Source organism: Magallana gigas, chromosome 1, assembly GCF_963853765.1.
Source record: "Magallana gigas chromosome 1, xbMagGiga1.1, whole genome shotgun sequence".
NCBI lineage: Eukaryota > Metazoa > Mollusca > Bivalvia > Ostreida > Ostreidae > Magallana > Magallana gigas.
The window spans coordinates 17061173-17205351 of record NC_088853.1 but is presented as its reverse complement, the minus strand read 5'-3'; the positions used below and the strand labels follow the sequence as shown (position 1 = coordinate 17205351).

General features: G+C 32.1%; 6 protein-coding genes and 2 long non-coding RNA genes across 11 annotated transcripts; 2 read left to right on the top strand and 6 right to left on the bottom strand.

Moving 5' to 3' along the window:
• Positions 1 to 30091: 30091 nt before the first annotated feature.
• Positions 30092 to 31633, bottom strand: LOC105343594 (uncharacterized). The gene is made up of 4 exons (XR_010711410.1): positions 31476 to 31633; positions 30871 to 31078; positions 30337 to 30419; positions 30092 to 30194 (listed from the first exon to the last, which is right to left on the bottom strand). It is a non-coding gene; the product is annotated as an uncharacterized lncRNA (long non-coding RNA).
• Positions 31634 to 38627: 6994 nt separating this feature from the next.
• On the bottom strand, positions 38628 to 40677 carry LOC136273192 (uncharacterized). Its single transcript, XM_066077477.1, has 5 exons — positions 40543 to 40677; positions 39888 to 40064; positions 39072 to 39279; positions 38795 to 38877; positions 38628 to 38687 (listed from the first exon to the last, which is right to left on the bottom strand). The coding sequence occupies exons 2-4, from the start codon at positions 40062 to 40064 to the stop codon at positions 38795 to 38797; spliced, it is 468 nt and encodes a 155-aa protein (XP_065933549.1). The 5' UTR covers positions 40543 to 40677; the 3' UTR covers positions 38628 to 38687.
• Positions 40678 to 44251: 3574 nt separating this feature from the next.
• On the bottom strand, positions 44252 to 48780 carry LOC105346605 (uncharacterized). Of its 3 annotated transcripts, XR_010711404.1 has the most exons (5): positions 48766 to 48780; positions 46394 to 46511; positions 45775 to 45931; positions 44864 to 45071; positions 44252 to 44592 (listed from the first exon to the last, which is right to left on the bottom strand). It is a non-coding gene; the product is annotated as an uncharacterized lncRNA (long non-coding RNA). The 3 variants fall into 3 exon arrangements; XR_010711403.1 differs by lacking the exon at positions 48766 to 48780 and having other exon boundaries at positions 46394 to 46528; XR_010711405.1 differs by lacking the exon at positions 48766 to 48780 and having other exon boundaries at positions 45775 to 45924.
• Positions 48781 to 58238: 9458 nt separating this feature from the next.
• LOC105317645 (hypothetical protein) lies at positions 58239 to 70782 on the bottom strand. 2 transcript variants are annotated; one of them, XM_011414354.4, is made up of 5 exons: positions 70622 to 70782; positions 64636 to 64742; positions 60067 to 60363; positions 59455 to 59668; positions 58239 to 59296 (listed from the first exon to the last, which is right to left on the bottom strand). In XM_011414354.4, the coding sequence occupies exons 3-5, from the start codon at positions 60350 to 60352 to the stop codon at positions 58729 to 58731; spliced, it is 1068 nt and encodes a 355-aa protein (XP_011412656.3). In that variant the 5' UTR covers positions 60353 to 60363; positions 64636 to 64742; positions 70622 to 70782; the 3' UTR covers positions 58239 to 58728. The 2 variants fall into 2 exon arrangements, with proteins under 2 accessions (XP_011412656.3, XP_011412655.3); XM_011414353.4 differs by lacking the exons at positions 64636 to 64742; positions 70622 to 70782 and adding an exon at positions 62426 to 62779.
• Positions 70783 to 82754: 11972 nt separating this feature from the next.
• On the bottom strand, positions 82755 to 84920 carry LOC117686683 (uncharacterized). The gene is made up of 2 exons (XM_034462212.2): positions 84339 to 84920; positions 82755 to 83197 (listed from the first exon to the last, which is right to left on the bottom strand). Exons 1-2 carry the CDS (start codon positions 84880 to 84882, stop codon positions 82764 to 82766), a joined length of 978 nt encoding a protein of 325 aa, XP_034318103.2. The 5' UTR covers positions 84883 to 84920; the 3' UTR covers positions 82755 to 82763.
• A 1476-nt stretch (positions 84921 to 86396) lies between these two features.
• On the bottom strand, positions 86397 to 88233 carry LOC105317650 (uncharacterized). Its single transcript, XM_034462211.2, has 2 exons — positions 87679 to 88233; positions 86397 to 86869 (listed from the first exon to the last, which is right to left on the bottom strand). The coding sequence occupies exons 1-2, from the start codon at positions 88208 to 88210 to the stop codon at positions 86436 to 86438; spliced, it is 966 nt and encodes a 321-aa protein (XP_034318102.2). The 5' UTR covers positions 88211 to 88233; the 3' UTR covers positions 86397 to 86435.
• A 3195-nt stretch (positions 88234 to 91428) lies between these two features.
• Positions 91429 to 99272, top strand: LOC105317644 (transcription factor E4F1). Its single transcript, XM_011414352.4, has 3 exons — positions 91429 to 91520; positions 93099 to 95188; positions 96036 to 99272. Exons 2-3 carry the CDS (start codon positions 93220 to 93222, stop codon positions 96527 to 96529), a joined length of 2463 nt encoding a protein of 820 aa, XP_011412654.3. The 5' UTR covers positions 91429 to 91520; positions 93099 to 93219; the 3' UTR covers positions 96530 to 99272.
• A 742-nt stretch (positions 99273 to 100014) lies between these two features.
• Positions 100015 to 140030, top strand: LOC105317649 (uncharacterized). Its single transcript, XM_066084480.1, has 41 exons — positions 100015 to 100958; positions 103009 to 103224; positions 103305 to 103541; positions 104251 to 104391; positions 104827 to 104964; positions 108212 to 108427; positions 108509 to 108745; positions 109463 to 109603; positions 109879 to 110016; positions 112450 to 112665; positions 112747 to 112983; positions 114900 to 115040; positions 115642 to 115779; positions 118673 to 118888; positions 118967 to 119203; positions 119919 to 120059; positions 120674 to 120811; positions 121233 to 121448; positions 121584 to 121820; positions 122509 to 122649; positions 123146 to 123283; positions 130828 to 130895; positions 131039 to 131224; positions 132017 to 132088; positions 132230 to 132335; positions 132418 to 132555; positions 132779 to 132842; positions 133120 to 133258; positions 133443 to 133495; positions 135050 to 135158; positions 135391 to 135494; positions 135617 to 135719; positions 136114 to 136291; positions 137280 to 137349; positions 137523 to 137589; positions 137823 to 137908; positions 138361 to 138487; positions 138752 to 138793; positions 139154 to 139288; positions 139379 to 139453; positions 139589 to 140030. The coding sequence occupies exons 1-41, from the start codon at positions 100898 to 100900 to the stop codon at positions 139682 to 139684; spliced, it is 5739 nt and encodes a 1912-aa protein (XP_065940552.1). The 5' UTR covers positions 100015 to 100897; the 3' UTR covers positions 139685 to 140030.
• The last annotated feature ends 4149 nt before the right edge of the window (positions 140031 to 144179 follow it).

Sequence of the window (144179 nt, the reverse complement as noted above, 5' to 3'; positions counted from 1 at the left end):
TTTTTCTTTTATGTTATTTCTAATAACGTACTCCTACAAAGCTTCATTTTATCATAACGTCATAAAAGTGCAATGGAATGCTCCGCTACCGCACAACGTAAAAATCGTGTTTAAAATGAAAATTTCCTTTAAAAATCTAAATATTTTTATCTGTTTTTTGTTTATTGTGTTCAATTTTATAAATGATATCGAAAAAAATTCATAAGAAGTATAAAACAACTGTATTATATTAGAATGCGCAAAAACATGCGCAATGCAAACTAAAGTCGGCCTCCATAAATATTAAGCTTATCATCGTTGCATATCCTATTGCATTTGTAAAGTTTCTGTCATTTTAATTGCAAAAATTATTTTTTTTATTTGTCAGACTTACACTTTTGAGTTGACCCCATATTGACCCTGTATAAACAATTTCGTATTAAATTTGTGTATTACATGTAAGTAGGTGTTGACACCTATCATTTTTATATGAGTTGTAATAGGAAGGAAGGAGTATTTCTTTTCTTTCTTAATTATTATAATGCATCAAATACAATGTAGGTCATGACCTTATGGGACAGTTATGACCCCACGAAACAGGAAAATGCAAAATATCTTCTAATGTCATTATGATGCATCAAATGTGTAAAGTACATTAATGACACCCAGGTGTTGTCTTTAACCCCCCCCCCCCCCCCACACACACACACCTTTATCAAATAGGAAATGATGATACACTGTATATTTTGTTAACTTCTGAGATCCTCATCCCTAAACCATATAATTTATTCTTGCTCTTTGTGTCATTGCGCGTCAAATTGTATATAGGTTATGCCCCCTTGGAGACATCTGACATTCTAGAACTAGAAATAATAAAGTATTTTATCTTATTCATATATAGTTTTTGATCCATGTGGGCAATTCCTAGCCTAATTATGACACTGCTTTGTTTAGGAGACTTTACAATTGCCCCAAATAGGCGAATACACATGCATATAACATTTTGTTTATAAATCTTAAAAACTGAATTAAGCAATTTCCAAAATATTAATGTGCATCAGGATAGAAAAAGCAACCAAGAAATGATTTAAAATTTGCAACTGTACACATGTAAGAATGTTTTAAGAAGACTGAATCTTTAGAACCAGGTTAGATTGGGGGGAGGGGGTGAATGTGGAGTATAAAAATTCATACTTTGAATCATTTATTGTTATTAATTTTAACTTGTCAATGAATATTAGTTATTGATCCCAAGGTAGAAATATGACCTCTGATCATACCTCAATAGATCATTTGTCAATTATGCAAGGTATAATGTAATTTTTTTTAAGAATAACATTTTTTACCAGTTTATAAAAGTTTTTAGACACCCAAATTATATTTTGATTTTAATAGACCATTCGACAATTAAGGGGGGGGGGGCAGTTTTATAGTTTTATATATTTGAGTTTGTTTGGGGGTTGGGGTTTTAAGTCATGTATTTGACAATTTTTTAAGGTAATTTAAAATAAGACTAAGCCATACTACAGTCATGAACATGAATAGTATAGAATAAAACACAAACTAATACATGTATATATATACACAGGAAGCATTACAAAACATAGATGATTGATCTATATATGGGTTCTTAAATTGAATCATATATCATGTACATATTATATTATTGTTTCTTTGTTCAAGGCATTTCAGATGGTATGTAGGTCATGATCCCAAGTGCTCCTCCTGAAATTATCTTGACTTATTGTTTTTGTACGGTTCTTAATACATGTATTATTATTCTTTGTCTTCTTCTTTTTCTTCTTACCCGCTCTGAACTTGTTTCTCAGAGATGGCTTAACAGAATTGTACAACACGCTAGGATATGATAGGCCTGCATATCTAGTTGTGCACCCTGGTTTGATTTTTCGTATCTAGGTGTGCACCCTGGTTTGATTTTTCTCATTTTGGGTAGATTTATTTTTATTTGGGGGGGGGGGGGTCAAAAGGGTGTGGGGTCTAACATTGAACCTTGTAGGAAGAATCGTAGACTCTGTTGTAAATGGTAACTTGAAAACAGACAAAGATAATAATATAGGGTTTTCATAATCATATATTGACTGTTACTGGCAATATATAGGGTTTATTAGATCATCCCCATCCCCCAGGAATTTGAAATTACCATATATCTCATAAACTGTAAATCATGACCCCTAAACCATATATATTGATGTTTCTGATGTCAAGGGGCATCAAATCAAATGTTATGTAGGTCCTAACCCCCTCGAAAAGCAAGTCCCTTAATATCTTCAAAACAGTTGAGATCCCCACCCTTAAACCATATATATTCTTGCTCCTTGTGTTAAGGGGCATCAAGCGGTATGTAGGTCATGGGCCCCTGGGGTGGTCATGACCCCCCTCGAACAGGAAGTGCACGAATATCTCGGAAACGGTTGAGATCCCCACCCCTTAACCATATATATTCTTGATCCTTAAATGGCTTAAAAATAAAAAAGGTATGTAGGTAATGGGCCTCAGGGTTAATTTTAATTTTTCAAAACCGTAATCCACATCTATGGAACAATTCCTATCATATCCGAAGATATGATGTGTCTATCCATTAAATCATAAGAGGAGTTCTAGGATCTATTTTTTTTTTAGTGATAAACGTCAATTTTCTGCTACTATTTGACTCCCTGATGAAATTAAAATTTTTAAAACCTTATTGCACATCTATAGGACAGCCCCAATTATATCCAAAGAGATGACGTAGCTACTCCTAAAGTTGTAAGAGGGGTTATGGGAACCATCTTTTTGCAAAAATACGTCATTTTTTGTTGCCCACTGATCCCTTTATAAGAAAAAATTCTGAAACCTGATCACACTTCAATATGACACCCCAAATCATATTCTAGAAGATCATTTGGCTACTGCCAAAAAAATGATGTTTTTGAAACCAGTTTAAAAAAAAAAAAAAAAAAACGTCATTTTTCAGCCATTAAATGACCCCCATGACAAAATTAAAAATTCCGAAACCTTATTGCGCATCTAAAGGATACCCTAAAACATATTCCAAGAGATGATTTGTATACTGTTGAAAATGTAGGAGGAGTTCGAGGAAGAAGGTTTTTTGTGAAAAACGTCATTTTTTACCAATTACTTGACCCCCAGGACTAACAGAGAATTTTTGAAACCTTTTTACAAAACAACAATATACCCCATATCAAACCCCAAAAGTTCAGTTTGCTGGTTTATAAGATGTAAGAGCAGTTTGAGAAAGTAAAACGTGAGAGACGGACGGACGGACGGACGGACAGACGGAACAGAGTAACAACAATATACCCGAACTTTCTTTAGAAAGTGCGGGTATAATAATAGACTCGAATTTTTGGGCTTTAATAGCGATAAATCGGAAGAGTACTGTCTTTTGTTTTATATATTTTAAACATCATTGGTATTTGAAAATAACCAATTTGCTTTGATTTTTTCTCAATCAAACTTCGTTTATTAATAATCAGCAAAAATTCCTCAAAAAGTCCGGCAATCATCTGAATTTGTTTTATTTTACAATCTTGTGCATGCGCATTACATTCACGCTAAATCATGGGAGGCTCTTTATTTTATGTTTCCACAATATGACATTTGCATGGATAAACTTTGAAACTATAAAACAAATGCATGTTAAATTTCATTGGAAATTTTTTCTGTTCAACAAAGAAAATGCGGGAAATAACTCTAACACAGTGCATTTACTTTTAAAAAAAAATCCCGAGAGTTTCGAATGTCAAAATGGTATGTAAAAGACGTTGTTGAAATATGTTGAATATCTGCAATTATAGCATTAAACTTTTCGAAGAAAGGTGTTTACAGCTTCAAAATGGTTTGTTCTGAACAATTTTACTGTTTTTTTCAATGCAACTTTATTAATTTTCTCCAAAATCGTTTTGGAGCGATTCTGCAATTTTCTGCTGCATTGCGGGTATATGGGAGGCATTTTAACTGTGGTGAAGGCCTTTCCCGAGACAGTTAGATTATTACAACTCAGCAGAGTGTAGTAGAATTAATAGCATTATTGCAAGCTTGAAGTTTGGTTATGCAAATGTCAACAACTAATAATGTTCGGTTCACCGATTAAAGCGCAGATAAACCAACTTTACTATACCTCAAGGTTCATGTATAGATCTGTTTATAACAATGAACACTGGTATTGTTTATGACAGTTTTGTCAATCCTCCACGTTGTAGTACACATTCTATAACTTAGAGCCCCTAGTTCTTTCATATTATGAAACAGTATGCTTATCAGAGGGTAATAAGGGATTTCGATAATGCTAATTATGTTGGTTTTAACAACGATTTAACTGCAACAAATTGGGAGGAAGAAGTTTTTTTGTACTGAAAATATTAATGAAATAAATTCCAACTTTACACATATTATAACCTTATGCATAAAAAACATTCCTACTAAAGTTATTACAATTCGTCCTAGAGACAAAGCATTTATGAACAATTCTATTAGAAAAAGAAGTTAAGACCAGAATCCTCATCATTGACAAAAGTATCGTGATCTAAGAAACAAAGTTATTGCTGAAATAAGGGCCTCTAGAGACAGTTTTAATAAAAAACTTTCTGACCAGATAGATAAATCCAAACCCTCTGGTAAACGGTGGAGAATTGTTAAATCCCTGTCAAAACAAAAAATTAAAAATAAATCAAATGCTGCATTAAAATCCTTAAATTATATATATTTTCATCCTATTGAAAAGCTAACCTGCTCAACGAGCATTCTGCTAGTGAATCAACTATTAATAACGAACCAGGTTACCCACTGCATGGACCAGGGTCTCCAAATTTTCTACTTGATTTTACTATTACAGGAAAAGAAGTACTGGATCAACTCCAGGTATTGAATGTTACTTAACCTTCAGGCCCTAAAAGTATGTCGCCCCTGATTCTCAGAAATATTGCTAAATAAAATCTATTGTAAAACCTCTTACAAAAATACACAACTATTCCCTTTCTTCCAGATACTTGGAAAAAACTCCCAAATTACTCCTATATTAAAAAACAAGGGGAGTGCCCGTGATGTAAATAACTATAGGCCAATATCAATTACTTCTGTTGTACGTAAAATTTAAGAAAACATTATATTCAAAAATATGTATAACTACTGTCTTTAAAATAAAATCATTAACAAATATCAATCAGAATTTCAACCCGGTGATTCCACAACCAATCAGTAAGTTGAAATATATAATACAACTAGAGACGAGCTCGTTGCAAGCAACGATTAGGTTTTCCGTCGTAGCTGCGTCATACATTGACGTATTACAAATCAAAGTACTGAAGTACTGACGGGAGTTGATTTTATCGATTGTTATTTATTTTAAAATCAATGATATGTTATTTTGCGTGGCAAGTAAAATCCTATAAGTATTTGAATTACGCACATTTTTATGATCTGAATCCTACAGGAATCTCGTGAAAACCCAATATCAATAATGATGTTTAATATTCAAGGAATTATTCCATCAAACTACATATTAGTAATCGAAATAGTTTTGAGAAATTGTATGGATCCAAGCAAAATTGAACTCTACTCTCGTTCAACTAGTCTCAGAGCTGTATCCGTTAATCTCCGACAACCAAGAGAGACTCTATGCTTGTCGGAGATTTACGGAGACAGCCGAGCGTCTGGTTGAACGAGACTATATTGAACTCTGGCGTAGGAATACATAAAATGTATGACTTCAAAAGATATCTAAATTGTTCGTACCATTTAAAATCTGACTATCTACAAGGTATCTATAAATGAGTTTCCTTGAAGAACAATGCTTAAGAACTCATTACATCAAATTTATTGATTAGAACTAAATGTTGTCAGCGGTGTTGATTTGTGCTTAGGTCCAAACACCGTTTCACTTTCGGTTTGCCTGAGTAACTGCATAGGAGAGTTGATTGAAATCAACTCCCAAAAATTGATAGCTGACCATAGTACAATATTAGATGTGTAAACACTAAGAAACAAAGTATTATATTTCTGTGACCGCGTAGATTTTACGGCGATAGAGAATTCGTCTGGATCTGCATCGGTCGTGTGCAGTACGAACCGGGTGAGGGAATGTTGGCGTAAAGTGTAAAAGTTATAAGGTTGTGGCGCGCTGTGGGCCGTAAGCTAAAACGAAGGGTAGGTTTGCCGTATTACCGAAGGTCCACCAGTATACAGTTTCAGAGAAATAAACAGGCAATTGATGCAGGATTCCACATTATTGGACGAGACTCAACGATGGCAATATTATAACAATTTAACAGACAAACATATTACAAACAAGTCGGATATGGCCAGTAGGGGCCTCCGGACTCAAGACTCTGGGAGAGTCGGACGTGGCCGGGGCTGGCCGCCGTATTCCAGACTGCGCATTGACAATTGTACATAACTATTTATAAGAATCTTAACAATGAGTATAAATTGACAGGTAATGATATAAGTAAGCTTAGTGTGAAAGGTTCACAGATATAGAACAATTAAATAAACTCAATGAGTCTTTGATGTCAAAGAAATGAAAATCTGATAATTGCACAATGTTGTTTTAAGAGATTAACAGTCCTTGAGACATGACACTCTCTCTCTTTGAAATCACATATAAAGTCTGAAAAGTGTCAATAACTAAATAAAAAAGTAACTTTGTAAGAAATAAACTGTGAGAAAAAATAACGAAACAGATGTTGAATTTTACAAGTAAAGTAAAAAAAAAAATTATAATTGAACAGTACATTTTGCACGATGATACTACATGTTAATAAGCAAATACAGATCTTAACACGTTGTCTCTAGTTTGATTCGCCGCATTTTATTTACAGAGTGGGACTGTGGTTATGCCCGGTACGAAGGTAACAAGACCTTTGGCAAACGTTTTACACGCATTTTTATCGAACGCAAGTGGCAATGAATCTCTTAGTATATATGCGGAGATCCTGGAAATTTTACAGGAGGTTTTGAAGAATAATTTTGTATTTCGAGGAGGGGGAACATGCGCGGATCAGAAAATTTTTCCGGGGTGGGGGTTGAAAAGTCAGACTGTTATTTGAGTTTGCCAAGGGATGTCCGAGGCATATTTGGTAAGTTTATAATGTACACGTAATTGAAAGAAATTTCGCTGGGGGGGGGGGGGGGGTCTGGAACCCTTCCCCTTCTAGATCCGCGCACGGAGAAGATCGATGCTGGTAATTTTACTGTAATTTTAACCATTTTTATTTAATTATTCATGTTCATAATTATCAGAAAACCAATATTACCTTTCAAAGTAGTTAAAACTTAAAACTTAAGATACGAATCATTTAGTCTCGGTGAGTATTGCGTCCACGTACGAAAATAATGGCAATTTTCAAGAAATTCGGATGGACGACCTGTGTCCTATGTCGTCCATCCGATTCTTTTTCTGACTAAAAGCTACAGACCTGCAGTTAGAGATTGTCAAACTCTTATTGATTATGTCAATTTGTTTGTCTCAAAGAATCTTTTTTTAAATCAATAACGTTTTACCTTCTAAAAAAGAAAGAAATCGGGCACAATTTTCAATGTTAACATTTTACAATATTAGGGTCTAATACAATTTCAAGAAACAGCTCTCCATTTGCTTTATCCGAAATATTGCATGAAAAAAAATTTACATCGCAGTTTTTAAATTACAAAAGGATGCTCAAAATGAACTTGGATTAACCGCTAACAAACAGGCATAAAGAGAGACTAAGAACCAATTTCTTTTCGATCTTTTTTACATCAAAAGAAATTCAAAAATAAATCAAAATATAATTTCCATGGAAGATAGCGAATACAAGTATAAAGCATTTATAAAATTTATTTAATTACCTCTTTAGAATTGTGTATGGAATAAATAATTTATAGGTTGCTGCTGAAGGTTGTTTGGTATTTTCGTTTGTAGATGTTTTGCAAGTAAAAAACCTGAAACGCGGGGCAAGTCATAATTAACATCCTTAATAACCGTAACTTAAAACTAGCGGCTTTGGATTCAAATATTATCGTATACGAATATTAAGTTCACTTTTAAAAATCATCTCCGCGATAATAATTATATTATATCCATCGCAAATCAGTATTTATTTTTTTTGGCTTTAAAATAATTGTTCTATCGGGAGCAATCCCGCGTTCGTATTAAATTGCCAGCGTACATTTGTCATGTCAGTAATACACATTGTGCTTTATAAGACGGCCGTGTATACGTATTGTAGAAAAGTTGAGTTTAATTACCATGCATTGGAACAATTTTATTAACACATCTCCCAGTACTGAAACAATTCAAAATGCCTCTGTTACAGTAACACAGTGGGGCGTTAAACGTGTACGTCCAGCTCTACAAGCACATGCACTGTCGTCTAGGCAAGCCTGAATACAGCTAGCGACTCTCCTATCGATCGGTTACCTGAGTCTCGTAATGCATCTAAATATAGACAGGGGCACAGTTATAAAACAAACAACAAAAATAAGGTCAAAGAGGTTCATCTATATGAGATGTAAATGTACATATGAATAAAAACATTTGGGAATTTTATGTGGAATTATTTTTGCGCGCTACATGTATCAGTTAGTGCATTACAAGAAGCCTTTTCATAACCTCATAAACGTGCACACCCCCACAAAAAATGGACCGAACTGACAACAATTGTTTCTGCAAATACTGACTATAAATAACGAAAACATTAAATTGAATACTATAGAAGGATTCAAAATTAATTTCTTTACAACTTTGCTTCTATAATGCATTAGAAATGATTATTCCTTTTTAAGTTATTGACAAGAAACTTTGGACGCCTCTAATTCCCTAATTATACAGGCCAGCCCCTTTTTCGGTATACCGAATGAAAGGTCTGGGTAAGACCAAGAACTTTTTATATACATGTTATAACACATTTTTATCAGATAGAAAACTAACACGGAAAATACCCGAATTTTTTTGATTTTTTTTTCTCACCTTTGTTTCAACATCTATACCACCCCTTTTATTTGCATTTAAATAAAGAATAAAATATATCTCGCACAAATTCAATGTATTAGCTTCCAAACCAGCCCATCTTTGAGACTCTGCCAGTCATCGTTAAAGCTAAACCCTGGACAAAAGAAGTCGTTAAATTTTACTAAAAGGAGAATAACTCAAAACTGGATAGGGATTTTCCTCAACTAAAATATGCAACGACAACATCACGCGGCATGTTATCAGTCCTGAAAATTTCAAAACAATCTATGAACAAACAAGCGAGATATTAAGGATCAAAGTTGGCGTCTAGAAGAAAAAAAATAAGAAGAAATTTGAAAAATTTTCAGAATAATAGTAAGGTTTTCCGCTCCCAGCGGAAAACCTTAATAATATCTAGTCTTGATAAAGGTAGAGATATCTGATTTGTGTTTTGCGATATCTCTCAAGCTTTTGATAGAGTGTGACACAAAGGTATCCTATGCTATGCAAATTAAAAAAAAATATGGAATCTCTAAATAATTACTATGTTGGGTTGAAAACTACTTGTCTGAGAGAACTCAGAAAGTAGTCCTTCATGGTTTTTCATCAAAATTGCGAAGTACCAACTCTGGTGTCCAACATGGATCAGTCTTAGGACCGATTTTATTTCTTTTGTACATCAATGACATATCAACACACTTAGACAACCCAGTTAGATTATTTGACGATTACAAATCTTTGTATTATAATAGATAATGATATTTTGATATCTGCAAATTCATTTATTCATAAAATGGGTAAACTTAAGCAATGGTCTGATATGTGGGTAGTTGAATATAATCCAAATAAAACAGTTAATTTAGATTTTGGTAGAAGGAGTGTTAATCATCCCAAAGTGAAAGTTGGTACTGATGAGCCTGCTATTGAAAATGTTGAAACACATACTCATCTAGGTATAAAATTCCAGCAGGATGGTTGTTGAAGAACACATATTCTTGATATTCATTCTAAAGCCAACACTCGTTAAATAGACATCTTAAGAATGTTGAAACACACCATTAAAGGGGATGTTTTGATAAAAATTTACTTTGCCTTTGTTCGCCTAGTTCTTGAATATTCAGACAGTGAATAGGATAATTGTTCCAATAGAGATGCTAAACTACTTGAAGATATTCAAGTTTCAGCAGCTAGAATATTTTCAGAATTAAGGTCAAATTCATCATAATCCCTGCTTTATGATGAAATTGGTGGGGATACACTTGAAGTTCGACGTAAAATACATAAGCTTGTGTTATTTTATAAGATAGTTTATGGATTAGCACCTCCGTATCTAGTTGATCTGCTTGGACAACGTTTACCACCTCTAAATTCGTTCCCGCTAAGAAATCAGGATAATCTTATATTTCAAGTCACTCAAGCTAAAACAACCTCTTACATGAAGTTTTTTTACCCTCAACAATTAAACCATATGATATCCGTAGTCTTTCAACACTATCATCTTTTATTCATGCCATAAAAATATGTAGTGTTCAAAAGCCAGAAAGTACTTTAACAATGTTGTTCGAAATGAAATATAATCCATTGTCAACCTCGTAACTCAGCTAGTAATTTAAATGCTGATTTATATAATCATTTCTGAGAGACAACCCAAATTGTAACATGTGTGGAAACAATAATGAAACATGTTCTCTCTTTTCTATTGAATGTCCAAAATACTGTGTTCAAAGACATTTATTAATCAAAAGTATAGATTCCTTAAGACTGTCAATATCTTTTCAGGTCATCTCATTTTTAATGGTGACATTAGTCTTACTTATGAACAAAATATTGCAATGTTTAAATATGTACATGAATTTATTAAATCTACAAAGAGATTTAAACAATCCATCTATTCCTTCTTACTGTCCCATACCACAGAACCTGAACCTGTGTGTACAACCTTTTGTTTGTATTTTTTTTCTTTTTTTCTAATTATTATCATGATTACTAGTTACTACAAATTATGATATTATAATAATAAATATCATCATACCTGTTGAAATTTCTGGTCATATATTTCAAATATACATATATGCATATATTTATCAATATACTATCTATTGTAATATTATTGTCAGTATTATATGGCACTAAATCTTGTATATATGTCCTTGACCTTGTATGTCAGAGCGGATTTCTATAGGCAATGCCTACTATCTCATCCGTTTATGTGATATATTGCATAATAAAATATTGTTTAAATGAAGTTTAAGGCGCATATTGAAGCCGTCTATAATTCTATATTTGATGATTTAGGATTTAGAACATATAGCTTGATTCCAGAGTAAAATAACAAGATAAATATACCCCCCCCCCTCTCCCAGCCAAACACTTGCCTTACATGTAGGTGGCATGAAATATTATAAAAGAGTACAACTTAATGGTTTAAAAAAAAAATATGCAGTCAGTTTCTATTCCATGTCAATAGACCTTTTTACAAACAATCTCTATACATTAGACTTAAATGACCATTTTGGCCACACCATGCATTAAGAATCCTTACCCTATACATTATATGAGTGTTTTGGCCCCGCCCTAGATTCAGAACCCCTTTCCTCTGGGGACATGAAATTCAAAATTTCGGTAGAGGACTTCCTGGTTTACAAAATTAGGAAATCAGTCTTAGGCACGTAACATTGGGGGGGGGGGGGGGGGACTTTTTTGCGCAACAAAGATTGTTCTTGAATTTACATACAAAATATTGAATCATCATAGAGTTGCCCCCCCCCCCCCACACTTTCATGGGGCCATGTAAAAATTGAATTAAAAATAAGGAACTAATCAGTGAAAATGAAGTGAAAGGGATAACCACCCCCAACCCCCAACATGTGTGGGAGTAAAGAAGACATTTTATTAGATTTAATATATTTTCATCACATGCATATGGCTACACTAAAGTATAGATTCCTTAAGACTGTCAATATCGATCAAATTTCAAATAATTTCTGTGACAATCGGAATTGACGACGATTTAAACAAAGCATGTAAAACATAACTATCCAAATACATTGGTCTATTTTTTCTCAAAGTTTGGTTGTTCAAGATTTCGTTGACGGGAACGAAAACAGACTAACGGATTTGCTATATAAAATTAAAATGTGTAGTTCTTATACATAAACCTATTGTATGTTATTGTTGATCAGGCTATCTAAAACAGCAAAGAAAACTGTTCAAGTGATGAAATCTTAATTTGTTTTAACGGTTCCGATGACAACCGAAACTGGTGTTGGGTAAAATGAAACTCGTAAACACATATTCAACCAAATTTTTATCATCCCGAAAAATGTTGAAAAAGCTACCTGAGATATTAAAGATGTGTTCTTAGAATACTATTTCTTTCGTTTATTTACATTGCATAGATGATATTTGTAAGGTTTTCTAGCAAAAAATGTTCCCCGTGTAAAATTAAAAATGATAAATATCAAATTTTGAAGTACTTCCTGTAAAGATTGGAAGTTACGACGAATCAAACAAAAGAGTTTAAACACATTTACATACATCAGTCAAGCATCCAACAAAGTTTAAATTTTCAAGTATTTAACGTTTTTGAGAAATGGAGAAAACTGGGTAATTTTGTCTCGAGACCGATAACAGACGAACGGAATTGCTCAATGAAAATTAAATCTAGTTTGTGTACATTTGTCTTATGCACATTGTTGTATATCAGTCTAAGATAGCCGCCAGTAGACGCCCAGAAGTGTGGGGGACATTTAAATTTCTATCAGTTGATGAAAAAGAAGATAAATCGACGACTATTTGTACCTTGCGTACATCAAAATTTAAATATACAACTGGATCTACCAGCTCAATGTCTGCCAATTTTTATTCAATTCAACCATATGTTGTGCAAGTCACAAGTATTGATATACAAACGTACATAGTACATAGATTTTTTTAAAATATCAATTCTTGTTGATTTAACATCTGCTGGATTATGAATTTTACAAGATATACATACATTTAAAAGAAAGTGAACAATATTTACTTGAAGTTCGTAGTTGTTTTTAAAGAGGACATACAAGTAAAACATGATGTTTATCTTCATCAACAGTATGACAAATGAATTAATACAATATATTTCATGGAATAATAGAGTTACAATATCTCCGAACATTTATCTTATTTGTAGGCACTTATTCTTAATTGAGTCAAAAAAATTGAGTCAAAAAAAAAAAAAAAGAAAAAAAAAAGAAAAAAAAAGAGAAAGATTTAAATTTAAGGATGGTTGAATTGCAAGCTTGTTTAGATTTTGGGCAATTATTAATGAGCTGTAGAATGACAATTTCCAATGCCTCTTTCTTTAATATGTTTTATGTTTCTGAAAACTGAAAACTATATTTGCAATATACGTAAATAAAACCCATAAAAAATAAACAATAATATCATCAAGTATTCTTTGTATTCATGCAGTTTTGCCAGAAGTATTTTCCCTTTTTTGCAAGTTTTTTGTCCTTTAGATATTTAGTTTAAAGAGAATACATAACATCTTTTTTATATTTAATTAAAGGAATTTACAAAGTAAAGATTGCTATTTATTTATGAGAAATATTAACTAAAGGCAGATACATGTTTAATCGACTCGAACTGAAAACCCCCCAGATTGTAGCACTATGCATCGAAAACCTAACCGAATCGAATGAACCCTGAATCCTCCCAGCCCTAGTACGCAGCTAGCATACACTATTGCAACATTTTTATCGTCTCCTGTTACATAAATTTGTGCTTGATAAATAATGCCTTATATCATTGTTTACTAGCGCAAGCATCGAATTGAACACTGCAACGACTCTATCAGTTTCTGAGTATCCGATCTGATTACAAGAATACACTGTATATTCAAATAATACAATGGCTTCTTTTGGCTGTGTTAAGCGAGCATTGCCGAAAAAAATACATAACCCGCTTCAGCTGTTTATGTATTTTTTCTGCGATGATTGCTACTTTCATAGCCCGCATTTTAAACTTTTTTTTTTTTTTTTTTTTTTTTTTTTAGAAAATTGAAGCTTTTTTCTTACCTTCATAAGTCGGATTCTAACATTAAAGATGTCATCTCTTGTACAAGTCCATGCAAGTAGTTGTTCAATGAACACGGTAAACATTGCATAATACCACAAACTATTTCGTTCAAAGCGTTTATATGGATTTCAACCTTGAGAGATTTGTCAATACTTGTCCTTTGAATTGTTGCGTGGTAACCTTTTGTTTGCTCTGTTTACTTCAAATGATTAAACCTAAGAGTTTGTTCAAATAACGATGAATCATGAAGACAGTTTTAACAAAGTCGAGTTACAATTGTTCTACCTGAGATATTTTAATGAATGTTCTCGCATCTAGTTTTACTACGATATCAATAAATCTTAAGTAGTCCGATAACGCGATACGTGATTTTACGGATTTTACAATATTGATTAAACTCTAAGACTGCGTTTTAAATGTCAAGTATGAATTAAGCTATACATCCCTGTTGTTAACAATGGCAACAATAAGCAACAAGTTGCTGTCCTTCAAAAAGGACTACAATACGTGGATCACTTGCATGTGTTTCCAACGAAAACGTGAAAGCCTTAAGATTATCAGAGATTCCACCGACTTTAGCCCTCTGCTTTAAACCACTAAATTTGTACGTTTTATTACGTATACATGTATGCATAGCCCTGACATTTTATCTCAGAATTTAAAAGGTTCATACTTTTAAAACAAATATAATCTATCTATGAATGAAGTTCGCATGTATAGTATCAGACATTCGGTGAATTCTACTATTTGTGCACACTGTTAAATATGTAGTGACAGCTTTGTGTAAATTAAAAATTTCATATGTTGATGCATTTTTCTTTAGATTTAAACTTTTATACAGTGACATAATTATTCAATCATACTTAAATGCTCAAAAAATATTAATCGGGAAGTTCTCTTTCCTCGCCTACTATAAACATAAAATTAAGTTACATGTGTATTCGGAAAACAACAAAACATTGCAAAAAATGCTATTTGATGCATGTTGTAGTTTCGGCATAACATTAACTTGTTTCATAATACTGATAGTTCATAGCACATGCCAATCATTTCTTTAAAAGGAATACTTTGTTTCTGTACTGTTTACCGACAACTTTACAATTACAGCGCCTTTGAACTTATGCACACATATGGCACGGAATTCCTATCCCGATTCAGATGTTCCCTGAGCAAATCATTACGCACAGGAACCAGACTAGCTCATGCGCAGGATGAATTTCCCCCATATCATCCGGTTTAACCTCGCTTATATATTTTCTGCGTGGACCTCATGGTTCACGCAATTAGAACGGAAATGCGTGCATTGTATGAAAGATGGAAATAATTATTGTAATAAACTCGATTTTGTGAAAGTGAAATGGAAAAATAAATTTCTGGTTAACCAGGACCTCCAGTTTGCCTTTATCTGATGGTCCCCGCCCCTAGTTTAACGTTTTCCGTTTGCTGAAACCGGTTGAAATGTAGAAACTGAAGTTATTTCGTATGAAATTAATCATTAATTAATTAATATTTGAATGATATATAGCACTTTTGACATACCAAAGCAAAATGTGATTTTTACGAAGTTTTTCTTCCTTGTCTACTTGCTTAAGAGCTTATAGCGTGAAAAGTTATCCGTCAACATATGATTCATTTTTACCAAATATTTTTTTCTAAGTTGTTTTTCTATAGAATGAAACCATTAATTTAGGATTAAATCAATTAAATATGAAAAACAATGATTAAACACGATGCATGCATCGCTTTTTTGTATTCTATTTTTATCCATCAAACCAATAAAGCATACTTCGCAAAAATATTGATGCAATATGGTGTGAGTTGATGTTTCTATTCTATTTTGTATATCCAATTCTAATTTTCAAGAAATTGGTCAACATTTCTATGAAAAAAGAAGTATGGCAAGTTTCATCATTGTCTAAAGGGTTCACCTGTCTGAAAGGTGATAACAAAAAATTAGCATGCAAATACATGTATATTTTTTTATTTATTATATATTTTGCTAGAATATACATCTATCATATAAAGATATACTTTCAATGATTGAGTCCATATAGTGTAGAGTATACGATTACCTTAAGAACAAGATATCATATATTTACCGAACCTGTATCCTTGGGAATTGTCTCGAAAGTTGACATTTTTATTAGGATCATATGAGACAATTTAAAAGGCATAATGGAGAAGTTAAGCATATGAATCTGTACGTGTAAGAGTGTGATAAACTAAGGGAACCCCCTAATTTATTGAGTATTACGTCGTGAATTTTGCACACCGCGGACTTCTACAAGTTGTATAAATCTAATTTTCTTTTCAAAAATGCGACAAGGTTTTACCCCCATGTAGATTTAAAACTACACGGGGGTACAACCTTGCCGCATTTCAAAAAAAGAAAATTAGATTTGTGTACATCAATAGTTGTTTTATGTAAAGCAGACGATACCTAAGGACAACTGTGCTTCTGTTTTTATCAAATTCATAGATTTTCATAAACAGACACAGTAATCATTTGATGTTGAAAATATTGGATTCATTTTTTTTACACTTTCACTTGTCTATTAAACATAACCTACAGTTTGGTGAGTGTAGCTTCATTTGTAACCTAAATGCTTAACCTATCTTTAATTTTTGCATGTAGGTTATATTTGTCAAAAAGGCAAGGTATATTAACGTGAAGTAATTTGCTCCTTTTAATTGAGTTGTCTTTGCATCTATCTTTACAAATAAAATCTAAAATGATTGCTCGTTTTATGTGCTTTGCTAAATGTTTTAAAGTGATTTTCAATACTACTAGTAACAATTTAGAAATTGGTCAGTGTACGGTAATCATATTTTTAAATAAAATTTACTCATTTAAGTCAAGAATCCCTTCGTTGACAAAACAATTTCAATAATTAATTAACAAATAACACTCAATTAACGATCCAAAAAGAATATTGCGTAATGAATATCAATATCCTTGTTCTTTATATTACAATTTACGCAATTTTTATTTGATTTTTCTAGTAAATTGATATAGCCTGTTTCAATGTCTGTTTTTAACTGTACTGAAAACATAGGTAACTTCTTTTTTTTTAAATGCTCATTAACCATTGATAAGATATGTTGTTGAGTTAGAACCATTGGGTAGTTGTGTCAAACAACAAAGTGACATAGACCCTTCCATTGCTGGCAACTTAGCCATGGCTCTTTGGAATCAACCACATTTGTCTGTTGTTGTTGTTGTTTTTTTTTTAGCAAATACTACGCAATCGGTGTATATTTCGCCTGAAACCAACATCATTTCAAACTTGATTCGACACAAGAAATAGATAGATACGTCCAATTGAAAATCATAGGTCTTGTGTTAAATGGTTCTAAGACTCCTGTCGACATGTAATCATATTTTTGCTAAAATCTATAAGTCAAAACAATTGCTAATTGTATAATCTCAACCTTAACTTACTGGTCTCTAAAAGATACCTGGTACATTTCACTACCAAGGGCACCGCCAAGCAAAGCGTTCCTTAGAAACATAAATTATTGAGGAAGAAATGCATCATTTAAAAAGATGCACGAATTTCTGATAAAAAACATCTATTTAGTTTTTGGAAATCAAGTCTTCCAACAATCTGTTGGAATTCCCATTGATACCAATTGTGCCCCGTTGTTAGCAGATATATTTTTGTATGCTTATAAAGCAGAATTTATTCCAAAACTTGTAAGTGAAAAAAAACAAATCACTCGCTGTGGCCTTCAACTCAACATTTAGGTATGTCGACGCATATTATAAATTAACAATTCCTATTTCCATTCTCATCTATTCTTACGGTGACTCGATATATCCCTATAAACTTGAAATAAACGGTACCACAGAGTCTGCGTCATCTGTTTCATATTTTGATTTTTCACTGGAAATGGACATTAATGGTAACCTAACAACAAAACAACAAAACTTTATGATAAACGCGAAGACTTCAATTTTATGATCAACATTTCTTTGTTTATGTGGAATATTGGTTTTTTTTAAAAAAACTATTAGTCGCCTTTGCCATCTAGAAACCAACATCTACAAATTTGAATGCCCTTCATGTATGTATAGACGCACACAAATTAAAAAAAGAAACACATTAGAATAAAGTTTATTAATTGTTAGTTAATTGAAATATAAAGAAAAACATAACACATATGCACATATCTCCATTCGTGTTGATATTAATACACATATATCAATTCCTACAGTGTCTTCTGTATAAGAGAGGGGGATAAGTATAACTTCACAAATATTTAGTACGCTCCTTGATAAAAAAAAATCAAGATATTTTTATATAAACGTACACTATATAGAGACAAAACATGTACCAAACTGGAATAACAAAAAATGCAATAAAGCTTAAAAAATTACCATTGGTTAACAAATCAAGTATGTTTTTATAGATGATATAACAATCAGTCTAGAAAAAAATGAAGAAGAAACTGTTATCAAACCAGTGCCCTACTTAAATAGAGTAATGAAATGATATGAAAAAAAAATGCTTCTACGGGTTACTTAAAATTCATAAAAAAATTAAAGAACCGAGAAAAATAGTGATACTTGTTGGAACGAATATTGAACCCATAATAAAAGAGAGAAACTGGTAATTTATAATTCATTACCTACAATACAATTCAAACATCTCAGAAAAAATTCACGAATATACAATATAAACCTACCAATTGTTTTACATCTAATAAGAACATCAAACTATATTCTTAGTGTTCATTTATATACTATAAATATAGAAATGTTAAAAAACAGCTGTTTACATCGCTTTAGCGGATCACAGGTCTGATTGTATTGAATATGCATTGAAGTTCGATATTGTTACAATAACACCGATGCACAGTAGTAACATGTATATCATCTCCACCTGATTGCCGGTTACAATAAGACTTTTGTTAGAAATGTATACATTCTTCCTTGACAACATTAACTGATTTGTCACAAGTGTCATTAGAGTCAAATGCATTTTAAAAGATGTGTTTAAATTATATTAATAAGTAATTAGTAAGGACTATGTCTAAAGATGCATCGTCGTTAAGCTTAAGCATAGTCTGCTTCTGGACAGATCATCAGTTACAGTTGTTTTGTTACTGCTCATTCATCTGTAAAAAAAAAGGCACAGTTATGTACTTATGAATAAAATAATTCAAATAAAATAACTAAGACCTGGTGTAAATACGTCAAAGCACAGACTTTGAATTCAAATTTGAGATTGTTCAAAGCGGTAATTTTCTTTTGTTTTTCCTCGGACGGAAATGTCACACTTAATTTGGTTTCAACATGACACGTAACTGCCGGACATATCTTTATGTCCATCTGGTACAAATTAATATTCGGCAATAAGGCCGACGGTTCACGCACTCATCTTGACATTTCATTTATTAATGAAACTATATTCTTCATTTTTGTTATATGTAAATAATCGTTATGTAACTATAATGAATAGCATACATTTGATGTTCATGAGTAATTTCACAAAAATGATCTAAAACTTCACATGTTTTACAAATCAGTAATATACAACCAGTATAGCCGCAGGTCTGTAGCTCACGGTCTGAAAAGACCTGGGAGCTACAGTGCCTCCTATAGTAAATAACTCCAATTTACGGCGCACAAAAACTTGCCCTAGTTTTCGACCGATTAACCTTTTCTTCACACAAATTCTGGGAAAACAGTTAGTACCATTAAATTTTTCAGGCAATTTACTACTGATATCGTCACTTTATTTGCCTCAGACCATCTCTTAAGTATGCTATCCGATCTCGGAAAATGAAGTATATTAATTCACGTCGAGATTGAGAGTTGCCATTTTTACATGTAAACAAACTGCACCACTTCACTTTACTGGGCTGGTGGTGGCGTTTAAAAGAATATCAGAGGCAAGTGTAGTGACGATATCTGTAGTAAATTGTCCGAGGAATTTTTTGGAATCAAACATTTGTACAGACTGTGTTCGAAAATGAGATTAATCAGTCCAAAACTAGCCCAATTTTTTGTGCGCCGTAAATTGCAGTTTTTTACTATGGGAGGTACTGTAGCTCCCGGGTCGTCCATTCGAATTTTTTCAGACCGGGAGCTAAAGACCTGCAGCTACTACCAGTAATGCACTTTCAAAAGCTTACATTTCAATAGAGAACAATTTTTTGTCATAGCTATACATTAATGCCGTTCGAAAGGAAATGATTGTCGTGTTTTTCAGCAACATTCATGAAAATAAGTTTGAAACGAATAGACGCGAACAGAAAACATCCTATTCTAAATAGTCATCGCTCATTCATGTTTGATGTCACAAGCTGTTTCTGTAAATACCCATCAGAAAATGTTTATTTCTCCTTATGTCAAATAATTTTGGATTCAATTTATAATACAATGAATGAAATGTGTAATGTGTTGCGTTTGTTGCACGAATTTTCTTTTATACAGTTCACTATAATAACAACATTTTAGTCTGATTTTCACTATCGTTAAAATAGTTTCAAACATGAAATAGTTCAATATCTTTTAATGTGAGCACAGCATGTGAACAAATTTACAGACATAAGACGTAAAGAATTTGTCATTGTTATTTATAATACGGATGCATACATACCCAACAGAGCGTCCTGCCGTTTTAGATATTTGAAGGCATGCACTCTTCCGTCACTTACTGATCCGACCCATAGACAATGAGTGTTGAAATCGAAACTCAGACTGTTTGCTATTTTCATGACATCTAGTGGCATCGATAGGATATATGATAGAAATACACCATCCTTGTCTAACATCATCACTTTATAACGAACACAAACTAATATGTGTGACATTGGATCAGTACAAATTCCCTTTGGGCTTATGACAATTCCGGATGGATCTTGGTTAAATGTAAAACGATGTCTCCCTTCACTATTTGTTACAACTACACCAGTCTTCCAATCAGACACAACGATGTCCCCATTGTTATTCTCTGTTATGTAGGAAGGCCCAAAATATAAATAATATCCTGCGTTGTCGTATTGTATTGTTTGTACCAGTTTTCCTAAATAGTTACTATCGATGGTAAACTGGTTTATCTTGCTACAGGTTGAATCCTCGTTACTTATCCCAATCAGTAAATTGCCAGTTAACATTGAGCTATACACACACCTATATGTCCACTGATTGTCGTTATCTTCAATATATAAGGTGTTCATTTCTTTTTTAATTTGGTTATTAGTATCGATATAAATTAAATCATTATTTCCGTCCACAGTGTGCGCTCCAATTAATTCATAAACATGAGTATATATTTCATTTTGAAAATGTTTTTCAATATCCCCGTTTTCGTTAAATAGGATGAGGTTGCTTCTGTTATCACTGACCCAGAACTGATCTGGTCTAACACGGGAAATGTGTAAACAACAAGATGTATTGGACAACTTTACGTTCTGCTGCAACTCGGGGTTAGGCATCAATTCCAGCAGTGATTCATTTCCTAAGCGTCGTCCCCCCTTAGATAAAGTAAATGCTCATATAAAACGTATCACATCCTCCTCGTTGATGGATTCAGCCAAGGAAAGGTGGCTAGACTGTGCAAGATTTTGACCAAACTGTATGTTTGCCATAGTTTTCTTAAGAAATGAAATGAATTGCGTTGGTTTTTTCCATGATTTTTCATATATATATTCATATTTCTGTACTGTAGCAATATGGCTCCCCATTGTTTGATTTTGCAAAATCAACACACACTTACTTCTTTCCTATACAACTTTGTCAATAAGTTGTTTTAGTTTATGTGCCTTTGTGAACATTTCTGATAGATTTTTATGACTGAACAATTTTGTGTTAAGCGCTTTGATATCCGATTGTATTTTTATCATGAGAGCACGTCTGTAAAAGAGATCCTCGCTTCTAATTGAGCTAATGATCTTGCTACGGGTATTTTTCACTTCCGCATAAGCCAGTTCTATTGTTAATACGGCGTGGTGTCGATGCACAATGTAACAATCGTAACAGATTGGAAGTTTGCATGTTGTACAATAAAAATCACTGTTTTCATGATGCACCATACAAATCTCTTCTATGTTTATTTTCCCAAGATTTTCTCTGTAAACCACAGTCTCATGGTGTGCTGTTGACAGGTCGTGTATATGTTTTGTTCTACAAGGACCACATAGACTCCTTTCACATGTCGAACAAACGAAAACCGTACTTTCCTCACAATGAAAACACTGTCGGACTCTATACTGCGAATTTGAACTATCCATTGTTTGGAGACACTAACCTGTTAAGCAAATAATGAAAAAAAAAAATACATAAATAAAACAAACTTTTTTTAGAATATGCATGCAAATACCTTTTTCGCTTTCTTTTTTTCAAAATATCAATTCTTATTGTTTTTGATAGTCAGGTGAAGAGTATACATTATATTTACCTTGTTTACGTTATTAAACACGAGTCTTAGATTAAACAGAGCTTTTTTTTGTTTTTGGGCAACATTTTTCAATGAAATAATGATGTAATTTAATTCTGGTTGCAATCACCCACTTTTTTTAGCTAAACGAATGCATAAATACATGTATATTATAACTTGCCTACTCACACTGCTACGCGCGTTCATTAAAAATTAATCCACTTGACAATAATTTAATTCTGGTTGTAACACGCTTTCTGATTGGTTAAAATTTTTATTTTATATCGTATAAAGAATGTTGCCTACGTCATAGTAAGACTAACGTCAAAAACGTATCAATCCACCTGACGTTACGTTTGAATTTTGTTCAATTTGATGTCAATTTAAAGATCAAATGGCCGTTTTTATCAACAATTGATAGCAAATAAATAAAATTATGAGGAATGAATTCAATATTTATTAGTTTTATACGATATAAAATGGTTTGGAACAGTTTACGCTTTTTTATAAACTGCTTCGCGGTTTATAAAGCGTAAACTGCCCCAAACCATTTTATATCGTATAAAACTAATAAATATTAAATTCATTCCTTAATTAGATACTTAGATTTTGCACAAATTAACGTCATTTAAGGGCAATATTTTCTTATTTTTGTTTTAGACAATCAAATTATGAGGAATGAATTTAACAACTATCATTGTTATATGGTGTAACATACCATTGAACATACTTTTTAGCTCACCTAAACCGAAGGTTCGAGTGAATTTATATGATAACCCGTTGTCCGTCGTCTGTTCGTCCGTCTGTTTTTAAACTTTTTACATTTTTGTCTACTCTAAAACCAATGAGCCAAATTTAACAGGACTTGGTATAAACATTCTTATGGTAAGTGATTTTAAAGTAAAGGGCTAACCTGTTTTTTTTTAAAGAGAGGTAAATGCAAAACAGTAAGGAAAGGGTGTGTGTCTTTTGCATCAGAAATGAATATATAATTGTAAAATATTGGTGACCCTGGGACCAAAGCTAGGGCCCTAGGTGGGGGTCAAAGATTAACATAGAAATATATAGGACACATGTTGAAAAATCTTCTTCAGAACCACGGCACTAAAACAATTCAGCATTCACACAAAACCACTGCACCAGAAATGCCAATATTTACACAAAAGCTTGTATATATAGTGAAGATTCTATGTTGTAAAAATCGTGACCCCGGACCAAAACTGGGGCCCAAGGCGGCGTTCAAAGTTTAACAATGAAATGTATTGTACAATGTTAAAAATATTCTCCTCAAAAACCACATTCTGTATATTCAAATAATACAATGACTTCTTTTGGCTGTGTTAAGCGAGCATTGCCGAAAAAAATACATAACCCGCTTCAGCTGTTTATGTATTTTTTCTGCGATGATAGTTACTTTCATAGCCCGCATTTTAAACTTAATTTTTTTTGAAAATTGAAGCTTTTTTCTTACCTTCATAAGTCGAGTTCTAACATTAAAGATGCCATCTCTTGTACAAGTTCATGCAAGTAGTTGTTCAATGAACACGGTGAACATTGCATAATACCACAAACTATTTCGTTCAAAGCGTTTGTATGGATTTCAACCTGGAGAGATTTGTCAATACTTGTCGTTTGAATTGTTGCGTGGTAACCTTTTGTCTGCTCTGTTTACTTAGCATGAATAAACCAAAGAGTTTGTTCGAATTACGATGAATCATGAAGACGGTTTTAACAAATTCGAGTTAAAATTGTTCTACCTGAAATATTGTAATGAATTTTCTAGCATCTAGTTTTACTACGACATCAATTAATCTAAAGCAGTCCGAGTAAGGCGCTACGTCATAATACGGATTTTACAATATTGATTAAACTCTTAAATAACGTTTTAATTATCGAGTATAAATTAGGCGCTACATCACTGTTGTTAACAATTGCAATAATAAGCAATTAAAACGGTAATGCATGTGCATTGCATGAGAGAGAAAAACTAGAGCCGAGCTCGTTGCAAGCAACGAGGAGGTCTTCCGTTATAGCTTCAAGCCAAGACAGGATTGTCAATCAGCCTTAATAAAACCACCCTTATCCTTACACTTGTTAGGATCTGACAGGTATTGATAGGAGGTCATCTTACAAAGAGGGTCATCTTCACACTACCATAACTTCTGATAAATCACGGCTTTAGAAAATAAATTGGAACGCTTCAGAAGTTGATAGACAAGTTAATTCATGCCTGTTTTTTATGTAACCTCCAATTGCCGAATATTGTGGAGTTAATACTCTCATAAAAGCGTGTATGTATTAATTAGCGAAGCTTGATACATGTTCAAAATACATAACACAAAAGACAGCACTCTCCAGATTTATCGGTATTAAAGCCCAAAAATTCGAGTCTATTATTTTAATATAGTCGACGAATGCATTCATACCCAACAACGCATCGAACCATATTAAATGATTGTAGACGAACACCATTTCGTACCTTACTGATTCGACCCGTCTGTTACCACTCAGTAGTTAAACAATTTCAGTTGTTTAAAACTGTGCAAAATGTATTGTGTGTGGCGAGATGTTGCCAAATTAAGGATTTGAGTTAAACATAATTTAATCTGCGGATGCAGATGCAGAAGACACTTTGATGTTCTTAAACAAACCCAAATACTTAAAACATACTCAATGCGTATATTATATATACAAAACAGACCAGTTTATCCGAGACATTTTTCACGAGTACGTATGTTATGTACAAACGTATATGTGTCGATCATCTATTTCATATATTCATTGAGCTTGATGAAAAACTACAGTGCATATATATGCACTTTACATTAAATAAATTATTTGTGATGTACACATCATCACCTTTTATCAATGACATATATACCTATTAGAACGGATGTTTCAGTTAAACTCTTATCTTTTCTTTATGTTTGATGTAGTAAGAAAAAATACAAACTGTTTATTAGGAAATTTATTGCATTTTATTGCATTAAAAAAAAAATGTTTTCTTACCTTCAGAGGCTGGCTTTTTCACATTGAAGATGTGAACACTTGTATACATGTAAGTTAAAGCAAACAGTTGTTCAATAAATACAATAGAAATTACAAAATGACACCAACTGTTTCTTTCAGTTTGTTTGTATGAATTATGGACTTATGGATTTTTACTTCATCATGTGATATCACAGAAAAGATATTAATTTTGGTGTGGGCGACGGCGTGGGGACACGTTTTACTCCTCAAAAACTATGAGAAATATTCTTTGTTTAATCAAACAACAAATTAATAGCGATACAGTACAGATATAGAGCTCAATTAAAAATAACGTCAATTTTCTGCTTTGTGACAGTCGTCTTTCTGCTAGTGGCTCGGTAAATTCAGACGCTCTCCGTATCGCCGGAATAAAATACATGCATCCGAAGCACTCCTGCCATTTGACCGCATATTAACTCGCCTGATCGTTTTGTCGGCATCAAAGAAATGCCGCCATCTCAATGATTGTATGCATACAACATTAAGCAATGCGCACACATTTTAACTATTCTACATGACTTTAAAAGGAGGATTATTTAGTATATGTTCACATACATAGATACTTGCATGCGTGTATGCATTCGTTAATTAACAAATGTTGTTTATATATCGATCTCCTGAACATTATTAAATACTTTAAAATCTCTCTCTCTCTCTCTTCTCTCCATCTCTCTCTCTAACGTACGAATAGTCTAGTATTTGAATACTGATACTTTACTACGGGTAACATGTAGTATTAATGCCAGTAGCAAAATGTACCTTTGACGCCCAAAATTATTCATTTATGTCGGGAACATGTCCATGGATTTAAATGATTTGAAATTCATTGTTTAATGATTGTTTATTTATTGAGAGGAAGTCAACTCTAAAGATTTATTTTTTTCTGCACATGGTGTACTTTCTCCTTCTTTGTGTACAGATACAATTCTTTTGTCTGTCTGTTTGTTAATGCATATAATGTTAAAAAATTATCTTTTTCCCTCCCACACACATGAAAAGAAAACTGAATTCACGATTTTGTAGACCAGATCTTTAAGTTTTTCACCAAAATTATAGGTTTCATAGTTCTTTTTGAAAGATTTCAGTCAGGGAGGTGGTCGTCATTACAAATTTTTAATTTTTGTACTCCAAAATGAAAACTAATTAAATGCAAATATGAGACTCCCGACAAGTTTGTGTATGGGTTATATGCTACTCAGGTGACCGTTAAGGCAAATTGGCCTCTTGTTTAAATGTCCCTTATGATTTTTGTATAAAATTAATTCAACAGAGAAATCACCATCTCTACCTGCCCTGCCCATTTGCTGTACTAGTGTGTCAAGGTCACATAGTGGTCCATAGTGAACAACATTATGCAGGCCTCTTTAAAAAGTTCACTCCCATTCCTGCACCATTTGTACTAATAAGGACACTAATTTGGCCATCTTCTGACTCCATATCAATGCGAGTTTTTTCTTGGATGTGCTTGTTTGCTGTGGAACATTTGTACTAAAAAAGCATCACATTTTTTTCTGAACATGGTGTAGAGAACAGCACAGTCTTAAATATGCTTTTACAAATTCTTTGTGCATTTTTTTCCTTGAGTTGAGTGCGTCAAAAACCCATGAACATGTGTCACTAATGTCAAAATTATTTTTTACACATTTAACATTAATCTTGATGTTTGGTCTGTCAGGACTGTCAATTATTACAATGTGATTATCACTGAAACATAATTTTTTCAGGATTCTGTGTTAATTTACTGGGTTTTTTTGAGTGGTTAAAGCACATATTGACAATATTGGAGTGGTTTTATATGTAGTAGTAGAAAACTTTACAATCAAATCTGTGTTGGAACTTCAGATATAGAGATATATAGGGAATTTACAACTTGATTATATAAACAAGGTGTTGCCATCAACAGCAAGAAATAATTAAGTACATATAACCTTGCTGGTGAGAAAAGTGCATTTTCTTATGCTCATGACCAGCAGTTTACAAAATAAACATATATTACATGAAATTTATGCTCTTTTTAAAAATCAACATGTAAAATTCAGATTTTTCATCTACAATCTAGGAAAATTGTCTTAAAGAGCATATCATTGTTTTGTATTCGTAACATTCAATAAGTAAATATCAAGACATATTGAATAAATTAAACAACAAACTACATTCTTCTCTGTGTACATAATGTAAATGCTGTTATATTATACAGCATAATATAAATGAATATAGAAGAAAAAATCTTACTGAGGATTTTGAGAAAGTTTTAATTTTTCAAATTATTGGTAAAGTGACTTTCAGTGGGACACAACGCTTATCAGTACCCTGTTGAGCGGCGTACAATGGGGTACAATACTGGTCAGTGTCCTGTACAGTGCCGTTCAGTCGAAGTTAGTGAAAGATACATTGAGGTACCGTTAACGTACAGCAGACGTCAGACAATGTCATTCAATTTGTAGGCACGTAGCATCAAGGGGGGGGGGGGTGGAGCATATATGAAATTAAATTATACTGGAGTCGCCCCTTACCACTCTTTTGTTATAGAAATATGGAAATCAAGAGTGAAATTGAAGTTCAAGGAATATAACGCACCCCCCCCCCCACCCCCCGATTTGTTTTTCGTGAATCCGGGTTTCTAGAATTTTCCATTATTTTTCTTGTCAAGATTTTTTAGATGCGGTTGCCCTCCACCCCACCAAAACACTCACATTAAAAAAACTATGCTACCTGCCTGATTTTTGGGAATGCTAGTGGATTTTAAAATTCAGTAGTGTTACTTTGCTTAGCAGTTCTCTCTCTCTCTCTCTCTCTCTCTCTCTCTCTCTCTCTCTCTCTCTCTCTCTCTCTCTCTCTCTCTCTCTCTCTCTCCGGTCAACTGAGTCTGTGTTACTTTTTTCTGCAATGTTTTCATAAAAAACGCTTCAGTCTCTTTTGATTAAACTTCGAGATATTAATCTAGACAAAATACAGACTATATAATTCCTGCTTTCTCAAGATTTGGGCCCCAATTTCCCAAATCGAAAGTTCCCGTGGCGTAATGGTTAGAAAGATGAACCTGTAGCCAGGCCACCCATGTTAAATCCCTGAGTGCCGATCGGTTTTTCTGAATTTATTGGATTTTACTATATTTCATATTTTATCAAAAATCACAGTAATTATGCCATTTTCTTGTATTAAAGTAGATCCAGTGTTCTGTGACGTCACACTTTTTTGTAAAACTTTGAATTCTTTAAAAATTGTGCAAGATAGTTTTATTTATTTTATGTGAATATAATCACATGGATGTAATTAGAAATTATTGGTAGGTTAAAGATATTTTCGCACTTAATTTTATACGAAATTTCCAAATTTTTATATATTTTATCTATGCAAAGGGGAAATAACTCTTTTTCTGACTTTTCTCTCAGTTGTATGTCTAAATGCCATAGTTTTTCTTATTCCAACGATTAATTTTAAAATATTTTTGTAATTTTTGTTTTCTGATAAAGTTGACTTTAAAATTAAACAAGAAAAACAAATTTCTGCCTACAAAATTTTACTTTTAACAGAAAAAAAAATACATTTTCTAATGCTAAAATATGCTTTAGTTTATGTTTATCTGGCATATCAAAAAGTGTGATGACATGTATATTTTTTCTAACAATTGATGACATTTAAGTCTATTAAGTCGAAATCAGTTCGGTTTTTCAACTTTCCTCAGAGAATTTTACGAGTATGGAGCTACCTTAAGAAATGTCTATAAAAACCCTTAGAGACGGATAAATGACATTTAAAGAAGTGTTAAAAATCATTAAAAAATAGTATCCTGATATACAAACGGAAGACCTCTCGTTATCGCTACGAGATCGCGTCAAGTGTTATTCTTTTTTTAAACCTAATTTTGTGCAGGCGATTTCTCGTATACTATCCGATGAATTTCTTTAAAATTTTTAAGGATAGAACTTTATAGGAATTTAAAAAAAGAATGTGTGGGTTTTGGTTTTTTTTGTTGTTGCTGTCTTTTTACTCGAACTGAATGCAGAATATAAAATTTGGTTTTTTTTTAATTTTTTTTTATTTTGGGCTTTTGAGCAAATGCCCCCGTAGCTTTATGGTTTGAGTAGTGGACTTCTACCCTGTCGACCCTTGTTCAAGCCCTGAGTGACATTTTTTTTTCTCTGTTTATTGTGCTTAGATTAGCGATTTTATTTTTAAAACGATGGATTGTATTGTATACATAACAAATTCATAAATTCATAAAAATTCATAAAAATTCATAAAAAAACATAAAAAAACAACACAATAATAGCGTAGAAATGTATGTCAATATATTTCTTTAGAGAAGGTTTAATGAAATTTGAAGAATACCATTCTTGATTAGCTTTATCTATAAAGTCCATTGAATATGGTTAAAGGGAATTTAAGAAGTTTTAAGAAATGATAGAAATACAAATTATTCAAACCTTTTTTAAAGAGTATTCAAACAGAAGACCTCTCGTAGCTTGCACCTAATATCTAGTTTAGTGTCTTTTCAATATATAGGTCCTATAATGAATATTTTAGAAAAGTCACCGCAACTTTATACTGCTTTTTAATATATGCATACGTATAATTTATATTGTAAGTAGAGTTAGTTACCAGCGTTAAGAATATTATCAGTAGGCCATAACACGGATACATTTGGATCATAAAAAAAGAACAGCTGTCTTTGTTGTTGTTTTTTAATTATCATTTTAAAATATTTGAGAAATAAAACAAGGAATCTATAGTAAAATTTCGAATGTTCATCTGGCTGAATAGTAATTTGTTTTCGCTCATCTTGGGCGATTCTGAAGATAAAAAAATAACATTGTCAATTAATTACATAAAAGCAAAAAAAAATATTTTAAGAAAGTACAGTGTTTTCATAATGCAAAAATGCTTTCTATCCCATTTCCTTTGTTGAAAAAATGATAAAAAATTAATTCATACCTATAAAGCATCGGTGACACATGTGCTTTTGGAGAACACAATATCTCGTTTTTCCTCGAATTCCATTAAAGATATTTTCTGATCTAAGTAAAATTACAACTTTTATTTGAATAAAATTATAATCTTTTTTATTTTAATGACTTTTTTAAACCAAATACTTTTTATAAAGTCTCTGGTTACCTAATACGTGTATGTGCGTACATATTGAGATAAATGGTAAACTTAAATGGCAGTGTTGCATATCACACTTAAATAAACTACAAGACATCTGTGTATTGAAATGTATTCTTCATAAATGAGAAGTGTAATTAGTTTTGGCGTAAATTTTGAAATATTTTAAAAGCAAATCTACATAAAGATATTAAATTGTATTATTTATTAATAATATATTATTTGGTAACAGTGCTTATTTTTTATCTACATTATTGCATACTGATACAAATGTGATGTTGGTGTACCAAGGAACTATGATTGTTTGAATTAAAGTATTAGTTCGTTTGTAATTAAGGTATGTTCCCTCAGAGTAATTCTTACCATTATCGACATCAAACTCCATGAAAAGCTGTTCTACTAAGATGTGTCCCCTTTCCTCCATTTCAGAAAATAGTATATCAAAATCCGTCATAGTCACCGCTAGATCGTCATCTTGGTCATATAGAGCAAAATCACACGGGTTGAGTCTAAATCTACTTCCGGAGTTCGTGTTTACCATGTACATCATTACATCAAATACCTGTTCCTTCTTGAAAGAAAAAAATAATAATTCGGTCAGTTTACTAGAACCGGTCGTATCGCAACACTAATGTCAATCGGTCACTTTTATTTCAAATACAAATATATAAGGTTTACAGTTAGCAGAGCCATGACATACAGTCAGTAAATTCCAATAACTTAAAAGACACTCTGTATATTTTATTTATATTTTATGTTATACATGCATGAACCATATCATATCATCGTAATTTTTAAAGGAACGGATATCATTAAAAATCAATGGATAAGTTCAATAAATTTATATATGTAAACAAACAATATTCAAGTATACATTTAATTTTGTTCACTAAGAGCTAGGACAAGATGATTAAGTCATATTGCAAGAATCAAGAATTGATTTTATCAATCCATTAATAAACACTTACTGCAGAACGCCTTTTTTTCCTCCACGAAAACGACACACCGACACTACCTCCCCAACCCTTATATCCGGAATAACTTAGTTTTCCCGATAGTTTCCACTTCCCTGCCTCGGAAAAGGCCAGGAGCAGGCATACTGACAAGATGGTGAGTATCACTGAGTTCATCTGAGAAACAGAAGAAGAAAACACTCTAGTTGTTAAAAGATTTCAAACCTTCGTGTATTTCTATACTTTAACATTACCCCTTTTTTCATTTTTTTCAAGAGTTTGATAAAACTGTATTTGAAAGTAGTTCTAAAATAAAGATAAAAATTAGGTTTTCTTTTCATATATCAATATAATGACTCAACTCGCAAAAAGAATTTTATGTATTTTTTTTTAGTAATCTATTTTATTTATATTCATTTAATTTCTTGTTCATCCTTTATTTATTTATTTTTTTTCAGTTTCTTAATCATGTGTCAATCATAATTTTGATTAGTAGATTTTGGCGCAAAATACGTCAGCTTACCTAATCTGTTACATATTTTAACGGCGACAATAAATTTATAATTATTCAAAAAAGCAGTTGAAATTAAAACACCAAAATATATAGATATAAGACAGTCAAAGGATTACTGAACAATTCAAATACTGTTCCAAAAAGTCTACAAAATTAATATTAATAACATTTTGTACCTTAATTCTAGAGTTTGTTTAATGCATTACTTAAAATTATTAAAATATTATTAATCTAATTATGGGCAACACAGTAAATATCCATGTAAAATGAATGACATCAGAAAGTTTGATAAGCTGCAAGGAGGTACGTATCGAAAAAAAACAAACAAATGACGGCTTTAGCTTACATAATCTTACCTTTAGAGGATAAAGTTTGCTGAAACAGAAGTTGTAGTTCCTTATATACTTCATAAAAGGTTAAGAATCCCGTCGTTGACTAAACATTTACAATAATGAATTCAATAATGACAGTGCATCAAAAAAGAAAATGCAAAATAAATATCAACGTCCTTGTGCTTTACAATTTGCGTAATGTTTATTTGGATTTTCCAGTAAATGGCAATATCCTGTTTTCGAGGGGTTTTTTGGCATTGAAAGCACGTTGTTCCTTCTGTCTTTAAAATGCTCAATAACTATTGATATAAAATAATGTTATGTTATAAGTCCTATTTACATGTAAAAAGATTTTTGCTAAAATTTTTAAGTCAAAGTTTGAATTTAACTTTTCGGCTTCTTGAAAACACACCTTTTAGAATTTAAATACATATATTTTCATTCTACTGTGTTTTTCCATTTAATTTTGTGATCTCTAAATGCAACATCTTAGACTAATCACTAAGTATGAATTCACATGAAATTTAATATTAAGTAGTTCTCTAACAGTGATTTTTATGTTATTAGTTAAAAGATAAATTTCATACATGTTGCAAAAGCCCCTTGTTTTACAAATATTCAACAAAAAGTGTCAAGAGTTATATTTCATGGATTATATTTCCATGCTCAGCGATCTCAACAGTCTATGTAATATCATTGCTCTTACTAATTTACTCCCTCCGTGATCTGCAATTTGTATCGAATTATTTGATTAAAGAATTGATGTCATCAATGATTTTTTTAAACGTCGTCGTGTTAATAACTGCCGTCAGTTGAGCAAACAAATAATCATAACGCGCGTTTACTTATCGTTCTGTTCACCTGACGGCAGTTAATGACACGACGACGTCAAAAATAATTCATTCAAAGCTATAATAATCAAAGTACTGAAGTACTGACGGGAGTTGATTTTATCGATTATCATTTATTTTAAAATCAACTTACTAGTATCTTGCGCGGCAATTAGTTTCTAGTCTGTATTTGAATTGCGCACTTTTTCATAATATGAATTTTTAGACTTTTTAAACAAGAATTTCGAGAAACTCATTATGAATCATGTTAGATTTCAAACTATGTATTAGTACTTGAAACAATTCTAAAAATTGTATGGATCCAAGCACTATTGATATCGAACTCTTGTCTCGTTCAACCACACGCTTGGCTGTCTCCGTTAATCTCCGAAAAGCAAGAGAGTCTCTCTGCTTATCGGAGATTTACGGAGACGAGCGTTTGGATGAACGGGACTATATTAAACTCTGGCCTAGGAATACATGACACTACAAAAATATCTAAATTCTTCGTATAAATCCAATATAACTATTTTGGCCCCGTCCTAAAAAATCTGAGTATTTTTTAAGTGTTTATAGATACGTTCTCTTGAAAAACAATCCTTCAGCTTACATTACATCGAATTTTTCTTGTCAGCGGTGATGATTTGTGACTAGGTCCAAACACTGAGTAACTGCATATTAGGTGAGTTGATTAAAATCAATTCCCAAAAAGCAATTATATTTCTTCTCTCAATTATTCATTTCAAATTCATGGCCCGTAGATGAGGGTTCGAAATTTTGATAATGTTGCTAATATTCATTGTTAATTAAAACTTTTAATTTTAAATGACTTTTATTACTTGTTGATTTATGCTATTATATAAATAGTGCCTGTTTGGGAGGGTAACAGTTGAAATTGACACCCCGAGAAAACCATTGTCAACCGACGCGAAGCGGAGGTTGACAATGGTTTTCGAGGGGTGTCAATTTCAACTGTTACCCTCCCAAACAGGCACTATTTATTTTGTTATACTGAATGTCTTTTTTAAAATTTTTAAGAAAATTTTACTGCTTTTATATAGGAATAACGTGAATTCTACAGCGAACCGTACGCGCATAATTTTCGCGCATGTAATATTTTTTAATGTTACCCGTTGTCAAGTGCGTTGCTAACGCTGAGGGTAATAGTAAATATTATTAACTGCGTCTTAACCAATCAGATTTCAGTATTTAACATGAAAGTATAACAATAACCCATACTCCACCATATACATACATATTTTTGTTTCATATTTCTGGAACATGCATCTAAAGATATGTCCTTTTTAAATTGTACCTGTTTGGCTTGTCCATCAATTTTAATGAGCCAAGGCCGTTGCTCAACAAGAACAGTTTGCGGAAAATGATGGTTTTTTCATACGATAAAAATAGCAACCAAAGTTTTAAATTTAACTTTCAGAAAAATAATTTTTGATTCATATCCATGATATATCATTAATGCATGCATTTCTAAAACAAATTATCTTATGTCACTTTCACTTCTTAGGTTACTGGGTTACCTAATGCAATTGTCTTCGTCCTTCGTCGTGCGGTGTGGTTTGTGCGTTAAAATTTTACATCATGGATCATGGGTTTATACTCGTGTGTGAAGCCAATATGGCCTTTAATAAAGTAAGAACGTTTTTTATCTTAGAAAATATTCATCTCCTCTCCTATGTATACATGTATATACATATAATATTATATATTTGAATAAATCTGAATGCATGGTTATGATGTCCAGGAACTCCTCTAACTAAATTGTGAAATTCATGACCCCTGAAACAGGTGTTTAGGCCCTAGGGCGGGTCCAATATAGATATATAGTGACCATGTATTAAATCTTGGAAAATCTTTTTTACTTCCAAACGTGTGGAAAACCTGAATGCATGGTTATATTATGACCACCTACGGAAGGGGGACAATGTCATATGGCCAATAGTGTTAATGCATATAATGTATAAAAATTATTTTATCAACACATCTGTAAGAAAAACGGATTTCATAATTATGTTTACCATGAAATGCTTTAATAAAATTGTAAATTTTTTGTCACCTGGAGAATGGATTTTGACTCTAGGGGAAGGCCAAACTGGATGTATGGTGTTAATGCATACATGTACATTAAAAAAAATATCTTCTCTTCTCCAACAGACTTGTAGAAAAACCTTCATTATTCATAATCGTGTAGACCAGAAAGCCGTTCTTTCAAAATTATAAATCTCATGTTCCCGAGGTTCTGAGTTTAGGACGGGGCCAAAATAGTCATATTGGATTAATGAATTTTTAAAATGTTTTAAAATATCGTGCTGATACTGAATAAAATCAGATTGTATATAAAGAACGGAAACAAAGCCATCTATCAAAATTAAAAATTCCATGTCCCTCTTGCCCCCCTCAATGTAGATATTTGAATCTAAGGTGGTAGTGGCGGGGGGGGGGGGGCACAAAACCCAATGACATATTGTGTATAGAGTAAGGGTTCTTACTGCAAGGTCATTTAGTGTTAAGGTATATAGTGGTTAAAAATCGTCTACTGACACAGAATATAAACTCTCTGCATATAACGACAAAAAAAGCTATCATCTTTCACAATACTTAAGGTCGTCCACAAGTAAGGCAAAGGTTATCGCTGGAAGTATTTGTTTTTTTTTTTATTCTGCTCAGGAATTTCAATGAAAGAAATGGGTAAAATCACAGAAGAATAAAGCTGTCTTTCAAAGTTAAGATATAGTAAAAACTTTTAGAAAGAGTTCCGGGGAGGGGGGGGGGGGTTACCTGTAATGGGGTTATCCTCCTTTTCTTTTTCAAAATGAAGTTGCTATTCTGTGTTTGTTCATTGCATGGACCCTGAAGATGGTGTAATTGTATATTGTCGGCGAACAGTTTAAAAACAAAACAAAACATTTTTTTTTAAAGAATTGACATGTGATATGAACTGTCTGCATCACGGAATACAACAAGCATTCTGAGAGTATTGCATAAGCAATACACGTCCCCTACCGGTAACCCCTTTGATTGAGAATGGCCAAAGTTTGAGACCCTGAATATTAAATATTCCCTATCATAAATGTAGTAATTGTATAGTATGAAATTATGAAAAATGATTATAATAAACAGCAAAAATCTCTAAAATCCATTAAAAAAATACATATTTGAAGCAAAGCAAACACAGAAGTCTAACGTTAGTCTATTGTTCAACAGCCCAAACCCGATAACAAATCCGATTGTAATAATAATTATGATAAAACCCTGCCATTAAAATTTACACAATACTTGACACCATTTAACAGAACTTATTTGTTTGTTATTAGATATGATAAATGTAATAATACAAATAATGCACGATATTATTAATTTATTATTTTACTGACCACATAATGTCCTCGTTTATTTAGTACACACCGAGCCCGATAACGAACCCGATCATTAAAAAATTTTGAATGAAAAAAATTAAATTTCTGGAAATTGTGTTGACCAGACGCTACAAAAGTATAAACTTGGTCTGCTGTTTGATATTTTGATGCTGCTCAGCAAGTTTCACATCATTCGTCAAACGCATGCAGAAAAAAACAACGGAAAACTGAAGTGGGACAGACAGACAGACGGACGGACGGACAGACGGACGGACAGACAGACAGACAGACGGACAGACAGACAGACGGACTGACGGACGCAGAGGAAAGCTATAGTCCCCTCCGGTGAAACCGGTAGGGGACTAATAATGATATGCCGGAACAACAACGTGCATCAAAATCATGCATGGCGATGTTTTAATTGTTGTTTTCCTGAATCGCTTACCTATACTAGTAGACGAGGCTTGTGTACTTCACGATTTAAATTTTTTTTAGCATTTAAACACCATTGAATAATAATATTTATAATACATGGTTACATGCTAATTTCACTTTATAAAAAATTTACATTTCATGGAAAAAAAAATGTATCAAAATATGAAATTATTTTACACGAAACTACATAGTTTACAAAGACGTACCAAGCGTAATGCATGTGCAAGAAGTAAAATTGCCGAATGCCTGATGCTATACATGACATTTTCATTAATATACTTAATAATTATGTTTAATTCTGAGGTCAGTGCTACACGTGAAACAATGAACAAATTCAGTGGTTAAAGGCACTAAATACAGGCTTGCTATTTTAATATTTTTTATGCCACACATTTTTTTAGGGGGGGGGGCAATTCGAGGTCTCTTCTGTAGATCTATGGGCTAGAGTGGGCTCCGGGATAATTTTAAGGCTTTCACGTTTCCGATAGAACCCCATGCACATTGTCCACGTATTGCAGTCCTTTTTTAAAGGACAGTAATTTGTTTTTATAACTAATCATTGAAAATATTAAATACAATGTTTATAAGAAGTTGTATAGTGTATGATCAAAAGAGTTATGAAAGTTTTTTAAATTATTTGAAACAAAAACAGTTCCTGAACTTTCTTAATTAACAAATAGACTTGTTAATAGTAAAATAATAATTGGCTAACCAAAATCACTGTTAAGCAGTACATGTATAATGATTTTGTTTGGTATAAATGCCAGATTGTAATTGCATGTCAATGAAGATTGAATATTCAAAAGCAAGAACAGATGTAAGTTACACTATGTAGCTTTTACAGCTATTTTTTTTTTATTGTTAAATGCCCACAATGAGAGTGTGGGTCTGGCCCTTGGGATGGTTGTTTTAATTAAAACATGTTTACTAGTCACCTTGTTTGAATTTATCTAATAAAACATTAACACATAAAACATATCATGAAAGTTAACAAATACAGGCAAATTATTTTCCATCAGAGTCTTGCACCTTCTCAATATCAGGTCATGCACTCTTTAGAGAGTATTCAGATTTTTTTTTTTTTGAAATTTATACGTTTAATTCTAACACATGCTATCCTAGGTTGGCGTCCACTCTTTTATAGTTTATTTGATTGATATATTGTTCAACAACCAAGTTCGTGCTACTTAAATATGAATTGCTTCTCTTTCAGATGTCTGTGTTCATTGTTGCGTAAACATAAAAATAGAAATTGTTCTTATTTACTCTTCATGATCTTCATCGTTTTGGCTAAAATTATTAGTTTTTAGTCCGTTTTTGACCCATGCCTCGACATGTAAAAGTATCTAGAAGTGAGGTTAACCTGTCTCATGGGTTAGTAACTTTACAACAAACTCTTGTTATCATATAAAACATATCTAATTGGATAACATCAAATTATTCTAAAATATGGATTTTTAAAGGATTTACTTGTAACCGTTTTTGGAATAGAAATCTGAAATCAAAATATTGTAAAGTATCATTAATCGTATGTCTTCAAAACGATGGTCACATCTTGTGTTATAAATTTTTACCGTAATCTGATATTGAATGAAACAGAAAGGCAAACAGTGGGATATATATCTTTGTATTCATTTCTTATTTATTAACAATATCAAAAAGAGAAAACAGGAACACGAAAGTAGAAAATTAATTTTTATTATTTATTGGAAAGCACTTCTTCTCTTTTGTCTTGGAGATTCCTAATAAAATGAAATGAATTTTAAAATCACTTTAAATGATATAAATAGGAATTGATAATTTATATTTCCTTCTTCTTTAAACAAATGACCAATAAAAAAAATCATACCTATGCAGCATTGATGACACATGTGTTTTTGGAAAACACAAGTCCTCGTTTTTCCTCAAACTCCGTAACGGAAATTTTCTTATCTAAATAAATGAACACTTTTTAACATTTTAGTACCCTAAATATAGAAAAATTTGAAATGTAACATCCTGAGTTTGTAACATGGTTTTATATCTTATAATCATCTTTAATAATACATAATATTGGTTAAATAAGAAACAAATATAAATTAGCTTGTGACAATACTATTGTTCCTCAAATATTAAGTATCACCTACCATTGTCAGCATCTAACTCTGTAAAAAGCTGTTCTTCTAGGACATGTTTTGTTTTGTCCACATCAGAAAATAGTATATCAAAATCTGCCATTGTTACATCTAAGTCGTCATCTTGGTCATATAGAGCAAAATCGCAAGGGTTGACTTTAAATCTACTTCCGGTATTCGTGTTAACCATGTACATCTTGACGTCAAACACTTCTTCATTCTTGAAAGAAAACAAATGACTTGATCAATTTATTAGTACTTAATTGTGATAACTTATCACCTTGGCACTTTTCAGAAAAAAGTAACACATTGTCAATTAATGTGAGATTATTCGAATTAATAATTGCCTAATTTTCATGGTATTCTTGGGTAACTATTCTTCAAGAATTTGCATCCTTACCAACCAAATAACAAAAAACTAAATAAATTTAGAAAGAGTTATCTTTCGTACTGAAACTGAAAGCCGACGCATCCATGAAATTACATCGCCACGGATAATTTTTTTAAAAGGAGCAATCCAAGAAAATTGGCCCCCACATATTTAAATGATTGTTGAAATCACCCAGCACAAAATTACCGTGTGTATATTTAGTTTTGAGTGTTAGAGCTTTTTAACATTATGAGTAGTACATTGACAAGAAAATTTTGCCTCCCCCCCCCCCCCCCTTTTTTAACAATGGCTTCTTTAAACTTCAGAAACTGCAAGAATGATTTCATATATCTAAACTAACTACATTTTAAGCACTGCCAGTTTTGTATACTGAGAGCATTGGCAAGAAATACTCCTAGCTGTAAGATTTTTGAACTAAGGCTTCATTGAACACATACTGTAGACCGTTTTTTCCTCCTCCAGGACAGGGACACACCGAGTTTACCAGCCCATCCGCTGTCTCTTGTATAACTAAGATCTCCCGCAACTCTCCACTTGCCTTTCCTCCTCCTCTTGCACTCGGTAAGAGTCCCGAGCAAACAAATCGACAAAATGATAAGCGTTAACGAGTTCATCTGAAAAAGAGTTCAATAAAACAGTGGAATAAAAATAATTGGATTTTGTTTCAAGTACAAAATGACTAACTACTTGCGAAAGTAATCAAAGCAACTCTAGAATATCAAATGATTATTATCCCACATTACCAGAGTTTCTCTTTCTGTTTGTGATGTTTATGACTTTTATCTTATCTTTTTATATTTTGTTCATCCCAAGAGTTATTGTGAATCTTAAAATGTAGCTTTCTACTTGAAATTGACAATTTATTGCAATGTAATCAGTCTTCAGTTGAATATTTCCAATTTCGAAACAGACACGTAGAGGCTAACATAGCGATCCGTTCAATAGACCTAGCTGTATAACACCTAGCGGCAAGGCTGGCTGCTACGATCTTGAACGCAGCCCAGTTCAGAGTTGTAAAGAACATAACAATATTTCATTAAACTGTTGATGATTTAATTGCGACTATTGACCAAGAATTAAACATGTACTTACCTTCGGAGCAATAATTTCTTACGCCTATTGATCGAAATAAGTTATTCCTTATATAGTGCACCGTCCTTTAAGAATCCTGTCGTTAATAATTAATGCAAAATTAATAAGTTGAACGCAATTGGTCTCAAAAAGTGCACAATAAAGATTTGCGACTTTGTACGTTACAATTTTCAGAAATGGTATTGGTTTTTCCAGTATAATTATGAATCTTGTTTTTAAGGTTTCTCGATTGTAAACATGTTTTTTTTGTTGATGATTTATAAAATTTGGTAATACGATAACGCCCCTATCCACATGGGACCCTGGTTTTTGGTAAATTTTTGATTTATATATTTTTGTCATAAACTTTCAGCTGATAAGCCTATAGATGACGCACTGGGGTAATGATAGGATGAATTGTTTTATTTCATATTCATACAATAATGATCCATAAATGAGGGTACTAAATATGTTCCTAAAACGAAATGATACTTTTTAGCTTTACTTTTAATGTGTATATTTCTCAGGAAATTGTTTTCACATAGTTTTAGAGGAAATTCATTTGCAACATAGAGTTATATTAATGTATCTGCAAAAAAAGAAAAATGATCCATTGTAAATTATGACAATTTCATTATCTTATTAATCATTTATGTAACTTTTTTCGAGTTATTATTTCGCCGATATTACATTAAAACGCCAACAAACTGTTTTAAAATTTTTGAAAAGGTTTATCAACAACTTTGTAAAATATGATGTACATGTACATGTATTGTTTACGATTTTATGATAAAATATTAGAGGGACGACCAAGTATTAGATCACGTAACATGGATGTTGACCAGATTTGCCTGATTTTTTGGATGGGTCTCGTGCTGAAAACGATGATTCCTACATTCGTCTTTCCAACAACGTATTTACGCCGTAAAATGAGAGCATTATTAATTACGTGCCATATTCATGCATTTTGATTATGTCATTTGCGCATAAATTAATAAGGATATGCTAATTACTCTCTTAAAAACAAAAACATTAAGAGTTTTAATAGAAGTTGTGATTTTGATGATTTTGAAACAAGCATCAACAATGATGGCATGTCCTATTACTAGCTTTAGTTGTTTTAAGATCTTTCGTTTCCAACGGTAAGCCATCTTGTTATTGCTTTCTTTTCCTCTATTGCTATTCTGTCACGTTTTCTCAAAAACTCTTCAGCCGATTTTGATGAAACTTTCAGATCTCAGCCATTACAGAGTGTGTATAACCATTTAATATTTGGGTTTTGAGATAGAAAAGTTTGTTTTATGTATTTGCTTCTTTATATTTTTTTCTCAACAAGTATCGAAGATAGAACAACAATTAATAAGTTTTCATTTTGTTATCCCTTTAATAATTGATAAAGGCGCTTTAAGTACTTCAGAATGTAGAATTTGTTTTATCATTAATCCAGGCATCCTCGACAATTAAGACTCCAAAGTCGCCGAGCGGGAGTCCATGTAGCTCAGTCGTTAGAGTGGTAGACTTTTGTTCTCGCAACCCGGGTTCAGTCCCCGGCCGCCGATTTTGTTTTTCTTATTTGTGTTTTGCTTCACGATTATGATGTCTTTCGTTAAAATAATTTAACATTAATTAAATAAAAACGGTCTTTTTCCAGTACAAATTTTGTAATTGTTAGAATACCGTCAATTTCTTAATGCGTGACATTCTTTTTTTCTGTCAGCAGCTTAATACCTAATAAAAACGTTCGTTGCTTAGGCGGCATCAAAAAGATGACGTCAAAGAACCACTGCAGAACGACCACATTAGAGCAGGCCGGGTATGTATATCAGCACCAAAGAAATATCACCATTTCAATGACCGTATGTTCACAATATTTAGCCATTGGGGGAATAACCGTTCTCCTAACAAATGTGCCCATGTGTTGGTAAGGAAAGTTTATGTTGCTATGCTTATGATGTAATGACCAGCAATTTACAAAAAAGCATAATTATATAAATTGCACTTCTTTAAAATCAGAATCATTTAATATTTATTCGTTTGATGAGATATCGGCGCTTATGATTGGTTGAAAAATTTCTTTGATACCTGCATCAATAAAATTTTTGCCGGATCTACTTTTCTCAACTGTTCTGGTCTAACACTATTTATAGAACGTGAATTCCCAAGATAAACATTGTCAACAAAATGTAACGTTGTGTCTGTTTTATTGTCAGCAAACAAAATGCAATCTTGTGAATATAAAAACTTGAAAGTTTTAACCTTCAAAATTAAACAAAACAGATTATTTGATTCACGAAATAGAAAATTAAGCGTCATCTCACGATTTCGTCTGCTTGAGATCAATCAACATTTACAGCGAGGCTGGTTGTTCCTTTTCCAGGAATAGTATAACGAACATATAGGCCTATAAACTTTCACGGTAACACTGCTGTTCAAATTTGGTAACGATAATTTTTAAATTTACACACGTACATGATCGTCATCAGAATAAGCAACGTAAAGAAAAGCTATGAGTAATGCATCAACTCCTTCGGCGCATTGCAAGCGGCAGATATACCATTTAAGTACATCACTGGCTATCTAGTTACCACAACGTTTACAAAAGTCGCTTATACATACTATTCTTTGTCGACATATCAGCTATTTTCGTCCACGATCGCCTTTCCTTGAATGGTTATAACAAGTTGCATATTCCAGCGATGTCGCATGAAAACTAGTTTTATTACGAGTTTTTCTGCACAGTGAATAATATCACAAGCTATCGCATGCATTTTCCTTTCGTTTTCAATTCAACCGGTTCAGATTTTAACTCACTATTAGTGTTTAATCCATTAAATTCAGCTCAATAGCTCTGCATCAGCTGAAGGCGCCTCCATTTTGAATATTGTTGCTGTTATACATTTGATAAATAAATATATCAATAAATGATCACACGGAAGATGTTGTCAATTTGTCTTAAATTGACGGGGCAGTGGTGTACAGTGAGGTACAGTGCTAGTCAGTGCCCTGTACAGTGGCGTAGATCGGGGTACAGTGTTTGTGAATAGAAATTTACAAATGGCTACAACAGAAGGCGATGAAGCTTCAGTTAATGTACAGTAGAAGCCTGACAGTATCAATCAATTTTTGAAAATGTCAGTGCATTGGAAATCAGTAGAGTTAATTCGCGTAGCCTAGCTTTGATCTCTCTCTCTCTCTCTTTCTCTTTCTCTGTCTCTCTCTCTCTCTCTATCTCTCTCTCTGGCCGACTGAATATAGTCATTATTTTCTGTAATTTTTGTAATCAAAAAATTCAAACAGCTCAAATAAGACGCTTTTTCATATCAGGTGGAATTAGTCGTGACCAATTTCTCACATGTTAAGGGCAAATTTGCATAAAAGCTGTAAAGTCCGTTAAAATAATGCAAATAATAATTACATTAATAAATAAAAAAAACAGTTCAATACGCTTCTTAATTTTCTTGATTTCTTCTTTCACATTTTTTTTTTACCTACACGGAGAAATTAACGCAAATTGAAAAACAGTTTCTACTTAGAAATATCAGGGGCAAAACATTATATATCTTACCCATTTATAAGGTATCGATACACCTCATTATAACGTCATCATCAATTTACTTTTTACAGAGGAAATTCGTCACAACTAGAGGTCATAGAGGGGGAGTTTCAAAACTGCTTACTTGCTTTTGATTTCCCTTATGGTATAGATGGAAAGAAAAGTGAAACAGCATACTTCCTTATGATATTTTTTTAAAACATAAACAATGTTTACTTTCGACGATATTTGAATAAAGGATTGAGTACAAAAATGACAAGGCATGTATTGCACGGACATATATCGATATTCCGGATGAAACAAATATATGAATGATAATAATTGATAATAAGATACACAGGTTTTTAAGAATACGATAATTCGTTTTAGAACAAATATTAATCAATTTTACTTTTTTTTTTTTAAAGAAAAAGAAAACACAGAAAAAAGTCACGAATATAACACGTCAATAAGGCACGTCTTTTTGGAGAAAACAAGACCTTCTTTTTCCTCAAATTCCGTTAGGGAAATTTTCTGATCTAAAAAATAAAGATGGTTTAATTGTCAAATGTATTCTTGATTTGATGATAAAAAAATCAGCTTGTATCGTAATAGTTTAATGCAAAATTAAAAAAATATGAATAATATTTAAAAAAAAGTTGAAATGAAAATTATATTGTCGCATTTCAAACATAAGAGAGAGAGATTACTCTTAAAATGAAAACCCTTCTTAATGAAAGAAAATGTGAAAGAAATAATGATCTTCTTTTAAAACTTAAATTGTTATTTCAAATTTGAATCGAAAATTACCATTATCCATATCCAATTCACGGAAAAGCTGTTCCACCAAAATATGTTTTGATTTATCCATTTTAGAGAATATTATATCAAAATCTTTCGGCGTGACCGTGAAGTCGTCGTCTTGGTCATATAGCGCATAGTCACATGGGTTGAGTCTAAATCTACTTCCGGTTTTTTCGTTTACCATGAACATCACTACGTTAAAGACTTGTTCCTCCTAAAAAGAAACCACCGAATAATTGAGTGTTCACATTAAATCCCGACATTCAATAAGCATTCAGTTAAAGATTAAATGAAATAGTTAAACTTAAGTGGCATAATATGAATATTTGTATATTTCTTTGCTAATTGAAAGATTATTTTAATTATTAGTTGTACAATATCATATTTACAGTTTAACGGAAAAATCTCAAGGATGTATTGTTTTTAGAAGTTAAAATTATATGCCATTATCAATCAAACGAATATACTATATATTTAGACAAAAGACCTTGATAATTATCGTATAGAACTGATAAATATTAAATTCATTCCTTATAATTTAATTTTTTGCTATCAATTATTGATAAAAGCAGTCATTTGATCTACAAAATGACATCAAATTATTCAAAATTCAAACGTAACGTCGCCGGATTGATACTTTTTGGACGTTAGTCTTACTATGAAGTAGGCAAAATTCTTTATCCGATATGAAATATTTTTTTCAACCAATCAAAAAGCGTGTTACAACCAGAATTAAATTATCTTAAGATAAGAAATTGTCATTCTAAAAACTCTTGTCGAATTAATGAACTGTTTTAATTACTTTCGATTTGTAAACCTATACCGGGGGGGGGGGGGGGGGCGTATTATTGTTTGTATTTTGAGGGCAAAAACAGGATAAGCCTGCTACAAAAGTTATTCCATGAATCAACACTCACTGCAATATGCCTCTTTCTCCTGCTTTTAAAAAGAAAACCAACTTTTGCTTTCGCTATGAAAAGGTCCACTTCTCCTTCAACCCACCATCCGGCCGCTATGCTGATTGCAAACAGGCAGAGCAGCAGAACTGTGAGTGATATTGAATTCATCTGGAAACTTACACAGAATAAGAACATATAACTTGTATATATAAGACACAAAGTATGTTATATTTTAACAAACTATTTGACTGGAAGACCACAAAGAAATCATACAGAATTTTCATTCGAAATTCATTCCTAAATATTTTTTTTTTTATAAACAAATGTCTTTAGGTGTTTTAGTCATTTTTCAAATGTATCAAGATGCAGGTAAACAAGAAACTATCAAGATCAAAAGACGTTAGTAAATATTAACACCAAATGAGATTTGAATCATTGTTACTTATTGAATTGCTGGACACTTCTCGCACATTATAACAAAACGTAAATTTATCATTACCTAACATTGTACATTAAATAGTTAAAAGAATGGAATAAAAATAAATGTAAAGATAGTAGACGCAAGACAAATAAACATTGCCGGTTTTCTTGTTAAGACTGATCGCAACGATTTACCAAATGTACAACATTCGCTTACCTTCTGAGAAGAAGATGGGCTGTGTGTTTGGGTTCTTCTACGTTGACTTAATTGATGAACCAGAAGTTATAATGGCTTATATACTTTACCGCCTATTTGGGAGTAGTCATTCTTAACTCTAAATTTGAATAATTAACTCAAAAATGAAAATGGAAAATGTCCAGAATAGACTTTGCTAATAAATACAGTTGTCTTGTGCAATACAATTGACAGCATCGTATCGTGTTTTTCTGTCAGAGTGCAATATCTTGATTCTTTTAGTTTCTGCAGTTGGGAATATGTGCATTTATTTAGAAACTGTGTCAACATTGAATAATTAGGTTGTTAGAGAACAGGACAATTAAAAGGAATCATGACTTCTATTTTGATGTCACTATTTTAGAATAAATTGTCTAATCTGATTTGGTTTCTTTTTATTTTATTACCTGGAATATTTTGAAAAGATATTTACTTTCCATAACGTTTTTAAAATTAATATATAGTTTGAAAACGAATTATAATAAATCAATAACTTGCAATATTTTCTGAAGAGTAATTCACTTCTAATTTCTGTAAACACACGTCTTAGTTTGGGGTTATTTTTGATATTCCATTTGAAAGAACAATTACGGAAATTGAAGAAAAAGTTGATAACAGTTTTATATGTTTTCTCTGTTACCATATACACATATCATTTTTCTTTTTTCATGAAAAAATGAACTGTAAGATCTTCAAACAATTTCACTTTAGTAGGCCATTTTTTTTCGCTTTAGAACCGGTACGGTTCACAAAATGAACCGTACCGTTCACAAAGCGAACCGTACCGATTACAAAACGAAGTGTACTGTGCAAAAAGCGTGCAAGATAATTTATGCAAGACCTTCCTCCAGACGGACAAAAAAGGCGCACCGTACCGTGCAATAAGCGTGCAACTTCCATATACGGCTTATTGACCTAATGTCTTTCGATGAGTACGGACGGAGATTATCGCTTACCAGTTAAGTTCAATATTTTGCAAGATTTTTTCAAACGCAGGATTAGATAACACATACAAGATTTAAAACTGTTATTATTTTCAAAAAAGCTTGAATAGTAGGCGATTTATTCAGATTAATCTCGACGGTTAAAATTTCGACGCTATTTCACAACACACATATTAGATTGAAAATAATTTTAAAAAGAGCTGTGTTTGTGCTGATATCTACTTGCAAAATGCAAAATGTTATTATCCCATTCAACTTTTTACAATGTAAATAATCAGTTTTTTTGGTACATTAATGTACCAGGTAAATGATATTTTTATCGCATGTATAGAGTCGCTGAATTGTTCTACGGATCCACGCGCCGATAGTCTTACGTGTAGTTGTTTGTGTACATTTCTACAGACAGTTCTTTTGTTTTTTAGAGATTAAGAAAAGCGTCGAAATTTTAACCGTCGAGATCAATCTGAATACATCGCCTACTATTCAAGCTTTAAGTCATTATGTTGAAATCGGTGTGAAAACCATGAGTCTAAAATAAATAATTGAAATTCATACAAATAAAAATCTAATAATTTGTTTGCACACTATTACATACACTCTCAGAGAGAGAGAGAGAGAGAGAGAGAGAGAGAGAGAGAGAGAGAGAGAGAGAGAGAGAGAGAGAACAAGAACTTGTGTGTTGGTTATATTACTTAAATTAAAGTTTTATCACTGAACAATATCATTTCGCTTTAGGTTTCAAGCACATGTATAGAATTTGAAACTTAAGGTAAGGTTTGCTGTTACAGGGAGATAACTCACACATTTTCATTGTGACGTAACACCAGCTACCCTTTACTTCAGTTATGACGTCAAAATTTATATGACGTCATAATTGATTCCAGTTTTTTTTTATTTTGCGGGTTTTTTTTAGTTTCTATAAAAAATAAGAGGACACAAGCAATTTATCAATTTCCACAAAAACGAAATCCGCATCATATGGTTTTGAATAGTGTTTTAGAAACATCAGATTACACATATTCTAAGATACGTTTTTCCTGAAATCGGTGGACTTGGAAAGGTTTCAAATAAGATGTTTTCGTTTAAATAATAGTAGTCCAAAATTAAAACTTTCGTTGCATTTTATTCTATTTTTAGATAGTTCATCAGAAATTAATAAAAGTGAATCATGATATTAATAGTGATATTATTTTCGAACATTTTAAGCATATAAATTTACATATTTTCACGAAATTGTTTACATTTCATCAAAATGAAAATTGGAAATCATGAACTTTGACCTTTTGTGGTTATAAAACAAGACGGGCAAAATTTATTTGAATTTCATGAGAAAAAAAACCTTTAGTATAGTGAACAAAATGGTATATAACTTTGGTACAACCTCTAAAAAATGCAAGCCGCAAACCTTACCTTAAGATGCTTTGTAAAATTATCAACAGCTCGCTGAATTAACAAAAATATATCGGATTAAAGTCAAACAGTTCTTTTAATCTATCTTAATGATAACATTTATCTAAAATTAAATACTAATAATAACAGACTAATCAAAATAAAACTTATCTCCACTTCCCAGTTGTCACTGAGTTCATGTTTCACGAAACGTATCAAAAACGGGGGAACGGTTAAAGGTTCTGCTTTTAAATAGATTAAAATACATTTGTTATATGTTTTACGGTGCTACCGTTGTGGCAAGCGCATCATTGTCAACTTATATAGTGTTATTTTGGTATCAACGAACGTTAAAGAATTTTTGAGAGAGTATTACTCTACAATAAGTAAGCCAAAGGTACTAATTTTAATGGTTATAATACATACAGCGCAACCCTTTACCTCTCCCCCGAGAGAGAGAGAGAGGGAGAGAGAGAGAAAGAGAGAGAGAGAGAGAGAGAGAGAGAGAGAGAGAGAGAGAGAGAGAGAGAGAGAGCCCGGCCCCTGTTTGTAGGAACGTAATTATCATAATAATTAAAATATTTTTTTTCATTTTATTCCTTTTTATTTAGTTCAAAATGTCCTATTGTTTATTTCCTCCCTACTCATATACTTACCTGCCTACTGTACATGCGTGCACAATTAGCTTGAAAATGGATCGATATGACAGTAAAGTATGGCTCTTGCTAGTATATATTAATATATTCTCTATGTAAAAAAAAAAATTAAAAACAAATCATATGTCAATGAGGCAGGTATCACAGTCTGTACTGAAATAGCTAAATAAATACACTCATTACAGATGTTTGATCCACCTCTAAATTTATCGCGGGAAATATAGCGCGAGAGCACTGTGACGTCTTCCGTGACTTTGTTCGTCTTTCTTTACGTATCTCGACTCAATACAAGGGTATAGAATCATGTAACAAATCTTTTGAGTCTCGCCAAAGCATATGCAGTACTCAAAACGTGTCTTCAAACTTTAAGACACCGTAAATTACGATTTAGAAGTCGGCCATTTTTGGCATAGCACCACGGGTGAAGACATTAGAGAGCATTAATTATGGGACGTAGACAAAAATGTTGTTTGATGAACTGTAGGTTTAGCTTGTTCTTTTTCCCGCGTACCCTGGTTCTTAGAGCTGCGCTCGCTAATATATCATATAAATAAAGAAAAATTCTTGTCATGATTACCACCTTGCTTAAGTAGATTGGGCAAAAACTAAACAAAACGAACCGTACCGTTAAAAAAAAAGCGTAACGAACAGAACCGTGCAACTGGTGTAGTAGCACGTTGCAGGTTCTATATATAAATCATAAGACATTATTTCTTTATCATCTATGTTTGATAGATAGATAGATAGATAGATAGATAGATAGATAGATAGATAGATAGATAGATAGATAGACTTGAAACCTAAAGCGAAATAATCTCAGATAACTCTGCTCTATATATTATTACAACTATTAAATCGGCCATGGTAAACTCATATGAACCTTTTAAATATTCTATGCAGCTTAAATCATTTCTGTTTGTAACGGAATTCGGCTGGGACAGCACAACTTAATTAAGAAATTAATAAAGAAACGTTTTGTAACGACAGCTATTATTCCGGTTAGGGCTGAAAAAATATAAGAAATTGTCGTGATGACAAATATCATGCGGCAAGCCCCGACTGCCCCATAACTAATGTTCAAGGTAATTTTCTTTGCCCTGCCCTAACTCGTTTCTATTGCGCACGATTATATAATTTAATGCTAATTATTATGTGCTGTAGTTGTAGCGAGACATTACATAATATTCAAAATAAATTTGCATTATAGTACTTTGTTCTAAATAAGCAATGTACTTTAAATAGGTTGTATTGATTAATGCGATCTCAAGAAACGAAACTATTTAGTTTACGCATCAGGTTTTTTTTATTCTATTAGTAAGAATCGTTTGGGTTGTATTTATTTCTGTGGTAAAGTGTATACGACCTGTTATATAATTCTTTGAATTTTAAACTGTAATTAAACCTGTAAACCTTTTCTCTTACATAATATTGCAGCAGAAATGACAATCATATAAAAGTCAATGAGACTTACCTCTCTTAGATCGTAATAGAATATTGTTCCATTATATACAGGATCTTGAGTGGGATGACATTAAATTGAGTTTATTTCAGTAGATGTGATTGGTTGAATTGTTACAGTATCAAGAATGTTGTCTGTCTTGGCCAATATCAATAAAACCAGTGCTATCCGCATTTCACAATTTTTACTGTAATTATATCGAAAAAAAAAAAATATATATATATATATATATATATATATATATATATATATATATATATATATATATATATATATATATATATATATATATATATTAATATTCGCCTATTTTAAGTGTTCAGGCCGCTGCTGCTACACACGGTAAATCAAATTTGCGACACAAAGTAGTTGTTTATATTATAACTTTAATGCATAAGTCATTAGTATTAATCAATGCTGTTTAATTACGTCTATATCAGAAAATATTATATAAAACCAATTACTGTGGAATCATCAATGTTCGTGGGGGGACCAATTTTCTTGGCTTTCGTGGGAAACCATTGCCCACGAATTTACATCCTCTAAAACGTATATACAAGCATTTGTAATACTTATTAACGAAGAAGAACTAGCTACCATCGAGATATGCCCCCGCAACAAGGAAATCTTTAGCTACCCATGAACATTAACCAACTACGAATAAAAATGAGTATAAAGTAAGTTTGATTATAGTTGACAAGGTCACAGCAGTTTCAAGGTCTATCTATTTTTTTTTTATTTTTCTTCTTTTTTTTCTGTTTGGTCGCACTCGTTGTCAAAAGGCGAAATTGAGTTGAGACTGGGCGAACAATGTTTCAAAATATCGCTCTTTAAACACAACTGTGTCTGGGCAAATTTAAGACTGGGCAAAACTGTTTGCAAGTGTAGTATGGCGAAAAATACACGGGGCGATATAAATTTCAAAGCTAGAATCAAAGTGACATTCAAGTTTAGCGGAGTAAAAAAGAGGAAGAAAAAGAAGAATTGACGATCGGTGGCATATAAGTATATAATGTTTAATTTGCAAAAGTTTGGTTAATCCTATAAGCTTACAATATGCGACTAAAGATTGTTAACCTTTATACAAAAAGGGGTACTTGTGCTAATATGCTATATATATTTTTTTCACTACATGGACGCTGTCATTTAGTCAACTGAAAGATGACGGAAAGATAACTCAAAGCAAACTGATTGGCAGAACTATGCCATCAGTCACATTTCCAGACCTTTCAGTTGACTGAATGCTGCAGCATAATCCTCTTTGATTATTTAGAATAAATAACACAAAAATGCCTGTATATTTGGATTAATTAGATAAGAACAAAACCATAAATAATGTATGTATTGACGCACATACTTTTTCCCGCAGAACAAAGAGGTTTTTGACGTCATGATTTACATAACAAACAAGAAAACAGGAAGTAGCTTTAGATTGAATCATGTGATCAAGAAGGCGACTTTAGGGTTACCTTGAAATATTTTGACATAATGTTTGCTGACAATTAACAACATTTCTTGCTGCTTTTTCAGGAACTGGATAAAAATTGATAAGCTATTATTAATCACACATTTGATGTTATAAAAAAACCGTTTGGTTTTGGATGTGACGGATTCATGCCCAAAAAAATTCTGAATTTTAAGAAAATTGTTCAGCAATTCTTTTTTAAGAAATACAATCTTCCACTGGGTCGCATGCTGACTAACGTTTTTCATCCTATTCGTAAGACCATAATTAATCAGCTAATTGTCTACGGACTTTTTCGTTTTTTATCCCGGTAACGACAAAGAGCACACGGCGGGTGTGACCGGTCAGCAGAGGATTCTCACTGCTCCTAGGCACCTGATCTTACCTTTAACGTAATAGATGTCTGTGTTTGCTCAAGGTTTGTATTTTGACCATTACAAACAAACCAAAACAACAACGTCTCGTTTTTATCTATTGTAACATTTTCACGACGATTTTGACATTTACCTCGATTATGACATGCCAATGCAATTGTGATAAGGAGCACGCGGCGGGTGTGATCGGTCAGCAGAGGATGTTCACTCCTTTCAGGCACCATAACCTACCTTTATCTTTTTGGATTCGTGTTGCTCTGGTTTGAATTTGTATTTTGTTTTATGGATTTTTGAGATGTTTGACGGTTTGTTATTGTAATTTTTTTTTTCATTAAAAGTAAAAAAAAAACAATAAAAAAAAACAAACAAACAAACAAACAAAAATGAAACAAAAAACACAAGTTATGATAAAATAAACCACAACCCCCTTCCACAATCCCAATATTATCATGTTTGATATTTCTTAACAATAAGTTTGTAAAAATTAAAGTCGAAAAAACCCACCGAAACCAGCAAACAAAAAAATATGATTTGAAATGTAGGGGGAGCCTTTTTTATTCTATAATATTTTGTCAACATTTTGTGGGTTTGGTCTGAAACACATTCTTTTTTTCTGTCAATTAAAATGGACAGTTTAATAAAAAAGCATAATAATATTAACTTGAAGCAGACAAACAAACATTTCTTAATGCATGTATGCACAAACCCCTGAAGTTGGCGAACAACCAGTTAAAAATTTATCATCTCAAAGTAGTTCATTCAATATATTTTATTTTTAAAATGTGCGTCAAGATGGATATACAAAAAGCAAAAGAAGCGTCTGTGATCTTACCCATCGAATCTTTAGTACTAGAAACTTCAACTTGTTGCGCCCCAAATTGCACCCTATACATTCCCGCCTAATAAATATATCAACCAGTACAGAAAGCCTCATTCCCTATATCTTTTCTAAAAAGGCAAAGAGAGATAACGCACAAAAGAGAATGTACAGTTTATCGAAACTAATTTATATCATAAACAATCTAGTTGCTGAGTGTTACTTTTATTCATAATTTGTCTTTCAGATTAAAATAAAAATTCCTTTATGGCATTTGAGGAACAACGAAGAGGTGAATACTCTGAAAGAACTTGATGAATACGATACATTTATCATTAATAACGGACGTGGTAAAATTGATTGTTTTTTGTGTAAATTGTTTTAGAGGCGTATTGAGATAACAAAAACAAATTCTTAAAGAGGCCAATTTTAGTTTGTTAGTTCGTACTCCATGGAAAATCTAAACACAGAATAATGCCATTCTCTGTGGTATTTTTCTTATTTATTTTTCAAGCTATCAATTAAACCAGTCCACATTTGTAATATTCCAAATATAGAGCAGAATATGCTGTATTTTATTATTTTGAGATGACTCCCACTAAAACCCAGACGATAGAATGAAGTATTCTTTATATATAAGGTAGAAAATAAGGTCACAAATCGCATATTACAATTTAAGAAAAAAGCTATCATAGTATTTGTTTTAATTTTCTCCGAATTGCGGAAAATGATAATTTCCTTTATATCCATTAGGTAAACGTACCTGTATTTTGAGATGGCGACTAAATCAAACAGGCGGTCGATTTTCCTGAAACACTGCATATGAACTAGAATATGTATAAAATACATAATGGTTAAAAAATATAAACAAAACATGGTATTGTAACTTTTCACACAAAAAACCCCAAATCGGTCTCTTTAAATGAATCTTATTATTTTTTCTTTTTCCTTTTTTTTTTATTCTAAATTCAGAAAAATCCAGGATTGAAAAAGCCATATGATGCAGTCCCAATGCTTTGCAAACAATATTAATATGTTTTTTTGAGTCGAGTAAATAACTACATGAGTATTTGTTTTGATTGAGATTTAAACAATTTATGTGTAAATGCATCCTTTTCAAATTTGGAATTGTTTAAATCGTTATCATCATTGACTTTTAACAGCACAGAAGCTTATTTAGCCTCATTATGATTAAATTCGTTAAAAAAAGTTGTACTACGTTGATGTATATATTTATATTCTTTCTGGAGTCTTTTGTAAAAATGATGTTACAGTTTAACAGTTATTTTCTATACACATAAATTGAACATTTTTTTTGAAATCATTAGAATTATAAACGAATCAGAATTTTGTTTGTTCAATAAGTATGCTGTTCAATGCATTTTTCAAGAAACTTATTGTTAAAAACCTCAGACTTTAACTTCAAAAGATAGTTCCTATAACTACATTGAAAACATGTTAAACATCATGTTTTGGCCCCTATTTACCTAATATATATGGTACGTGTACGGTGTCTTCCCACTTAGCCAACATTTTAAAACAATACATGTAAAATACAAATAGATTTGTGTTGGCTAAGTGGGAATGGGGTGCAGGCGGAAAAAAAAGAATTTTATTACAGGTAAGCTATAGTCTGTTTTTAGATGTCATGAAAATAGGAAAAATAATAAATATTTGTTAGCCTACAGGAGAATACATATGCATTGAGCATCCGTCCCAGTACTTTATTTTATTTTATTTATTCAAATGGAAATGTAATTTTTAAAAATAAACTGTTACATATTCCCCTGTAATTCTTGCCCTTAATTAAGGTACAAATACCATGGTTTGTCTATTTCATCATAAATTGAGATAATTATATAGTTGGGTAATCTAACCTTGGCATTGAAAAATATTGTAATTATAAGAATCACGTTTGAAATTTTAACTATACATCATATGGGTCTTTTTTTCAATTTTCTTTGGTATCTGTGATTATATTGATTAATTCCAATCTACAGAATATGAAATTAACAAAACACAAAAAACGCTAGAGTAAAGTGCTTATATATTTTATGGTGTATACTTGACATTTAATAATATTCGTTGTATGATGATCAATTCACCATTTGTTATGAACAAAAAATCCTCCTTTGTCGTTTTCTATAAAGTTGATCTGCACTTGAAGACTGGGCATTTTGATTTTTACGTCTTTCAACAGTCCATAAAACAATTAAGAACTCATAATTTTCAGGCTTTTGATTCTGTTAATTAATGGTCATAATATTTCCTCTCAATTTCAATTTGTTTATTCTCTCAAACCATTAAAAACACATGAATATGAGGTACAAGGTTGTGTTATTTGCATTAAATTGTAATTGTAATAAAGTAATGTCAAGAGTCTAATTAAATATTATCAAATTATCCTACAAAATAGTAATACTTGTTTCTAGTCTATTCTATAATAACTTCTGATCGATTTTTTTTATGCATATATATTAAATACATCCAATTTAAACAGTTTAAAATTATTTACATAAACGATTTTAGCTTTGAAATTTCTTTTGTTTGTCGCACTCACACTTCCACTGTGCAACCGCAGATTCAGTCGTGAACAGATAGACCAAGAGGCAAGTGCTGAAGATTTCATATAAAGAAACAAAACAAGTTGAATATAAGTAACCAAACATATCTAAAAGAAAAAAAACCATACCATTATGTTTTATTCACACAACTCAGTTATTTATTGGCGAGAAAATTTGATATAAATTTAAATTTGAAAAAAGAATATTTTCTCGGGCTTTATATTATACTTATCATTGACCAGATGAGGAATGCATTTACACCTGTAGGGCAGCACTATGTTATTTTAAAACGAATAGTTTTCTTTTTATTGTCATATATTAATAGTTTGTGTAGCTTTAAAGAGATGTATATTTTGTTCCAGATACCTGATTTATCTCTTTTCCCCTTTTATACATGTACTGTACATTTCAAGGTTCCAGTAAGATATTTGTCGTTTATCGTCGCAGAATTTGAATACATGTATATTTTTAAAACGCAAATAATTTTTAAGACGCAAATAATCTAGATTTAACATATTAATCAACATATAACTTGATATTGTGTCCACTTGAGCATGACAATGAAGTCAACATACATTGATTTTATTTATAATCATGAATTAATGGGATCATTTTATTATTTAGCAGTGCATGAACAACATGGCTTGCAAACACAATATTTAAATAGCAATCCTGTTAAATTGTTTACTTAAGTCCCTAAATATTTTGCAAAAATTGTATTTACCAGATACATTGAAATGTGCCAATTAAGATAGAAGGGAGGAAATGGACTTTTGTTCAATCTATCAATCTGTATTTTCTTTACAATTTTTTCCCCAAGTGGTCCCCGATTTAACTTAGTTGTGCCGCTATCTTAAAACAAGATATTTTATCAAAGTGCATTGGAAAGAGACAATCCTATGTATTAAATGTATAGGATTTTTGATAGATAAATTATGCTTTCTTTGTTTTTTGTTTTGTTGGTTTGTTTTTATTTATCAACTAATGTTCTTGCGGTTTTTGTGACGGGATTAGCTTACGTTACAAAGGTCGCTTCCTACGTAAAACTCACATAAAGGAAATTAATGTATGTGTCGGTACGCACGTGTGTTATTGATATATCAACCTGCTGAACAACCAAACAATTTGGTTGTCGTTTGTTTTTTTAACCGACAAGGGTAGTTTCTTTTAAAGAAAGAATTATCAGATTGGAATGGGACATTGTCTTCTAAATACGTGTAGCAGTGTCGGCTCAATCAAAATTCGTTCAGTGGAACTTCATATTCTGTTTCAAGATATGTTTGAGGAAGAACTTGAGAAGATCAATTATAAAATTCATTATCTGGAAAAGAGAATAAGTAAGATGGAAACATGTTTAGAAGTGAGGAACTTAAAACACAGAGGAAAAAACTGTACTAATTATGAACCTGCCAAAATGAATTTATGTACGGAGTAGATGTTGTACGGAAGTAATGTATTAACTACAATGCATTTAACTATGTAATGACCGGTGCAATGTATGAAGCATCAAGAATGCTACATGTTATTAATTTATAGATGTGCCATTTTATTAATGTGTAATCTTTGTAAGAAGAATCAGGAATATCAATAATCATTGCCGCAGATATCTTGATTGTTGTGTTCGCAATCTTTTATGATTTTTTTATTGATATTTAACTGTTTCAGGAAAACTTTACTGTACATATAGAAAATAAAAATTAATTTTCGTTATAGTTGGCAAAAAAACCCACAAAACAACAACGATTCTTTGGAAGCAGGATCAAAACTGTTAAATGTATCAGCAATCAGACATCTTCAACTACCATTAATTTTGTGCTTTGTGTTCTTTTAGGTACTATTGTACAACTTATGATTAACCTACATCGATATGTAAACAATTGACGTCACAGCATTGTGGTTCTTGCTCTTATTCGTAAATATAATATAACATTATCATTGAAAGTTTTTTATTGCTATCTTGAGGATACTGTCCAGTCTGTTTACATTTAGACGAGTTACTCTTCTTTTTTGGTAAGATTTTGTTCCCGTAAAAATATTTTAAAAGTTAGAGTATCTCTAAATATTTGACTTGGACACCATTTCAGAAACTTCATCTTTATTCGTTATAATATTCATTTGGTGCTATTATAATCGTATCAGGCATATTTTTATACGAAATATTTCCAATCATATGCTTTATTGTAATCTTAATATAAAATGATGACCATTATGATGGACTATGATTTTAAGAAAAAAACAATATAGTTCTTGATATTTGAATATATGCATAAATAATGGTATGATACATGAACCATGGGTTAAATTACGATTTATGTGGTTATAACTCATTATGAAAATCAGACAAACATGGTACAGTGATAACGACTAAACATGTTTAAAACAAAAAATAAAAACATTTAGTGTTTTAAATTACAAAACTGATATAAATATATGATGGATTTGCAGAGTGACAACAATGGTTTCCAGTGCCGCACAGAACAGGTATTTTTTTTTTCATAGTGCATCAATTGTCCAATTTGGAATGTAATCTTTTTACTTTATTAACATATGGAAGTATTGCTCTCACTTTAAGTTGCATTCACTGCGAAAACATTGATTTTCCTCTACACGTTGTTTATGTTTCCTGTGCTTTTTAAAAAATATGTTTTCTTATAACTGAAACCACCTATCATCTTCGTTTGCATGATGTAAAGACCTCGTATCTCTGTCGTTTTCACGCCTGAATCTTTCACCATAACTGTTTGAATATGCCGTTTTCAAGATTTCGTGACTCCGAGCACGTTTGACCCTAGGATCATATTGTCCATAAACTCCTTGAGGTCCATTTGAGTATCCTTCACGTCCTTGAAAACCACTATTTAAATATGCACCCTGTGAACCATTTCCTTCTTTTTGGCGTTTAAATCTCGAGTCTATGTTTGAATATACATAATCCCGTCCTAACGATGCATTTTCTCGCCGATTTTGTTGACGTTCGTCGTACATGGAGTTCGCCCTTTGTCTGTTTGTTTGATCTTCGTCATAGAGAGAGGAAGCTCTTTGCCTGTTTTGCTGATCGTCGTTATACAAAGGGGATGCCCCTGGTCTGTCCCACTGAGTCTCGTACTTAGATCTATGTGTGGTACTGTGGGATGAGGTTGAAGCGCTGAGGGTCGGGGAATCGGTGTGTCGGAAGTAGTCATAAATTGTCGCAGAGCCCGATTGTAGGGATCGCAAACTACAAAAACAATATCATACATTTATCAAAACAGGTTGAACAACTCTTTAAAACAGATTTACAAGTTATGTTTGATATGTTCGAACAGTAATTCACTCCTTTTAACCTCATATCTTAATTAAACAAGGAAAGAAGAATTTACTTAACACAACAAATACCTGTCCACAGCGCGCACATGCGCAGGGCGCCGGTCTTTCTCCTCTATTTCGTTTATTTTTCTGTTTACGATTTTGCGCATGCGCACCAAATATGTCAGTATGAACACCAAACTAAGGAACATTATAGCTAGGACACAGACAGTGATGATGTAAGGAACAAGGTTTCCGGAGAAAACAGCTAATGAGGAATCAATGCTTGATGTCGAAGATGCGCCTGCAATACAATACAACCATATTAAAAACAATTCGAGGCTTAATGACACATTTAATCTTATTTGATGTATTGAATACATTGTTATGAGCTAAAAGATGAAGAAAGCAATGAAAAATAAAATATTGTTTAATTTGTCAAATGTTAAAGCCGATTTTACTTGAAATAATCTACTTTATTTCAGTTTACACGAATAATGTTGGTTCAGATCGGAAATAAAATATTCCTACGAAATTGTTGGATAACATTTTTACAATCAAATTGTGTGGTCACATGTTATTAATGTAGATATCAACAGATTTGTTTCGGGGAAATGGTAAAATAATAAAAATTAACGTGAACTCAATGAACAATTCTTATAATCAAATCCATGAACACATTAAATGCCTTTCCCCTTTTACCTTGTGCTGCTCCTTCTTTTGGTTTAACGGGACTAACAGTGGTCTTGGGTTTCATTTGTGATGCAATATACTCCTTTCTGCTTACACATTTGGGAACTTGTTTATCCCAGGTCCCGTTACGGAGACATGTGAGCGATGTAGGCCCGAGTACCTTAAACGTGTTTGAAAGGCAGGAGACTTGTACTCTTGTCCCTGGCTGTCTGTCGTAAGTACTAAGTTGTAGTGAGTTTATGTTAGCTATAGTGATAATATTGTATTCTTTTGCGAGTTCGGGACACAAAGTCATGTTGTCTGGAGCTAAAACAAAAGAAATAATTTGAAAATGCATGCTACCCTTTTTGGTTGATTATTTAATAATGGCAACGTGCCTAAGGTATGAATTATGTAAAATGCACACTTAAAAAAACATATGCTGCTCTAAAAAGAAAGCTATTTTTGTTTGCATAAATTTATAAAGACAAGAAAGATAACTGTGCAGACAGTAAAGTAACATACTATATAAAACAGTGCCAATAAAAAACATGTAAGTAATATCCTTCAAGCAAAAAAATTATCAGGTGCAATTTAGCAATACTGAATGTTAAAGTAATACGATAACCATTTAGAATAGACTGTAGAAGATTTAAGTCATTATTATTAATGAAATAATTACACAGGATTAGATTAATTTGTAGTCTTTGTGGCTGTATGCCTTAAAGGATAGCCATTGTAACTAACTGTGTTTATCATTTATGTAACAATTAATGGTTTGTTGAAATTACCCTTGGTAAATTTAGGTCAATATTTTCATTGCATATTGAATCGATCAACTAGAAAGATGTTTTCAAAATGTGTATAATATATGATTTATCAAAACTATACATCAACTATGTTACAAAACTAAATGGTGGGAGAAAGCAAGTGATTAAAGGGAATCTTGGAGATGATTGGTGGGACACCAATACATCTACCTACAATGCAAAGCATATTTGATAGAAAGGTCAACCACAATCGGTCAAATTGAACGTGTTTTGAACTAATCTATATCCATCATTGTTGAAATATTACTCAGCTAAATATAAATGTAGAGAAGAGAAATGTAAGCATCTTTCCTTTGTTTCTACTTTAATGGAACTTTTTTTCTCCATGGGTCAAAAACATTTGGATGAATTGCTTACAATTTATAGTATAGGACGAAATTACCTTTAATAAACAAAATTATAGCGATACAATAAAGAATTTGACATGTTTTAATTAACCTTATAATTAATGTCCGTGTATCCGTCAAAATGCAAATTACATGGACTGTAAACAGGTCGTCGGATTGCAAAAAGACTAGTATGCAACAATGTTATGTAAAACATAACATAATATTGATATTTTACATCTATTTGTTAAGATTTCATTTCAAAACAAATTTTTTGAAATGTGTTTATAAATATTAGTAGCCAAAGACTAACAGTCTTTGTACTACCAGCAAAAAGGAAATATTTAAAATAATACCTATAATTTTTATAAATTTAATGAGGTAGTATTTGTTCTCAAAGTTATCCCTTTGAATGACAGTCTTGTTGATTTATAAGAAATTATGTACTTTATAGTGTTTGTGAATTTTAGTGTGGATGCGCAAAAAGCAATGGTTAATCGGAAAATTTAATTCCTAACCTCAAACATTTTTAACAAGGGATCAAAGTTAAACCCATGACTAGTATGTATAAATATGTTTGGGTTCTGTTCGCTCTATTCTGTTTTAATAGTATTCTACATGTTAATGTATTAACTTGATACACCGTGACAAACAATATTGATGTAATTTTTAAAACAACTTATATTCATTTCATTTTTGATTACACAACTGGTTCTCTTAGAGGTACTTTAACAATGATAGACCTCTACTTCAAATGAACACAACAAATTTGGCAAACTTAGCATATCGTAAATATAGCTTGTTATGCACCTGTTGTCATACATGCATGATATTTGTTGACAACCTTAACGTACAAGTTTCTGGTGGCGCAGTATGAAATACCAGAACATTCTGAGTCAAAAACAAATACAAGGTAATTCACTTGACACTTAATTCTTGCAGAAACTTTGAAGGATCTCAAATATGCATAGTCATTGCGGCGCATACTCTATAAAATTTCAAGGGCTCTTTTGGTTCAGAACAAGTAACCTTTTAATGATTCAAAGTTCTGGTTATTGATAGCGATATTTTCAAAATAAATTATGTAGATTTACACATCGAAATTTAAAAAAAAACAATAATAAGAAGGTTTGAAGGTTTTTATACGGCTGGTTTTTTTTAAATATTTTTTATCAAGTGAGTTAATATGAAATCTGCTTTAAACCATTTAGTCCATTTATTCGCTGTACTTACTTTTTAAAGCCATTATTTTGATCCAACATAAACGTCTTTAGTAAACGAACCGATGAAGAGTAATTTGCATTTTCTTTCAAATGAAGTCACTTAGACGAAGCAAACACACTAATCAGATAATGTCTCAGTGACAACCACAACCTTCACATAATTCCTTCTGTAACTGCAGTTGCGTAATGGTTACGCTGCAAACAAAGAGAAACTGATGTGTATTTTCCTTATTTCCTGTCAAAGCCAGAAGGATTCTAGAGTTATTAAAACACACACCAGCTGGTCAAAGTAATAAAACCACATGCATATCAACACCGACTGTCTGAGCGATTTATGTTAATAAATCACACTGTTATGCATTACTGGTGATATGTGTTCATTATCATTTCTGAATATTTTATGTCGTCCTTTTGTTGAACGCCCTCTCTATTTTAGAACACTTCGTTTTTTGTGACTTCGAAAATATGCAGGAAAGAAATAACTCTGCATGCATCATCACTGATTACTAATGAGTCATATTTTTATACAACAGTCTTTAGAGTTTAAGTATGGGTATTTAACTTACCTGATATATCGTTTCGGACAAACATAAGTTAAGGTCTGTTTGAAACGCCAACACACGAATTACTCATAGCGTTTAATTTTAGTGATCGATCTTTTATCTTATTCGGTTTAATATGAAATACGTTTCAAGAGTGTAAAAAACCTAAAAAAATATTCAAAATACTTTTTTTAAGGAAATATCGAACGGCCAACGCGCGCTAATTGATCATTTATCTTTTTTAATATTTTCATCCCGTAAATTAAGGTAAGAAGATTTGTCACTTTTGTTGATGCTTTCACAAAGGTTACTACAGGTAAAGTTTACAGAGTAAGATTAAACAAGCGATAGCGATATATCCGAATGTTATTGCTTTTGATAATTTCATGCTTGGTCTTCCTCTGTTACTGCTTTCATCAATTTATTTAATTATTAAAACTTAAAAAAAATAAAGGTGCTCAAGTATTACTATGATGAGAGAGTACCAATTACACGTAACGGGTTTAACAAAACGGTTCGTATTATCTATTTGCTACTAAAACTAATTTCTAAAAACCTATTTAGTTACTTATAAACTGTCACCTTAGAACAAATTAAGAATGACAAAACAGGATACACAATACCGATGTATCTTAAAAGATTTTGAAACGAATATCAACTTTAAACTTCAAAATTAAAAGCTTTTTAAAACATGTTTGTATCTTGGCTAAGTTAGAACAGAAAATATATTTTAAATACTATTGTATCCCCATCATGAGAATGATGGGGATACAATTGTATTAGAAGGACTCAATGTGTGCTAAAAAAATCGCACTTTTAAGCAAAAGCAACTGATTATGAATTAATTCTACATTGATTGTAGTTGTCAAGCTTAAGAAATGATAACGTTGATATGCAAATAGTTGTTTTTCTTTTTCTTTTCTTTTCTTTTTTTACAGCTTTTATTCTTTTCGGTAATCTTATTATTGCATTCTCTCTTTCTATTTATTAAAATTCCATAAGTAATGACATTTGACATTGACCTACTTTGAAATGTTGTTTATGTTTTAGTTTTTGATATTCCTCCCCCGCTTGTCATTGATTGATTTGATCCATGATCGATAATCTGTGTACTTGTACAACGTAATGTGTATCGATTAAAACATATTAGAAACAATCCGCACCATGTGAATGAACGTTCTTCATTTCCTAAAATCCATTTAAATCATGTACCTTTTTGTGCTATGGGTTTTTTGTACAACGATTTTACTTTTTTTTAAGCAAAACGATGTTTTAATATTTAAAAAAAATTGAAAGTAAAATTCAATTACAATTCGACAGTTTTAAAACTATTCACCATTTTTTTTATTTCAGCGTTTAGTTTCCGATAAATAACAATTTTGTTGGTTTTTTCATCATGTTTGATATTTATCATTTTCAAAATTATATAAAGAGAATAACACGTGTGGTACATTTCACATTAAAGCTAAAGCAGTGTTGACGGTTTATAACATCAACGGCAATACAAAAACCTTCACTTGTCATATCGCAGACACGTTAGATAATTACCATATACTGTCTTTCAAAAGAACGGCGTGCTTTTATATACATTGTATAACAAAGTGGTCATTTTCTAAAAACAAATCCTTTATATTGGTTACACTTATAAGCAATGTAATTTAATTTAGATAATACTCACAGTATATCTTGGATCTTCAAACCATGAGGTCCTTTAAGTTATCTGATTGCTGCATAAAAACCCTTTCGACGCTCTGGTTCATTTATGAGTAAGATCATTTATCATTTCTGAAAAAAAGAAGTTTTTTTTAAATGTGTTTTCTCTCAAATAACATGTTGTGACAGTATAAAGGACGATTGTCCAACTTTTTTGCGTTTTAAACATTCAAAAAATGTTACCTCTATAAAGCTAAACTTACACAATTTTAATGTACTATGCACTTTTGAACACACAGTTATGGTTCCTTTTTTGAACGTATATCAAAGAAAGATGTTAACAATATTCAGTATTTTTTAACACTTAGAATATGCCAGATACGTTTCATAAGAGGAGTCTATCAACAAATTAAACACGCTTAACAAAACCAGTCTTGTCCCACATATAATAGTGTAAACCCTTAACATATTACTGGATCTGATTGTTTGAAACTTTAGGCAGCAAACCAACGATTGTTCGTTAAACGTTAGTTTTTTTCTGATTTTCAAGACCGATGCAACATGATCATTTATATATCAAACAGTACAAAAAAGCATGACTTGTTATGAATAGAATGTTTTAAAGCAATATGGTGTTTAAAACACAGATGTTCTATAAAAATTCAACTTTTGCAATAAATCTTTAGAAAAAGGATAATTCTATTGAAACAGGATAGGATTATGTAGTTCACTACCGCATCATCGCACCATCAGGATTTGCGTCTATAGCGCGATGATGCGATGACGATGAAGCAATGCTGTGATGCTGCAGTGACGATGATGCGATGGCATGACGAAATGATAGCGCGATGAAGCGACGGTGCGTTAGCAATAAAGCGATGGCGCAATAGCGATAACGCAATGGTGAGATAGCAAAGACGCAATGCGCTATCGGGCCATCGTTAGGCCTATATCGCACTATCGTCATCATTTCATCGAACTAGTGTGCTTTCAATTGTATTGCGCTTGTGCAATAGGAAGGAAAATGGCAGGTGAGGCAGTGATTGAATGAACATATTACAGATCACAATTCAGCTTGACTCTCTGATAATGATAAGGTATTACAAAGATGTCCTTCTTGCCAGACATATAATTACTTACAAGAGCTGAGTTATAGTTTAGTATATAAAGGTAACAAGACACGAGAGAGAGAGAGAGAGAGAGAGAGAGAGAGAGAGAGAGAGAGAGAGAGAGAGAGAGAGAGAGAGAGAGAGAGAGTACGCAATAAATATTCAATCTCTCCGTTACAATAGGACTGTGATACCGTCTGTGATTTTTTGTGTAAACAAAAAGAGGCCTTGGAGATGGTATGAACGTATTTAATAAATAAACAATCTGTAAAGGCAGTTTGCTTAATGAATTAATTCTATATTGTTAAATGTAAAACAAAGCTGGTTGACAAACCCTATACATGCCTTTATGTATGTGTTATAAACTGGACGTATATTTAAGAGCATATTACTGAGAAAATTATATCGTTTTAAAATATTTATTAACTGAACTTTCATATATCAGAATAAGCATTACTTATGAGTATTTTATTACAGTTCATACATATACATAAACGATATTTTTTTCATTTATACATTAGAATAATTTAGGTATACTATATATTTTACCTTTTACAAAGCATACGTGTTGCAGTTATACAAAAAAACAACCAAAAACAAAAACAAACAAAACTGGTGATTTATGTGAAAGTGCTTTTTATGACAGATGGATAAAAACGGCAGATATAGACAGGAAGGGACAATAAGATGAAATAACAGATAGTGATTAATGCTCCAAACATAAAATATACCTTTCTATGAAAAATCAGTTGGATAATAATTGCAATTTCTCAGAAATACATTTTTTCTTTAAACAATGGTTTAGTCTCGTTCATAGAATAAAAAATATGTTTTGCTGAGAAATTGCAATCAATATCCATATGATTTATCATGGAAAGCTACATTTTAATGTTTGAAACATTAATCACAATATGTTGTCCCTCTTAATGTCCTGTTTTCATTGCATATATAAAATTATTTACTCAAGAGAACTGGCTTTAACATTTTTTTGTTTTACCAGGCAGTTAAACATTTGATAATGTAAGTAACTACGTGCTTACCCTTTCCATTGCAATTTCTTTCATTACACAAAACATCTGTATTTTGACAGCCACATTGTAACAAATTAATAAGAATACTTACACATGTATGTAAGCTCTTACTCTGCTCAAATATGTAAAGACGTAAAATTATTGCTCTTTCTCCGCTTGAAAACCATAGCTTGATCATGCAATTTTCAGTTATTGCTTTGCTATATTTATATATTAGACTCTAATTTATGTTTTCTAAATATTTATAGATTTATTAAAAATTATTAGAGGGTCAAGTTTCTTAACCGATCAAAGTACATTTCTGATATATAATCTCTTCATACATAGTAGCGTGATAAAGGCATAATGATGGCCCGATGGCAAATTGAATCTTTGTCGTTGCACCATTGCATCATCGCTATCGCACTTACGCCTTATTCTATTGTACAATAGCGTCATCACACTATCGCTTTATCCTGCCATTACACTATTGTCATCGCATTGTCGCGTCATCACATCATCATCATCTTGCTATTGCACCATTGCTTCATAGTCATCGCATCATCGCTTCACAGTCATCGCATTATCGTGCATCGCACTATCGATTTTCTGTCTTTCAGTCGAACAATATGAAAATATAAATCTCTTATGAAAAAACGTCAACTATATAATAAGCTAAATAAGGATGAAAACAAACTATTAACATGTATATGTAAAGGCAGACCAAAAATAGATAAACATTGTAGTGGGCTTTCTTTAGTATTAGTCATTAACTTGTCAAACGTGTTTTCATTATCGCATAATTTTGAATTAGTTTTGTGAATTTAATTTAATTTAATTTTCTTTAGCTATTTACTAAAAACATATTATTGGTACAGTATAATTGAAATGTGTGGACCTGAGACTATATTATTTTTCTTACATGCTTGAGGTCAATACTTGTCAATACCCGGTATTTGTAGATGCATGCATGCCAGCATTAAGTCTATATTTGATTATAAATCATATATAACTGTTCTAAATCCCAATGCAAATGATATATCTATATTTGTCATCTGGTGAAATAAAACCAGTTTAAGACAGAATTCAAAATATACATGCAAGGAAACAACCAGAAGGATTGCTTCACATATATTGGTATCCATCTATAGTGCTATAGTGTTTAATCAGTGTTAGTTTCTACTCAATGTTTTCTAGAATTCAACGGGGCAATTCCACTAGGCGAATAATACAGGTGAACAAATGAGCATATTGATCAAGGGAACATACACCATTGAGGATGCATTGATAATAGCTATCAATAATCGGAGCAACTGCCTACCTGAAATGTCATTTTATCTCAAATAGAAATTCATTATGGAAGTCTCTGCATATAAAATCGTTATCTAATGTAAAAAAAAAAAACCAAAAAAAAAAAAAAAAAAAACCCAGAAAACTCATACTGTTTGACATATTCTAATTCTTTAAAATCATTGTATTGTATTTTAATTTTGATATACATGTCATCATGAATTTTTTTTCTCTTTTTTGTAGAAAATGGTGTTTTGAATTATCGAACATGCACAAAAACTTTTCAATGAACTAATACTTTTCAACATCTGATTTTATTATAAAACAATTATTTCCTAGTTATCTGATTGACTGATATCCATCAATCTACAAAGGCCAAAACGTCATGTTCATCTGAACGTGACCAAGAAGGTCAATAAAACATTTAATTTTTCCTACAATGGGCAAAAAATAGATCGTGAAATGAAATATCGCATCTCTCAATTTGCTCGGCTATGGCTTCAAAACAGGATTTTCGCTTCGTATAACTCAATTTCATATGCCTGTATCAATTTGTCGTTGACTCATACCAAAAAAAAAACAATTATTGCTCGGGTTTTTTTTTCGATCAACACTATTTACCTAGCTTCGAAATACAATATTTACCTTACATTCGGCTCGGTAAATATTGTACTCCTTGGGTAGCCAAATCATCATATTGACCTCAAAAATAGCAATAATTGTATAATTGTGAAAATGCCACCAAACTCCACTGTGATGATATGCGACCCGGTAATTAGGCATGCAGAACCAGACAATCTTGTAAATTTTCACAGCGATAGAAGCTTAAGATGAATACTAAGCACCTCTGGGTTGTGAAACATTATTCTTTTTAACCATTGTTTACAATTTAAATTAAGTATATGGGGGCTTGTTTCTGGAAGAAAAAAAACTTCCGAGTTCACAATTTTGTAGCTACAGACGTGCTTTATATAATAAATTGAGTTCATACATTGACATCGACTTAGAAACAAAGATAACTTACACGTAGAACTGCATTTGATTTCCTTTATTTAGTTGTAGTTGTCAGGAGGGTTGAAAATATATTTGTTTATATTTTTTGACATGGCATTTAAATGTTTTTCGCGGAAGGTATTAAATCGGAACGCTTGAAATATTCGAATATAATAACTATATAAAATGTTTGGAGCCAAAATATGGACAGTCAACTTTCCAACGGTTAAATGTTTATTATGCTAATCTTGTTCTTGTTGCCATCGATATGTATGTATATGATTTGATCACTCGGATTTTAATAATCAAAAACGTTTGTTGCAGAAATAGAAAACATTCTAGTTAATAACAGTTCCATGCCGAAGCCCATCCACAAGGATGCATTATATTTCATTCACAAAAGAATTATTATTATAATATTACAAAGTTGTTAGCGTTTAAAAAATCTATGTGCATTTCGTTTTGCCATCGATATTCTTCATTCAAATTGCCAATTGAAATTTTATAAACATGTATGATAGTATCGATAAACAGAGGGTGACATGGTAGGACAAATGGAAGATTGGAGGCAAGGCAATCACTTTGAAAATTGCAAAAAAAGTGTGTATTTAGTCAAGATGCAAGCTTTCACCTTTTTTCTTTATTAACCACAAACCTAAGGATAACCTACAAAAAAGATAATCTATTAGACAGTTACACGGAACGCTGGTTGAATTTCTTCAGTTGATGCATTAGGTCTGTCAGCTATAGGTTAAAAGAATATTCATTCTACATATGAGGATTCGATAAAAAGATATATAAAAACATCTGTGACTAGGATGTACTTTATTGAACAGGAAATTTCCTTTACGATTATGATCAGTCACAATTCGTCCTGTAGGAGTAAAGAATGTAACCACATGCATCATTTTTTCTACGTTTGGACAATTGAAAATATAACACCCTCAATTTCTGTTTTGGTGGTGATTATGATAGAAATATTTGTACACTGATGTATAGACTCTTATAATCAGCAGGAATGTCACTTATGAATAACTCAACTCTGTTTAGGCGGTTGTAAAGTTGCATACCATAAATCATTTAGTAATGCATGTACTTTGTAAAGGAAATGTAATTTGAATGTAAATGTTGTCGCCGAGTCTAATTGGTGTTGTTTTCGATAATTCATTAGTTTTGTTAAATGTTGTATCATTTGAGATAAGGCAGCATGGGTAATGGTGAGCGTTTCAAGTCGACCTTTTAGTTTTGATTTATATACAGTCACGTAGTTGTAATGTACACGCATTTTAAACAATTTTGATAATTTTAAACCTGAATATGTTTTTAATTCCACTGGTTTATTGGATATTGGTTTATGATCAGGGTTTAAAAGGTGATTACATATGCTTCACATTTAGGACAGTATACATTATAAATGGGGTTTTTTTCTGCAATATTTTGTATTCATGTCCTTATCTATTTTTTTATGAAAAAGTTTTAAACTCCAAGACACATCTAATAATTAACTTTATATTACGCAGTGTGCATAACACAAGACATAAAACTACCGCATTTAATAGTCAGCTTTACTTTAAACTTTAAACCTTGACTAAGAGAAAATAATACTTACATGTTTTAAAGTTTCCCAGGGTTATATAAGTTTCGTTCTAATTTTTTGCAAGTTTAGTCATACCAACAACTTCTAAATGTCTATTTCAGATGTTTCACTTTATTAGGGGAAAGGTTTACGAACCAATCCCGTGATAACGTTCACTTCTATATCAGCCAAGTTTGTGGTTTACGATGGCTGGGCCGTGAGACACGTCTCTCTTGATTCATCGGAGCGTAGCGTTATGACAAGCTACGAATTGAAAATATATAGCTTAATTCAAAATATAAATGTTGATTTATTTAGTCCTTCTAACAAAGAACAATTTCAAATCAGTGTTAAACCTTTCAAAACTAACAAAAAGTATCAATAACTAGACACGATCTCGTTGCGAGCAACGAGGAGGTCTTCCGTCCGATTTTTAGAAGAGGAAATGACCTTGCCTTTTATCTTCAGCAACGAAACATATCAAGAAATGCAGATGTGATCTAAAAGAGCGATGGATGAAGGATTATAGACCCCGTTGGATTCCTAATTTGAAGGACCAGCCCCATTTTATATCATATTAAATAAGAGATCTTTTGACCTTATAACAGGTCTAATGACCTGTAATAAAAAGAAACCAAAGAAAACAAAGAGGGTCTTCCTTTGAAAACGGGAGACCCTAATAACAATAAGAATAGAAGGGTGTTCCGCTGAAGACGGAAGACCCTAATAATAAAAAAACTGTTTTTGTCTAAATCTTAATTGAAGAGTGTTTTTCGACTTGTACTACAGTCCAACAACCCTTTTATGTTGAATATTTTAGTTAGAAAAAGAAACAAAAAGGAGAGAAAGTAATACTGGTACTGTACCAGTTATCGGCTAAGACCAGTTATCGGCTAAACTGAGAGTTCGGGTTTATAGCAGGCGACAATCCAAGATTTTTTAATTCAGTCGTCTTTTTCGAATAAAAAAAAGTAAGTTTGCTTGAAAACTTTCTTGAATATGTTTCATACATGAGCTTAAACGATCTTTGTTTACCGCTGATTTTACATCTTTGCACTTTCAGCAGTGGGGGAAGTGACGTAATAAGTTAAAAATAGAATATTACCTCTTTGTGGTACATTATTATATCCCTTCTTTGATTTGACATATAAAATCATTACATTTAACATGTATAAACAAAAGGAATTCCCGAATTTCCGAGAGATTCGTAGCGCAATTGAACGCCTGATTGCACAATTATGTATTGAATAGTATACGATTTGGTGTATTACCGTATGATAATAAACGAATTATTTTATGAGTTTTGTTTATAATGTATCATGACCCCGAATACTTTAGTCTGACCTCACAAGGGGCATAATTCAAACTACATTTAGCAGAGTATAAAATCAACATGAACACGGATTTTTACTATGTTATTATCACGAAGCCAATAACTGGTACAGTAAATCGTAAAAACTCGGCAAATTCGGGGCGTGCTTAAAAGCACAAAACAAGATATTTTGGGTTCTAAATAATGATATAAACTAACAGATTGATAAATAAGGAGTTCACTTTTTAAAGTATGTCAAGTTTTATCCAAAAATATCAGGAAATAAGGAATTACGAAAAGAAAACGTTAAATTTTAGCCGATAACTGGTACAGTGCCAGTAGAGAGAAAGAGCAAATCTTGGCTCCGGCGAGATTCGAACACACAACCTATGCAGGTATCTCAAAACATGGCTGACGCGAAATAATTCCCGAATTCGTCTTTGAATTTGGGGCGTTTTCGCCCGGAGGAGGAGCTGAGTTTTTGTATGAAATGAAAAACAACGTGTAAGATGTCTGACTATTCAGGTTTGGTAACAATGCGAGGTCATTTGAAATATTGATGCGTGTTTGTGTCTGGAGGGGGGTGAAAAGACCCGAGCTTAATTTTCGTCTTAAATAAATCGAAAATAGAATTTTGAGGTGTGGGTCTCGGATGCGGTTAACAACAATTAGGGGAAGTCCTAAAACAATGACTGATGCATTTTACCCATGTATTTCAGTGTTGAGATTTTTTTTCGTGTCGTTTTCTATTATGTTTGACTGTTTGATTTGATTGATAAAATCTTTATAAATGTAGAAATAACGAAATCAGGAACACGTAAATTTATTCGGTAAAAATTTGATGACAGTAATTTCAACAGTTCTAACATTCATAAGTAGTTCACACGCTATCGTAGATACAGACAAAATAGAAAACAAGAAATATACATGCAACAGAAATATAACGCGGCTGCTTACATCCCTTGTACTGTGTAAATTTTAAGTCTCCGTACAGGCTATACTCGCCGTTTGATCTCAGGAATTTCTTCTTAATTGTTCAATCCGCTGCATATTTGGATGACAATAAGAATGGGGTCCAAGGTTTTTTTCTACAGTCATGTCAAGCACGCCAATCGAAACTCAAATGCCCAAAAATTTATAACTCTCTTAAAAATGAACGAATATGTCTGGTCATTAGTACAGTAATCTAGAATTGAATTAGGTTGAAAATAAAGGCTCAAGATGAAAGATCCAGTAAAATAAGGCCAGAAAAACTAAATGATTTTGTGAATAGGAAGGGGGGGGGGGGTCGGTGCGTGTACAGTGTGTAAATTTAATTTCCACGTATAGGCAACAAGCGCCGTTTAATCTCAGGAATTTCGTCTTAATTGTTCAATCCGCTGCATATTTGACAGACAATAAGAATGGGGTCAGAGGTTCATTTTCACGAATTTTCATTAGGATTGAGTGAAGGGCTTGGGAGTCAGAATTTTTTTTTACAGTACATGTCAAACACAACAACTAAAACTCAAGTGCCAAAAGCTTCATAACTCTGTTAATAATGAACGAATTGGTCTGGTAATTAGTACAGTAATCTAGAATGGTAATTAGTTGAAATTAAAGGTCGAAGATCAAAGATCAAGTAAAATCGGGCCCTAAAAACTAAATGATTTTATGAATTTGGAGGGGGGAGGGGGTCGGTCGATGACTTCTATATCAAACGTAGAAAATTAGATTCTAAATATCACATATTGCAATATGTGGTATTAAATAAAATACATATGTTAAAAACAATGTATAAGCGTTGTTTGAAAGATGTAACTATTGATTTTTTTTTTTACATCTGTTTATTTTTAGGCTCAAACACTCATAAACGGGTGGTCAGTTTTCAAATCTTGTCGCAGTCACCCGTTCGTTTGTATAGTTACGAGTATAAACTTCGGAGGTTTTTCTTAATCCCAGACAGGCGACAGATTTGTATCAGTATATAGACATGCACAAAAAAGGAAAAAGTACACCATCATTAATAAAACTGACTTTTTAGCGTTGATTTCCAATCAGTAAGAAGACAATCATTAAACAATGAATTTCAAATTATTTGAATCCATAGACATTATCCCGTAACTTGAAATAAATACATGTATAATTTTTTGACGCATATGTACATTTAGCCTCTATCCAATTTACTGCATGTTACCTGTACTTAGTTCTTATGTACTTTATAGAGAGAGAGAGAGAGAGAGAGAGAGAGAGAGAGAGAGAGAGAGAGAGAGAGAGAGAGAGAGAGAGAGAGAGATTTTCTAGTTTTTTATAGTGTTTAGGGAATCAGTATATCAGCAACGTATGTCAATAAACGCATGCATACATGCAAGCGTGTATCTATATATGTGAACAAATACTAATCAGTCCTCCTTTTAAAGCCATGTAGAATAACGTTGGTGCATTGCTAAATGTTGTGTGCGTACAGTCATTAAGATGGCGGCATTTCTTTGATGCCGGCAAAGCGACCCAGTGAACTCTAATGCGGTCGTACTGCAGGGGCGCTTCGGCGGCATGTCTTTGATGGCGGCGATGCGAACTGCTGACAAAAACGAGCTCTATATTTGTACTAAAAAAGCTGTTATTATTTTTATTTATGATAAAAATAAAACGGAAAACAATAAAAATCATCATTTTAAAGGTAAAATCGTTAAACAAAACAAAATTAGGGAAGAAAAAATAATCGGCACTCGGGGATGGAACCCGGGTCGCCTGGGCACAAGTCCAACACTCTAACGACTGAGCTACGCGGCCTCTCGCTTCAGAACTTTTGAACTAAAATCCCGGGAATGCCTGGATCGATTTTAACACGAATTTCATATTCTGAAGTGTTTTAAGCGTCTTTATCGAATAAAACATAAATAAAATTTAAATCTAAAAATTTGAAAAATTAAGGTTTTTCATTTCCTTCCGGTGACGACCGGAAGTGACGGCGGACGTTCGGATATGCGAAGGGCACTGCGGCCGTTCACTCTCTACCTTCTCTGAAAGTTTGAAGGTTCTATCATAAATACTTTTTGAGAAAAATCGTGAACAAGCAAAAACGTAAAATCTTTAATATCTCGGTACCGGAAGTGACGATCAAAAAAAGCTCGTGTACTTTTCTTACAAATTTTGTCATGAATAAGATCTGAAAATTTCATGAAAATTGGCTGAAGCATTTTTGAGAAAACGTGACAGAAAAAAAAAACAATAAAAATAATAGTGAAAAAGAAACAAAGCAATAACAATAAGGTCTTCCGTTGGAAACGGAAGACCTTAATTTATCATGATTTTTACCTAATCAAATTCAAGTTTCGACACTCAAATTATCATTTTTATTATGGCTTGTTTAAGTCAAAGAAAAAGACAAAGAGTTGAATTAAAATTTACCAATCCAAACAATGGACTTTAGTGTTTAATGATTTGTAAATTATGATGAATATGTAAGCGAAATCTTAAAATAATTTTTTTTGACTTAATTAGCTAATATCTTTTAAGTCCATTCAATGGTCTGTAATGTTTTGTATAGTTGAAGGTATTGGTAATAATATGTTTCATGTTTCTTTCCTGTTGCATGTTTCAGGAAAATACTCTTTTTAAACTCAGTCTAGATTTTGACTTTTAAGATGTTATACAAAGCCGACGGAAAAATGAAATAACCCCACCCCCCCCCCAAAAAAAAAGGAATTTTTGGTTTTGTGTTTGGGGTTTTTTTTGGCATGGTTTTTGGGAGTTGATCTTAATCAACTCTCCTATGCAGTTACTCTGGCAAACCGAAAGTGAAACCGTGTTTAGACCTAAGCACAAATCATCACCGCTGAAAAGTTCTTGAAAATAATAGAAAAAAATTCGATGTAATGTATGCTGAAGCGTTGTTTTCAAAGAAACTTATCTGCAAAGACTTTGAAAATAGTTTAAATTTTACATACTACGAACAATGTAGATATATTTGTAGTCGCATGTATTCCTACGCCAGAGTTAATATAGTCTCGTTCAACCAGATGCTCGGCTGTCTCCGTAAAATTTGCGACAAGCAGATAGGGGGCTCTCTTGTTTGTCGGATATTAAGGGAGACAGCCGAGCGTCTAGTTAAACGAGACAAGGGTTCAATATCAATAGTGTTTTGATCCATACAATTTCTAGAATTGTTTCGATAACTAATACATACTAGTAGTTGAAATTTATCTTTAAATATTACACAACATGATTCAAATGGGGTTTCTCGAAATTCTTGTCGGAAAGTCTAAAAATTCATATTATAAAATATAATTCAAATAAAAACTAGAAACTAATTGCCATGCAAGATAAATTGATTTTAAATTAAATGATAATCGATAAAATCAACTCCCGTCAGTACTTCAGTACTTTGATTTAAACCTAGTGAACATTCATTATCATTTCTGAATATTTTTAATCGTTTGTTTGTTGATCGCCATCTCTACTTTAGAACACTCTAATTTTTTGCAACTTCGAAAATTTGCAGGAAAAAAATAACAATGCATGCATCATCACTGAAAACTGAATGACAAGAATTTCCTACAAAAGTAATACTGTTTACAGTTTAATAACGGGATTTTTTGTACGTGATACATCGCTTCGGACTGAAAAAAAGATAAGGTCTAGTAGTTACTGTGAACGCATACATATGTATTACTCATAGCAGCTGTTGTTAGTGATCTAATTTAGATATGTTCATGGATAATCGAAATACACAGAAAGTATTTAAAGTAATTTTGAGAAACATGGACACACCAACGCGTACTCATTAATCATTCATAATTTTGAGTTTTCCATCCCACAGTAAAATGAAAAACAAGATGTATCACTTCGGCGTTTCTTTTTCACAAATATTATGTCAGATATGATTGTATGGAATATCATGTGGTGTATGATAGCAATTTATTCTAATGTAAAGTATTTTTGTAACTAGGTGCTTGAACTGTTTTTTTTCTGTTCATAATATTTAAACTCAACTATTCAATGTCGCCAAGTCGGTAAAATAAAAATAAATTCTAGCAGGCATTACGGCAGAAAGCGGCAATTATTGATGCACCGCACATTATTGGTTGATATATTTTGTACAGTATGTATTATAAAAGTTAAAATTAAGAATTACAAAACGAAAGATATTTTCAAATTTAATTGTAAAAGCTCAAAATTTTAAGGATAAAATTTTGACCAATCAGTTCGTCAGTATTCAATATCAGAAAAAAAATATTGTCCACCCGTTAATTTACAATAAAATTGAGTCTGCAATGCGAGCTATATAAAAAATATATATGTTTGAGCTGTATTTGTATTATTTGGTTTGGATTTTGCACTCTACCATTCTATTTATAAAACTTAAGTATGAATATTTGACGATCTGCCTTGTCATGTAAAACATTTCTATTCTTATATTTCCTCCCCCGCTTGTCATGATCAATTTGATCAGTGATCGATAACCTGTGTACTTGTATAACGGATTTTATTGTTGTAACCTGCTCACAGAATAACATGTGTTTACAAACTAAAATCAAGGTAATGGCGCCGTTCCTTAAAATGTAGTGTAATACATAACAAAATGAAGTGTTGTTTTGCATAGAGTAGAGGTATTACCATCGATTGCCTTTAATATGAAAAAAAATTCTTTATGAAAAATGTGTTCATATGCCACCGAAAATATCCATATCTGTATCACATATGCAATGTGATTTAACGCAAATAAAACTACTCACGGTATATCTCGGATCTTAAAGTATGTCCTTTTCATAAATTGATTCTGTAGAGAGCCCCTCTCCACGCCTTTTTGTTCATATATGAAGGTAATCATTTATCATTTCTGAAGAAAAGAAAGGTTTTATAAATGAGTTGGCCTGTAGCAACAGTTTGAATGACGTTCTTTTCAACTTTTTGCGTTTCAAAATTTTAAACTAAATTTATGCAATTCTAGTATATACATATTTGAACACACACTTGTGGCAGCCTCCATACGAGCGAGCACCACAACATGAGTCAGTGTTGTCTGCCTGATACCTTTGAGGAGGGTTAACAAATTAATCATCTGAATCATTTTTTTCTCATTGATTTGTTTGATTATAAGACAATATTTAGTTGTAAAAACACTTTTCATTTATTTTCATGCTTTGTTTATTCATATGGCGCTCTTTTTTATCAAGTGATTTATATAGTCTATATTAAAATTTTCACGACCATCTGGTCCTGTTAATAGGAGGAAATTATCGACACAAGTGTTTTACAAAGCTAGTCATGTCTCAAAAAATAGCACAAAACATATAAGTATGGTTTATTAAATATGACCCTGTCATCACCAAAACTGTCCAATCCTTCAACTTATTCCAACTAGTCAACAAATACAATATGACAGGTTATGTCTCAATGCAATGTCCTACGGTGTTAAAAATCCTATTCTTATGACGCAAAACATGTTGTCTCAATAAATCATTACAAAAAGGATAAATGAAAATACCTTCCGTTTAAATCATTCTTAGAGTTCAGTTTTACAAGATATGAAAATAACACTTCTGCAAAAAAAAAAAATAATAGTAAATAATAAACTTAGTATGAAAGGAAGATAAAATGTGAAACAAATTATTTAAAAGTTCGTTTTTGCAGGATTTGCACCGGGCGATCAACGCATTTGAAATTCGATCATACTAATCAGGAGAACAAAAAAGAATGTTCACATTAGAGCATGTATAACACTGTATATAGATCAAAGTCCATGGCTGCCAGGGACGTCTTTGAATTCAAAAATAGAAATTCAATAAAGAAGTATCTGCAATTGTTTTTTTTAGTATGCACGTTATCATATATTCACTTGTCATTTATGTAGAAAACGGTGCATTGAATTATCGAATTGCTTAAAGAACCAAACAATGTATTTGATAAATTTTCCGAAATCGGATGATAGTGTATTTGAATGCCAAACGCCACTATTACTATATATGACCCGGTTATTAGCTATAACCTTGTAATATGTCACATACTGTGGAATCATTTGATTTCGTGATGGCTTAATTTTCGTGGAATTCGTCGGTACCTCTCATCCATGAATTAACATTCTCCACGAATTAATAAATTAAGATTTTGGAGTCATATTTCCTTTTGTATGTATAGATATCACACGATATTCCGTGCCCACAAAACAGTAAGATAACAGTAAGAAAATTGGCCCCAACGTATTTTAATGATTCCACAGTAATAAAAAAAAGATAAAACAAAAAACCAAACAAACAAACATACAATATCAAATTCAAGTATGTTGTTCACCAAAACTACGCACTTATGGTTGTCTCATACCATTCATGTTTCTTTCTTCTCAACATTGTTTGAGATTTACTGAAATAGATTTTTTGAAAGAAGTAACAAGGTCACATATTTTTAAAACCACAAATCTACTCAAAAGAATAAATTAGAATTTAGAAAAGAACAGCGACTCATAAACAAAGAAAGCTGACAAGAAAAACAGTATCTGATTTTTTTTTTTGTATTTGTGGTTATCAGCATATTTGAAAATACATTTTTGGCGTGTCATAGATATGGTGCTTTTGTTAAATATATTAATCAGAATTTTTGATATATTCCTGCTATATTAATCATACAAAATGTCGGCAGCAAAAAAGGGGGCTCGTTCACATGTACATGTATAGCATGCTGGTGTTGTTACTGTTATTAATGATTAATCAGAATGTGCGATTTTATCCCGTCAGTTGCCTGTGGATACAGTTGGATTAAAAAAAAATCATAGTTATTGCAGCAAAAAAGAAGAATATTCTACATTACATCGTCCCATACGTAAGAATGCACTATGCTTAATTAAAAAAAAAACAAATTGAAAAATAATGTTAAATTTGTTGCCTTGGTTTTTAATTACATTACATTTTTCAGTCGCAGTCCAAATATGAAATTACCTGACTCTAAAGTGAATTTGGTTAAAATAACTGTTATTGTTCTTCCTTTAAACAAATGAAAAGAAAAAAAATTACCTTAAATTTGGATTTTAACATTTTGCGATCATCGATAATCCAGTTAGACAAGATGGAGTCGATTTTTTTTTTGGTTTTTTTGAAAATTAAATAAACATATGCAATTTAAACCAATCTTTTTTTTAACCTCAAACTACAATGATAACCTAAAAAGCGCTGATTTATCAAACTGTTACTTTAAATACTGGTTGATTCGGTAACAGTTGTCTTCCGATGATGAATTATTTTTGTCAGTTATAGATTGTATGAAGGTTGATTATACAGCGTTGGCTATGTAGACTCGATAATAAGATATATGACAACATCTATGACAATGTACTTATGTAAACGGGGAATTTTATACTCATTTATGACCAGTCCCGATTATTCTTGTGGGAGGAAAGAATGTTTAGACAATTGGAAAGGTAACGCCCTTGCATTCAGTCAGTGGTGGGCAGTGATTGTAACAATTATTGTATGATTATGAACACACTCAAATATTCAGCAAGAATGCCAAATTATGAAACAAACTTCTATGTTCAAGCTATTTCAAAAATGTATAACAAAAATACTTTAGAAATATATTGTGTATGAAGCAATAATAGTATTTAACTATACTTATTTGGAAAGTTTTGTGTCAATGGTGTTAATGTAATTGTTGATAATAAAACATTATTGTTAAATGTATCTACTGATGGATTGTATAATAGGGCGACATTTGTTTGTACTGGTGATATTATCATGTCGATTTTTTTTTAAATTAATAAAGTTGAATATAAATGCATTTTTAACAATGTTAATCACTTTACTTCATAGTGGTAATATTATGGTTTATGTGCCAATAAGAGAAATGCATAGATTCCGCTTTTAGAACAGTCAACCTTACTTTCAAGTTTAAAATTTAACACTTCCCAATTTAACTTAAAGTGGATTATACTTACATTGTATAAGGTTTTCTTACTTTATCATATTAACATCCAACTCCTGGCATGAAAAATCAGACTCCCAACTTTTAAATGTCTTTTTCAAATTTGTCACTTTTGTATAAGGGAAAGATTTACGAACAATCTTAGTCAAATGCCCGTCATGTTATGGGTTTAAAATGGTTGGGCCCCAAGACACATCTCTTTTGATTTATTGTAGCGTAGAGTTATGACAGGCTGCTAATTGATAATGTATAGCTTAATTCAAAATATAAATGTAGATTTATTTTGTCTTTAGAAAATAACATTTTAAAATCAGTTTTCAACCGTTCAAAAAATTACAAGAATTATCTATGATTTATCATTTTTTTTTTCCTACTTATCAAAATACAACTTTCAAAACTCAAATCATCATTTCTATTATACCTTGTTCAAATCATTGCAAAAGACGAATCGTTTAAGCTTATTTACAAAATTATTGCTTAAAACTACTAAGGCTTGTTGTTTTGAACTTTTAAACATGATGATGAAAATAAAAATAGAATGACTTAACCAATATCTTTTTAGGCCTTTAATTAGTCTGCGTTCTTTTTAATATATATATATATATATATATATATATATATATATATATATATATATATATATATACCAACTGGGGTTTTTTTTTAGTTCTCTGTATTTTTTTTTCTTTTTTGACAAGAGGAGGAAAGTTTGCCTGTTAGACTTGCCCCGCCTTCAAAACAGTCGTTTTATCTTTAACCCGAAAAATCTGTAAACGATCGTAATGCTTGTTGACAGTATCTCTCTTAATTTCAGGTGATATCTGATTTTTAGTTGTATTTAGCTGTTTTTATAGTTTGTTTACTTCTTTTTCTTATACACGTTTTACCTCAACTATTCTATTAAGTTGTACATGCGATTACTTATTTCCATTTAAAGGTTTGACCATTTGAATATATAGAATTTTTAACTGCTAAATATTTCTCCTTGTTTTGTGGCCGTGATTTTAAGAACATCGCCATTGGATCGCTATGTCAGTAAAACATCGAATATGCTGGCCTATCATCCCTTATCTAAACCAAAAAAGAAATGAGAAAAAAACACTAACCAGCCAAGGGATCGCAATTTTCACTGAAATACCAAGCGATTATGACAGGACAGAAACCAGTGTAGATGCTTTGTCCACCTCTGCATTTATCGCTTGATATATAGCGCGAGTTCACGGTGAACAGGTTCTAAATCGAGGCAAGATACTGACAAAAAAATTGATTAAACAGGACTATCAACAGTCTCGTTTGAAGTCAACTTTTCGTAATTTTTATGGTCAATACAACGACTTTGTCAGCAAATACAATCTTCCACTGGGTCGCATGCATGCAAATAAATTGTTATACCATGATTTATCACCTAATTGTCTACGAATTTTTTCCTTTTTCTCCTGATTTCGACAAAGAACAATCGGCGGGTGTGACCGATCAGCAGATGCAAACTCCTCCTAGGCACCTGGTCCTACCTCTATATTTTTAGAGGTCCGTGTTGCTCCGTGTTGCTCTGCTTTGAATTTGTATTTGGTTTTATGGATTTTTGAGATGGTTGACAGTTTGTCATTTTTTCATGTTATAAATAACGTGGTTCTCACCAAAGCGTTTATGTGATACTCAAAACGATTCGCCTTAACCGTAGACACTGCACTAGGGCAAATTAAATTTCTATGATGCTACCAAAATATGTTTTCAACAAATATTTAGGTTTAGCTTGTAATTTTTTCACATACTGGACTTAGAGCTCACCCTTCGATAGTCGACACTTAAAAAATCAATAATTATTAATCACAACTGATAATTACATATTTCACCATGAATTATTAACTTATACTACTACTGGTATGTCTCTATTAAGAATAGAGAAAACACGTAAGACACAACATGAAAAATAAAATTTATTTTAATTTTATAGATTGATAACTCTTTTTAGGCATACAGGAGCCATCCGGAGAAAGATGTTCTTGCCCGATTATTACTCATTAGATAACCCACGACATTTTCTTGCGTACGGAGGAATACATGATCGCCGGTGTTTACATGCGTGACGACCAATTCGCTCCCTGTATGCCAGTCGCTGACTCGCTGAGATTCAGTTGCTGCGCATCCAATGGGTGTTCCATTTACAACTATCTCAACACTGGCCCACGAGTGAACGTCTATTTTGATTGACCAATGAAATGCGTAGACTCCTGTCCTCGGAGCTATAAATACCCCATCGTGTTTATTGTATCCGTTTCCGTCATTGAGCTGGACTGTGTCGAAAACAAGAGTCACGTGACGAGGAAGGCTCGGTGCATGGTATGAGTTCATATATGCGTAGAAAGCTACCGGTTGTTCTGTGGTGTCAGGTGCAGGCGGAACTGTAAAAAGTATATATGTTTAAGCAGTTGATTTAAGGGGGATGTGGGGCCATCTTTTACATTTGAGGCTAAAAATGTAAACATTTTTTGAGCTCTCTTGTTTTTGCTTAAAACTGACAAAAACTGTCGCCAAAAGGTATAAATTGAATCAATAGGAGATTCTACATGTTGTTTTGTGTGCAAGTTATGCATAGAAGAACACGGCAGTGCCTTTTTTATTCACTTAAAACAGATATCGAACTGCGCAGCTAGAGACTTGTTTTGAAGATTTCAAAATCTGAAAAAAATATGAAGAGGATTGATTGGTGTCCTCTCTTCAACCATTTGTTAAGAAAAAGGTTTAATTTTGCACATAAATTGTAGGAAACTTTGCCTCAGAATAAAGTACCTTAATTTTATCAGTTAGCATGGGATCTTTTAAAAAAAAATATTCCAGGCTATACTTAGAATTCCCTTGTCTATGGAGGCACATTAAAGATATTTTTGATCGATAAAAATAAATGTCAATTTAAAACAATCTGGAGATAATGTGACAGACATCTCTACACCAGTTCCACTTGTTTTGTTTTTAAATTAAATTAAATTCTTTTCAGAAGTAGGATAGGGGTCCAAACAATTAGTTGCCTTAAATAAAAGATACACATATATTTTTCAATGAAAATATAACTTCAATGTACCTCCATGGACACAAACAAAAATATCTTGTGCAAATTGATGGTTTTTGAGACGCATTTTAAGAATAGGGTACCCTTTCTTGAGACAACGTTACAATTTAAATAAGCAAGTTTTGACCTTTTCCTCAGTAAATGGTTGTAGAGTTGACACTAATGACCTCCTTTTATATTTGTTTTCATATTTTTAAATCTTCAACTTAAGTTTGTAGCTGCGCAGTTCAAATTTATGTAAAAATGCATCTTTCTGCCCTTCTATGCGTAAATTGCGTACAAAACTTGAATGTCATATTAATTGCTTTTGTATCTTTGACAAGAGTTTTAGTTAGTTTTAGTTAGTTTTTTGATATTAAAAAGCCAGTTCAAGAAATGTTTACATTTGTCTTCTCAAATGTAAAAGATGGCCGCACATTAACATCAGGCTTTTACTCTTTCCGACAAAAATATAATGTACAACAAAGAAAACTCACTTAATCTTTTCACTGATCGGATACTTTTATCTTCTCGACCTTCATTTGCTTGGTGATAAGGGATTCTGGGTAAATGTTCATCTTTAATGTGGATCTCGCTCTTCGACTTTTTGATTTCTGGAAATTGTTTAAACTTCATCCAGCCTTTCACCTCATCCACTGTCTCTTTCAGCTCACTGTTCACGCGTCTGATGTCGTCCATCTGTTCACGTAGTTCAGCCATTTCCAATTTGATTTTCAAATTTTCCTTTTCCAAATCAAAATTGGACTCAACCATGTTATTGTTAGCTTGGAATTTACCAGATTTAATCCAAACATTCATCTTATCAACCGTATATTTCAGCTCGAGGTTATCACTTTTAATGTCAGTCATTTCCAATTTGAGTTCAGAATTCTGTTTTTTCAACTCAAAATTTAACTCCTCAACTTTTTCCAGGCGTTGGAAAATTTCATTGACGACATTTTCGCTTGCAGTGCCAGGAAAAAAGGTAAATACGACAATGCAAGAAAAACTTGCATGTAGGAAGATTCCGAAACTCTCCATTTTGTAAACCTCTTATCGTAAAGGTTCAAAGCGATATGTAGTGCACTGTCCTTAATTCATAAACTAAATATAAAGAGATGAATTTTTGTAGGTATACAATTTTTTCCCCTACTTTTACTTTGAATTATAGACCTATCAGTGTTGTTGACTTTATCAAATTTATTTTTGTACTTTTTTTTTCAACATACAAAAGTGCAAAATTATATTGAATTTTGAAATCGACCAAAAAAACCCCCAAAATAAGCAAACCCCCCCCCCCCAAAAAAAAAAAACCAACAAAAAAAAAAAAACTCCAGAAAAATGATGAATAAAACCAACTCCATACAGACATTATCATCATATTTCATTGTGGAATTGAATTTTTTTTCATGAAATGTTTCAAAACGCAAATATTAATGTTATTGTTTGTCTCTTTGTAATTTAGTTTACATATAGTTTGATTTTTTCCTATCCCAATCATTTACCATATTGTTTTAAAATAAAGAATAAAAAAGATAAGGATGACGTACTTATCGTTCGCACACAGTGAAATACAGCTATTTGTGTGTTTTCTAAAAAACCAAGATTCACCGCTTTTTAAATCTAATGCATAATGAAAATTTGGATTTTTAAAAATATAATTCCTCAATGATTTCTGAAAGAAAAAATAAACAACTCCTCCATGTTTCTGCTTCTTTGTTGTTTTTTTTTTATTATTTAGCTTTTTTTTTTAAAATGTTGATGCTCTAATAACTTTTTTGCATTTTAAATACTTTGCTTCTGTTTTCCTTTTCTGGTTTCAATAAAATATTTTATTCATATTCTATCAATTTAAATTACACTTCCTTTTTTAAATTGCATCATTCTCAAAACAAAGCATTTTGTCTGGCTAATTATTTTGTGTGTGACTAAAAATTAAGACTATAATGCTAAAAGTTAATAGCCCTAGCGCCGTAAATGTTGACATGGCAATTATACTGGTGTCTCAGTTTGCAATAAGAACAGATCACGGGTACAGCTTTCAACTTCTTCTCTTAAGATCTTCTGTATCTATACAAAGGCGTCAGTATATAAATAGTGCCTGTTTGGGAGGGTAACAGTTGAAATTGACACCCCGAGAAAACGATTGTCAACCGACGCGAAGCGACAATGGTTTTGTTATCCTCGCAAACAGGGACTATTTATTTTGTGATACTGAATGTCTTAATTATAAAGAAAACATCACTGCTTTTAGATAGGAATAACGTGAATTCTAAGGCGAACCGTACGCACATGATTTCGTGCATGGAACAATTCGTAATGTTACCCGTTGCTAAGTGCGTTGCTAACGCTGAGGGTAATAGAACAGATTATGAACTGCGTCCAAACCAATTAGATTTCAGTATTTAACATGAAAGTATAACAACATAGTTTGTAATTTAAATGAAAAACTTCCTGTATTACAGGACAATGATTGTTATTATTTTCATCAATTGTTAATAGTTGGGTTAGTACAAGTATGTCTTCATGAAAATAACAGACAAAAGAAAGTGATACAGTCAACTTTATTTTGATTTCAAGTATATCGTACAATTTCAGGAATAGAGAAGCCATCCTGAGAAGGATGTCCTCGCCCTCTGATTGCTTAAGAGAACACCCGTAGCATTTTCCTGCGTGCGAAGGAATACGTGGTCTCCGGTATTCACGCGCGTGGCGACTAGCCCACTTCCTGTGCCCCAGTCGCCCAATCTCAGTGTGTCCGATGCTGCACATCCAATTGGTGTTCCATTGACAACTATCTCAATGCTAGCCCAAGCATGAATGTCGACTTGAATTGTCCAATGAAACACGTAGACTCCAGTTCGAGGAGCTATGAACACCCCGTCATGCTTACTGTATCCGTGACCGTCGTTGAGCTGAACTGTGTCGAATATAAGTGTAGTGTGGATTGGAAGGCTGGAGGTACTATATGATTCCATGTAGGTGTAGAAAGCTACTGGTTGTTCTGCGACGTCAGGTGCTAGCGGATCTAGGATAAAATCAAAGTACTGAATTACTGACAGGAGTTGATTTAGATATCGATCATCATTTATTTTATAATCAATCTATCTTGCATGGCAATTACTAGTAGCTTTTAGTTTGTATTTGAATTACGCACTTTTTTTATAATATAAATTTTAAGACTTTTCCGACAAGAATTTCGAGAAACCCCATATGAATCATGTTGTGTTATATTTAAAGATAGATTTCAACTACTAGTATGTTTAGTAATAGAAACAATTCTAATCAAAGTAATGAAGTACTGAAAGCCGGGCTCTTTTGATGTGTCTTTACGCATATTGAGCAGTAAAGACTGGAAATCTCTATGATATAAAAAAAGTGCATATAGATTCATTCAAAACATTCATACTCAATAAATTGATCGTTCCATTTATCAAAAGTATCGATGTACGCTTCGTGCGTAAAGGACATGCATTTTTACACGTAATAGCAAATAGCCTTTTAAATGGCGTGATACTTCATGATAAGTATGACATCTTTCAATGTTTTCTGTTATCATTCCAAAATTAAGATTACCAAAATGAGGCTAGAAAAAACAAAATTAGCTGCCTTAAATGGAATTGTGATACAACATGGTTAATTATTTTTTTCGACTTTGTGTAGTACTTTTTTATGAAAGGTGAAAATGAATCATGATAGCAAAAAAACTTGAGGTTGGATGCAAAATAATGAAGATGTGGTATTTTAGCATATAATTAAAATCATGCTTTTAAATGTTGTTTCGGGAAAAATGAAAACCAATCACCTCTAAACAAATAATTTGGGACAAAAACTCACTTATTCTCTGGGATGATCGAATGTGATGCTCATTCTGACGTTTGTTTGCCACTTGGATCGACATTCTGGGGCCAGGACCTCTTTCAGTCTTGATCCTAGCATCTGAATCATTGTTTATCGAGAATTGCCCAGACCTCATCCAAACTTTCATCTCATTCACCGTATTTTTCAGCTCACGGTTTTCGTGTCTCACGCCTACTATTTCCTTACGTAAATCGGCCATTTCCAATCTGAGTTTGACATTTTCCGTTTTGAAATCAGAATTAAGCTCATCAATCTTATTGTACTCTTTAAAATTTTCAGATTTCATCTTATTTATCGTCTCGACCAGCTCACCATTTTCGCGTTTAATTTTAATTATTTCCGATTTGAGATTAGAATTCTCCATCTTCAGATTTGAGTTGAACTCCTCAATCTTTTCAAGACGTTGCAGAATTTCGTCTTCAATATTCTTTCCCAAGGTGAATGAAACCAGGGTAAATACGATTATGCAAAAAAGACCTGCAGGTAGAAAGGCTCCGAAACTCGCCATTTTGTTACTTGGGAACCGTTATCTTAAAAGGTCAAAGCGATATAATATAGTGATTTGGCCTAATTTCATGAAACCAATCAATATAAAATTATATTTTTTAGATGATATGTCTACTTTTTTGTAGTCTGTTATCGTATTTTTTGTCACCAAACGTAATGAGTGCTATTGACTTCATTAGATTGGTTTTTAGTTGAGTTTTTTTCATTTTTATGTAAAACGAAATGTCCCAAATCCAAATTATATAAAATTATTTGATCACCAAAATGCATACTATATATAAGACAAAAATGTTATATGTTAATGAATGAATTACAATTTAAAAGAGTTCGGTGGATGATGGCCATTTTTAGACTGTATTGATCTCATAAAAAAGAGATCTGTAGAAGATACATGTATAGGAATATAACCAAATCTAAGAGCAAACATTTATAAATTTGTATTCATTAAATAATAGCTTATATCTTGACAATTCATATCTAAAAGTTTAAGGTATATCTGATGGTTAATTTCTTTATCATATTAATGCGTGTTATGCAAATGCAAAAAGGATAATGTTAAGATGCATTATGTGCACTCGGCGGCAGTCACATTGATGAGTTATCATAATTATCAATAATTGTTCGTATTTGAACTACTTGAAACTATCAGTGGCATGCGGTTTTGTTTTAGGTATATCTGACACCATTACATTTGAATGATTAACAGTACTGTCCAGGTGTCAACGGAAGGTCATCTGTCTAATTATTGCGTAGTGTACGCGTAACAATCGACAGATAAAACAAAATTGTTACCTCGAAAAAGGTCGGTCAAAATTAAACAGAATAATATAGTATATAGATATTTTATTCATTATATAACTGCATGTATCATTGTTACAATTTTTGGTTGTATTTTTTTCGATATCAACCAGCTTTTCATGCAATGATTTAAAACACAAAAAACTCATATGCTCTCTATACACATACATCATTGAGCTTGCTTTTGGATGATGGTTTAGTGTTGGAGGAAAATGCGTGACGCGACGTAGTAATTATGTCATTAGAAACATTATTGGTCGCAATAAAAAAAAATAGAGGACAGCATTAAGACGATTGCGTCTTTAATTGGAAAACTAAGAACTAACTGACTTGAAACATACTTGTTAGGCCTTCCCCGCCTACCCCCCCCCCCCAAAAAAAAAACAAAAAAAAAACTGCGAATAAATAATATTAAAACTTAAAATGAATGAAATGTTAGCAATTAAATCTGGTAGTTTATACAAATACCTCATATGATACCTCGATTATTGATCTCTTTTCAGTTGGTTTACTTTTCCCTCGCTTCGTGTCAATGAAATTATATTTTGACAGCATGTGATTAGAATTGGCCATGCATGATTGTAAACAAATTTCATATCTTATATATCTCGCAGAACAAGTCATCGAATATTCCTGCGCGCAAAAATAAAAATAAGAAATAAATAAATAAATAAACAAATGAAGACAATATAACATTGCTGTATCTTAACCAGGGTTTGGCGCAACAAATTATCAGTTTGCATTTAGAGTTTGACCAAAATGTTGAGCTTTTTATAATTTTGCAGTGTTAACCAAGAACCCCTTTTGTTTGCTTATACGCTTTAAATTCAGACCCGTTCGCTTGCCAACAAAATGCACTTCACTACAAAGTCTTCACTAAAGTCTTTACTAGTGTGCATATATTAAGTGCCTATAACTTTTTTTTTGCGTCTCAATACTGTGGGTTAGTATGTTTTTTTTAACTTTTTTTTAACTGAATACCTAAAGCGTCATGACGAGAAAATTACATGTAATTGGTTTTATCGTTTGACCGTCTTCTGCTAGACGAGCCTGCTGGTTTAGAGTACATATATAAGTGTTGATATGATCATACAGCTGCGCCTTCATGATAAATATGAACAATATGTAGGTATGTAAAGCTAAAAGTTTACCTATATTGTATCCATATATGCATGCTTTTAATAAATGCAGATACAAAAAAATGACCCTCCCTACCCCCTACCCCCCCCCCTAAAAAAACCACACGATAAAAAAGAAAACAAAGAATAGAAATTAAACAAAAACAAAAACAAACAAACAAAACAACGAAAAAAAAAAAGAAATAAAAAGAACCCCATCAACTATGAACTACTCCTGATATGAACTTAAACACATTTAAATCTAGAAATCCACCAGCTATTGATATTGTTGCAGAAGTGTGACCCACTGTACTTATCCTGTGAATTATGAATGCACATACATGTAAATCTATATATTGTATATAGTCCTTGATTAGGTATAAAACGTTAAACATGTTCGTAGATCTTTTAGGGAATACAAATTATATGCTTTTTGGTGTATTTAATTAGTTTAATGAAACCACTAACCACTTTGTAAAAGACTAGTATAGTATTTATTGTACTGATAAGCTGTATAGCTTAAAGTTAATAAAGAACTGAACTAGTAATTATAAATCAATTATTTGTATTTTGAAATTCAGCGCTCTAGGGTGCATAAAAAAAGAATTGGCCCGAGTCACTAAATAGTATTGATTAATCTATTTAAATGTAACTTTATATTGTTGTTGTATGTACTTACAAATAGTAAAGAGCAAGTTAAAAAAAATTACCTGGATCATAATGATACCTTACCCCCCCCCCCCCAACCCCCGAAAAAAAAGGGTGGGCACATGTACTTACTCTCTCTCTCTCTCTCTCTCTCTCTCTCTCTCTCTCCGAAATAATTTCGTATAAACAAAATTTTCTTAATTCGGTACTATTTTTTTTTTTATATTTTTTAATTGCTTTATATAGAAACAAAAAAACAAAAAAAGTACATTGAATACACTTTTTTAACATGACTGAAACGGGGGGTTTCAGTGAATTTATTTATTGCAATACACAGAAATACACATAAGATTACCAATTTTAATCAATTTTTTCTTCGGGAACAAATAATTAGGATATTCACTATCCAACAACCAAGCCCCTGTGATTATAAATCCATTATTTAACACGAAAAAGAGACGATTTATTATATCGTTCTTTGAGAAACTTTTAAGTAGAATATTGCAATCAAGATTATATGTTGCGTGTCTATTTTTTCTATTCCCATTATTATTCCGTGTTGTTTTAAACATTTCATTCACGCTTTCCCTTTTTCTCTCATTATTTTATTTCCGGAAAAAGCATATCCGCATTGCTGCAGTTTTATTTTTAGGTATGTCAAGGGAGGGAACTGAAATGTTTTTATTGTTCGATGCCGTTTGGCCGTCTGAAAAAAAAATATGATGCAAATTCGGTGATCTTCTTACGGTAAGTACAATGTACATCTCTTTTTAAATATCATCTATTGATGCCGCCCACGTTACTACTGCCATTGTGCGAAGTATCATCAGTGGGTGTAACGTTGCTGTGGCCCGCGTTTCCTCTGAATTTTAGATTTTAAAGAAAACGCATCTTTTACCTCAAATGCGCTATATTTGCTTCTTTTAACTGTTAATGTATATAAAAATACATGTATGGATATTGTTCTGAAAGTCTTGAATCTATTAGAAGTCAGTGTACGTAATTAACAGATTATTCGTACAAAATTTATTTTGTAATGGACAGTTCATCTCTTCTTCTTCTTCTTCTTAAGAGCTGACTCCAGTAAAATATTTTCTTGCTTCTGTTCATATACATACGTCCCTGCAGTTTATACATGATTGGCACGTTCTTTCGAGATATTTCATTTGTCATTTGTATTGTTGATTTGTGCATTTGTTGTGGGATTAAATGAATATTGTGAAGGTTTTAACAATTTCAGTGATTTATAAAATATAAACACTGAACGTGTTGAAAGAAAAAAGCTAAAATAAGAGATAAAAATATCAGAACTATTCTTTTTGACCATATTATTAGCAGTAATATATTAGGCAATCAGATTAAAATAAGATCTTTGATCCGCTCTGACAAATTCAATGTGTAGCGACATCAAATTTGTAGGAGCGGATCAAAGATCTTATTTTAATCAGATTGTGTATCAGGAAAAGTCATACCATGGAGGCCGAGTACCTGGAGATTTCGTACTCTTATAAAACGGTTAAAAGAGAACAGGTTCTCTCTGACAACTATCCCCTGGAGAATTTATATTTTCTTGTCATACTTCCAGCAGATACATACCATATTTATTAAGGACTTTCATATCAACATTCATCTTAGCAAAACATATTTGAACATATTGTTTGAAAATTAAGAGGCAGTAGGAAACGGTAAAATGTCAACAAGGTATTATTTTCTAACATGTCTCCAGGTTACAAGTTTTCCAACTCTCTCTTAAAGATTCATTATTAGCTACCGGTACATGTGGCTGGCATAAAAAGAGTGTTTTAAACTCATCAGAAAACTAGCTAGACAGCTAGTTGTCAGCCCTTTAAAAATTCAGCAGCCCACAGAAAATGATTGGCATTTGTTTAATTTTATTTGCATGCATAACATACAGGAATTAATTTTGCATGTAAAACATTCGCAAATCTCTCTTTCGTTTTCATAAACTTTGTTTTTTTTTCTTTAGTTATGTTGTTATCGAACACCCTTCTTTTTAGGGCTAATAGTCCTTTATTCTGTAGCATGTCTGGGGGACTCTTTCAGAGCATAGTCTACATAAATTAAATGCTTATATTGACTGTTGTTAAATGACCATACAAGAAAAGCGATAGTGTGATTAATAATAAAAAATCTTAATAAAGAACCCCAATCCTGATATTATGTACACTTCCCTCAAAATAATCACTACGTCCAGTTGGGTGCTCGTACAAACAAATTTGTTTGTCCCTGCCAAAAGTTATGCGTCTTGGGCGGACGGTTATTTCAAACACTGATAAAAATTATTTTTTTGTTTTTATTTTGCAGAATTTTAAAGACCTTTTACCATGAGGAAACAACGCCTCTATCTTCTCATTATGAGTCAGATGAGTGACACTTATTACCAATATGGAATTCTCTTTTTGACATCCTTTATAACAGTGTGAATATGGCAGAATCTTCAGACAGTGGTACACAAGATGAACCAATCATGTACAGTCAGAAGTCATATCCTGTGAATTCATTGGACAATGCCTCCTGGGATGTAAACAATGAAATCCAAAACCAGGGTTATTTTGAGTTTTCATCAAAACATAGGTTAAAACACAGCTTTGAATTACCACCAGGGAGGGGTCATTTAATGAATGGACTAAAAAATCAGATTCCAGATACTACTCAATCCAGCTGTGATAAAAGTTACCATAAAGTGGATTCTATTTCTGTGCCAATTTATAATAATGATAGTGCTCACAGTTTAATAAACAGTACATCAGAAAGTTTGGATCAAGAAACCAGTAGAAACCTTTCTAGAGGAAGAAACCGAAGGAAACCTAAGCATAGTCTCTCCAAGACAGAGCTTTATGAGGAAAATGTGGATGATAATTTTTCAAACAACACAAAACCTTCTTATGAGATGGGCGACCAAGGGCAAAGCAGCTTATCAGACGAGAAAGACTCAAATTTTCACATCAGGAGAAGCATGCAGAGGATAAGGCCTGAATACGTACAAGTACCTGCTGATCCTAGTTACATAAAACCTGAATTTGCACAAAGTTTTCCAGATTCCAGTTCAAAAAGCAGGGTATATGACCAAGTTCCTCAACAATCAAATTTTACAGAACCTACTTGCGAACAAGTTCCACCTGATGCAAGTTCTCTTCTCGGAAATGAAATTGAAGCTGAAAGTCAGAAAAATCAGTTTGAATGTAAGGAATGTCATATTACATTGTCAGATTTTGACTTGTACACAGATCATTTGATGTCCCACCACACAAGTCATGAAAACAGTGGTATAAATTCACAAAACATGGGGATTTATAACGAGGATATGCTGAACAGCATAGCAGAAATGATAAAAGCAAGGACAGGGGAAAATGAAGTGAATCAGGGACAGTCTGACTCTTGTAGCATGTCTGGTGTGTCTGAAGGAGGTCTGGAAATAGATCTATCCCCAAACTTGGAAGATAGACAGATGGGAGAAGGAATGAAGACAGAGGTCAACACAAAAGAAGGAATGGAAATAAAGAATTTTGAAGGAAAAGTGAAAGGCAAGAGAGGAAGAAAGAAAAAGACTGAGCAGTCCTCACCAGATACAAATTCTATCAAATGTCCTGTGTGCTCAAAGGGGTTCAAAACACGAAACAATTTAAAAACCCATTTATGCAAGTTTCATAGTGAAAAGAGAGATGTTCTGCAGAGCTTTTTTGCTTTTGGAGAAAAACTGAGAGAAAAGTCTGTGTGTGATTTATGTGGAAAATGTTTTATTTCCAAGACTGCTTTACAAAGACATGTTGAATCACGCCATCCTGCAGAAACAATTGCAAAGTGTAATGAATGTCCAGAGGTGTTTGCGAACAACGAAACTCTCTATGAGCACATGAGTAAGCACCATGGAAATGGGAGTATTCACAACTATAAACCTGATACCTCAGAAGAATTAAGCCATGTAATAGGAACCAAAGAGATTCTGGATAAAAATGAAAACCATCAAACCTCATTGAAGGCAAATGTCTTAAACCAAGCAGCAACCAATAGAAATCTGCTTCTCTGTGACGAAGCGACTCTCGTCCAAGAAATCCAAAAAGCAATTGCAGACCCAAGGACCAGAAATACTCATCAAAACCATGAGATAGATGCTAACCATTCCAGTAATGTCAGTTCTGAGCAGGAAGAAATGGAGTTAGTTGGAACAGAACCACAGACATCCCACTACTTCCAGAGAGAAATAGACCTACCTACTGAAGAATCTGAGAAAACCAAGGACATCTACTGCAGTGTGTGTCTCTTGTTCTTTGAGTCAGTGGAGAAGTTAATGCTACACTTTGTGACTTCTAGTGAGTGCCTGAACAGCAAAGAGTGCCCTGTGTGTGGGAAAGTCATCAACTCCAGCCTGAAAGAACACCTCAAGTCTCACTCAGGTATGTGATTGATGAAATGCAATATGGTACATCAGTTTTCATTATTATTAGCATATCAGATTTAATGTCAGTAATGAGGAAAAGTCAAAGATGCAGTACCAACGAGACCCAACCTAACACTAGACAAACCTCAAAAGCTGACCCTATGTTTGCTTTGCATCTAATCGGGGTCTGCATTTTAAAATTTGCATCTGCTCTGGGTATGCCCGTGTTTTTCTTATGGGTTTTAGCCTCCACTTTTACACATTTAAGTGTGAAGCAGACCAGTCTTTTATCTTACTGCTTGTAGAGTACAACATGTGTAGACATTTTATCATTTTTATCATTTTTCAGTAGCAATCGTACAATAAGGACATGCATTTATTTAATGACAAATTTTCCGATACCTATGACCAAGGTAAAAGATTGAAATTTTGTACGTAGATAAATATATAATTTTATTTTACTACTGTATAGGCTCATGTTTAGGGGACCTTTTTTTTCAGCCAAAATTAAAATATGTGTAGTGTATCTATATACATGTATGTACAATGTATGTAAGTATTTTAATTTCTACATGTTAAGTGTACAATATCAATCATTATTGACAATTTTCCTGCACAAGGATTAGATTAAAAATGAATGTTAAAAATAGATATTTTTTTGGTCGACACTTTCATTGGTCAAAGCATCGAACTAGAGTTTTGATAATGTGGCACTGATTGGTTAACACGATATCCTGTTAGACCAGAGAACAAGTCTGCTTTCAGGGTCTGCTTGTTAGACATGAACAGATTTTTTAAAAAATGCAAAATTATAATGTATACGTATACATTTAAATTTGTGTCTTTAATCTTTGTTTTTACAGATGACCGACCATATCAGTGTGAAATCTGCAAAGCTAGCTTCAAGAGGAACCACCAGATGAAACTTCACAAACAGACAGTGCACTCAGACCTCAGATTGTACCACTGTGAGTTGTGTGAAAAGTCGTTCAAGCGTAGAGACAAGTTAACGTGTCACTACCGGACACACTCCGATGAACACCCATTCATGTGCACGGAATGCGGCAGCGTCTTCAAGTGGAAGCACCACCTTAAACGTCACAGAGATAACGTCCATGCAGACAAGGCGTCGCAGATCAAGGCTCGAAGGTTTCCCTGCAGTGTGTGCGGAAACTGCTTTAAATGGCGGCATCATCTGAAGCGACACCTGCGAAATGTGCATCGCTTGTTCGATGGATTATGGGATGGGGAAGATACTAAAATGTCACTGGACTCTGAAAATTCATTGGCTGTTCCAAAAAGTAGTTTGCCTGTAGTTGGGTCAGAAGAATTGAGTAAAGTAGATGGAAATTCATGAAGGGAAATTTATGGTATTTTCAGTATTGCAGAAAAGTTGTATGTTTAGATATTGATATGGAAACGCTTTGTTGATGCAGCAATAATGGTTTTAGAATTAAAAGCACATACTGTCAAATTAATGCCATGTATTTAAATGATTTGAAATAAGATGAAACTTCAGGTAGCTAAGTATCAGTTAGGTTTAAAAGAAAGAAAATAATTATAATTTTTAAAAAAGTAGTATGTTTGGTCATCTTCACTGTCATAATATTTCATATGCCCCATAGTTAATTTGAAACGCATTTAGAGGTTTTCGAATGTTCATGGTAAAATAAACTACATCATGAGACATCATGAAAAAAAGGTTGAAACTACCTCTCCATAGAATTTGAAGGTTTTTAAATTTAAACTTTTTGTTCCATTTAGCAGAGATCTTTATCGTTACAGCAAAACTCGGTTATAACGAAGTCACTGGGACTTAAAAAATTACTTCGCTATATCCTTATTTCGTTATTATAACCGTATAAGAAATTCATTCAATTTACATAGCTGGAGATCCAAGATGACTTCGCTATATCCGTAAATTCGCAATATCCGTGTTCGTACTGAACGAGTTTTACTACTATTATTAAAGAGAGAACACAACACTTAAAGACTTTAAATGAAAATGTTGCTCAATCAACAAAGGATAAATAAATTATGCCTTATCTATGTATTTAGATACTACTTTGCAAAGGACAAATTTTGAAAGTACAGTACATGTAGCTAGTTCCATGTGTCTCAGTTTGATTCACTGTTTTGTACCAGGTACAGATATTCATGGCTCATTTGATGACCCTTAGTTAGTGCTATTTAAAGTGACTAAAAAAATACATTTATTTAGTTGTAAACACCAGTCCCCAATTCTTTAATGCATGTTTAGGTATAGTTGTTTTTTTCGTTGCTGAATTGCCATTCATTGTTTTTAGGAAAGATATTCAAGATTTGTTATTTTTGAGATTTATATTGATAAACATGAAAAGTGCTACTAGTTAAGTATATGTAGGTGTACACCTATATTTATATGTATTTAAATTTTTAACCAGGTATATGTTTTGTAGAAGTTTATTTTCCAATCCCAAACACTGAGAGTATACTCAAACCAAGCTTTTTAAAATTAATAATTGTTCAGGGCAGGTTGTTTTACATTTATAAACCCACAGCTTTTCATCATAAAGCTTTAGTTATATAAATACATGTACAGAGTAGATTACTTAAGACAAATGCAAACCGGGGATCTATGTGAAATGGAAATAAAATTTTGATAATTTGAGTTGTTTCTACATGTACAATGTAATTTAATGTAAACACCTATTAAAGCCATGATTTTAAAAGAGTTGTTAGATAAGTGTTTATACAAACTTTTGTTTTTTGTTTTTTTTATTTAGTATTTTTTTCACTGTATTAAGTTGCATTTTTTGTAAGTCAATAAGTGCTATATTGTTGTTTTCACTGGTTAACATTTGATCATCAAATTATATGCATATATTACATGTAGTAATATGTAATTTTATTATTGTTTATTTTAAGCGACCTGTGACATGGTTTTTGTAAAGATTTGGATGGACGATGAATATAATATGTGATGTTACATAACAGGTCACCAAAGCTGTATTTTTTAAATTTTCAATGTGAAAATTTTGACTCTTAATTTATCAAATTAATATCTCCAACAGATTGTTAAAAAAACTAAAAAATGTTATTACATGTAGGTTGTGTGTATTGTAAAATTGACCAATCACACACATATTTCATTGTTGTCATCAATTTATTACTAAGATATGCATGTCTTAAAAAGTGACTTGCAAAAAAGAAAAAATCAGTGTATCAAGTCAACACTTTATGATTATTATGTAAGCTATCTGAAATTATAAAAATATATTATATTATACATGTAGAAATATTACATTATACCTTTAAGTAAATTTCATAATTTCAGTGTAATTTTTTCCATACGAAATTGTCTGCATATTCAATATAGATAAAAATGTTGAACACATTGTGATACGATGTACCAGTTTTTTTTTTATTTTTGACCGAATGGAATTTTATGACAAAAATAATATTCCATCAGTTCAGTAAGAAGCAATTGTTTATATATTAACACTGAAGGAGGTTGGATTGTCAACAAATTACACATCAGTTCTACATTTAAATATAAAAAATGTTGGCCATTATTTAGCAAATTTAATATTTTGGATACAAACACTAAATTAGCCAAAAAATATTGTCATTTACCTTTGAAGAAGAAGCACGTTGATAAATATTGTTCTAAAAAAAAGTCCCGGCCATCTATCCCTCTTAAATGTGCTAGTGTATAAAATTATTAATATCATATTTTTAATATTACATGTATTTTGACCAAAAAAATAAACTCATTTGTCTCACTCATTTTCAATACAGGAAAATATATGTTTGTTGAACATGTTGTATATATGCAGCATGTAATCTTTTTAGAGATTGTTTTCAATTGATAACTGGTTTTATGTAAGATGTACATGTATAGAACCATAGAGAAATATGTGCTAATGAGAGAGAGATAGAGAGAGAGAGAGAGAGATTTTATACTTTGTGATAAATCGAATATTTAGGCAACAATCTATACACTGTTCACAAGTTTTTTTATCTATGTATATTTGAATACAATGTGTAAATGTAATTGTCTTATGAATATTTTTTACATTCTTAAAAAGATTTAACTTAAATACGTAGGTAACAAAGAATCCTGTTTTATCTTTTCTTTTATCCTTTAAAAAAAAATATTAAATATACACAAAGCAGTTTTGTCTCTAAAAATTAATGTAGAAGGAAGAAATAAAGAAGTAGAAGGGGGAGTTGGGGGGTCTTGCTTATAGCTATATTGTGTTGATTTGCAATAATAGCCGGGTAATTAAGGCATTATAGGCGGGGGATTTCCCCGCCTCCCGGGTCTTAAAGACAACCCTGAGTCAAAGGTATATTTACATCCAATGAGTATGATTCCCTCCATTTTTTACCGAAATTATTTTAAGGTGGTATGGGACATCTGTCGATATTAATGTGGATTAAAGTACTACAGTATATAATTGAAAAAATTTCACTGGTTTAGAATTTTCAAATTTTACAATATTTGGCCCAAAAGAAATAGCTTTAAAAAAATTTAAAAATATTTTGTAAAGGTAAAAATTGTAAAACCCCCAGCGGGATTCGAACTCATGACTTACAGGTTCGTAGTGAACCCTCTAACCCACTGCGCTACGGAGTTAGGTGACCAGTTTTGGAAAGAAGCTACTTATATAATTACACTTTATTTTATTGTTTATTTCGATAAACAATACGTCACAACATGGAAGTGTCCCATACCACCTTAAACGATCGGTCGAAATCATCAGCAACACGGACTGCACGAAATTATCTTTATGATGTAAGGCTTAAATTCCCATGTACAATGTAAGACGACTCGGTCGTTTCTTTTATCTAACGTTCTGATGTACATTAGCAATTTTTTAGTTTAATTTTACTTCTCTAGTTCTCTTTCCGATCAATTCTTCATTTTGGTAAAGGAACAATGTGACTTAGATTAATGAAATGCTTATGCAGGTTTTGAAGATGGCGATCATTGCAGAACAATAATTACATATTAAATAGATAACGCGAAGCTCTGAGACATATAATTTGTTTACAGTGTACCCCCTTAATGTTGATATCTAGAAAATGATTTTAGAATGTCTTTTTGTTTCAATATCCGTTATGAAGTTATATAATTGATTTGATATATCGTTCCCCCGTACTTAATGGCTCTAAAGAAAAATATGGAGAAAATGTAAAACATTTTGGAGTAAATAACAGTCATGTCACGCTGTGAATATACTAAAAATCAAAAGAAAGTGCCAGATTTACTGCTGTTCTGTATATTTACAGTACAACGTACATTTGCATCATTATTTTTTTTTAAGTCACGTGTACACGTAACTATTATGAAACCGTTTTGGAGAACCGGGGCATGCGCAGATCTAGAGGGGAAAAGGGGGATATCAAGACCCGCCTCCTTTCGGAAATTAAAATTTACTAAATTCACACAGTAAATTAACCGAAAATAGGCCTAGGACTACCCCCTTCCCGAAATTACTTGGTTACCCCCCCCCCCCTTCCAGGAAAGTTTTCTCGACTTGTAGGGCCTTATATTGAGTCATTACAAAATTATTTAGATATAATATTGAATGGGTATACTATGTAAAGAGTGACGTTCTGGCGGTGGTGACATATTTAGTACAATTTTTCTTTTAAAAGCTTTTGCTGATGGTGACCCAGAAAACAACTTCCTCCTCGTAGTATTTGTAGTTATTTCAAAGTCAGTTCATGGATCAACATGGCTGCACTCCTCACTTTTTGTTGTATTTCAATATTCTTCGTCGAAGTTCAAACGTATGGTAAGTATGCATTTCTTTTATTAAGAAACTCTAAAAGCATATTGTCTTGAAGCTATATGAAGTATATTTTTATGTTACATATTGACGTCAAGTAAATGTTGGACTTTTAAAAACAGAAAACACGTTAGCATATCAAAAATCAAGTTACAAACAAGAAAGTACAGTTACAACAGATTACAAAGAAAAATATACGTACATAACTGCACAAAGAGCCAGAAATGACAAATATTTAAGATTGTTATTTAACCCCTTTCTTATTATTTTTTCTCAAGTTTCCATTGTTTATTGTTGCAATGACGCATTCATTTACTTTTTTATAGAATGATGTAAATGCATGTAATTGACCTGTTGTCAAAAGCAGAACACTGATTAAAAAAAATTAGACATGTGTTATCTTTAAATTCACCAGTTCTTAAAACAATGAAAACAAATAATTCCTTATAAGATAAAAAAAAGTGTGTCTATTGACTCATTTTTAATATCGATAAAAACATTTTTCTTTCATAATAATAAAAATAATAATTAAGTTTCTAAATTTTTTGAGTAGCTTTTTTATAACTTTTAAATGATGTACGTGTAATACCTTTAATATCTCTAGATAACTAAAAGACGTCCAATGCTCAGGAATACCACTTCACTCTTATCTGAGAAATGAATAACTCGCTCTGTTTATTTTTTTCTTTTAACTCTGTGTATTGTTTTTTCACATGTTAAAATGTAACTGGCAATGCAATTGAATTTCTTTGCGTAGTTTTAACAAGATCTTGTATTTTCCATAGAAGTTTACTTTTAAGTTTACTCATCAAAACAAACTGTCAGCTATTGAATACCTTCTTTCTTTTAATTCGCCGAAAAAGCTCACTCAATACATAGTCGGTCAAAATCTAAAACGCCTGCCCTATTACTTGGTATTAATGCTGTTTCTACTAAAAATCCACGCCCTTGGAGTGTCATTGTGTTCAATATATATATATATATTATGAGTACAATCATCGAATTAGAGTTTCACACGCACTACTTGAAGACAAAGCTCTCGTTAAATCGGCTCTGATTAAAATATTATACTTTAGAATTATCTATGCCATCAAACTGAAAGCAATTGTAAAAGATGTTGGCATTAGCGAACACGGATAATAATACTACGGCTATATAATGGACGCCTTCATAACTTCCCTTCGATATCCACACATAAGTTGTATTACAAAAGAGCGCTTATACTTGTTACAGGGGACTGATGTAATAAATAGATGTGTCGATGTTAAAAAAAAAGATAGTAGGTTTTGCTGCCAGTAAAATATGATATATGTTGCTGTTTTCTATATTAAGAATATAACTGAATCACATGGAAACATCCAAATGTGCCGTGAAAACATAACATTCAACTAATTGAATTAAAAATTTGAAACTTTATTTATTCAAATCAAATGGTACTCAGTTCTTCTAAAGCAGGCACAGTCTAGGTATTTTTTTAACTAAAAGAATTAAAGTGTAAAGGAAGAATCTGATGCTGCATACAATTGATTTAATGTGAGAAATCATTGCCAAGTCAGAATAATCTAAAAGCTAAAAGGCACAGGCTTTGATAACTTTCCACAACGAATAGGTTATCCTTGTATATACATGTACTAGGGTGACTATATTTTTTGTTAATACATTTACATTTTCAATTTTTGTTTGTTTGGTGTTTGTGATAACACCACGGATCAAGTTAGTACAGTATAATTCAGTACACTTTATCCAAGTTGCAAGGACCTTGCATAGGGAGGGGGGGGGGAACGGAGTCTGCCTATATATATATATTATATTTGACTAAAATATTGTCAATAATTCACAATTGTACAATTACAAAAATGTATAAATAAAGAACCAAGGAATCACAAAGTTTAATATAACGTAAAAACAATTATCCTCAAGGCGGCGTCAAATCTATAATTGATTCCTTTGGGCTATAAACTTTTTTATAACGGCCTGGTTCAAAATTACTACGTTATAATTATACTGAAAGAATGATTTCTGAAATACTTTTAATGAATTGTATTGATTGTTACAGACCAACTTGTCGGAAGCTTTACCACAGTCAAAAGTAGCTCAACTCACGGAGCACACTGGGCATCGTACGCTGTGGACGGCGATTTCAATCAGGGTGTAGACCGCTGTTTTCATAGTGGTGTGAACGAGACGATTAAGGAGGCGTGGCTTCAAATAGACCTAGGAAGAGTTTTTAGTGTCAGTTCAGTCAAACTCTGGTTCAGGAGTGATGAAGACTGTACGTATGATGATACTGTCCATTTAACTAGTTTATTTGAAATTGTTAGCAAGACATTGATCTAAATCCTGTATTTATAGTTGGATCATCATGGATCAAGAAATCACGACTCCCGGGGTTTTCGATCCGTCTGTCGAACGATACCACTGTACCAACACCACTTTCATCTTGTTACACATCTTTACAATCCAACGACATGCCGACCGTTATAGAGAGAGCCTGTGAGAAAACAACCAGATATGTCTGGATTTATCAGGATCATATCTCTCCAGGAGACGAATGCCCGATCCTAGAAATCTGTGAAGTCCAAGTTTTCGGTACATATGAAAGAAGCAATGCTTAAGGTCTTATTTCTATACTATTTCTTTCTACTTGATGACATTAAACTCATTGTGAGTAGATTTTTTTCTAATTTATTTACTCTAGATGTAATGCTATGCGAAATATTAAATGCATTTCATACATACGGTATGTCTACAAAATGTACACCGTTAAGATCCTCAGGCCTAGCAGCTCTTGAAAGGAATTTGGTAATTAGGTGGTTATTGTAATGACTTTAAAACATCTTAGCACTATTCAGCCTTTTATAGCTTAAATCTAAATGATGCTAATATCACTGACGAGTACCGTAATAATTATCATTATTATACTTTCATGTTTAATACTGAAATCTGGTTAGTTTAGACGCAGTCTTTAATCTGTTATATTGACCTCAGCGTTAGTAACACGCTTAGCAACGGGTAACACAACGAATTTACAAAATTATGCGCGTACAGTTCGTCATAGAATTCACGTCATTTCTAAATAAGTAAGATAGGTTTTCTTTAGAATAAAGCCATTCGGTATCATAAAAGAGATACCTGTTTGGCAGGGTAACATAAAAATTACACTCCTTGAAAACCATTGTCAACACTCGCTTCACGTCGGATGACATTGGTTTTCTCAGGGATGTTAATTTCAATCGTTAACCTCCCAAACAGGCGCAATTTGTATTTTATTCTACTAACGTTAAGTTTATTTATTAAGGATGTGAAACCGGATACTATGGTGATCACTGTCGTCACAAATGTGATCACTGTATGAATAAAGCAAACTGTGGGATCAAGGACGGCAGGTGTGATGAATCGGGATGTGCCACGTCTGGATACCAACCTCCACTATGTACAGGTAAAACGTATCTAAAGCAAACTTAAATAAATTATTTGGTTCCATTGCCTAGTAAAATGGTCATTTCTATAATTTTACCTGCTCTTCCATAAATTTTTTTTGTGTTTTGAGCTGTTGCAAAAAAATATTTCTTGCTTAGACTGACAGACTTATTTAGTAATAAATAAAGAAATCAACGATGAATAAATATTGTTTGCGTTACTTATCGTTTTGGAAATCTATGCAAGAACACTGTATATGATTTTTTTTTTAGAATAATAGATATACAATCGTGAAAATGATACGATTTTTATTCATAAATCTCTACCCATTACATGAACACTAAATTAGATAAAAATACAATGCTTATGACCATTCGGGTTATCTCTTTTATTTTCCCTTTCTTTTCTTCATAATTTGTATGATGGATAAAAATTGTTTGTTGTTTAAATTTAGCTTGTTTAAACGATACATATGGAAATGACTGCGAATACACATGCGGCCACTGTTACAACCATGCCGTTTGTGACAGAAATAACATAACGTGTTCAAATGGGTGTGGAAAGGATTATAGCGGAAGTGATTGTAAACAGCGTAAGTGTTTCAAACCCTTTTACAGATGTATTAAGGACGACGGACCCAATCAAGATTCCGCACTTCTGTGCAGAAATCCGCGCATACTATTTGAATATGACTGTCGTAATAACGTACATCAGAAAACGAGAAAATAATAATTTTTCATTCTACTTAATATAATTTGTGATGCCTATATATTTTTAGTGTAGAAAAAAAAAAACTTGTTCGATTTTGCTCTGTTTGCGACGAACTCAGCTCGTTATATTTCCACGGTTTATAACTCCAAAAACGCCTAAAGTCAGCTTATAATTTTATAATCTGGTATATATTTAATTTATACCTTAATTTAACGATATTTTTATGCATAGGAGTTAATGTAACGTCAGGCACTTTGGAGAAAAACCCTATTGTAGAAATGAATTGGTTTGCCGTCCATAAAAACCTTAGCCATCGAATTTTCCTTCATAAAATTTACTTTAGAAATATTTTCATTGACTGGTGGTAAGCATTTTACTTCGGTGTGTTATAAAACGAAATAAAGCTTTCCTTTACACACAACGTCCAATATTTATACATGGTATTGTATTTGGATGTTGCATATTTACATACAGTTTGACAATCTGAATTTTTAAATTAAGACCCATGTTCAAAGTGTAACAACATCTTTCATATTATTAAGGTTTTTCATTTCCAAATGAAAACACCTATTTTTGTGATAAGCGAAAAACCTTGAGGTAACTCCATACTCGTAAAATTCTTTGAGGAAAGTTGAAAAACCGAACTGATTTCAACTTAATAGACTTAAATGTCATCAATTGTTAGAAAACATATACATGTCATCGCACTTTTTGAGATGCCAGATAAACATAAACTAAAGCATATTTTAGCATCAGGAAACTGTATTTTTTGGTTAAAAGTAAAATCTTGTAGGCAGAAATTTGTTTTTCTTGTTTAATTTTAATGTCAACTTTATCAGAAAACTAAAATTACAAAAATAGTTTAAAATTAATCGTTGGAATAAGAAAAACTATAACATTTAAACATACAACTGAGAGAAAAGTCAGAAAAAGAGTTATTTCCCCTTTGCATAGATAAGATGTATAAAAATTTGGAAATTTAGGATAAAATTAAGTGCAATAATATCTTGAACCTACCAATAATTATAATTACATCCATGTGATTATATTCACATAAAATAAATAAAACTACCTTACACAATTTTTAAAGAATTCAAAGCTTTACAAAAAGGTGTGACGTCACAGAACACTGGATCTACTTTAAATGGATTTTAATATTTTTTCAAAAAATGTTTTCCCTACTATTAAGGTCCACCGTTTCAAATTGAAAGCATATTGTTTTTGTTAGGTCTCTTTTTTTCTTTTTTTTATTCTCTTTTTTATCCCGACCTTTTTTTCAAATGCTATGTCTCGGAAACGCTTTGATAGATCTATCATTTTAAATTTACAGAGATAAAAAGAATAAGTAGCAATAAATGTATAGGTAGTGAAAAAATAATATACTAATTTTTGGATTAATGACATCGCTCACTGTCGTCGATTTATTTTCTAAATTTTGATTTTTAAAGGGTCATTTTGTTCGTCAAAAATCTCTAAAACGGTTTGAGATGAAACTTCAAATTTTCAGTGATGGTAGGTGGTAGATCGCATTTGTACAATTTACAGGTGGTACATGTAAATGATTGTTGTCTGTCACTGCCGGTCGTCCCCGGACGCGAAATTAAAAAAAAAGTAATTTTTCAAATTTGTGCTCTTTTTTAATTATTTTCTTAAAAACTTTATATATGTCAATCAAGCAATCCTCAGGAATGAACTTTTTTTTCTTCCGTTTTGAGATGTACTTTATTTGATTTTGTCCGAGTGAGATCTTCAAAAGACGGTAAGTTGTTGAACAACCAAACGCTGTGATAAACCTTCATAAGTTTATGTGCAGAAAAGGGAAAAATGATTTGTCCGTCACTTTCGGTCGTGTTATTGTGATCAATATATTGATATTAGGCTTGGGCCGAACAACATTGTTTAGTAATGCATTATATTGCCATTAGTTCATGAATTTAGGCATTATATTTTTACCAAAACTGCTTAAGCTTATCGAACTGATGCAGAGCAATATCATTACTAGAAAAAAGTAATGCATTGCCATTACTTTGTAAAAAGTAATAACTTTTATAAAAGTTAAACCAACACCTTCTCTGACACTGTGAATCAAAGCTTGTTGTTCTTTTTAAAGTATTCCTTAGTATTGTTAGTTTTAGTGATAAATTTTTAGTTTTGTTTTTACCCATGGGGAAGTAATTTATTTACACATAATATTTATATCAGCTAAGGACTAGACAGTTAATCATAAGTAATAGATTTTGCCTCAAATTGATGTTTTACACGCACTGCAGAAAGTCAGGGTTACATACATATAACATCAGACTTAAAAGAATTGAAAAAGGGGACATGTGGGCAAAGAAGATGACAGATAACAACTTTATAGTAGCGCCTTCATGACTTCCCCCCGATATCTCATAATAATGTGTATTACATAAGAACGCTTATACATGTAACAAGGACTGATGTACTAAATAAATGTGTCGATGTTCAGAAAGATAGAACACTGTGATTTGATATATTTCGAAACTATAACAACATAATAATGAAAAACCATAAAAATTGGCCGTAAAAACAAAACATAAAAAAAAAATTGAATTTTCATTTGAATATCAAAGTTTACTTATCAAAATTGTTTGTTTTGCAATTTAAAACGTTCAATACTAAACCATAATAGAACTTCCAAAGCAGCACAAGTCAGATTTTTCATTGAAATATATCGTGTCTACATCTGTGTTGATATGTTGACATGTATATTTTCGATATGGTTTGCTGTGTTTGATAACGAATCCAATGCGTACCGTATAGTTTGATACTTTCATCAAAGTTGCAAAAAGCTCCGCGCTGGGGAACAAGCCGGATTTGCATATATTATACGTCATGTAAAATACTTGTAATCGTCAATTAATCAATATGTAGTTAAACAATATTACAATTGCTAAAAAGTTGCATAAATATGATTAACTAAGAATTGTTCTTAACATTATGAGATGATAGGTATCACCGAGGCGATATCCAATAATTTACCGAGTGTTTTGGGCTTCTTTAAAATGGATAAGCCCCCATCCGATGTTATCACCCCATAATAATACCCAAGCAATGCTTTCTTTAATGATAAATGATATGTTTATAAATTTCATTGATTGTTATAGATCAATTTGTCAGAAGTTATTCCCAAGTCAAAGCTAGCTCAATTGACGGAGCCCGATGGACATCGTACGCTGTTGACGGCAACTTTAATCAGAGTATAAGCCACTGCTTTCATAGTGACGTGAACGATACTATAAAAGATGCATGGCTTCGAGTAGACCTAGGGAGAGTATTTAGTGTCAGCTCGGTCAAACTCTGGTACAGGAGTGATGGAGAATGTATGTATGATGATATTTTACACTCAACTAGTTCATTTAAAATTTGTTAGCAGAAAATTTACTTAAGTTTTCTATTTATAGTTGGATCATCTTGGATCAAGAAATCTCGGCTCCCAGGGTTTTCGATCCGTGTGTCGAACGATACTACTGTACCAACATCACACTCTTCATGTTACACATCTCTACCATCTGAAAACATGTCGACTGTTATAGAGAGAGACTGCGAAAAAACAGCCAAATATGTTTGGATTTATCAGGATCATATCTCTCCAGGAGACGTATGCCCGATCCTAGAAATCTGCGAAGTTCAAGTTTTTGGTACGTTAAAATGTGTGCATATGAATGAAGCAATGAAAAGAACTTTTTCTAAACGCAAGAAATAGCTGTAGACTTCTAAATGTTTTCATTTAGCTATTACCTTTAAATCTATTGTTTCGTGAAATATTATATGCATATTATACAAACGGTCTGCCTTCAACTTGTATTATTTTGAAATACGCGCTGACATAAGAGTATAAACAAAAAAAAAATTCAAATTCCATTGAATTTTAGTGGCTTGTTCGTTTCAAAAAAATCTGATGAAAAAGTGAAAAAAAAAATACAACTGTCGTTTTGTAATTTATTTATATAACCTGATGGGAGTAAAGCATACAAAACTCACAGTATATCTCTTTTTAATTCAAAATATTTAACATACGTATAATAATACTAAGGATGACAATCTCCAACCGGTAAACAGATGAATCGGGCGAAACTATGGTAACCGGTTACAACATTGAAATTTGTCAATCATTTTTGATGGTACGAAACTATAGCTTAATAAAGTTAAATTGGACACCGTTGAGATCCTATGGTTTAGCTCTTGAGAGAAAAAGATAACATTGGGTGTTTATCATAGAGAATTTTAAAACAACTTGGTACTGCTTTTTTGTTCAGCCTTTTTATCTAATTGATAAATGATGCTTATATCACTGATGAATATCGTAACGATTATCATTAGTGTACTAACATTTAGTTTGTTTTGTTTTTTCTAAGGATGTGAAACTGGTTACTATGGTGATCACTGTCGTCACAAATGTGACCACTGTATGAATAAAGCAAACTGTGGGATCAAGGACGGCAGGTGTGATGAATTGGGATGTGCCGCGTCTGGATATCAACCCCCACTATGTAGAGGTGATGAAACATCTAAAACAAACACTTTTTGAATGTAAAATGATTTATATTAATTAATCTCTACCCATTACCCGAGTTCTGAATTTGATCGAAACACATTTTTTTAAGCTAATGAACATTCGAGTTCTCTTTTTATCTTTCGTTTCTCCTTTGTTTTAATTTGTATGATTTTTTTTTATGCTAATGACCATTCGAGTTCTCTTTTTATCTTTCGTTTCTCCTTTGTTTTAATTTGTATGAAATATACACAATAGTTTTGAATTTTTTAAATTTAGCTTGTTTAAACAATGCATATGGAAGTGACTGCGAATACAAATGTGGTCACTGTTTCAACAATGCCTCTTGTGACACAAGTGATGGAACGTGTTTGAATGGGTGTGAAAAGGGCTATAGAGGAAGTGATTGTAAACAGCGTAAGTGTTTTACAACCTTGTACTTTAATCGATCGTTGGTACATGTAGGCGTTGAACTTTGATGTGGTAAACTACAAAATAAAGACTTCATTTACAGAAATCATCTAATCTGTATATAAAGTAATATGTTTGGACGTTGCCCATGTACGTGTTGTTTGTCTATCTGAATTATGAAACAAGCAGTTATGTTCAAAGGAAGACCTTATTGTGTTCTTACTGTTTATTTTATGGACTACTGTTGTCAACAGAAAAAACTCAAAAGTGATTTTAATGTGTTTTTTCTTCTATCATTAATGTTATCCGTTTCAAAGTGTTTTTTTTCCTGTATAAATAACTTTGATTTTTTTTCTTTTAAATGCGCCCATTGATTTCTTGGAACTATACAGATGAAAGAAATTAGAGAAAACTAAATATGATCATCTTTGATCTAATGGCGTCGTGTCAAGTCGTCGATTTTGTCTATTTTGTCAACTTTCAGTATTTACAATTGTTATCATGTCCGGAAACCCCTTCCCCCAAACAAAACAAAAATAAACGTTTAAAACGGTTTGAAAAGAAACTTGAGAGTTCAAGAGATGGAAGATATTGTATTTGTAAAAATCACAAGAGGTATATATTGCCGTTTGTCACTTTCGGTCGTTAGCGGTAGCAAAAACAAAAAACAACAACCAAACAGACAAACAAGCGTTTTAAGAATTTTATATTTTTCAATTTCTTATTGAAAGCACTGAAGTGATTCTTACAAATGAAAATGTTACATCTTATGAAATATTTATGATATTATTGAGATGCTTTTCTTTCTGAATTTGATCGCGCGAAAGCTGCAAAAAAACAATCATGTTGAGGAATTAAACTTTGCCGTATGATAAACTTTAATAAATAGATGTGCATAAAAGGTGTCAATGATTTGTCCTTCGCTTCCGGTCCTCACCGGAAACAAACACATTTTAAGATTCTACTTCGTTATTTTCAACAGCATTTTTAAAACCAGCATTAACTAAGATATGTTATTGAGAAGTTCTTTTCTTTCCTTAACTGCTCTTTTCCGCGCGAGATATAAACAAATATCGTTCAGTGATTGAGAAATCAAACTTTGTTATAATATAGAACTTTACATACTTTTTTAATAACATTATAATATCCGTTTCTGTTAACCAATGGCTGGGCAGTTAACCATGGGTATAGCTTTTGACTCCAACTACTGTGGAATCATTAGATTTCGTGGTGGCTCAGTTTTCGTGGAATTCGTGGTTACCTCTTATCCACGAAATAACATCCTTCACGAATTGTTAATTAGGGTAATAAAGTCATATTTCCTTTTGTAGATATATGAGAATGCACGAAATTACGTCCCCATGAACCTGTAAAATTTAAGCCATCCACGAACATTGGCCCTCACGAAATTCAATGATTCCACAGTATTTGGAGACACGTCCTGACAAAAGTCAAAATCTTAAGACGGCTCTAATTAATGTCTTAGATGTTAATGTTATAGACACTGTATAGCATCAAACTGAAAACAATTGAAAAAGGGTACATTGGGATATTAGCAAACACAGATGATAATACCACGACTATATGGTGAACGGATTAAGTTCCTTACGATTTCCCAAATATGATTTGTATTAAAAAAAAAGGTTTCTAACACTGACAGATATGATACTTATATGTGTCTATGTTAAGAAAGGTTTGATATGATTTGCAGTTTTCTATAACAAAAAAGGTAACCATGAACCACCATCAAAATTGCATAAAAAACAAAACATAAAAAAAGTTTTCATACAAAAAACAAAGGTATTAATCGAAAGAATTAATAACTAGCAATCTTTATTTTTAATGCTCACCTTATCAAATTTTAAAACAACACTAGTCTGGATTTTTCGCTGCAAAAACTTATAATTAATGTAACAAACCTTATATTGCATGAAATGATTTATTGCGAGTAAACATGGCTGAATCGGTATTATTTTCTGAACTCAAAAGACTTTGATAACTTGCACAACAATTAAGGCCCTGCTTTATATCTGCGTGTCTATAATTTTGTAGATTTATTTGCTTATTCATTTGCAAGTTATTAGGTTTTTGTGTGTTTGCGTGATGCTCTACGAATCAATTATGTATCGTCTAATTTGATGCATTTCATCAAAGTCGCGATGATTTTCATATATTATACGTCATGAAAAAAACGAATTGATGTCAATAATTCAGTATCTGGTCTTACAATAGCTAAAAATGTTATGAATATGATTAAAAAGGAATCATGTTTTGAACATTTTGATATGATTGTCATCGTCAAGGCGAGAAAAAAATCTTTCACTGAGTCTTTTGGGATTCTTTGAATTTTATAAGGACCCCGTCCAAGATTATCCTCCCATTATACATTCACAGAATCATTTCTGAAATATTTCTATATAGATTTCATTGATGTTATAGACCAAGCTGTCAAAAGCTTTTACCAAGTCAAGGCTAGCTCAGTTGACGGAGCCCGATGGGCATCATATGCTGTGGACGGCGATTTCAATCAGAGTATAAGCCACTGTTTCCATAGTGGTGTCAACGAAACAATAGAAAAGGCGTGGCTTCGAATTGACCTAGGAAGAGTATTTAGTGTCAGCTCAGTCAAACTCTGGTACAGAAGTGATGGAGATTGTACGTATGATTAAATTCTACACTCGACTAGTTGACTTTGAAATCTTATGCATTTAATTCATCCAAGTTGTCTAATTATAGTTGGGTCATCTTTGAGCAAGAAATCTCGGCTCCCGGGGTTTTCGATTCGTGTGTCGAACGATACCACTGTACCAACATCAATCTCATCTTGTTACACATCTTTACCATCCGACGACATGCGGACCATTATTGAGAGAGACTGCGAGAGAACAACCAGATATGTCTGGATTTATCAGGATCATATCTCTCCAGGAGATATATGCCCGATCCTAGAAATCTGTGAAGTTCAAGTTTTTGGTAAGTTTCAATTTAAAATACGATTGATGGAATGCAATTAACTCTTATAAACGTACACAGCAATGTCATACGGGTTTTATTGATGGCAAATTACCCATTATAAGATGAATTTTTGGTTAATATTTTGTCTCTGTATGTAATTATACAAAAATTTTTAAAGACAAATAGTAGCGTTAACAAGTATTTCATATATAAGTACAATAACTATTTCATAGTAGGGACTATATGTTGGAACTCCTTGAAAAGCCCCAATACATTCCTAAAATGTATTCCTATTCCACCTTGATAAAAGAGATATCAACAATCAATGATATTTGGATTTTTGTATGACCTTGACTTTTAACCATTTTGTCATTTTGATTGGCCATAGTAGACGCTTCCATTGTTTGTGGTCCGATGTCTCTATGATGAATGGTTTAAAGGTTTTCCTTTTTTTTTTTATCGAAGTTTCAGGGGCAATAACTGTTAGAAAGGGACAACAGATCCTTTCAGAATGAACCATTGAAGAAGCCTTTAAGTTAACTAAAAACGTTTCAAGCCTTCATCTCTAATAGTTTCAATGAATAGCGATAACAAGTATTTCATACGCAATGGGCAATAACATTTGTAAGTTCTGAGGGTTATCACGCAAAGGTGTCACAACTGACCTGTTGTGATGGGTTTTTTTAACATTTTTCCCTTATGAAATCATATGGATGACTCTTGTTTTCCAACAAACAACAACAATATGAAAAAATAAACAATAAATTTATCTACATATGTACAAAGAAATTATTAATCATAGTTCTCAACGGGCCTCCATAATCTTGTGCATAGTCCACATCTTTCTACCACGCTCCACCACTTTCCACCATGTTCCACCACGATCCACCACGCTTCACCACGATTCACAAAAATCCACCCCGTCCCCTCAGGTTAACAATAACTTTAGAATTATAAAATTGGTCACCTACAATTAACACACAATTTTCTAATAAATCATTACAAACATAAGTTTTATGCAAACCCACTAATGGCTACTATAGCTTTAAAAACAAGTAAATTAACGACATTATAGTACACACATTAATACGTTCTTGTTCTTGTAGGTGAATATGATCAAACACGTACCAGACAATTTATGTAATAAATAGCAATACAATTCATCCGCCGACAAAAAATAACGTAAAGTTACACTTACTGAGTTGTGGCAATAAAAATACAGAAAATGTAGGCAATCAGGTCTCGCAACGCCAGCGCCAACAAAATCCACACAGGCTACATGTTCCCTAGATCACACAGCAGGGGAGACACAAGAGACACACCCAAGTTCACACAGCAAGGGCTTAACATACACGAAAATACTCCTCGGCGTCCAGACCTCTTCTCACAAAAGTCAGCCCACACCCCATATATATAGTCATCAAACTAACCAAACAAGTTTTACTACTCTAGATACTAAATATATAGCGACATCCGGCAACACCCCTCATAAGCTTCTATGTAAACCTGCCAAACAGGTTCGATGAGAATCCCAATCTAAACATAGTAACATCGAGAACGGAACAACCCAGTGACCAATAAAGCGTAAATAAATGAACGATAACTTAGATCTATAAACGATAATTCTTACATTAAATATAGTAGACATAGAACCAATTATAATTCAAAAAATCATTGGCATAATGTCTATTGTGACAAAAGGGTCATTTGGTAGCATAAACTTTAAATGTCAATTTCATAAAGAAAAAGTATTTTAAAATACAACAAATGATAAAAAAGGAATAAAAAAAAATAATAGAAAGAGGAATACAGATGGCCTTTCACCTGAAAGGTGGAAAGACCTTATGAAACAAAGAATACAAAATGTCTTTCACCGGAAAGGACGAAATACATACTAATACCAAACACCTCATGTGCAATATACTTTTCCACAGGATGTGAAATTGGATATTATGGTGATCACTGTCGTCACAAATGTGACCACTGTATGAATAAAGCACACTGTGGGATTAAGGACGGTAGGTGTGATGGATTGGGATGCTCCACGTATAAATACGAACCGCCACTATGTACAGGTAAAATGCATCAAAAACAAACCTTTTTTTTAATTTTCTGGATTTATTCCCTGGTTAACGTTTATTACGGAGCATATAAAAGGAAACTGTTTTCAAGGGAGCAGATTTGTGTATTAATGGCGCTAAAAATAATATAAAAATATATATAAGAATACAACCAGTTTATTCAATTAAATGGTCAGTCTTGTTATTTCATAAAAGTTTTTTTCTGAGCTGTTGCAAAAAAAATAAATATTGTACAGACATACAGATAATTTAATATTTAATAAAGAATCAAAAGTTCAACGTATAATGAACATTGTTTGAGTCACCAATTGAGATCAAAATACATGAAAGAATAAATTGTTTATGTGACTGTGTATATTTTGTTTGTTCGGAGAAATAGCAAAACAAATTGTGATTGAAGGAATGTTTTGTTCTTTTTCCCCAAAATTTTGTAAATAATATTATGATAATGATTTTTATTCATTAATCTCTACCCAATCCAAGAGCACTGAAATGAATAAAAACCCAGTTATTTCATGTTAGTGACCACTTAGGCTTTCTTTCTTTCTTTTTCTCACTTTGTATGATATAGACACTTTCATTAATTTCAATTTAGCTTGTTCAAATGATAAATATGGAGGCGACTGCGAATACTCATGCGGTAACTGTTACAACAATGCCTACTGTGACAAAGACGAAAGAACGTGTTCAAATGGGTGTAGAAGAGATCAAAGAGGAAGTGACTGTAAACAACGTAAGTGTTTCAAAGCCTTTTTCACGAATCAAGTGATATTGTAAAGTTAAAAGAAATCTTTAACCACTAGTTTTTCTTCATAAAATTATTTGTAGAAATACTTTTATTGATTTGTGGTAAATATTAAACTCTAGAAAGGTATATAACGAAACACAGGCTTCCTGAACAATGATCTTTTATTTTTTACACGTGGTGTTATTTTTTGGCGATGCATAGGTACAAACAATTTGCCATACTCTTTTTCAGAATGTGTTGATTTTCAGACCAGTTCAACATTGTCTAAAGATTTTTTTTTTATCAAAGTGCGTGTATATTGTCAATATTAACGCCCTTTAAAAAAATTGTTCAGGTTTTGGTAGAAATAATTGATACTTTTATATGCAATAATCTTATGACCTTGTTAAGCTCAATTAAAAAAAAATAACCCAATGAATTTTAGCTTTTTGATAAACAGTTTCCTGATTATTTTTTTTCCTTTTCTCATTAACTTTACATTAATATGTAGTTTGACAATTTCATACGAAAATAATAACTGAGGAGATTTGAATAACATATCTACATGTTCTTGTTCGCTGTCTGTGCTATATTATGAACACAACCAAGAGAAGGGATTGGGATGTTGAGCACATCACAAAACAAAATATTGTTTTGATACCTAGATTATCTTAGGGCATTGCATGCTGTTAATACATTTTTCACACAAAAAAAAATTAAATGCACAATTAAATGGACCGATTGAAAATGATTTTAAACTCCACATCAGGAAACTTATAAAAAAAATATTCAATTGTTATATTATGGCTAGTACAATTGATCCTCTAAAAAAGGAAAGTTATTTTTTTTTCATTTCTTCTGTCTAATAAGATTATATTTTAGTAAAAATATGTATCTTTAAACTGATTTTTTCTTTAAAATCATTTGTAATTGAGTACAAGTTTAGTTGTTTATTCTTTTACAATTTTAAACTAAAAATTTGAATTATTAAGCATGTATATAATAGCCAATGACTGGATGGTTTACCATGAGTATAGATATAGCCTTTATCAAATCGAAGTTTGACACGCGCACCTATTAAAACGGCTTTAATTCAGAGCAATTTTCTGTAAGCACTTAAACTCGACACGTATAGAAATCGATTTTGCTATAAAAAAAATAATAAGAAATCTACACGTTTATAAACTGTTTTAAAATATCACGTCAAATTCTCTATCCACTGACCATTTTGCATGGAAGCTCGAACAACACTTCAATTTTTACAAAATTTACCATTTTTTTTGCTACAGTGTTGTACACAAATGCGTTACGTTTAATGTTTCACAAGCATATAATATAATCTTTAAATCTTTGGCTGTCTAAAATTATTAAAAAATGAAAGGGAAGCTTTATCATTGTGAACTAATTTGTTAAAAATGGTAAATTTTTAGAAAATAATATATCTCCCTTTGCAGTTTCGACATCTTCTGTTCCGAAAGTTAAAAAAAAAGTGTTGAAAAGTCATAGTTCAGATCATAGCCTTATTACTACTTGAAAAGGTTTTTTAAAAATTAGTTTCCTTTCCAGAGAAAAAAACAAACAATTTCTGGGTAACATCCCTGTGATGTGTTGATTGTTTTGAAACCAGAAGACCCAGTCATTCCAGGATTGGTGTTGGCCTTCATCAACCTGTCCGCAAACTATCATAACAAATGCCTCATTTTTAGGTTTTTCACAAAGTCAGCTTATACGTTTAGGTCCTTAGTACATTAGAGAAGAAAACATATTTTTATTTGCTGGATTATTATTCAATAACTAAGATGTGATACTTTGATACTTTAATGACGATATATCACAAAAAATTAATAAGTAGAGTAAACATTCAAACAGAAAGGATGTGTTTTTCATTAAAATAAAATCAAGACCATTTTGTCCCAATAATGGTAGAAACGTGTATCGAAAGCAAGTTGCTTAGCAACCAACTTTTGGTGTTATATGATAGAAATATGAAAATTTGACTAAGAATGACTTTTTTAAATAATAGATGTTAAGGTTATAAACATAACATCAAACCGAAAACAAGTGACAAAGGGAATATGCGAACACAGATAACATATATAGTAAACGCTTTAATAACTTCCCTCCGATATCCCCAAATAATCTTTATTAGACAAGAACGCTTATACAGATAGCAAGTAATGTTGTATTTAAAAAAATGTCTATGTTTAGAAAGATATTACAATATGATTTGATATATTTTGCAGTTTTATGTAAAAACATAACTATGAAACGCAATAATACTACGCCCTTAAACAAAAAGTAACAAGCAATTAATATTTTTTTGTTTCAAAATCAACTTGAGGTATCAAACGTCATTATGTTTTGCAAATGTTCCACAATGATAAAACTTCTAAAGCAGTATCAGTTTAGTGAACATGTCAATGAACGGGTCAATACGATCTATCGAACTCAAATATTAAGGGTTTAGTAGCTTGCTTAACAATTTTGGTTATCATTGTATACTATCATGTGTACAATTTTGAATATATTTACATGGACATTTTCACGATTTTTTGGTGTGTGAGATAACCCTAAAAATCAAATACGCATCGTCTAATTTGACTTTATCAAAGTCTCAAATACTTCGCATGGGGAGCAAGCAAGATCTGTATGCAAAAAGAACCCCATCGAAATAACGTATTAATGTCAATAATTCAATATCTAGTAAAAAAAATTTGTACAATTGCTAAAAAATGTATAAATATGATTTAAAACAGGTAATTGTTTTTTAAAAGATTTTAAGCTACTAGTTATCACCAAAAATGCCCCTGTATACTATTGTTACCCCATAATCATTCTCTAACTTTGATTTGTTTTGGTTTTATGATAATTTTTTTATTGATGGCATTGATTGTTATAGATCAAGTTATCAGAAGCTTTACCCAGATCAAAGCTAGCTCAACCCACGGAGCCCGATGGGCATCATACGCTGTGGACGGCGATTTCAATCAGAGTATAAGCCACTGCTTTCATAGTGGTGTGAACGAAACAATAAAAGAGGCGTGGCTTCGAATAGATCTAGGAAGAGTATTAAGTGTCAGTTCAGTCAAACTCTGGTACAGGAGTGATAAAACATGTACGTATGATAACATTGTACATCAAACTAATTCATGTATAATTGTAAGCATGAAACTGATTAATTCTGTATTATTAGTTGGATCATCTTGGATCAAGAAATCACGACTCCCGGGGTTTTCGATTCGCGTGTCGAACGATACCACTGTACCAACATCAATCTCATCTTGTTACACATCTTTACCATCCGATGACATGCCGACTGTTATAGAGAGAGACTGTAAGAAAACAGCTAGATACGTCTGGATTTATCAGGATCATATCTCTTTAGGAGACGAGCATCCGATTTTAGAAATCTGCGAAGTTCAAGTTTTTGGTACGTTGCAATTCATGCATATGAATGAGGCAATGCAAAGAAATTTACTTTTACGTCATTTTGTTTTTCTAAACGCACAAAATAGTGCCAGATTTCATTTTTTTTTTAAATATTTGCTTTATATGTCGTGTTACGTAATATATTGTAAGCGTATTACACATAAGATCCCCAAATTATGTATTGGATTGAAATAAGCACTAAAATCGGAGTATACACTAAGTAAAGTTTCTATTGAATTTTAGCGCCTATTTGGTATAAACAAAACAAGATCTGATGAAGTTGTAAAAAGGAATGCATACAAGTGTCGCTTTGTAATGTGACCTGGTGGGAGTAAATTATTCCAAACTTACATGGCTGTTGTGAATAAATTTATATACTTATAAATGGTCATAAGATGGCAACAAACTCTAAAGGTTCTTACGTTTACAGTGCTATATTTGTTTTTCCATTTCGTATTTCAGCGGTCAAAACAAAAATGTTTGAAGGGCTACTGATTCTTTACATGTAGCGACTTATAAGATAAACCAAAATTGCATATAAACTGATATTTCCTCCATAAATATATAAAGAAACGGTCTCGCGTCGACCACACTTGGATTCATTAAAACAAAAAATTGCTTTATTTGGTAATTAATGGAATATGAAGGTTTTGGAATTGTAGAAAAAATACAGCACAACAGTCTTTAACAAATTAATAAATTGATTGTTTATTAAGGATGTGAAACTGGATACTATGGTGATCACTGTCGTCACAAATGTGACCACTGTATGAATAAAGCACACTGTGGGATTAAGGACGGCAGGTGTGATGAATCTGGATGTGCTACGTCTGGATACAAACCCCCACTATGTACAGGTTAAACTAATTTTTATACTTATAATATTTTTGTGACATTACATTATTAACCTACTATTCTAAAGAATATCAAAAAGTATATATAATATGTAAATTGAAAAAATATAAATATAGTATAAGAATATATATATATAAATTATATTAAAGAATATGTAAAAGAAAAACTGTTTTCAAGTGAGAAATTGAGGTACATGCATCGATGCCATAACAAAAATAACCAGTTTCTTTGCTGAAACGGTTGTATTTATCATTTGTTTTTGTTTTTGAGCTGTTGAGAAAGAGTATATCTGATAAAGACTTGCAAATTAAATTCTAATTAAAGGAAATCAAAGTACAGCGAATGATAAACTTTGTGTAGGTATCTTATTGTGTTGGAAATACATGCAAGAATAAAATGTATCACTGTGTATGACCTTGTATGTTCTGAAAAGTTATACGTTAGAATTCATAATTGAAAATGTTTTAAATTGATTTTTATTCAATAATCATTACCCATTACATGAGTACTAAATTGGATCAAAACACAGTTATTTCATGCTTATGACCTCTTTGATTCTCTTTATTATTTTTTGTTTTCTCAGCTTGTATGATTTACACATTTTTTGAAAATTTAGCTTGTTTAAATGATGCATATGGAGATGACTGCAAATACACATGCGGTCAATGTTTCAACAATGCCTCTTGTGACAGAAATGATGGAACGTGTTCAAATGGATGTGAAAAAAGTTATAAAGGAAGTGCTTGTAAACAGCGTAAGTATTTCAAATCATTTTACATATATTCAAAAAACTCTGTAACATCGAATTTCTATTCATAAAATTCACTTTAGAAATATATTTTTTTTGACTGGTGGTAGGTATTCAATCTTGGTGTGGTGCGGTAAAAGACCAAATAAAGGCTTTTTCTACAGAAATCAACTACTTTTTATGAATGATATATTATTTGGACTTTGTATATATACATACAGTTTATCAATCTGAATTTCTAAATTTACAGTTGTTTCCGAAGTACAACGACAGGAGATTTATTATAACCGTCTTCTGTTTCCATTAAAATACTTTGTTTACATATTGTTTATTGTTAAGATATTCTGTCTTCAACGGTAGACCTTACATTGTGATAATAGTTTTTTCATGAGATCAATATTTTAACGAATTTCATTGATTGTTATAGACCAAGTTGTCAGAAGCTTTTCCCAAGTCAAAGCTAGCTCAATTGACGGAGCCCGATGGGCGTCGTACGCTGTGGACGGCGATTTCAGTCAGAGTATAAGCCACTGCTTTCATAGTGGTGTGAACGAAACAATAAAAGAGGCATGGCTTCGAATTGACCTAGGAAGAGTATTTAGTGTTAGCTCAGTCAAACTCTGGTACAGGAATGATACAGGATGTGGGTATAATTCTAATGTAAATTACTGCAGTTAATTTAAAAAGAGATTGAGAGTGTATATATGGTAACATTGTACATCAAACTTATTTTTTAAAATTTGTAAATCTGACATTGACACAAATCCTGTATTAATAGTTGGATCATCTTGGATCAAAAAATCACGACTCCCGGGGTTTTCGATCCGTGTGTCGAACGATACCACTGTACCAACATCAAGCTCATCCTGTTACACATCCTTAGCATCCGACGACTTTCCGACAGTTTTAGAGAGAGGCTGCGAGAGAACAACCAGATATGTCTGGATTTATCAGGATCACTACTCTCAAGGAGACTTATGCCCGATTTTAGAAATCTGCGAAGTTCAAGTTTTTGGTACGGTACCCATTGTATATATGAATGAGATAATGCAAAGAACGTTACCTCTATATTATGTATTTCTAAACGCACAAATTAGTGTCATAGGGTTCTTGCTCGATTGCAACAAACTTATTATGATATTATTTTTTAGTTAAATGTCTTGTCTCTGTATGTAGTCTTACATGTACATCAAATATATCATGCATTTGATATGATCGCATGTTAGGAACATGTATTTGTTAAAAATCCGTGGTGTGTGAGCGAACACGCAAAACATGTTTCTACAAAAATTTAGTATTTTCCGTCCGTCAAAATTTGATTCCAATAAGTATGATTCCCTCTACTTGATACAAAAATTGATTGTAATTCAATTAACATTACACACTTCATTTCTAAACAGTTTATTGATTGGTCGAACCCTTAACAGCCATCCCCTTCAAAAAAGGTCAAAAAAAGGACAATAAAAACCGAAAATAAAACCACACACACTGCACAAAAATAATAATAATGTCAGACTTAACTATTCACGATCAATACTTTATTATTTTTTCAAGGATTGTTTTTTTTGTTTTTGTTTTTGTTTTGTTTTTTTGTTTTTTTTTAAGAAAAGATTTAACTATAAAAAAATCTCCTTCTTTTGGGGATTCCCGTTGTAAGTCATGAACCGTAGTTTTTACAGTATTTATACAAATATTTAACACAGGATGTGAAACTGGATACTATGGAGATCACTGTCGTCACAAATGTGACCACTGTATGAATAAAGCAAACTGTGGGATTAAGGACGGCAGGTGTGATGAATCAGGATGCACCATGTCTGGATACCAACCCCCGCTTTGTACAGGTCAAACACATCTAAAAGAAATCTTAAGTTTTAATATTTAGTGAAATTACTTTTTAGCATATATTAAAGAGTATATAAACGGAAACTATCGTAAAGCGAAAAATATATGTATTTATTACATTTAAAAAAAAGGTTTATGCAGGAAAATTGTCAGTTTTTTTATTTCTGTTTTCACCGGTTATTACATTTTTATCATTTTTGTATCTGAGCTGGTACGAACGAGTAAATACGTGTAGACATACAGCCCGTATAATTTGTAATAAAGAAATACAGAAAGAAGTACACAGTTTTGGTTTACTTATTGTGATTGAAATGCTTGTAAGATTGTTATTTGTATCCGACTATGTTTTTTCATTCATGAATCATTACCCTTTATATAAGAACTGAAGTACATCAAAACACAGATCTCTCATGTTGATGACCATTTGAGTTTTTATTTCTATTTTTCTTTTCTTGTATGAGATTTACACATTTGTTATTCTTTTTTTTAATTTAGCTTGTTTAAAAGATAAATATGGAAATGACTGTGAATACACATGCGGCCACTGTTACAACAATGTCTCTTGTGACAGAAATGATGGAACATGTTCGAATGGGTGTGAAAAAGGCTATAGAGGAAGTGATTGTAAACAGCGTGAGTATTCCAATATATTTTACAGATGTTTTAAAAACCTTAGCCATCGAATTATCCTTGATGAAATCTACTTAAGTAATATTTTTATTGACTGGTGATAGGTATTCAACTATGATGTGGTAAATGAACAAACCAAGACTTTTTTTTATAGAAATCATCAAAACTTTTACCATAGTATTATACTTTGACGCTACACATATAGAAAGAGTTTAACAATCTTAATTTTGAGATTTATTGTTATTCTTTAAGTACAACAACAGGATTGCGGTCTTCGGTTTCCATCGGCATGCTTAATTGTTCTCATACTTTTTATTATTAAGGTATTCCATTAGATTGAAAGTTTTTGTTATTTTTATCACCTCACCTTTTTTGTCGGCATAATTTTTTAGAGAACACTGAGTAGATTTTCTGTTTTCTTTTCTTAAAGAATAATAACGATGGCAAATGCCTTGGAGCAGTTTTTTTTTTAAATTTTTTTTTATTTCCTTACATCCATTTTCTGGTCCGAGACAAAGCCAAAAAAAAAAAAACGAAAAAAAAAAAAAACAAAAAAAAAAAATCTCAGCCATGTTAAGGGCGTCCATAAAAAAATAGTGATATTTATCACATAAAATGTAAGCCTTTAAATAATCTTGATATTCAGTTCCAAAAAAATGTTAAACAAAGAGAAATTTCATTGATATACAAATAAGATAATTCGTTATCGCAACGGCAAATTTTAAGTCTCTTGGGAATACCCTGTCACGTGATATTGCTAAAAATAGATGAATCAGGAATAATACAAAACTGCAAACTGCAAAAGCTTAACATAAACAAATATAATTATTTCTGTTTCTAACTTCTAACGCCGACTTGATTTTAATTTTCATTTATTAGATAAATCAAAGCTGCAGATTTCACTAAAATAATGCCAGAAATTGTTTCTGTTCACACCAGTCATTTTTACCAAATTGTTGAAATTGATTTTTTTTTATCTTTTGCCTTCCCTTCATGGGGGGGGGGGGGGAGTCAACATGGTTAAGTCTTTGTAATTTACACTTTTATGTTTCATAATGGTTTATGTTACTTTGTTGGTAAATAAATAATTTAATATATGAACGGGTTTACTTGCAAATATAATTAATATTTTTGTTATAAATAATGAAGGCAAGAATATCAATATTTATCAATGATGCGGAATTTATGGAAATTTACCATTCTTCCTGTAAACTACATGTTCTTTTCTTCTGTCTTTTTTAAAATAAGGGGCAGTGCAGTTGATAAGGGAACCCTTGTCTAAAATGAAGAATATTTATTAATTTCAAATTTAAGGGAGTATGGGACTGACACCAAAGTAATTAAAATTTTTTAAAAATTGGTTCAACAAATAGCATTGCATTTTTTCTAACAAAATATAACAATTTTTTGATAGGTTAATATGTTTGTTTCCATGGTAACGGTATCCAAACATACCCTTGTTGGAAATACTTCCGTTCATCAAAATACACCACTTACAACAGAAATGAAGCAATGCTACATCGTTTATAGTAATTTTATTTCATTTTTCTTATATGCTATTTATAATACATTGACAGAAGAACAATTTATTAAAAACAAAATTCTGAAAGCCTCCTCAGTATCATACAATGTGCGACCGAATTTCCTCTGCATGGTTCAAATTTGTTACTTTTTGTGTTGACCTTCAATGCAAAATGGTCAAAAAATCTGTTTTGATATAATTGGAAGTTTTATTTTTGAACTTAAACGAAATATACAAATGTTATGCTTTCACTGGAAAAGGAGAAACTCATATGTCAATGACTTAGATAAAAAGATATTGCAATCTGAATTTACTCTGGTCTGTTTTTACAATTTCGCGCCATTTTCACTTGATCACTATTCTAGTGTAGATAAAATAATCAATACCAACTTTTTGTTCAATAAACATTGAGTCAATTAATAATATCTTTACTACAATGCTGGTACTTTATAAAATTCAACAAAAAAGTAAAAAATTATTCATTTAAATCTCAAATTTCCTCTGCTTAACTTGAAATTCCTCTTAAATTAAAATTTTTAAACCATTTGCACCTTATAACACTATACCAGGTAGGGACAAAATAATTCTAGTAGGTATAAACAAATAAATATTTAATTTATGATTTGCTACATGTATTATAATTATTTTTTTCAACTCTGAAACATAAAAAAAGATTGAAATCAGCATTACATCATGTACAAAATGCACAGTACAAATGCCGAATATAATTTTAAGCTATTTTGGCAGAACAACATCCATTACTGTTACAACCATATATTATGGTATGAATTTTTTTTTAAACTAATCAAGTTTATACTGGACATTTAACTCCTCACATGTATATGTACAATGTAATAGATCAACAAACTTATACAAATAATGCACCCAAATCAAAAGCCCTTTCAACATTGTTACATGTATTACCAATCTAGCATAACTAATGAAGCTGACAATTACCGCTCCAGAACGAACGCTATCAACAATTTTATTTTATATCTAACATAAATATTGAAGCAGACAAGAGCACATCCTTGGCTTATCCTTGCAACATCTGCTTTTTATTTGGGCAAAGATGTAGTATAAACATCTTTTGAGATACTGTATGACTTTGAAAGTTAAAGTTGTGTGTTATATTTTCACAATATAGATGGTTCCTTAAGATTTCCTTCACATGATAAGCATCCAATGTTTTACCAATATTTGTGTCAATGTTTGTCTGAAGTTTTGAAATCATTGTGCTATCTTCATCACCAACTATTGTCTTTATACAAATAGACCCATCATTCACATCCTTGACCATCTCTTCTATCATGTCACTATCCATGGCCTTCATAGAACATTCCGTTCCAGTTGATAATGCAATCATGTGGAGGAGGTGTTGATTTGGAATTGAGAGACAAAGTACATGTGCGACAGGATTTCGATCTTGTTGAAAAGTTTTCTATTTTTCCAGAAAATGTCCCGATCATAGATGAATGACCTGAAAGATGGGGTATAGCATCAACTTAAATACTTATACATAAAGAAATATCTAAAAACTGTTGTGACATTCAAACACAAGGATTTCTTAGGATGTACAATTTATGGTTCACAAAGACTAGGCCTCGGACAATTCAGGGTTTATTCAACTACATGTGGTTCGATTTCCATGGCATTCAAAAATTATATAATTTAGAATTTACTGATATAATAAACAAACGTTTTAAATGAATGAAAGACTTTCAATTGGCACACTCATGCAAGGAGTATTAAAAAGAATAAAATAAATGACAAAAAATATATTGCACAGTGATAATCTCTGGGACTAAGGATTCAGTCAAAATAATATATGGAATAATACATTAACTTTTACCTTACTGTATGGGGGCTTTAATTTGTTGATATGAAAGAGTATACCCTTGAAATCCATGAAAATTTAAACCAATCACAGTGATACACTGTACCAAACGAAATTACCCAGTAGTTTATGTACGTCTAGTAATTTATCAAATACCTGATAAACCGTCATGACTTCACTCTCTCTATCTATTCTGCCAACCAGCATATTTCTATGTATAGCTCTTCTTCATTAGAAGATCAATACAGTCTAAAAATGGCCTCGACCATCGGGCTCTCTTAAATGCGTATCTGCTTACATCCCTAATTCCACCAAACTCCTCCACTGTCTCCAACCACAATCAGACATTTGGACAACTTCTTCATGGTCAACATCTGTAATATTAAGTTACATAATCAGGAATTTTTGCACCATGAGAGAATTTTAAATGGAACACCAGTTGGTTGCAAAGTTGATCAGTAAAAAAAATATATGCATGTGTACTTGATATTATAAAGGCATAAACAGACTCCAAGGTTAACTCAGATTTAACAAACATAATAATATTTACTAAGAGAGGAATAGTTAATATAAGACAATGACTTCTGAAATCTTTACTTTTAAATTACATGTTCTCCAATCAGATAAATGCAAATATTTCAACATGGAGAAGGGCATGGGGCTGTGAAAAGTAATTTTTGAGGGAGCATTATTGTGAAAGACTGAAAGTCACATAAAAGCTCCAGACACTATACAGGTGTTTTAACGGGAAAAAAAGATACCATCTGAGGTTGACATTGTACTTGACATCTATTTCACACCTATTTGAAATATATTTTGCTGTCAATATGTAAATTATGAGTTAATGTGTATACCATAGTGTATATCATTACAGAAAGTGTTCAATCTGTCTTTCTATTTTAAAATACATCTCCAGACGTCATGGGTTTCCAATAGTCTAACTCTTAACCCCACACATAATGGCTGTCAGTTTTAACCTCACTAATATATAGCATCAGAAATTACTGATACAAAATCAAAGTCATCATCATTTGCAGTCTCAACTTGTAGCTTATAGTCTGTCCCGAGTTACTGCTTCCATCACTTTTTGATTATTTTTAATAAAAATACACATACCTGTGAAAGAAATGCTGTTGAAGTCGATAAAAGGGAAAATATACAGGATATCTTAATTGACAAATTATCATTTTTCACTCATAAAAGTTCACTGGAACAAAAACAAATTTCTTACAAAGATTTATAATGGGAAATGTTTACATCTTTTTTCCATTCGGAAGTACTCCGAACACCTCGCACAATTTTTCAAAGTTATCATCCGGGCTTATTTATGGCTGATGCAATGCAAATGCAAAATCTCAGCAGACTTTTTATTTTGGGATGTGTATTGAAACCCGAAGAGGTAGAGGGGGCGTTTCAAAACATATACTCTGGACATTTTTTATAATAGTGGATGAACGTAGTTTGAACTCAAAGGTATTTATGATTATCGAAGTATCAAGCGAAAAGAAGTGGAAGCAAAAACTCGGGATAGAGTATAAATATAAATTGAATGCCAGATAATTTGACTAATGAATATGCATAGAGACGACAGGAGATTTCGTATGTGTGGTATGACATCATTTTGAACCATGCATTGAAAATCGACTACTGGAAACATCTGATTATCTGAAACATGTGACGACATGATACGCATTCTGATATATGTAAGAATTAAGTTTAACTATTTAAATGAGAGACATAAAGAATTCTACTGTGTTCTGATATGTGTATTGAACCATAGTGGCATACTGTCAAAGACTTGTATAAATAATTATAATTATTTTTTTTATTATGAAATTACATCTCAGGTGCTTGGGGCTTTACTAACGAATATGTACGATGCTTACTTTGATAGGCATAGGTATCTTACATATCAATGCTTGCGCTTGTGCATTACAACGCCATAGCATTTATACAAGAAAAAATTAATGATGTCCATACCAATTTTACTTTTACTCTAGTCTCAGCAAGATTCGCCGAAACTGAAAATCTGAAAAAACGTCTATCAAAAACTTTCAGTCTCGACGAACTTAATCCTGCTGAGATTACAAATACTTTTACTCTATCAATGAACATGATGAATGTAAGTCAAACCTGGACATATCGCTTTTGCTGGCGTCGAGTCATCTTCCTCCATCTCCGATGAGAATTTTTCAGCTGTAATATCAAAATATGTGATTGATCTGCCAAATAGAGCGTCCACGTTCGCACTACACTATCCATTTTCTGAGCTTTAGCAACCTTTATGTGGCGATTGGTCTTCTCAGCGTTCAAAATCAAATCCACGTTTCCTCCGCATTGCCGAAAACTGAACCGATATTTATGTCGTAAAAAAAGAATTTTGGGTTAAATTAACTCTTATTATCATTTATATTCACGATTTATTATTTACAAAACCTATAAAACCCTTTCCACTATAAATTTTATTGTTTAATACCTTAGAATTGAACAAACAGATTTAACGACCGCGAATTGGTTTACGTCATTCAGAGTTGCGCGGTAGATTCAAAATCGTGAGTCCCATACTTCCTTAATTTCAATAGATATCAACAAAAAATATTATGATAGGTTATATTTATTAGTAATATGGTTATTAAAAACAACAAAATATACATGAAGTTAGTTAGTAAAAGAAATATTTATAGAGAACTACTTTTTTCAACACCCCCAAAAAGTGTGTCCAGTGGTCTATTTACTGCTTAAATAACCCTGAAAAAGAACAATATGTTATAATACTCCAACTATTGTGCTAAACATAACATGAAAATGGAAAGTTATTGCGCATAGTAATGGCAGTTTTAATTTCTTTAACATTACAACAGGCATAATCAAATGTTTATTCTTTAAAATGGGTGGACATTCTGTTTGTACAACACTTTAATTTTGTCTATTTATACATGTAATCTTCATAAAATAAGGCTAAATGAAATAACACATTTTGATTTACATAAACAACAATACAGTCTTGTCTATATTTAATTTAATCCAGATCCTCACAGTTATCTTTGTAGTATTTGCACACACAGTGTTTGGACTTTCCATTCATAATTGTTTACATTTTCTTTGAATTTAGAGAAAATGCGAGCTAATATTATTGCGATATGAGACCAAAAAGCTACAATAAGCCTCAATACGCTTTACGATCAAAATAAGCGAAAAGCTGAACATCTGCTTTGCCTGATCGAGTCACCAAACTGATGTTTAAACAACATATTACATGAAAAACAAATGTAAACAAGTAAACAAAATCGAAACCAAGGAATTTCGCTTCGATGCTGTTTCATTCAACAGTAATAGATAATATAAAACAATATCTAGGGAAAGAAAAAATAAATCCCAACTTATTCAGTTGAATCCTATGCCGATTTCCCTTCACGCTGGCTGTAAATGAGATAAATTCCCAGATTTATTACAATATTTAGGATCTGCAGGGTTTTAGCCTACAGTATTCTATTAAAGGCAACAATTTTTTTATGGATATAAAAACTAAAGAAATACTGTGGAATCATTTGATTTCCTTTAAGCCACTTTTCGTGGATTGTGGGATTTTTGCATATTTGTTGGGATGTAATTTCGTGGATGCGTCAGCTTTTAGTTTCAGATGGTAAACTAACTCTTTTTAGTCAGTTTTCGTTGAGGATGTAAATTCGTGGGTGAGGGCTACCCACGAATACCACGAACATTGAGCCACCACGAATTCTAATGATTCTACAGTACAAGTATTCTCGAGATATCTTGTAGGATATAAAGAAAAGAGGATTATTCCTTTATCAAAGGACCAAGAGACTCGTAGCTTTTTATAAAAAATTACTTTAAAATTATAAGGTTTTGCAATACATTTTAAAAGCATAATTGTTGATTGAAACAACACATATGTATAACCATTACAGTGTACCATGCCAATTATTTACGTAATTATGATATGTTTGCAGGACCAAAATCTTACATATCTAATACGCTGTTTGTAAAATTAAGAAAGAAAAAACTTTTTAGCACTGTACAAATTTTGGTGATCCTTTGCAGGAATGGGGGATCTTAATTTTGATCGAATTTTTAGCATCGTGTCATTTCAAAAACTCAGACCTACTTGTTACTTGTATATGTAACGACCTTTTTGTCATTCTTATTTAAATATAATTGTATAACTAGGGGATCTTGGCAATTCCCTTATGACGATAAACTCCACAACTGAACGCTTAAAGAATACTTCACAGCTGGTAAGATTCGACTTCCTATTTTGAATTTTTTCTTTTAGGGTTTCACACTGTTAACAAATCTTTATATCTTTATTTCATTATTTCTTTGAAAATATATGAACGCTTATTGGCACCATGCACAATATTTAATTTTGCTTATTTAGTTGATCAGTTTAATAGAAGGTGGAACACAAGATACGAAACAGATCCAGGAAACGGTGAATGCAACTCTGTACATGATGAATAACACGATATCACCATCCAAAGAAATCAGTACTGAGGAACTTAACTCAACATTAGATATCTTGGACAAGATTGTAAACATCACTGGACCAGCAATAGAGAATACGGTAATGCAGCTTCAAATGAAACGGGGCACTTGTCGATACTGAAGCTAATAAAAAGTTCAATATGTATACTTAAAGCGTTTTAGAATTTTAAAATTCTGCAACATTTGATCAAAAATATATTCTAACATATTTGGAAATGAAATCAAAGCCTCAGCGAGGTTAAAGACTCATAACCTACAGATGTGCAGTAACCTTAGACCATTGCGCATTTTTAATGCCGTGCTGATCAATGTAAAGCATGGACTTTAACGTTAATCTGGGGCGATTAAAGTTATTTTATTTTGGAGTAGCGAATTCTATAGATAAAGAGGAAGCGTATAAACGGGATTTGACTTCCAATAAAAATGTTCTCTTTATGTGTCAAATCATTTTTGGATCTAACAATGAAGTTGTAACTATTTGAAAACAGTATAGGAAACAAACTACTATTGTATTTGATATTTGTTTTACGACATAAAATGCATAACAAACTTACGCAAATCACATTCAATTAAAGAAGTTTATATGTGTGTATTATAAACAATTTTAATTTATATTATCCACATATCATCAACACATGATTGTGCAGGATCAGATGATTTTTTAATCCTGTATATGTCATGGTTAAACGTGAATTTTTGTAATTCGATTTGATATTACAGTAACAAAAAATTATGAATTTGTTTTATTCATCTTTTTCAAGTACACGCCTATATAAAACCGTTTCCCTTGCGTCTGAACTCAATATATATGTGCAGCAGTCTTATGATTTGTACAAAGATAATGTTGATATAAGAATTTGAGTACTTTTAGGTTTTCTATACTGTGATTGACAATATTTTATCAACGAACAACTCGAAATCTTGGACAACCCTCATAAAAGAGGTAAATAATGCATTTAGGGGTAATCCTAATTGAATTTTGTTTTCTATATGTTGTAAGATGATAAATATGTATAATTGTAATACAAAGCCTTAATGGTGAATTCGAACTATTAACACAACTTATTTAACCATTATATTTCAGGAAGGTAAAGGCGCTAGCTTTGTATTAAGGAATATGGATAAACTTAATGAGATTTTGATGGACACAACCAATGCTACAACTACAGAGTTCACTGGCTCGAATCTTGGTAATCGTCCTGGGTTTAGTTCTCTACAAAATCATTCTAAATCGTTTTACAAATATACAAAATGCTGTAATTTTTTTTTCAGAACTGTCGTTAGACCATGCAAATCTAGACAAAAATGGTATACGTTTTCCGGAAGCGTCGTCAAGCAATACTTCAGATAACGCCAACGAAATGTCGACTTTCCTAGAATTACCAAAGCAAAACAAAAACTCTTCAAAAGGTAAATCTTTCATCTTGTCCAAACTGCAATTGATTTTTTCGATTCTGATTGGTTAACCTCAGTCAATAAAATCATTTATACAAAATGTAAATTTTTTTAAACATTTAAGCCATTTCTACGTTGATTATTTAATGGTCTTTAAAAAATGTAAAATGACAATACGCTCTTAATCTTATGATTGTTCTTAAATTTTAAGATTTGCTCTTATTTAATGTTATTTCAGAGATGCAATATGTGGCTATAATATACAAAATTTTACCAGAACTGCTGTCACAAGATCATCCCAGGTTTTTTGTATTTGATTGTTACTTGAAATATAATTGTCATTTAAGAAAACGAGAATGGTTAAAAGAATTTTAGCTATAAACATTCATAGTTAAACGATTATTTTTTAAGGAAAACGCTAAGAACTTTAAAAAATATAACTAACACAATCATATTTTCAATATTTGTTTAGCATTGCAGTCTTTTTAGATCTTTAAAGGACCTTGAAATTGAAAGAGTATATCGGATCAGTTATTAAAAAAAGAATGATTATTTTGAACTCAAACTTCCAATTTCCAGGACTGAAAAACAAGAAAATCAGACTGGGGAATCCAAAGCGAAAACAATTGTTAATTCTGCTGTACTGTCGCTAACTACACAAAATGATGTTGGAATATTGGATCCACCCCTAGCATTGACGTTTAGGCATATCGTTAATGTAAGATAGTATCTTTTACTTGCATGCATCTTTTTAAACATGTGTTTTAACATACTGTATATTGGTATTTTTTTATTTGATATAATGTAAAAGGTAAATGATTTTTTAATTGTATACATTTATATAAAAACATGGCAAATTAATTAATTTAAGGATATTGTATTTTAATTTGAAACTATTTTAGAATGAACTTAAAGAATTACATCATGCGTGCGTTTCATGGGATTTTAAAGAAAGGTAATTTGTCCGAAGGAAGTTTAAATCTTTTATTTTTTAAAATCAAATCATACAACATATTTTCTGACTTTGTTAAAAAGTGTATTGATTCCATTTAATAAATATGCATAAACATAATCATGCACTCAAACATTTGCGGGTCCTATAAGGGGTCCGAATAATATTTGATTTTGGTGAGGAAGGGCCAAGTCATATTTTCGGTATAAAAACAGCGATTACATGATAGTATTGCCTAATCGCTTTATCATTGTAATGAAGTCAAACATCTTGCATTAACTAGCGGTTGCTCCACCAGTAGAACTATTGGTAGCTACAAGGTCCTTTTTCATCATACTTTAGATGGAATTTCTCTCTTTTATTTAATCTAAAGTCACTCTAGTCTGAATGACTCATGTCTTTTTACTTCCATCCCTTGAACATTGAACTTAACACTTATTCTATAATCATGTATATATAAAAGTATGCCTTATCACGTAAGTGAGTTCGATGAAAAAGGAAACATAATAGTGATCAATTCTTGAGCTATTTTGAAACTTGTTTCAATTAGTGAAGAAGTTTACATTCAAATACCACATGATATAAACTAAACTTTGTGTTTGAAACACATGAGACACAGATGAATGATATGTAGCCTAATATATATGCTAATATAAGGGTAGGTTTGCGGTAACAGGGAGATAATTCACTCATTTTCATTGTGACGTAACACCAACTACCCTTTATTTCAGCCATGAAGTCAAAATTTTAAGGACAACATAATTAATTTCAGTTTTGTTTTATTTTGTGGGGTTTTGTAGTTTCAATAAAAAAAAACAGGGCACAAGCATTTTATCAATGTCCACATTACATGGTTTTGAATAATATTTTTGAAAATCAGATTACAAATATTCTAAGATATATTTTTAAAAAAATCGGGAGACATGGAAAGGTTTCAAATAAGATGTTTTCATTCACATAATAGTAGTCCAAAATTAAGGCTTTTGTTGCTTTTTATTAGATTTTCGATTTTTCATTACATATTCATAAAAATGAATCATAATATAAGTAGTGATATTTATTCTCAAACATTTCAAGCATAAATAACCCACATGATAGTCAGATATAAATTGAACTAATTTGCACGAAATTATTTACATTTTATCAACATGAAATCCCGAACTTTGACATTTAGTTATAAAACGGGACGGGCAAAATTATTTGAAAGTTATGAGAAAAAAAACAACTTTAGTATAGTGAACAAAATGGTATGTAACTTTGATACAACTCCTAAAAATGCAGGCCGCAAACCTTACTTATTTTGGACAATCTGAAAATTCAACTATAATTATGTTGCAGATATTTTTGCTTGGACATTTGTTACATATACAAGTTATGGAAACAGTATATTAAACATAAGTTGACATATAATGTCTGTAAATCAAGAAGTAAAGAAAACATTAGCAAAGTACTATTGTTTTGGTTGTTTTCTTCATTAAGTTCGATATACATGTGTTGCTATAGCGCAATGCACAGTTATTTGAAATTATTCTTTAATTCCATTCCTTTTTTACCAAGCAAATGGACAGAGAGAGGGTGTAAAGTGAAACTGAGTGATCAGCAAAAAACAGTTTGTCTGTGTAACCATCTCACAAACTTTGCCATTTTGATGAGACCTTACTCTACGGTGAGAACTGTTAACTACTATGCATTTTTATATCAAAAAGACATGATCGCATCCCCCCTACTTTGCATATGTTAATGTTTAAAAAGTTCAACCACGATATTTCCAATTATTAGACTGTTTTACTGTCAATTTACATTTTTTGTTATCTGAACAAACCTAGTTTTACATGCATGTACATGTAGTATCTTACTCATGCATTGTAATATTAAGAGTCTGGGTTTCTTCTTGTCAGGTAAAAGAAGAAAGCGATATCCTGAAAACGATGTCCTTTGTTGGTGTGGTTCTCTCAATAGCGTTTGCTTTCATAACGTTTATAATCTACATCATGACTTGGAGGTACAACTATTTATAGATTGTGTATAGTATGCATAGTTTAAAGTTAAAAAATATATAAAAATACGATCACAGCAATACGTGCAATTGTAAACCTGTATTCACATCTCATTTTTTTTATACAGATATATCAAAAGTGAACAAAATATAATGATGCTGAATATGTGTGGAGCTTTGATTATGTCCCTTGTTATGTTCATCACACTTGTGGAGAAAACAAATGACGGGGTAATTTGTTAATCATAGATTAAATTCTATTTTTGAATAAAAACATGAATCTAGGGGTTAAACTCTAAACTTTGCAAGAAGAATATGGGAATATTTACTGTACGTAAACAGAGAGATATATCTAATAAGCTGTATGGTATATTTCGAAATCGATGATATTTTTGGTAGAATGCTAAACATTTTGAGAGAGTGGGGGAGGAAGAGAGAGAGAAAGAGAGAGAGAGAGAGAGAGAGAGAGAGAGAGAGAGAGAGAATGATGATGATGATGATGATGGATGTAGCACAATGTTTTTTTCTAGTAACTGTCTATAATAATAGTTATTGAAACCAATTTTAATGATTATTTTACATAAAAAGTATGTATCTTAAATATTAATTCCGTCTTAAATTTCAGAACGCTTGTATTGCGATAACGGCTATAATCCATTACCTCTTCTTAGTAACCTTCTTCAGTATGCTTGGCATAGGTGTCTATTACTTCATGAGTATAACAGTTACATACTACGCAATGTACGTGGCAAACAACTTCAAGTCGAAGCCTAGAATTCATTGGTTTTTGATTGGAACATGGGGTAGGTCATTTAATATAATGTAAAACGTTTTATATTTGGTTGTGTGTTCTTTATAGCGCGTGGCGATAACCCTCTTCCGCTTAATCAAGTACACCACTAAAGACCATTTTATTAGCCGGGCTTTGCTGAAAGCAGAGTCCTGGCTGTAGGCAGGCAAATCGCCAATGATACTTTAAATAGCACAACTTCAAAAGTAAACAAAAAAGCACCGAGCAGCGTCAAAGTAAAAGCTTCCGCTATACCAAAGAGTTACACAGAGCGCCATGTTTTGTCAAATCTATTGGTTTTTTATTTGTTTTCGAATAAACTTAGCGCTAATTTCTTTTTTCCTTTTTTAGTATTTTCGTGGGTTTTTTAAACAAGACTATGAGTTTAGGCACATAAACAATGCGCAAGAATTTTCATGAACTACTTTTAAAGCATTGGTGTTTGGCTGCACACAGAAGTAATGAGGGGAAGGGGGTTGATTTTATAACGCTTGTTTCAAATTTCAATGCAACTGTTGATTTTTTTCTACTAGACAGACATGTTTTATTTATAGCCGCTAACAAAACATTTCAGTCGCTCTCTGGCGCATTTCCGACATTAAAAGCATGAGAGAGAGAGATAGAGATAGAGAAAGAGAGGTTGCCAGTTTTTACTACAAAATATGCATAATAACAAATCAAAAGAGCCTGGCTTTAAGTACTACTGGATTATAAGAATAGGCGCACTCAGAAAAAGGCTAATTTGAATCTGCGCTTTATTTTTGAAATATCATTGTTTGTGAAATATGATACACAAATATATTGCTAGCATCCCAAAAGCTATGTTTCTCTTATTTAGAAATAAAATATGTTAAGTATTGGCCTACGGAAGCATATTAATGATATTCAACCCGTAAGTTAATTTTTCCATCTAATTATAATAAAATTAGTTTGATTGTGTTGTAATTATAACAATGCAATACAAATTAAGTTTACTTTTTTTTTTACACATTTGGTATCAGGTTTGTCCGCCATTATTACAGCGATTAACCTTGGAGTATTCTGGGGGAAAGGATATCATCTGAAAAACTAGTATGACGTCATTTAATTGACAACACTTTCTTATGCATTGAGATGTGAAGTTTTCAGCGTTGATATACATTGCAACAATTTTAAATGTTATTTATCTGTTTCTAATTTTTATCAGTTAGTAGTTGTAAAGAATATGAAGAATGTTAAAACAATTAAACTCTTTCACTGCTTAGTTGTTGGTTGTCCATGGAGAGTGGATCTCTTTACCTGTTCATCATTCCAGTCTGTTTGATAAACCTGGTTAGTATACAGTCATCCGACGTATAAATTGACTTGCTTTGTTTCAAGTTAATCTACATAATATTGTTTTTCGTTAAAGTTTCTATTAATGACAAGAAGATTACATTTAATAAAAACAAAACAACAACAAAAACAAGAAGAATAGTGAACAAAAATGTTTTTGACAATCTTTATAAGTATTCTTATTTTAAGTTATTGCTCTATTGAATAAAAAATTAAATTTTTTTTGTCAGCTTAACATCATAATAATTGTTTCGTTGCTGCGGGTGTTATATGCTTCAAGAACAATGGCAAAATCTTCACTTCAGAAGAAAGCTTCGTAAGTAAAACAGAAAATATTTATTGATGCTTGTTTTTTTTCAATTATAAGATTTATATCGCAAAATCACTACCCTTTTCATTCGTATTATACGTTTAAACATTCAAATATGATAACACGAACAAAGACAAAAGAAAACACACATTGTTGAAATACGTTTATCCTGAATAAAGCACGCTGCTCTGATACGCCTCTTTGGCTTTCGAGAGTGATTGCATATCAGAACAACTTATTTTAATCAGATTAAGATATTTCAGAACCAAATTCGCATAAGCATGATACAGGGAGTTGTTTTATCATTTTTAATGTATATATACTTTAAAAAAAACAACAAACATTCTAATTGTTACTTTTATGTCCAATCTAAAACCGTGTCATCATCTGGATTAAGCATACAATTGCGATACTTAACTTTTATTAACTTTATTCCTTTTGTATTACATTTTTGGAAGATCCGCGTTGAGATCTCTCGGAACACTTGTACCAGTGCTTGGTGTGACCTGGATATTCGGTATATTCGCAGTGGACCATAAAACGGACATCTTCCAGTACATATTTGTTATTGCAAATTCACTACAGGTCAGAACATGTAAAATCACTTTAAAGACATGAAGATAAAGTTGTATTTTTTACCTTGATAGCATTTTTGTTCTTTAAGGAGAAGGAACCAAATTACGATTTACATTATAACTATTTCATTTTTGTTTTTTTAATCATTGGCAGAGCTACTTCTTACTTTTACGACCAGGCTTTACAAAATGATACAAGTGTACCATAATATGTTTCGTTCATCTTGGTTGAAATTATAATAAACACTTAAGATTCGTTTTCTATATTTTCCAGGGGCTTTTTATTTTTGTTACGCACGTCTTGCTTAACAACAAGGTTTGTTGAAATATATCTTTTTATCATATCATACATTACTACTGTGGTTTCATTAATTTTCGTGGGTATCAATTTTCGTGGATTTTCGGAAAACCACAGTTTCAAGGATACGTAATTTCGTGGCCAATGATCCTATCAATTAAAAATGTAAGTTGAAATTGAACTTCGATGAACATTTTATTTCGTGGATCAACATAACAACGAAATCCACGAAAATTGGTATTCAACGAATATTGATGAAACCACAGTATCTTTCACGTTTGACAAATGCAGGTGATTTCAAACACATTTATTAATATTAATGAGCAACAACAAAAGTATTGAAATATTTGAACTTGTGACGCTGATTATATCTTGAAGGTACGGCAAGGATTGTGCAGCGTGTTCCAAAAACTAAAAACTGTGGCAACATCTAGTGGACAAATCAACACAAAAACATCTGCTATCGGAAGTCAATCATTAACTACAATAAATCCGCCTTTGTTGAAAAACAAGGTAAATATTTACTTATTATTTAGTATGTATTTTACGTAATTTTTCTCTTTGCTAAACATGTATGTCAAATCATCTTTATTTGATATTCAGGAAAATGTTATGAATGAAACAGTATGCAGTGAAAATGCAGAGAAATCAGATTTGAAGTTGGTAGTAGAAGCAAAGGTATCGCAGCATTTGGAATTTGTTTTTGCTGAAGAAGTACAGATAAAAAATCACATCTTAATTTAAAGTTCTTTTGATATAGAGAAAACCACATGTCAATGAAATACCTATGCACTATTTATTTTTTAATACTAGGTCGAGGAAGCACCAGGTATTTTGCCGGCCGAAGAGTGGGGGGAGGAAACAGGTCACAAAACTAGTTTTCTTTTTACGTATACCGGTCCTAAATAAAAAACCTTATTTTTACATTCATTGTTAACAAAAACGTTTCGAGTGTTATATCTACCTGGAAGTCAATGATGTAAAAGCCATATATCTGCAGATCAAGGAATCAAAATGCACATATATTTTTTTTTCTACAGCATGGTGTTTAATTTAACGTAAACGTTCAATGTAATGCTCATTAAAAAATACCTTTTTCCTGTGTTGTTATCCATAATAACACTACGATTAGATTTTTTTGTTGTATTGTAATTTCACGAATGACTATTTTAATATGTAATCTTATAATTGTTAAAAATAAAAAAAACTAATGCAGGTGTCATTTTTTTTATGTTGTAAAGTTATCAATTTGGTCATGGTATTTTAAGGCTTTTGTTGTTATATAATCCATGTAGCTGCAGGACTGTAGCTCCCGGTCTGAAAAAAATTTGGATGGACCACCTGGGAGCTACAGTGCTTCCCATAAAAAAAACCTGCAATTTACGGCGCACAAAAAATTGCGCTAGTTTTGGACTTATAAACCTTATTTTCACACAAATTCTGTAAAAAAAAATTAGTACCATTAAATTCTTCAGCAAATTTTCTACTGACATCGTCACTTAACTTGTCTCAGATTTTCTCTTAACATGATAACCGACCTAGGACAATGAATATGTAAATTTACGTCGAGATCGAGAGTCGCCATTTTTAAATGTAAACAAACTTGCACCACTTCAATTTACAAGGCTGGTGATGGTGTTTAAAAGACTATCAGTAGTAAGTGAAGTGACGATATCTGTAGTAAAATGTCCGAGGAATTTTTTGGGATCAAATATTTGTACAGAATGTGTTCGTTACTGAGATTAATCAGTCCAAAACCAGCGCATTTTTGGTGCGCCGTAAATTGCAGTTTTTTACTATGGGAAGCACTGTAGCTCCCAGGTCGTCCATCCAAATTTTTTTCAGACCGGGAGCTACAGTCCTGCAGCTATAATCCATGGTGTGTGTTTTTTTTTTTTTTTTTTTTTTTAGATTTGTAATATAAATATGAATATGTACATATATTCATGATACCACGAAGTGGTGAAAAAAATATTCTTTTTATTATAATATATATTATAATAAATAATTTTTAAATTTCATATGTTGTTAATACAATTCGGGATTTTCATTACCTGAAGTTATCGTTCGTAACACGATTTATTTAATCATTACAGCAGGTATGGCGGTATGTAACCTGTACAAACAAATGGTTGAAAGAACCGTTTTATGTCATGTTTAATCGATTTTTGAATTTTCATTGCAAAAAGACGATATTGCTATAAAAGGATGCTGTAATACTAAAAAAAAGGAAGGAAGATTTGACGAGCGTGTTCGATTGTACCATTGAGGCACACAATCCGGTTTCATAAAGTGGAGTTGTGGGGGGGGGGGGGGGGGTAGTGTGCTGTACTGCATACCATGAGTCATAACATTATTATTATTATTATAACATTTATATAGCGCTAAATATAATAAAACTACTCTAAAGCGCTTTACATAATAAGTTAAAACTACACAATGAGCATACATAAATAAAATTGATTGAGTTATTATAGGCATATAAATCTATAAAAAGAGGTTTACATATAAAAAATAGGCTAAACAGTTTTTAAAACATCATCAATTAACATCAAAATAGCATAAATTTCACTATTCATTTCCTTCTTTTCACAGATTTACATTACAGTTTTACTGGCCTCCAAAAACATGGTAGTGGTAGTGGTGGTGGTGGTGGTGGTGGTGGTGGTTGTGGTGGTAGTGGTGGTAGTGGTGGTGGTGGTGGTGGTTGTGGTGGGGAGCAACTTCATGATTATTCACTTTTATGTACAGTAACTGGCGCGGTGACGTGCATTGTGTCAGGAGAGCGCAGCTCATGCATGTACATTGTATTATTAGGATAAGTGGATATGCAAAACAGTCATAAAGACATGGATGGGTTTGTCTGTCAATATCTCTAAAGAGAATATTTCATGCTATCAGTAGGTCGAGAAACAACAATATACCGATGTATCTGCACATTGGCGGACGTTACTATATACTTCATCTTTGTGGATTTCATTTAGATTAATTAATGACTAATTGTATTTTCATCATCATTTGAGAGGTAATGGATGAAAACATTTGCAACCTAGCTTTTACGTATTTTTTCGCATGTGACTTGCAATTTTGTATTCGTTTAATGTTGCATTACAATCTGTATCCACAAATCAAATACGGGAGCATGAAGGACCATTTTTAATTAGATTGCAACATTCACGTTTATACTAATAAAGTTCATCCCATTCTTTAGTTTGTATTCCCTAACATGATGTTTGTTATAGATGACACGTAAATGAAGTAAAATTCGATTATATACAGGGCGCTGGGATAAAGGATAAAAGTAATAAAGGTACTAAAAGTAAAACAATCAAACAGACAGACTACAAAAAAGGTGTTTAGGCAGTCTCCAGAATAATGCAAAAAACGAGGTATCGTCTTAATAGCTTAATATCCGCTAATCAAAAATCGAAGAAATTATACGAAATCATTTAATATCAGCGTGTAAGATCGCCACGCTTGATCATATTTTCACCTCGAGGCGCTCGCTAAATGGAAGTGACATTGGGGAAGCCCAATTTTCAAGGTGCTTATGAGAGATACTAAAAGCAAAAAACTTTAATTCATCCATATTTAGGAAGAATCATTTGTTAACTCTGGTATTGTGAGAGTCCACGTCGTAAGTATTACATAAACAGATACTTCTATATAGCATTTAAAAGGGACTAAAGTCAATTTTTTTTTGCAATTTTAAGAAATTAAAATACATTTGGAAAATCGTTAGCGCATAATCGATTTTAGCGCTCAGAGACAATTGAGCCAAAGGCGCTAGATTTTTTGTGCGAAAACTTTTCTCGTGTTTCATTATATATTTCAGAAAAATTAAATACAATGCTTTCTACTTAAATTATAAAATTCATGATACCTGGGACATGGTCCAAGCCCTTGGGTGAGACCAATAAAGCCACACAGTAAAATCGTTTAACTCTTAGAATTTTTTTTTCTTCTTTGCTCTCATACATTTTTGTAAAAAAAAAAAATTGAGTTCTTTTACATAAATTGAGAATTTTTTGCTCATGGGTCAAATGCTTACATTTCTTTTTTTCAATATATATTCTTTGCTGGTACGTATACTTTTCCGTGACATATCGAAAACTGGAGAGCAGATAAAAGTCATAAGTTTATTTAAACTGAAATTTGAAACCCATCTAACAAAAAAAAAAAACCAGAACTGAAATAGGACAAACTACCAAAAATTAACCTTTGTTTTAAGGTGGCCTAAATACATGTAACTGACACAGATCCATGTTTTTTTCATGTTTACCAATAAATGTAGTTTCAACCAAAACCGATGAAGTGTCCGCTTCTAATCTATAACGCAAATTCTAATTCGTCTAATTTCACCAGAAGCTGATGCAGTGTCTTGTAAGCAAACCTCGTGTCAATGCACTGTGGCATCCTAATATACACAATAATGACATTAATGAAATCATTACGTAACGTCGCAATGTGAACAATGCCACAGGTAAAAAATAGTCTATAACTTCGAATGCCAAATGAAGATATTTATAGCTATTGGATCTTCATGAAACTTATTAACTTTAAAATCGGCCAAATATATGTATGAATCCATAAAAATTTGGAATCTAGAAAAAAAATGTCATAAGGGCCCTCATTGGCGCATTTAATTATACTGTTCTCGTCTAAAAACACTACACTGGAAGAATTATTTCTAGCTACTTCTAAAGCGATTTTTTTGGCCAACTACTGCTTTCGCTAAGTCAAGTGCATTGTTAAATGCCATGCGTAAATATACTATAGACAATTTGTATCGTGTCTGCGAATAAGTGGTAATTATCTGCGCATGTGTGTGATGGACACCGCATATTTTACTCTAAATGTACGACGAGAATAAATGATAATCCCATTTTTCCTCTATACTCTGTCCCGAGTGTTTGCTTCCACCTCTTTTTGGTTGATATTTCAATAATAGTAAATACATTTGTGCTCAAACTACGTTCATCTACTATTATGAAAAATGTCCAGATTATCTGTTTTGAAACGCCCCCTCGACCGCCTCAGGTTTCAATACACATCCAAAAATTGAAGGTCTACGGAGATTTTGCATTGCATCAGCCATTAATAAGCCCGGATGATAAAGTTAAAAAAATTGCGCAATGTATTCCGAGTGTATTCCGAATGGAGAAAAGATGTAAACATTTCCCATTACAAATCTCCCTAAGAAAATTGTTTTCGTTCCTGTGAAATTTTATGAATGAAAAGGGATAATTGTTCAATGAAGATCTATATATATTCCCTTTTATCGATTTCAATTGTATTTCTTTCACAGGTACGTGTATTTTTATTAAAAATCATCAAAAATTGATGGAAGCAATAACTTGGGACAGACTATAGGTAGGTATATTGTTCCTGTCTCATTGTAAAA

Excerpts from the sequence above, each read along its gene's own strand:
- LOC136273192 (XM_066077477.1), bottom strand. The coding sequence starts at position 40,064 with ATGAACTCGTTAACGCTTATCATTTTGTCGATTTGTTTGCTCGGGACT. Across the intron at positions 39,280-39,887 it reads GGAGGAAAAAACGGTCTACA|AATGAAGAAGTGTTTGACGT; the intron begins GTATGTGTTCAA and ends TTTTCTTTCAAG. Across the intron at positions 38,878-39,071 it reads AGAGTTAGATGCTGACAATG|ATAAGAAAATTTCCGTTACG; the intron begins GTAGGTGATACT and ends TCATTTATTTAG.
- LOC105317645 (XM_011414353.4), bottom strand. Across the intron at positions 59,669-60,066 it reads AAAAGAAGGAGCAGCACAAG|GCGCATCTTCGACATCAAGC; the intron begins GTAAAAGGGGAA and ends ATTGTATTGCAG. Across the intron at positions 59,297-59,454 it reads CATGTGCGCGCTGTGGACAG|TTTGCGATCCCTACAATCGG; the intron begins GTATTTGTTGTG and ends TTGTTTTTGTAG.
- LOC117686683 (XM_034462212.2), bottom strand. The coding sequence starts at position 84,882 with ATGGAGAGTTTCGGAATCTTCCTACATGCAAGTTTTTCTTGCATTGTC. Across the intron at positions 83,198-84,338 it reads CCGATCAGTGAAAAGATTAA|TTCCGCCTGCACCTGACACC; the intron begins GTGAGTTTTCTT and ends TACTTTTTACAG.
- LOC105317650 (XM_034462211.2), bottom strand. The coding sequence starts at position 88,210 with ATGGCGAGTTTCGGAGCCTTTCTACCTGCAGGTCTTTTTTGCATAATC. Across the intron at positions 86,870-87,678 it reads TCGATCATCCCAGAGAATAA|ATCCGCTAGCACCTGACGTC; the intron begins GTGAGTTTTTGT and ends ATTTTATCCTAG.
- LOC105317644 (XM_011414352.4), top strand. The coding sequence starts at position 93,220 with ATGGCAGAATCTTCAGACAGTGGTACACAAGATGAACCAATCATGTAC. Across the intron at positions 95,189-96,035 it reads ACACCTCAAGTCTCACTCAG|ATGACCGACCATATCAGTGT; the intron begins GTATGTGATTGA and ends TTGTTTTTACAG.
- LOC105317649 (XM_066084480.1), top strand. The coding sequence starts at position 100,898 with ATGGCTGCACTCCTCACTTTTTGTTGTATTTCAATATTCTTCGTCGAA. Across the intron at positions 120,812-121,232 it reads AGGAAGTGCTTGTAAACAGC|ACCAAGTTGTCAGAAGCTTT; the intron begins GTAAGTATTTCA and ends TGATTGTTATAG. Across the intron at positions 138,794-139,153 it reads ACGTCTTGCTTAACAACAAG|GTACGGCAAGGATTGTGCAG; the intron begins GTTTGTTGAAAT and ends TATATCTTGAAG.